The 144,179-nt window shown below is 37.2% G+C and overlaps 1 protein-coding gene across 1 annotated transcript; it reads left to right on the forward strand.

Moving 5' to 3' along the window:
- The first annotated feature begins 2,739 nt into the window (after positions 1-2,739).
- On the forward strand, positions 2,740-62,646 carry AHR (aryl hydrocarbon receptor). Its single transcript, XM_048951691.1, has 11 exons — positions 2,740-2,903; positions 9,133-9,320; positions 41,022-41,134; positions 44,954-45,043; positions 47,206-47,329; positions 51,405-51,535; positions 52,418-52,620; positions 54,251-54,360; positions 55,227-55,368; positions 56,165-57,431; positions 61,135-62,646. Exons 1-11 carry the CDS (start codon positions 2,848-2,850, stop codon positions 61,288-61,290), a joined length of 2,580 nt encoding a protein of 859 aa, XP_048807648.1. The 5' UTR covers positions 2,740-2,847; the 3' UTR covers positions 61,291-62,646.
- The last annotated feature ends 81,533 nt before the right edge of the window (positions 62,647-144,179 follow it).

Here is a 144,179-nt window from a genome sequence, read left to right on the forward strand (position 1 = left end):
CAGTTTTTGTTTGTTTCGAAATCCTTGAGCTGAAGAGCAACCAGAGAACTCTGCTGGCATCATGCAGGTTTCCATGGCCTCAGAATGGAGTCGGGAGATGATGTTTATCATGGGAGGCTAAAATCAATCTCCTTCTTCGTGAAACCTCCTGTACAACCTCCTAGACAACTTACATACTGCACAAGCTGCCCAGCAAGGCTGTGTAGTCTCTGTGGGGATCTCCAAAAGCCACTTAAATGTGAGGCTGGGCAGCCTGCTCTGAGTGGCCCTGAAGGAACAGGGGGCTGGGACAGTGTGATCTCCAGAGGTCCCTGCCAAGCTCAACCATCCTATGAAGTGATGTTTGGGTGTCTGACAGTATTTAAGCAGCACAAAATGTCAAGAAACAGCTAAGATCTTGAAGTTCAGTGAAGTATAACAAGTTGCTGGAGATTTTGTGCAGTCGTAGTGAAGAAATAAAAGACAGACTGGAAACAATCAAAAATTGGAAGAAGAGCTTTAAACAATGGCTGAAAGCTTTCAACGCAAAGGTAATGTAGATGAAGAGAAGAATGAAAGCAGAGCAGCAATTTGTGTTGTGCGTGATCACAGCACACTTATGCTGACAGAGGAAGGAGCCAGTGAGCAGAAAGAGGTTAGGGGTGAGACGAGTAGTGAAAGGGACTGGGCAGTTTAAGTTGGAAGAAACTGGGAGTTTGGATTGGTTTGGAGACTACAGAAGGCATCAATTTTTTATTCCAGTTCTAAAATCAGAAGAAAGGAGATGGAGAAGAGAAGACAGGAGGATGTGGCATGTCATTGCCCTTTGTTTTCCCAGTGTGCTTGCAAGGTCTGGTGAGGAGAGACCATGATGAGGAAAGGGATAGCAGTGAGGAGCTGACATCCTCTGCAAAGGTGCTTGGCCTGGAATGTGGCAGGAATGTGACTGCAACTTTTAAGGCATACCGTTCTTTCAGTACTTTTTTTCCTCCACGGATTTTCGCATATTTTATTTGCTGAAGATCTGCTTTTCAAAACATCATTTGATCAACTCCTTGCTTTCCAGCAAGCACGCTAGCATTTTTAAGATTTATTTAAATTAATTTTATCTGAATACTCTGGCTTCAGCACAGTCTGCATCTGGGATAGCTTCCCAGGCAATTAAACTCGAGCAATTAAGCTGGTAAACAAGCGTGCGTTATGCTGTCTAATTCACGCTGTGCACTTCTGAGGACGAGGCCCACGCCACTGCGGGACGCATGGGATGTTGGAGCCGGGCAGCCAGGCCTTGCACAATCCCGGCGCTGTTTCTTACCGGCTGCCGTATGGCAATACCTGCGCCACAGCTGACAAACTCCATCAGCAAAGCGGAGCCGGAAAGCTTGCATAACCACAGCGCTGGTTTCAACAGCCAGCGAGGGAACGCGCGAGTGCTCGTAGCTGCCGCTTGAACTCCCGCAGCCCGGCCAGCGTCGGCAGGCAGGAGCAAGCCAGCACCAAGGACACTGCCTCAGCCTCCTCGCAGCCAGGCAGGGAGAGCGAGGGAAGGCTAAAGCTCGCAGCCCGGTTGCCAGGCGGCACGTGGGCCGATGCTGCGGGCTTCGGGGAGCCGGGGAGAGCGCTTCCAGCTCCGGGATGCTCTCAGCCAGGCTCTCCCGCAGGCACCGCCGCGCACGGCCATGTTTACAGGGCGACTCCCCGTCTCCCAGGCTGAGCGCGGAGGCAAAATTTATTGCCGTTATTCCGGGGGAAGAGCTCCGCTCTTGTGAGAGGAAACGGAGGAAGAAAACAGGAGGGCGAAGCAGCGGCGGGTCACAGAGGCATTGAAGGGGCTTCTTCAGCGGTTCTGTTTGTCGACAGCGTGGCAGCGCCTTGTGCTTTTTGCGATGTTGCTCCTTTTCTTCAACATCACCGTTTAGTTTCACGCGTCAGCGCCATAACTCGCGGCCTTATCCCCTCACGAGGCACTGACGGCATCCCGGGCCAGCGACCCTTCCGCTCCCTTAGAGCTGAGGGAGCCGCAGCGTTGCGCGGAGCGCCCCGCGGTCCCTGCGCTCGGTGCAGCCGCGTTCCCACCTCTTCCCCCAGCCGGCCGCTGCCCGGGGTCGGCTCCCAGCCCACTTCAGGAGGCGGCCCGCTTTGCGTCTTTTCAGCCTCAGGACGGCAGAAGGCGGAGTGCCTCGTGTTCCCTCCACGCCGCAGCGCTATCCGGCCCGGCTCAAACCCACGCTGCCTGCGGCGCTCCGCCGCCGTCCCCTCGCCTGACCTTCCCAACATGGCGGCGCGGCCGCCCCCTCCTCCCTCCGCGCGGCCGCCGCAAGGGGCCTCCTCGGCGCGGGGCGGCGGCACTGTCAGGCTGCGGGGCGGGCCCAGCCCGGCAGCGCGGCGGCGGCCGCGGGAGGAGCGGGGCTGGGTTGAGCTAGGCGGGGAGAGGAGGCCCGGCCCGGCCGGGCGCCGCGCACACTGACGGGCGCTCGGCTAGCAGACGGGCGAGGAGACGGCGCGGTCGGCCGGGAGTCTGCGTCGGATCGGAGGGGAGACGCGGGGCTGAGCGGCACCGCAAAGAGTCGGCCGCCCTCACACCTGTGCCGTGCGGAGGCGCCGCGCGGCGAGTGGGTGTCGCCGCCGCCGATCACCTGGGATCCCCGCCCCGCGCCACCTCCGCCTCCCTCCGTCCTCGCCGGGCCAGGGGAGGCGCCGCCGCTGCGAGCGTGCTGCTGCGGGCGGGCGGGCGGCAGGGCCGGGGCCCGCGGGCGAGGCAGGAGCTGCGGCGCCGCTGGGACTCGCCTTCTCCCGGCAGCCGGGGCGAGGCGGACGGCGAGGCGGCCCCCGGCCGGCGGCGGTGCGGGGCGCTGGAGCCGCGGCAGGATGAACCCCAATGTCACCTACGCTAGTCGCAAGCGGCGGAAACCTGTGCAGAAAATGTAAGCGGCTTTCGGCGGGGAGGGAGAAAGACCGAGACGGGGATGGGGGTGGCTTCCTTGCTCCGTCCGTCCCGCCCGGGCACCGCGGCGTGGGGCTGCCCCGGCGCGGGTTCCCCCCGCCCTTCCCGGCGCCGGCTCGGCCGCGGAGTGCCTGTGCGGCTCCCGGCTGCGGGGCACGGCGGTGCGGGGTGGGCTGCGGGCCCTCCTTTCTCCGGCGCCCCGGGGGTTCCACGGGATTTATTTTATTTTTCTTGGATTTCTTGTGAAAATAAAGCTAAATCGAGGTCCCCTCGCGGCTGGCGGGCGGAGCGCGGAGGTGGGAGCAGGGAGCGGCGGCTCGAGGCGGCTGACCTAGATCGGGAGGCACCTGAGGTGACAGCTCCCGGCGCAGGCGGCGCGGCCCCGTTCATGTCGGGGGTGGGGGGGATCGGTCCGGTCCTCAGCCCGGGGCTGTCCTCGGTCCGCTGGGCCGGCTGCAGCCCCCACTGCTACATCAGGTGGTGGCGGTTGTTCCACTGCGGGTGCTGCAGATCGCTCCAAGAGGCCAAAAAACAAGTGTCTGTCGTGGTATTTTCAAACTTGGGCTGCAGCTTAGTGCCTGAGTGCTTTCGCGTTTTGCACCTGCGGTAGGTTTGAGCCCTGGGCTTTGCGGGCTGGTCATCTCATGCGAGTGATTTTCAGGACGGCGGCTTAACCCGCACTTTCGACTAGAAGTCAGTGTCAGTTGCAAGCAGTAGAGGAGCTGAACTTCGGAGCTGCTAGCAAAACTAGCTGTGATGCAAAGCTCAAAAAATCCCAGTGTATTACCGAGTACTCTTGTAATAGTACTGTAATCACCTGAACTCCAAAAGCATTAAAGAAAATGACGAATATTTAATAAAATCCCAATGTCAGTGTATGTTCTCAGATTGACAGCAGACAACTGTGCTGGGGGGAGTGAAGTCAGCCTGGGTGCTCACTTCTGTACAGTTGGAGCTATGAGAATGAGTGCATGCACACAGCCAGTCTACAAATTAACGCAAAATTCTAAACATACCCTTTTTTAAAAAAAGTTCTGGCTAGAAGATAGAGTCATTATGAGAAGAGCAGTGTTTGCTTTTTTCGATTACTCATTTCCAATCTATAATGTAGAAGCAGTGAATCAGTCTTCTCTACAGGTCTGGATTTTAACGAAGAAATTAGTGTTGTCTTTTTGTGAAGTAGGAATGCATTGGTAGTATTTGTCAACTGTTGGTTGCTGAGGGCAAGTAATTCTTGTAATTGCATAAGGGTGAGCTGTTCTGCCTTTTTGGTCGCATCGCTTAATGTCTGGCTGGCTATTACATTCTTGGTCTTGATTAGAGGATGTGAAACTTTCCTTTTTGTGTTACTGTTGTATCTACGTTACTAATCTCTTTCCGTAATCTATTTTCTTATATTTGGTGGCCATGCTTGTCATATTAGTTGAACTTGGAGCCTATTTTTGTTGCTAATGGAAACTATATCTATTTGGGATTCTGCCCTTTGATACCAAAGGGACAGATAGATGTCTCCTCCTTTGCATTTGCTTGCTCACCTATTATTATGAGAGAAGACATTACTATTAGCCAGTCTTGTTGGAGTTACCAGAAATTATTCAGAATTTATCTTGCACGTATTGCTTTTTCTTCTCCTAGTGGTTATGACTTTTGGTTGCTCATGCTGTTAGACCAACCTTGCTGAGCATTGCGGGTGGTGGGAAGGCTCTGATATCTCACATAGCTAATTACAGAGCATTCACTGGGCTAAAAAGTAGGGATAGAGGTCATAAGCTCCTCTAAGTGACTGGGGGGAAGGAGGGGAGAACGGTTTCAGCACTGCTCCTTGCCCCACGGTTTGGCACTGCTGTGATTTGAGTCCATTTGAAGTTGGTATTTTGTCCTCCTAGTAGAATTCAGAGCTCTTCAAAGAGAATTTTAAAATGAAAGAAGTGATGCACTGCTGGGAGTAGTGCCTTTTGTGAAGCTGTTGCTTCTTTCTGATGTTTCATTTGTCATAGATGTAGCTGTGAAGGGAGCCTGGTCGTTGTTAGTCTGTAGCAGTGGGCAGCTAGCATGCAGCAGTGCTCATGGGTTAAAACAAATGAAGAACTACTTCCCGCTTCAGGTGCAAATAACTTTAAGTCATGGCAGTAACTCAGAGGCAATATAGGAAGCTTCCCCCTGCAGCCACCCTATCTTTATGGGCCGTGCAAAGGACTGGACTCAACAGGGAATCGCCTGACAGAAACGTGTTGTTTTGATCCGGTAGGGAGTCACCATATCACAGCTGAAAAGAAAACGCAATAATGGGAAAACTTAAGCGGCAACTGTTCCTGCATTTCATCTTGTTATCTTGTCATCTGGAGGGGAAATAAAACAACAGCCTAATACACAATGTGCATTCCAGTGAAATGTAGCTTTCTTAGAACCTCGGAGCCTTCCGCAGGTTTCTTCCCACGGGTGGTGGAGCTGTGCGGGTCCCCCTGGTGGCCGCTCTGCATGGCCCCTGCTTTGAATTTTTCTTCGACTGTTCCATTTCTGTTTTGTTTTTAAGGTCTTGTGTGCCTTTTCTCTACTGATTATTAACTGAACTGCTGATTTTGCATGCTAGTAAGATAAAATGCATTGTTTTATTGAAGTGAAGTTTACTGGAGGTGGATCCTAACATTAAGTAAAGGATTTTATGTAAGTGTTGTTTCACCTTGCTGTCTTTAGATTCCTATGCTTTTCTGCCTGCTAGCTCAGTCCTGCTGTGATTTGCTTTGTTGTTCTCTTTTTCAGTGTTTGGGTAGAAATTGTTTTGCATAACGGAATGAATGTAATAGACAAGGAATGGGGTGGAGGGATTTAAATGTTTCATACTGTGCAGACACACAAAGCGTAACAGCATGTTTCTTGAAAAAGCAGACTAAATAAGAAATGATACACTTTTGTTCCATGTTACCATGAATGTATTCATGATACTAAATATTCCAGAGAAAAACGTTTGGCTGGTTGATCCTTAATTAAAGGTACATATTAAGGCATAGTGATTTCAGAAAGCAGTGCAAATATATGTTTAACTTAAAATAATAATAATAATAATAATTTAAAAAAAAAAAACAAAACAGCAGCAGCAACAATAAACCTCACAACTATTTATTCTTTCAAGACAAACAAATAAGTGCCAAGAAGTGGAAGTTCATCAGTAAAGAAAAAAAACCAAAACATTAAAAGCTTGCTTTGTTTAAAGCGCTCTTCACACATAGAGCAGCTTGCACCTTGTGTGTGAAATGGAAGCACTACAAAACTTTTGGCATAGTTAGAATAAACTTATTAGATTAGGTGATAACTGGTACACTTGTTGGTGTACCTGTATGCTATGTGTGAACTGTAAACTGCTACTTAAGATTCATTGCATTTAATGTTTCATTTTGTGTGGTTGATGGCTTTTTTTTCCTGTGTGTTTTTTTTTTTTTTTTCCAAGGTTTTTTTTGGTAGTACTTGCAAAAGTATTCAGTTTGCAAGGAATAGCTGCAGCAACTGAAGATAATTACATGTAGATGCTATGGTTGGCAGCTAGGAACATGCTTTTTTCTTTTTCTGGATAGTCTGGCTTGTGGTCTTAGATAGCATTGAAGGGTGTTAAAACTGAGTGTAAAGATTTTGCTCTTGCCTCATGTTCTGGCTGTCCCCATCGCTCTGTCGTAGTCACTTGGACACTAAGCCAACCTGAGCAACTGAGTGACAGACTGCTTCTGGAGGACAAACGGTTGCACAGCATCAGATGAGCAGCACATGAGATTTTTAGTGAGAACATCTTTATCCCTTTGCTGCCTAAAACTTTGTTGATTTCATTGTCTGCTGAAGGAACCACTGGAGAGTGCCTCTTGCCCTTCAAGATAGGTTGACAAAAGCTTTTGAGCAGAGAGATTGTTAGTCTGTATTGTATCTGTTTCTTCCAAAGGAATCAGCAGCTGAACGTTCCTAAATGGTGAATTCACTGTGGCAGATAAGACTATTCATAGGAGTCTTTTTCCGTTGTTAAAATAGAGAATTTTGGACGGTGTCACCTATATAGCACTTGTTCAGTAGTAACTGATGAGTTTCATATACCTGACCTATGTTTAATTGAATTGACATAAGAATAACATGTTAACATATGCTGTATTGAAGATGAAATGAAAAGTACACACAGCTGAAAAGATTAAATCTGTCAGAGAGGTGACACTCATGTTCTTCCTTGTGCCCTTTTTTTTTCTAATTAGTAAAGTCATTCTGATGAACTCCTAAAGGTTTTCTTGTATGTTATGAACAAAACATATCTGTGCTGTATTTCATTTTCTCAAGGAACTGCTTCAATTTTCCTTTAAAATACAAATTAGCCTATAAATACTGAAACTTATTTTGGCCTTTTAATAATAAGATCCAGATACTCATGCACTTGTAGTGTTATTAATATCAATGAAGGCATGCATGGTAAGCATGTGCAATTGAAATTTCTGTTGTCTGTAGCAGGCTTCTGAAAACAGCAGTCAGATAATGTTGTGGTAGTACCTCTTTTACAATGGCAAAACTAGAATTAGCAGTCCTTGCTTGTTTTGCAGCTGTTGGATGATAAGGACTGTACTTTACTTGAGAGATACTGAGTGTGTGGCAATCTCTGGCTTTTGATTGATTAGAGAGTTTGAATTTCCTGTAAGTAAGGTAAAAGGTGGCGCCCAGGAGGTCAGCTGAAAACCTGTTTTCTTCTGTAGTGTTTTTCTTTGTTGTTTTTTTTTTTTTTTTTTTTCCTTTTTCCTTTTTCCCTTTTTTAATAATAAAAATAATCTTGACATAGTATTTAATTGTACTTGAAGGTAATTTTCTGCAATGCAGCTAAGGCAGCCCTGAGCATCAACAGTTTATGTAAGAGAATGGAAAATGGTTCAAGTTACTACTTATTTCCCCTTCATTTCCATCCTTATTTCTTTTGTCCCTGACAGTTCCATTTAAATCATGGATTTTTGTTGGGTGATAGTAGATAAAATTAGATGAAATCATGGTATGCTGAAAATACCGCCAACTTAATGTTTAGTAATGTTCTGTGCTGCATTTGGGGAATCCTTATGCATTGGCTACTTGGAAGTAAAAACTTACATGAAAGTAATGCAAAAACAATCACATCTAATGAGTAATTTGTCAAGGTAATTGCCCAGTTCCGTATTGTTTCAACATCATAACTTGTCAAATTGCTAATAGAAATTTTAAGCAAAGGGGAGGGCAGTTGTGAAAATAGAGAAGTCTGGTATTCAATGCTGCTCTAATTGGCATGTCATGAGCTGTTTTCAAGGGGACCTCTGCTTTTTGGAACATGCTTTGATTTGGTAATAGTGAGCTGTTCAGTGACAGGTATACAGCTTTTACTTGCTTAAAGTTTGAAATTTATTGGTTTGTTTTTTTTTTCCTTCATTGAAGGCTGTTCTATAGACAAGTATTTGAGGCAAATTTAAATGTTACTGATGACATTTGGTGATCTTGAGCTTTATTTATTTTGTTAGAGTTATATTTAAATTGTGTTAATCATATACAAGTGAGTGTCTTGCCTGGATAATACTTGAGAAATGCACCTTGCAGAGCCACCTTTGTCATATCATACTCAAGTGAAACATCATTAGCTAAGAGTTGGTATATAGAATGAGTTCAGTGATATTAGCAAGGAAGACTTTACATGCTGACTGAGCTGTATCTTTTCTTGTGCAGTTCTGAGTGCCTTGTTGTCTAGCAAGTTACTTAACCATTTATTATTTCTAATTTACAATAACCTGTTCCAAACCTTGATGAAGAATTAATGATATTTGTGAAAAAATGTAATTCAAGTAGAAAAAAACCAAAACAACAACAACCTGAGTGTACTGTCAAATAATTTGTACACTAATAAGTTGAATTATTCATAATTTGAAAGAAATCAAGGCATTTGAATGTGTGTGTAGGAAGGTTTTTACGAGTGCTATATCTGAGTTTGCAAACATCCATTACGTGTTCAGATAGCTATGGCAGGTCTTACTGCTTTGTTTAACAGTGAATGTGTTGGGGAGGAAAGTGAAATGATCTTAGATAGAATTCTACTTTTTTCCATGAGAAACAGAAGTCGCTTAGGAAAAACATTTTGCATGTTAAAGTTTAAAAGGTTGTAATGTTAGACAAATATTTGCCTTCATTTTGGGAAAGAACTTTTGTTTATTTTTATTTTTATTTTTTTTTTGCCACAGAGTAAAGCCATCTCCAGCCGAAGGAGTCAAATCCAATCCCTCCAAGAGGCACAGGGACCGTTTGAATGCGGAGTTGGATCGCTTGGCAAGCCTTCTGCCTTTCCCTCAAGATGTTATCGCCAAATTGGATAAGTTGTCTGTGCTTAGGCTCAGCGTCAGTTACTTGCGAGCCAAGAGTTTTTTTGAAGGTAACAGTTGGGAATTTATTTGGTTTAGGAATGCCTGCACAATGCTGCTTGTACTGCAGGTTGCGTTCACTATTGAAGTACTTAAAATCATTTTTTTCTATTTTAGTGGAGCATACAATTGTATGGATATATACAGTATGAGTGTATAAAGTAGGCTTTCCGCTTTCTTGAAAACCAAACGTAAATACTTACATTTCATCAGTCTTTCAAAGGTTTGCATTTGGACGCAGTGTAGCCCTTAATAAGTCTTTCAGTCCTTTTCTTAAACTTTGAAAAATTAGAAGCTGGGATTTATCATTTACCCCTCTGAAAATAGCCCTTATAAAGCCATTACAATTGAGTAAATATCATGAGTTCCAATCCGCTGCATGTTTTGCTTAATGATTCATCAAAAAGATTTCATATTATATGCAATAACAACTAATGCCTCTTCCTATAGTTATTCTGAAGGTGACTTCTAAAGAAAGCGGCAAAGTCTTTCCTGTGTTCAAGCTGTGGTTAAAGCAGAGCATGAGGCATTAAGATGACACCTAAGGTTCTCCAGTTGTGTGGGCAGTGTCTACTGACCATAGCCCAGGATTGCGTAGTGCAGCAGTGCTCAGGGCAGTAATCACGCCATGTGCATGTTCTCCTGTTCTACCTCAGAGGCAGTAGATGAGTGCTACCCCCCTCTATCATTATCTGAGTTCTTCTGTAGGGTGAAAAGGGGTGGTTGGCTGCATTGGGTGCTTGCTGGTTTCTTCAAAGGCAGGATTTAGTCCTTGTCTTTGCTGGAGTAAAACAGGGAGCTGGTATTTAAAAAAAATTTTCCTTTTTGTAATCAGAAATTTTATGATACTATACTGAAGATGGATCTACATTGATACCTGCAAATACTAAGGACCTTTTTTTCTTTTTTTTGTAAAAAATAACCTCTGTCCTTATTGATTGAGGATTTGGTATTTCAGTGTCTTGATAGTGATTCCATGCCATGCATAAGAGGACTGAAGAAAGCTAGCTTGCCTACAATAGTTTCACTTTTTACTGCAGGACTACAAAATTCTTTTTCTCATTTATTTTGACTAAAGGCTTCAGTTTGGTAATGCTTGTAAACTGTTATCCAGTATTTTATTGCTTGATGAATACGTGCAAGTGTCTTGATTCCTGGGCACGTTCAGGATGGTTCTTAGTATGGGATCTTCTCAAGGTTTGAGTTTGTGAAATATTTTATGATAGCAAATATCCTTATTTAAAAAAAGATATTGCTGGAAGTAAGTTTTCTGTTGGCACATCAGTTTCATCAAAGTCTTGGTGACAGGTTATTTCATGTTGATTGCAGTAGAACAAATTATTCATCTTGTTTGGTGTTCTTTTTCTGAATTGAAAAGGAAGTTTCAATTCTAATAATGCACTTGAATTTTTCTTGAAGAAAAGTTACATATTCTGAAATGAATAGAAGATTGTAGACTTTTTGCCTCACTTGGGCTGCATTGATAATCTCACTTTCTCATGCAGTGGAAATGTTTGATTTTTGTTTTGTCATATTCTGTTAATTTGCACTTGAAGGTCCTGGAATAAAGGAGCTAATACTATAATTTCTGTTTAGGAAAATAATAATTGCATTACTAGTTTTGTGCTGTTAAAAAGCATTCAAAAACCTGTAATCTCATCACACCAAACTTTATATCCATTGATTGTTTCTAATTTGAATCTTAAATCAGCTTTCAGATGCTTAAAACAGTGATAAATTAGATGTGTGATAGCAGGAGATAAATCGTATATGCATCTCAAGTTGCAGTTTTAACTACTATGGATGCAAAGTTGAAGCAAATTAAACTGTGTTGCGGCTCTGTTCAGGTGGAGACCACTTCATATGGACACATGCAACTGCTAAGAATATGCTGGACCATAGCTGTGTTGTGCAGCTTATTCATGTCATAATGAATCAAACAGCAGAATTTTTACTTTCCTTATAGTAATCATGGAATGAGTGTGTATACTAGATGCATTCTAGCACTTAGTATAAAAAAAAAAAAAAAAAAAAAAGCTGAGTCTGAAAAGAAAAATAAGTTTTATGTTGATTATCTTGTTATGCAGTTCAGAATGTCTGATGCATGAAGCAAATTCATTTATACGGTCAGATATAATAGCTTCTGTGATGCTATCTTGTCTTTTTTTTCTTGGAAAAAGACTTCTTGCTATTTCTTTACAGATAAGATTACAAATTAGATCATTAATCAGTATCAATCTGAAAGCGTTTAAAGGCTAACATTGATTAAAGATAAACATCAGGAAGCAATCTGAAACAATGACTAATTCACTATTGCGAATAGGAGGAAAATCTTTTTTCCTATTTTAGAGTACTTAAGTAGCACAAAATCTATTTCAGTTGAAATTGACCTTCCAGAAGAGAAAGAAGTATTTTAAAGTATGTAATTAAGAACAACAATAACAAATCCATCCACTTCCCTAAGATAATTGTTTTAATGATCTACCTGTCCAGTGCTTCTCACAGAACTGATTTTTGAAGGATTATTTTGTGCTGCTTAAAAAATAAGTGAGGAGAGCCCTGTAGAATAACTGATGAGTGCATGAGTGAGCGTCGATTGTCACCTTGAGTGCCCGTTCTGAGCCAGCAGGTCTCCGTTATTAACATAGCATGCTGAAGTGAGGGGAAACGCTAAATGAATAACAGGATGCAAAGGGGGGTGTGTAAATTCCTGCGGAAAGTAAAATATAAATGCATAATCATATGATCTTGCTTGAAAGGAAACCCAGGTTTTTGCTGTAACAATGGATATTTTTTTCAAAGAAAACACTTGCATTTTTCCAAGTTTAAATAATCCAGAGTGGATGTCTGTCTTGATAAGGTAGAAGTTTGGGAGGAGATGAAAAAAGGAATTGTTTTATGAAAGACATCTCAAGAAGTTGTGTCAATTTGAATAAACATGCTTCACTTAGATGTCTATGAAATCCTTAGTTCTTACTTTAAAAGCTAAGTGTAAAAGACAAAAAATCTTTCCTTCCCAGCTCTTTAACAGTTCAAAATAGTCTCCGAAGTTAAAGCCAGATGAGTTTTTCTGTGGTGTCAAGATTGAAATGTAGTAAGCTTCAGTGCGCTTAACGTATTCCAGATTCTAGAACACTGATGTACTTTTTTTTCCATAACCTTTAAACATCTTCTGTTAGTAACTGATGATATTCTGCTAAGCAGTTGCACTTGGTTGTTGTAGTTTGTCGTTCAGTTATTCAGTGGCTGCTGTTAAGCCATCCTTATATATGCTGCCCGTCAGCAACAGCAGCTCAGTGATGCAGAAGCTGTTTGTGTGGTCGGGTCACTCTCAAGTTAACGTAGTGGTAGATGACTCCCCCTGCCCATGTCAGGCACTCTGACTGTATGCTGGAATTTGAACACTACGTTATGTAGTCAAGAAAGAGATTTTGGTAGGTGCTGAAAGTAACTGTAGAATGACTTGGGTTGGAAGGTAACGTAGTCCCATGCACCCTGCCATGGGCAGGACTGCCAACCACAAGATCAAACTGCCCAGGGCACAATCCAACCTGGCCTAGAACACCTCCAGGGATGGGGCATCCACACCTTCTCTGGGCAACCTGTGCCAGGGCCTCACCACTCTCTCTGAGCACAGAATTGTCTCCTAACATCTGGCTAGACTATTCTCTCTTCTACTTTGAAATTGTTTCCCCTTGTCCTGTTGCAATCAGACAGTGTAAAAAGTCAGTCCCCTCCTTCTTACAAGCTCCCTTCAAATACTTGAATGCCATAATGAGGTCTCCCCAGAACCTTCTTCAGGCTGAACAAGCCTAGCTCCCTCATCCTTTCTTCATAGGAGAGATGCTTCAGCCCTCTGATCATCTTTGCAGCCTTCCTCTGGACCCTCTCCAACAGCTCTGGATATCTTTCTTGGGCTGTGAGTCCCAGACCTGTACACAGTACTCCAGGTGGGACCTCATAAGTGTAGAGAAGAGGGGAACAATCACCTCCCTCTCCATGGTTGCCACTGTTCTTCTGATGCAGCCCAGGATACTGTTGGCCTTCTGGGCTGCAAGAGCACACTGCTGGCTCACGTCCACCTTTTAATTCACAAGGACATCCAAATCCTTCTCTGCAGAGCTTTCACCAGAACTTTCAATGAGTTCTTTTTCCAGACTGAACATATACAAAATAATGACTCTCAAGTCTGCTTCATCGTGAAATCTGAAGGTCTCATCTGGTCAGTCAAAGCTAAGAAGTTATTTGGGACAGTGTTGCTTTTCAGCTGTGTGATGCTACCTGCATATAGTAGATAGATTAGCAGTCCTGAAAGTCAAGCAGGTTAGCTTAAATCACTGCTGGAGTATTTATTTTGTGTGTAAGATACTTTCTGAAAGTGGCTTAAGGCAAGCTTGTTATTTTTAAGAGACTGGGATAAATCAGGCAGGTGTTTGCTGACTGTCAGTAAAGAATGACTTTGTATTTGTCCTTGTATTACTTCAGTCTGTTTTGATGCTAAGTGCCAGTACGTTTGTGCATTCAGCAGTGAAAAATGTATAGAAGTGAAAAATGGGAGAAGTGCAAGTTCAGCATCTGGGGCACAACTGGACAATCATTTAACCTGTGTTCTTTGTGCCTGCTAAAATGAAAAAAAAACCTCTTACCTTTTGCTTTGGTCCCTATAATGTTGTCAATTTGTCATATAGTGTCTTACTGCAGCAAGAAAGAGCACTTAAAGTGAGCCTTTAGTCAAAGAGATAAGGAATAATTAAGAATGAAACTAGAGTTAGCATTTGCTCTCTTTTATTTATATTTTGGGGAATGATTTTTTTTTTTTTTTAAGGTATACTGAGAATCAAGGAGAGAAACTGAAGTGAAGAAGCTGTGCTATGTATGTGTATCGATACATTAGAAACAAAATTTAACATGTTGCTTATTAATTATTCTTTCATCCATTTCAGTAAGAATTCCTGTGGTTTAAAGTATGTGGGTGTTTTCTCTTGCTTACTGGATAGTATTCTGCAATTACAGAAGAAAGTTTCTGTTCAAAATTAGTTCAGGATTGGTTTCTTATGTTGTATGCAAGTGATTCTGGCAAACACAGCAATAACAAAATACTTAAGAACTTTTTCCAGTAAGTTTGCATTGCCTAATTTTCCTTTGTGATATAATTAACGCATATTCTTTGGTTTAACATAGCTTAAATTTGCAATGCACCCATTGTCATCACATAAAATATATTGTTTGATATAATGTATTTTTCCTGTAATGCCTGCTGGTCTATCACACTGCACATTCGAGAGAACAGACTGCATGAGGTTCCCGCTTTGAAGAGTATGGCTTAAAATGTACAGTTAAAATGTACAGATGATAAAGGCAGATAATATGGAAGACAACGTATTCTTTCTCATTGAGAATAGTTGTGGTATATCTACAACCTCGCAGGTATAGATAACCTATTCACCAAGTGCCGTATTATTCTCTCAAACAGAAACCTCAAATTACAAAACTACTGATTAAAACTCAACCTCCCAAGGCCAGGATACTGCATCAGGTTTAACCAGACTTGCTTTCATTTCAGACAATTACATTTACTCGTTTGTGTAATGCAACTTTCTTCATGTATTTATGAAAGGGCAGCTTCCCTTCCATGTTTTGCATCTTATTTGTAAGTTGGAGGAACAAAGAAAAAGGGGGAGAAGAATGTGTGTTTTTTTTTTTTTCCTTGTACAGTTCTCCTACCTTGCCCCCATCCAAAATTATTACATAATGTGTACTTTGAGACTGTGTGGGTATTTCAGGGTGAGACTACCATATTAATCAAGTTATTTTCTCTACCCAGCTGCTGTGCTTGTCTTTTGTATTCCTGTTCCTTGCCCTACCCCAATCCAGTCGTACTAAGCATTTATGGCTTGTCTGCTACTAGCTATTTTAGCCTGTATTTTACATAACAGAACATAAGTAGGGATTTAGGCTTTGAAGTCCTAAATTCTGATCCTCACAAACAGTGATTAAAGCCATGTAGCTGTGACATCACCTTCAATCTCACTATGTGTATGTTTTCATTGTTACGTGCTGGTTCTTACCTTGATCAGAAATGTTCTAGGAGTGCTGTGTCGCTAGGCAGGGAATGCAGCTGGGCAGCCCTGTTCTGCAGTGCATTCATACAGCTGACATTCAGTATGTCCCATAAAGAATATATAAAATGGCAAATTCTTTTCTTATCAGACAGTAAGATCTTGCCATGTGAGCATATCTGTGGAATAAAAGGGAAATTGGTTGCTAACAGTGATAGTAAACTTATTCTTCAGCTGTGTTTTTTTATTTTCTGCAACTGTTGGGACTGAATTATTTGAGTGGCTACTGTTAATCATTGTTAGAACTGCCATTGAAGGGAAGGAAAGTAAAAGGTTATCTCTTCATCTCTATTCTATATATATTTCTTAATCAAAACCATATGGGAAATCAGTTTAGGAGCCTCTTATGTTCCATGAAACTGTTGTTACATTTCTTGAAAACCCAGTCCCAGGATGAATAGTATTTAGGTTGTCTTTGTAGCCCTTGTTAGTAGGGAGATCAGTTTTAAATATAATTATGTATGCTTTGCTGTGAATGTTGCAATGAATATTCTGCCTTGTTTATATTTAAGGCTCTGATCTTGCAAACTATTCAGTGCGAAACAGATAGATGTTCTTGAGATTGACATTATTATGGTTAGAATAATATTCAAAACCAGAACAAGTAACAAGGTAAAATGTACGTCCTCAGGAAGTATTGCAACTTTTCTGACACCATATATTCCAAATCCTATGATTTTTTTTATTTTTTTGCTGCTATCTTTATTATTAAACTGTAAATCTGAAGATGATGAAATTTGGAGCTTTTGTTTTTAAGCAAACTATGGTAACGGATGAACCCTCCTCCAAATACAGTTGATCAGAGAAGCATGATTAGAGATAGAATCAGGCTTGCAACATCTGTGTTCCATGGGCTTCATTAGAATTTGTGCAAGTACAATTTGCTTGAATGTGACTTAAAAAAAATAATAATCATAATAAACCCAACATATTTTGGTAATTTTAACTTTAGTATCAATGCTCCTTAAAGTGTACCAATAATCTGTGAAACAGCTTTAATGGGATATGTGCCTTTATAACTCTTCCTCCTGCATGTACTCGTTGATAGGAGAAATGCCGTAGCTTTTAATGTTTGACTTTTATATGTGTTCTGATAAGGAAGTAAGACTTGTTTGAGTGAGCTCTGTAGATGTTAACTGTTCTAGCTAGTTATGAGATTGTTAATGTAACTAAGAATTTTTTTGCTAATTTTTCTGAATTAACTAATTTTTAAGTATACAAAGTTTGTGCTCAATAAGTGCTTTGATAGAGAAATTAATAGTTAATGAATGATTGCTTTGTGAATTGTTTCAGAAATCTAACTACATAACTAGAGGTTGGTTCTAGTTACCATAGCTCTGTTGTTGTAATTGATTCATTTATAAATTCTTTTTAAGAGAATACGAAGCAAGCAAAATAGCCAATTGTTGACAAAAGTTTTCTGGGGAAAACCTCAGGTACTTCCTATACTACAGTGTGGTGATAACTTGTTAAAGTGTATCTTTTAACAAGACATAACATTAACGATTAAACTGACTGTAGTTACTCTAGAAACTTAAATGAAGTAAATTGTAAGACCAAGAACATTTATCTGAAAGTACTTTAAGAGCTTGTAGTTTTGCTGTTTGCCAGCTGTGAATGTTAAAGTAGGATACACACATATAGGAATTAGTTGCCTTTGGTGATGCATGCTGAACTCTGCTTTTAATTGTACAATGAGATGCTCATTTTTTTCCTCTGAATAACTGCATCTTAAAATTCAACCCATGTGACATTTGAATTATTCTTTATTGCACACTTTATGCGTGGCAGCATATAATGTCTAATAAGCTAAAAGATGTACATACATGGGCCCTCAAGACAAATTGTAGTTGATTGCATAAAGTAGGAATTTACTGGAGCAAGTCCATAATCTGCCTAGTCAAATATTTTGACTCTGGCATCAGACTCCATTGTTCTGTGTTCAACACACAATTTCTGTGGCCCAGCACAAGGTACTAGCTTTTCTACTGAAGCATTCAAGTCTTAGTGTGTTCATTTTGATTCTTCATGTCTGCATTTGAGTTGCAATTGAAGGATGTTGTCTTTTATTGATTGTGAATGTACAATGTAAATATTTTATATTTGAAGGAAAAGATAATGGTATCTCCCTATCTTCTTCTTGCTGTTCCATCTGTTGTTCGTGCACTTTTATCAGATAGTGATAAGAAATGTATCCAGACCACTGAGACTGAAGGGTTTTTTTTAATTCTTGACCTATTTAGTTGGGAAACTTTGTAGACAGATGGAACCTGTGTGTGTGTGTATGTATATATAGCTGCTGATGCTTAAAAAGGTGAACAATGCAAATATTAATTTCTGGTCAGTATTCTAAACGGGTGGCATAAACATTAAAGTGTTATACCTAGTGATGTGAAAGGAAAAAAATTGCTCCGTTGTGCAACACACCAGAGTTTGCAGGTAGAATGCAATGATTGTGCCCTTCTGAGGGAAGCCCTTGATCCCTAAGATCTTTAGTGTTGTCTCTCATTGTTTTCTTATTACCCAACTGATGCGTGGTTAGGATAAATGGACTTCAAAGGTTGTGTGCATGCACCAGCATGGCGTCCATTTGTGGTGCTTCTCAGGGTTCACTGTTTCACTGTGGGATGGAACAGACGCTATACAACTCACGTGATGCCAAACAGGGGGCAGTGGGCCATGGGTTAGAGAGCAGAGTTGCTCTTTGCAGCCCTTAGCAAATCAGAGAGGCAGGCTGACAGGAATCTGAGCTTCAACAAAGGCATGCTCAGTCCTGCATCTTGAGATTAACCTTGTGCAACAGTATGGGTTTAGGACTGTCCAGCTAGAAAGAAGCTTTGCAGAATACGAGTTCTGGTGGACAGCAGTTTGAACAGGTGTTGGCAATGTATATGTTACCTTGTAGTGAAGAAGGCCAACTGTATACTGAGCTATGTTAGCAAGAGAGTGGCCAGCAGATCCAGCAAAATGTTTTTTGCCCTTTATTTGCAACTTTAGGCATCATGTGATGTACTGGGTACCGTCTTGAACTTCCTAGAATAAGGTGCGTTGATTGGAGCAAGCCCAGTGGATTACAATCTATATAGTTAAGGAGCTGAAATACCTTGTGTGTGGAGAGGCTGAAAGATCTAGGTTTGCTCAGTCTTCGGAAGAGAAAGCTAGTTGGAGATCTTATTGTCATTGTAAGCTAACTACTTAATGGGTGTGTATAACGGAAGCAGATTCTTATCAGAAATGTGCAGTAACAGGACAAAAGGTAACAGTTACAGGTTACAACATGAGAAGTTCACATATGGGAAGCTGTAGCTAGGGATATTAGGGAAATAATGTTCAACATGAAGGTAATTGGACTTGGGAAGTAATTGCCCTTGGAGACATGAAAATTTCATCTTTAACAGGTCCACTGACATTGATGGTGAAGTAAGCTGAGAATGCTTGTATCACAAGCAGAAGATTGTTTTGAGCTGGAAGGGAAGCAAACTTCCAGAAGTTCACTTGATTTCTCTGTCATGCTTCAGGCATTCCAGAAGGACTTGTGTTAGATTTTGTTAGATTTTGAGTTGGTGTTAAAGGATGTCATCTCATTTGGTTGAATGTATGTTTTTGCCTCAATATAAATAAAGAGGTATTTCTGTTAGAAATTGCTTAATTGTTACTGCCCATATAAAGCAAGGGTTGATCTTGAATGGTGTAGTAAAGCAACGTTCCAAACTCAACTCCACACCCTTTTAATACAGTCATTGCAAAACTTAACATCATATTTGCTTGTAGAATAATTGAGCTATTTGATTACATAGTATGATATGAAATGTAATTGACCATATCTTTTTATTCAGTTGAAAGCATACAGGAATTCCCCAGGCAAAGTTCTGTGAGATTTCCATTGAGCCATCAATTGGATGAAGCCAAAACAAAGGCTTCCATATTCACTACTTAGATTATTATTATTATTATTATTATTATTATTATTATTATTATTATTATTATTTTAAATAAGTTAAATGCTGTGTGCTAGATCCAAGCTCCAAAAAAGGGATTATTAGTGCACAAAACTAAGAAAGCAGATACTTCAGAAAGACTTACTTAGCTGAGTTCAGTCATTTGTTTCAGAATTTGGAATTTAATTAAAAATACATAAATCTGTTTTGCTAATTGTCATTTTCTACTTAAGTGATAAATGAAAAGTATAATGAATCATTATTTTTAAACAAAGGAAAATATCTGATTAGCTTTAGGGATATAAGCTTTTTTTCCAAAGCATGGGGGGGGAAGAGTGAGAGGGGAAATAAACTGTTTTAAAATTTAGAGGTGAAAAAATACAAAGATGTGATGGACAGGTACTTTTGTGCATTCTTGCTCATTTTTCCTTTGATCTAATTCCTGAAGGAAGTAAATCATTGCTTTGTCTTTGATTTTGCATCTCTCACATCTGATAATTTAGCAAGCTTTTTTTCCTTTCTTTTCCCTTTTTGGGCCTCAAGTAGTGTCATGTGAATAAGCCTAATGGTACACTGCAATTTGCAAGCATACATCTCCATTTGTTGTGTGTGTTGTTTTTATTTTTCCTGTATGACCAAGGAAGATATACCCAGACAAGTAATTGAATGGGAAGTACATCAGAGGAAATGTGTCAGTCTGGTTATGGTTTGGATGATTCAGCAGGTGACTCCTTGACTCCTCTTTGTGATAGGAACGGAACAAGAGTTCATTGCCTCCAAGTGTTGAAAACCACAAGCAGTGCATGGTTTGGTGTGTGGTTGTTAAACTTCAAAGCCCAAGTGAGAGTTGATGTATTTGAATAACTGCTTATTTCCTGCAATTTACTTTTCTGTTTTAAAGTAATTGATAAAAGCAAAAGAAAGTAGTTTTATCCCACATAGATGTTTTTAATAAATAAATATAAACTCTGAACCAAATTTCTGACATCAGGTGACCAGTTGCAGTTGGCTAGCCATAAAAGCACTGTTTGCTAATTGCTGTTCTGCTACTTCATAAGAATGTTATTTGTAGCCATTTTGAGAGTTGTTTTTTCTCAGCTATTTCATTTGCTCAGGCTCTAATTTAAGTGGAGGAAAATGAGTGCTGATGCATTAGTGGCCTAGAAATTGCTTGACAGGATTTATCAATGACCACCTTGGACAACGACCGTAACAACTTAGGCTATGCTATAGGATAAGAAATATTTATCTGCCTTCTTGCTGCTCCTCAAAGATGGCTGCTTGCCTATTCACTCCCAGTAAATCTCATTCTGTCTCCCGGTTTGGGAGTACAGTGAAAGTATTCTAAACAAGAAGCAAGCATGTGTTTGTAGGCTTTTAAAGGGATGAGATTGTACTACGTAGTGTTGTGATGGCTTCAGATTTTATTACTTTTTTTTCCTCAAGTCAGGATCTATGGCTACCGATGCCAACTCCACAGATGAAATAACTTTGAAGCATCTCACATACCTATGTGGAAACATCTGCTCTAGTTACTGCAAGTGTTTGTGTGAACAAAGACTAACTGTTCCAAAAGCAATCACTGAATTCTCATTTTTGGAGGTAGATGCTTATTGACTTAGCATGATGTTTCTAGAGTGATTAATTAGCATGCTGTGAACTAAGCTGAGCAATGCTCAGTCACTTAAGAAAAAATATATTCAACTTAGTTGTTGATTTTCCTTCTACCTAAGAAAGCATAGCAGTGTGCTAAGTACTACTTTGTGGCATCTGAAGATATGTCCTCCTTTTGTAAGGGAGGTACTGCATAAGCACTTAACATTCCACGCTGAATAATATTGTTACTCGTTCTTATAAAAAGCAATATAAATAAAGCAAGAAAGTTTTGTGTTTTTTTTTTTTTTTTAAATAATGAATTTTAGCCATCCCATGTAGCAGAGCTTGAGATGGTTGTAGTCTGATCAAGTTGTGAGCAATTTGGTTGCATATAATAGCTTTTCAGATCTTTGACATACGGTGGTTTTAAATTTGATTTTTCATTTCATAACAATCTTAAGAAATACAGTTCAGGGCTTGCTAAGCTGCGTTTTGGGAATGATGCAGAAAAAAATGTCCTATAAAAGTTGAGGAAAATTATAGACAGGTTAAATTTCGAGTTCTTAGGTTTTAAGTTTTTAAAACAGTTTTTTTATATCTTGATAGCATTAGGAAAATATTCTAGATTCTAGTGTCTTCATTATGTAAAGGGCTTTTAAAACTTATCTCCTCATCTCTAAAACTCGAGCCATGTTTAAGAATGCAAAGCTACTGTTGTAGCTTTAAAAAAAAAACAACACTTACTGTGAGTGTATTATTGTAGGGAGAATAATCCAATTACTCTACCAGTTACATTTTGGAAAGCATTTTGCTCTGTGGACACAGCAGGCATTTTTGTATAAGTCAGCTGGATTGATTAACATCATATGCTCCATAATATAAGAAAGACTCTCTTGATTCACTGTCCTTCTTTTGATATTTTAATTAGAGGAGTAGGATATAATGTAGGGTGTTGAAAATAGAATTAGTTATAAAAATAAGGGGAAAAAGTCATCACTCTTGCTTATAACTTTCCAGTTGCATTTAGTCTGGCATGCATGCTTTGAAGATATTTTAAAGACAACACTTAAACATTGAACTTGCTTGAGATCTGAAGAGTAAAATAGGTATTTGCTTCTCTCAAACCATAGCAGAAGGAAGAAAAAGGTCATTAGTCAGTTTCAGTCAATAAGGTGATTCTGTTACTATTTTAACCTTTGGTACTAGTGATACAAGAAGAAATGTTGATTGAGAACTGGAAAAAGAAAGCTGTGGCTGACTACTCAGACTTTTCAGTACAATGTTATGCAAGCTGGTTTCCTTCTCAGACATTTCTGCTTCCCACAGTAGTGGGAGCATGCTAAAGGAAAAAACAACAAACCTTTTGTTTTGCTGTACAGGCCAACTAACGGTTAACTTTCCTAAATAATAAAAAGCTTTTTTTTTTTTTTCTAATTTTCAAAAGATTAAAAAATACTTGGGAGAACACAAGTGTATTTATGTGTGTGCAAATAGATTATCCTTCACCAAATAGGTTTGTGCTGCCTGTTCATAAAACGTGACCAGGTATGTGTTCAGAATCAAAAGTTGGGGCACTGTTTCAAGAAGTATTGAGCGTGTGATGCGGCAGGTAGCAGGGCTGAAGAGTGCCTTGCATGATGAAATGTGTTTTTTTTTTTCTGGAGCAGGTGGGCTCAAATGACTCTGCCTTGTTTATATATGAAGGTGTGGTCACATTTCTAACACCACTCTGAGTTTTGACTGTATACTGGGATATTGTGCCTGTGCTACAATTATCTATAACCTACTCATATCTTTTGGTCATTTACTCCTCACTTCTGTCCCTAGTAGCCCAAACCCTGTTTCAAATTTTTCTTAGTGCTGGCAGATGACTTAGGTCTAATTCGGAAAATTGGGTTCAATGGCATTGTTTCATCAAATTAATGCACAAAGCACTTTAATTCATTATCATTGTTACTAGCTAGAATCTTCAGTGCTGACAAAGACATCTGAAAGACCATTACCTTTTAGATATAGGGTTTTTTAAAATTAAGACAGCATGAAAACTATCTGGAGTGCAAGAATGGGAACAGATTATCCAATGTCTGCTGCTTGCCTATTTTTTGCTGCTTTCTGTCTGAATTTTGGTACCTGACGGTTAGCAACCAGTCTGGTGAGAAAGGACTGAGACCCTGTGTCTCTTTTAACCTTTTACCTTATTTACCTTACTTTCCCAGTTTAAACTTGTAAGTGTCCTAGGCAGGAATGTAGCCACAGTTTATTTTTGCCTCTTCTCTCCCAGTGAGCGTATAGATAGGTTTAAGTGTTAGCAGTGGAAATGAATGGGGAGGGAAATAAGGTGGAAGAGGGCAAATTCAAATGATATGCTAGTTGATATTTTCAATAAAAGTATAGTTAGGTTGAGTTGTTCGGTGATCATTACTACTTTAAACCCATCTCAGAACAACAAGGCCTTTGCAGTCTTTCAGTGCTGTTCAAAATCATGTGCATTGAGGTCTTCTCTATGTGAGATCATTTTGGAGAAAGATCTGTCTCCCTTTAATTTGGTAATGGCCCCCAAGCCTACAATTGCTGTCTTTCATAAAGTAGGTCATGTTTCTTTCGGGATGAAAATAAAACATGAGAATTTACGCTCCATATAAATATTTCCATACTTGAAGTATGTCTCAAGTATTCAGAAGATTCTTTGGCTGCATTAGCCAACTCCATGTCCACAGCCTTCATATTATTCTGCTATTATAATATATTATATGTTATAATATAATGTATATATTATAGTTATAATATATTATATATTATACTATTATATATTATTAAACTTCATATTAGAGCCATATTGATCTAAACAGAAAGTTCAAAAGAAATTCAGAGGAATTACCTCAATAATTTTTCTTTTCCCCAAACTATGCCTTCTACCAGTATGCTTTATGACCAGCCCAGCAGGCAGGTCTTCATCTTTTCCTAGAGGGAATTCCAGTCTCTACAGTGCTGTTTACTGTCTTCTTATGTCATGGCCAGAGTTTCTCCTTTCTGTTTAGTTCCATCAGAGAAAGAAGTCTGTAGATGGTATGAGGACCTCTCTTAACATTCATCAAGAATTTGAACTCCAAGTTTGAGACTTAAAATGGAGACTGTACCACAGGGTGCTTGTGGGCAAGCTACAGGCCTATCGATATGTAGAAGGTTCTCCGGAAAGATAAGTAGTCAAGCTTATCACTTTCAATGTCACCACTGTGAAGTGATCCAGGAGAATTACATCTCCCTTAATTAGAAACTTAATGCCTAACAGAGGCTGTAGCTTATTTGGCAGCATCTGTAAGATGTCTAGGGAATTGCTTGTTCCGTATTCTGATAGCTTTATGTTTTTCTTTGCAATTTCATCATTGTAATCAGTAGAACTAAATTACTAAAACTAATGGCATTTCACTGAGTGCTACTTTTTTAATAAACAATCAACCAAGAGAATTAAAATTCCTTAAGATGGTATATTTATTATATTAAGATGCATATTAAGGCCACAAACTCTTTTCCTCTCAAGACATTTATAATAACCATTGTGGATTTACACTTAAATTATATTTGCTTGTTTTCTAGTAATTCAAAAACTAATCTCAAAATCTGGTAAATTTGCAGCCAATGCAGTAAGCTTGTATAACATTGCTGCCGCATCTCTTTTTACATATATTTCTATGAAATTAAATGTTTGTCTCCTTTCTGAAAATGTGATAACAAGCCGTGAACTTTGGATTTAAATTTAAAATTGGTTTTAACTGTCATCCCAGTTTAACACTTTGTAGAAGTGTATTACCTATTTAAGAAAAATGGAGCTAGAAGTTGCAAAAAAAAAAAAGATTTTGTACAAGAATATTGTTATTATATTTATGTCTTGCAACAGTAAGAATTCTAATTGGATGCTATACCCAAATGTGATTTTCAGTTTTATGAACAAGATGAGCTGCTTATAATAGTTGAAATATTTTACTGTACTGTTTGCAGGGTAAGTTGCTTCCAGGAAATAGGTCGAATGTAAAGTATTTTGTCATTTGAATTTGTTCTGCAAAATTGGCAGCTTTATATTTACATATGTATAGTTGGTGTATTACTGTTGAATGTTTGGAATGAAATAGTAGATTTTCTTGGCACTGCAATCTAAGGATGGAAATGCTGTTTGGCACATAAAAGCGAAAAGTTCAGTTACTACAGTACTAACTAGACTAAACACCCATAGTTCCTCTTATGATTATTAAGAAATGCGTTATTGAACTCTACGTTTATTTTTAATTCTCCCTTGAATTAAGCCAAGTTAAATTGGCAAATTAAGTTAAATAGTGTTATGTTTGAGAAGAAAATATTTGTAGCTTCACAGCCTTTCACACAGAAAAACAAGTCTGGTACTACAGACAATACTTTCAATAACTTTTTTTGTTGCTAAAGCTAGAAGTAGTCTAAAAAATTTTGTAGCAATGTAATAACTTTTTTTAAAAAACATCACCTAGAACACCAAGCTTTCGTGGAGAAGGAATTCCTGACAGTTTAGTGTCCTTTCTCTTATGAGACTGAACAATATTCTATTTCAGATGTTCTGGATATGCTTTGTGCAAATAGGACATGACTTTTCCACTGGTTGTTTTAGCTTTGTAAAGGTCAGTACTTTTTTTTTCCCTGCATACTGGCATAATCATCATCAGCAATATGTATTTTAATGTCCTTTTACACTTGTGGAACATACCTGAGAGAGCAGTCAGAAGTCATGATTTCAACTGACTGTGTAATTTGCACATGTATGCACCACTTAACTGGAGACAAATACTCAGTTTCAGTCTTCCTAAATTGGTAAATAATATGAATCACTAACCTTTCTCACCACCTTGCCGTATTTGTGGGGTTGTTTTTTTTTAACTGAATGTGTTTGTTTCATAAAGAGTGAGAATTTGAGCTGTTTAGGGAATATTAACATTTATGGGGAAAAAATAATACTAATCTTCTCTCTCTGATGGATGATGAGTTCAGAGACTTCTAATTTTTAGCCATCAGCTTTGCAGATATCATCCAACATCCATGGAGGGATGCTTGCAAAACCAGGATGCTGCAGTTGATGTTTCTAAGTATGTTCTACTAAACTTGATTCCAGCTTCTGGCTTGCATTAGATTTTGAGCTTTGGAGAAATGGCTGAAGCTTGGGTGGCTTTGAATGTTGAGTTGCAGCATTCTACTGCTGACAATATTAAGGAAGAGCTATTGTTTTTTCTTTACATGAACACCATATGCTGTCAACTACCATAGCTTAAAGGCAAATACGTTCCCTCACTAAATCTCTCAAGATTGTAGAACGAGTAATACACATTTCCAGGTGGACAGAAAGCTGAGGGTGGTGTTGGATGACTTTCTTATCTTCACAAGTCAACATCTTTAGTCCTAGAAACACTGAATTTATTTCTCTATTATTTCTTGTGTTGTTATACTATGAGAATGAGATTCCCTCAACTTTAAATAGATTTGAAATGCAGATATATCACACTGAACTACAGTAATTTTTAGTGTTCAATTAGGCTGTATTACAAAGGCTTATTCTTGCTTTCTAATGTTGTATTCTATGTTAGCAGTAGAAGCTGGCATTATGAAACATTCCATTCCTTTTACATTATACATTTTTTCCCATTTTAGCAAATATAATTTAATGCAAACAGAACAAATGAATTCAAACATATGAAAATGATTTGTAACAAATTTTAGAGTAAGCTGGGTAAAGGTAAGGGAATGCAAGATCTGTTTCCTAATGCTGTCCCTAATGGCAGACTGTTATACAGGGATGCCATGTTACATGTGCATATGAAGAAAAAAGGTTGCATACTTTGTGATTTTGAAGCTGTTGGACATAAATAGAACATTGTTGCAGATTTATAAAACTCAGTCTGAAATGTATTTGTATGTAAATGCTACCAAGCTCTTCTAAGAACTTTTCATCTCTATTGGAGAAGTAGAGGCATTCTTCTATTTCCTTTTATATTTTATATTTATGTAATGAACTATCTTGTAAAGTTTTGATTGGCAGTTTTGAATTATTTATTTTACAGTACCATTGTGTCAGAGACAGCAAGGGAGAGGCATACAGCTCTCAGTGAAAATTCCCGAATTGCTGGTCCTGTGAGCTGTACTGTAAGGTCAGGGTGATAAAGCTGCAGTATTTGCTGTGCTCAGATCAACTGGTACTAATTTCTACAAAACACCTCACCGCAGCAGTATGTTTGGGCGGGAAAAAGTGTAATATCATAATATGGTGTAATTTACAAGCACAAATTAGAAATCTTGATGAGCTTGGAATCTTCCTGATCAAAGGCCGGGAATGCAGAAAGGAAGTAGTGCTGCTGTCATTAATGCTTGCTCTCTGTACCCTCTGAAGCTCAGTATCTTCTTGTACTCTGTTGCCTGAGCATTTTCCTCACTACCATGTTAAGACTAATGATAGGTTGTCACTCTGTTTTATCAAAACTAATCTTTAATCAGGTAGAGCATACAAACAAGTGTCTTCAATTATAGACTCGTGGGTTTTTTACTCTTGGGTTGGTTCCTATTGTTGGAACTAACAAAGATGGTGAATACTTTCAACGTTGGCACCAAATATATTTTCCCATTAATGACAACTTTCAAATGGATATATTTAGAAATATTAGTAATTCAAAAGCCTTTGTAAAGCAGGTGAAGCCAGAAACACACAATTACGAACAGAATATTTAAATGTATTTTTGCACATTTTTTTCCTCGTATTTTGAATTGTTTAAGCAAAGTGCGTACATTTCTGGAATTGCATGTTTTCCTGTCCAATGTAGTGGACAGAAATAGTTAATATAAATCTTTTTACCTAAAGGGTAATTGCATTGAGATAACTTGACAAGAGTTTTGGGGAGGAACTGTTCAACTACTAAAAGTGTTTTTGCTTTTCATCCTGGCTAAATGCCAAATCTTCCAAGCATGTGGAACAATTTAGCAAGAAATACGTAATTATCGAACAAATATGTCTTTGCCACCTTGAACATTACTACTTGTGGCAGGGTAAGTGAAACCGCATGTTTAGATTTTATTTCATTTCATCTTCTGCTGTATTGGCAGGAGATTACAAAAAAAAAAAAAAAAAAAAAAAAGGAAGAAAAAAACCAGATGGCACTATTAAAATATGAATTGATTTGAGGTTACTCTAATAAGAATCCAAGTATTCTTGATAAGACATGGCACAAACTTTTAATTGAAAATTTGCACCAAAGAAACCAAAATACATTTATCTTAGTAAGGCCCTGAACAATCTATGTAAAAACAAATTTAATATCATGCAGGTATTATCACATTAGATGCACATTATAGCACTTAAAGCTAAAATGAAATTTTGGCTCTTAGGTTGTTTCTGTTTTTCTTTTCTTTGTGGTGGCCCAATACAGTGAATGCTAATCCTCCATTACAGTTTGCATTATGTGGGTAACTGTCCTTACAGATGTTATTGCCTTATCTGTAGAGAACAGCTTTTACTGCGTAAGAAATATGCTGTCATATTTAATTCAGTATGCTCCTGGTTAAATGACTGTTAATTTCTGTTAATTAAATTAAAGTCTTTTAAAAACTGAGTTTTCTGATTTAGCTTATGCATATTTCAAAACAGCTATAACATAGCTGAATGGCTCTTGAAGCTGGAACTGGATCTGGGTCTAGTTTTGTCTTCTGTGATTAGTGCCCCAGCTGGGAACCTGCCTTCTAATTTTAACTTTCAAATTTAGGAAACCTTTTTTTATTCTTTTGTGGAGATCCAAAATTTTGAACAGGAAGGATGGTAGGTATTACTTCAACTTGGACTTATTTCCACTGAAGTGAAAGAAGGGATTGGGATTCATCAGTACAGTGGCAGGTATGAAAATTCGGTGTATTATATACAGATACCAAAAAATGGGATAGATAATTTTCTCCACAGATGTGTGTGTATGTGTGTATGTATATATATGTGTATATATATATATATGCATATGCATGTTGCTCTGAAATTGATGACACCTATTTATGTCATGAAAAATAAAACAGATACAAAGAGCATAATTATTTGATGGAACAAATTCTCAGGTACAGAACATTTTTTCAGTGTGGTCGCCACCATTAGCTATGCATTTTCACCAGCAATTAACAGCAGCCTGCATGCTGCTCTTATTAAGAAGTAAAAATAAAAGGAAAACAAACCCAAACCCACCAAAACTGCACCAGTGGAGTGACCCAGTTTCACAGCTGCTATTATGACATCGTTGATAGGAAAATGTTGCCCGCACAGTCCATTTTCCATTTTCCTAAAAGGTGGAGGTCAGAAGTTACCAAAGGCAGACTATACAATGGATAAGGGAGAATAGTTCAGCCAAAATTGGCAGTGTAATCTGTGGTCTTCAATCTGGAACGAGGAGTGGTGTAATCATGTTGCGGGAGAAAGGTTGTCTTCTTCTCTGGCCTGACTCTGGAAGTTTGGACCTTCAGTTCAGTCAGCATTGTAATGTAGTGATCAGACTTGATGGTTTGTCTGGGTTCCAGAAAACTCAGAAGGATCACTTTGCTGGCATCCACTATTTGATCTCCATAAAAAGTGTCAATGAATGTCAATGGGTGCAATTTTTTCCTCATGGAGAAATTAAATTTCTCCCCTTTTCACCCCTTTGCTTCATACAAACTGCCATGTCAGGACATTCTGTCAGGCTGCCCCACTGCTGCCATCTGTTGCGTGGTAACAAAATGTCACTGAATATAGATGGGAAGGTTCAACATCTACTGCTATATGACCAGCACCTGCCTCAGGTGTTGTGGGCCAACATAATAAAATAGGAAGCATTACTGTCAGAGCAGCCCCTGTGTCATGTTTAGCTTGGTAAAATGAAGAGTAAAAGCTATGATAGCTGTCTGTGAAAGTACCAGGTAGGATAATGCTTAGAAGTGAGAAAAAATATTTAAGTTAATGGAAACGATTGTCATAGTAAGATGTAGGAATATGTTGGATGCAATAAAATTTGTGCTGGTGTTTTGGAAGTTCCTAAAAGCAAAATGAGTGTTACCGTAATTTCAGAAAAAAAGAAGAGGCGCTAGCTGTTCTTAAGGTCCTGCTTGATGTCAGTTGAAATTTTATGGTTAGTAGAAGTTCCCTTGCAGTTTTAAATTTCTTTAGCAGTGGCTGAAATTGTTGCTGTCTCCATTAAGGCATTCTGCATTTCAGCTTAACTTTCTAATGTTACTTAAGCCGCAATGAAGGCTGAATATGTGTCCAGGACATTTATTTCCCCCCTCCCCCCCCCCCCCCCGAGGAAATGGTAATTACTTACAGTTTTTCAAAAATCTATTTGTCTATTAGTTTTCTTAGAAATACAAATATGTTGAGTTCCCAAACAAGAATGGAATGTGTGAAGTGAACAGACAGTGAAATTGTATATTTGTTCACCTAACAAATGCTCGTATCTTCTGTAATCTGTGGATTAATGTTCTGTAGAGAAGGATGGAAATCCCATCTAAGTTGAGACATTGTGTATTCGGAGCTGAGAGTTCAATGTAATGCAGCAGTATGTGGGTACCTTCTCAGCTCCATAGCAAGGTGCAGTTCTAGAAAGATCCACTGTGCTGACAAATTCTCACAGTGAGTTATATTTCTAAATAGTTTTAAATAAATAAATCCCCATACAAGTCCATGCAGGTTGTACAGTTCTTACAAAGAATAAAACTTAGACAAGAAACTGAAATCTTGAGCTAGAATCTGAGATAGGATCTCATCCTTTGTTCTTGTGTGGTTGGCCTTCAGGGCAATCTACTCGAGGCAGGAGCTTTCTTTGTTTATGTGAATCATTGGGGCAATTAAATATGATGCTTAATGAATACTGTTCAAGTATCTGTCTTGACTTCACAGGTGGTGGTGTATTAACAATAATCTTTCCCTAGATTCATCAGGCCTTTTTATTGATTATAATTTGATGTTTTGACAAAGATGATAACGTATGCTATGAAATGGCGTGGAATTAGTGGGGAGAGCATCTTAAATGGACTGATTATTTAAATCCAAAGTAAAACTGTAAGTTAAGTTTTAAATCTTAAAAGTATAAATGGTTCTGAAGTATTTTTAAGGCAAAAAAGAGTTCTGTGTATTGGAACTGGTGAAAGGTCCAGTAAAACAAACTGAACTTTTGTGTTATCTTTGCTATGGCTGTCTTCATGTGCTTCCTGCTCAATTCTGCACGCAGTTCCTGTTCAAAATGCTGCTTTTTTGAAAGGCCAGTATATAAGTTGTTTGACAGCAAAGTGTGTGTTAAAACTCAAAGTATAATTTTTATTATATATATTTAATTAATTAATGTTATCCTTCTAATGTTAGCATATATGAAGAAACTTTACAAAACTTAGAACTGTGATTTGTCTGTTTTTATTTTTATCAGTCCACTTCCTTCTGGGAAGGGAGGTCTTTCCAGATCTGCTCTAAGACGGCCTTGACAGGCTTCACATTCCTGTTGGGAAGAGCAGGTGACATGAGGCAAAGGGGCTGTTTGTCTCAGTTTCTCCTCATGGAATTCAGCTGCTCTGTTGCAGGTCTCCTTTGCTCAGGGCTCCTCACCTCCTTATCCTTCCCTCTTCCTTTGGACCATGATTAATAGGACATGGTTTTCTGCTGGTGTGTCAGCCTAACCTTTAACAACAGGCTATATAGCACTTGCTGATGATAATTCCGCTTTCTAAAACTTGGTAAAAAAAAACCCACAGCTTTCTGTCCTATGAAGACAGAAATACTATTCAACCACATGGTGTTATCTCATATAGCTTTCATACGAGGCTCTATAATCTCTCTCCAAGGTTCCCAATTTTAGAATCTGCCTGACCTTCTGAATCTTTCCTGCATTTATCCTTGCAGCACTGCTGTAGTCAGTGCTCTGATTCTTGTTTTCTAGGGGCTTGTGCTCTTATTTTCTAGGGAATGAAGCATGTGGTGCCTTATAACTTCCACCATATCTCACAGGAAGATGAGAGAGCCACAAACCCATCCAGCCTCTTAACTTCTTATCACGTTTTTGATAAATTCCTCTTTTTCATTAATATGTCTTTTTCTCATTTATGCGTGAGCGCACACATGCTTGTCCAGAGTATATGATATGGTTTAACTTTATATATATATATATATATAAACTTATTGACATTAACAGCAGTGCAACAGCATCTGTAATCATGTGAAAAATGCACTCAAGATAAATACACTGAAAACCTGTACAAACCAGAAGATTTTCTACTCTTCGTTAACTTTCTCACTTTTGAAACTTATGTAAACTGCCTTAAAATGCTGTCTTAATGTTGGAAAAGGTGAGCTTTGGATGCCACACCTGTCTGTTGCAGATAAAACATCACCATGTAAGGATATTTAACTATTTAGTCTATATGTAATATTAGAAACTATATGTTTCTCCAGCACAATAATGGAGATCCAGTATCTTATCAGCATTTTGGTTTAGGAACCTGCTGTATGTTGAAATCTTTTCAAATACACTGGGAAGGTAAGGTGTGCTCCTGCCCAGCTACCTGCCAGTACTTGTTCAGCTTTCTATCGGGGAAGGAGCTTAAGGTTCACTCCTAATAGGCTTCTTGCAGGTTACAAAAGAACATAAGGGAGACTAGAAGCTTTTAAATAGAGGCTTTCCCATATTTCAGGTTAGAAAGGAGGAGCTTTATTCTTCCTGCTGTTTGGTATTTACCTGTGTAGTTATGCATTTGACAGAACAATGGCTATTCAATTATATAAAATATATCTATTATTTTAAATGGCTATTCAAATAACTATTCAAATATATCTATTATTTTAAATGAGTTTTATAGTAGCTCAGTAAACATGTAACTGCTTATAGTAAAACAGCAAATAAGTTACAAACTTGGTTCGCCTAATGCAACTTTAAGATCTTTCAAAAATGTTATTCTGCATTTGTATGAACTCTTGCAGATATGCCATTCAATTAAATTATTTAAATGATACAACAATTGGGGGAAAATCTTGCTTTAGAGATACAGTATGCACGTTAATATGTATTCAAATACAGCATATGAAAACTAGACTAAAAACAGAAATTAAAATATTAATGTAACAATATTCCTGGATAAGAAGATTTACAAGCAGAGGGTATACAGAAGGGTTTTGAAATCTTGTGAAAGGTTTTTCTGCTTCTGTTTGTTATTGGTAAATTTTATCAAGCATCAATATATTTTTATTTATAAAACAGTATGCTCACTGTCTCATGAGTAATCTTGTGATCCCAAACTGTAATTTCTGGGAAATTCACAACTCCCTTTGAGTTTGGCCGGTGAAATTTGATATAAGTTTAGACAAGAAAAAAAAGCTGACAGTCTTGCCAACTTTTTGTCTCTCATGATTTATAACTCTAAACACTGAGAAATGTATCCTTGTCATAGATCTGGAAATCAAGTAGCACTGGTCTGAACTCACAGAGGTGTCAGTTTTGAAAGAGCAAGCAACAGACTTCCTTATGTTAAAAATAGCTGTTGTGATAAATTATTTAAGCCTAGTGTTTGATCATAGATAACTGGAAAACAGTATTTTGCTCACTGGACTCTCTTTTTTTTTTTTTTTTTTTTTTTTTTTTTCTCCTCTAATGAGGAAAACCATTTTAAAATTGCATTAGTTTTGTTATTTTAATCTGAAATATCACATACTTGAAAACCATTGCGCTTTATGTTGAAGAAATCTGCTCTCTTTATTCCTCACGTATATTGATTAGATATTGATTACAGTGAAGACAGTATTTTGGACTCCTGCAGCGATTCAAGTAATGTGTGTTGCTTTTTCGCTTTTCTGTTGTTGAGTGTAAAATATGTATGAAGACTTGTCTGAAGGGTAAGTAAAGAGACCCCTTGGGAATTTCTGTAGCTGTACCTATGGTAATTTCAGTACAACACTGGCAAAATATTTACTGGTTTTTTTTTGTTGTTTCCTATGTTTGGTTTCATCGATGTTTTACAGAACATTCAAGGGCAATTCTTAGTATAACCTTAGTATTGGAATCTTTATTCTGATAGTACTGAAAGTATAAATGATTCTGTTTATTGTAGCAAACAAATACAGCTTTATTTTAATAGTTGCTTTGATTGCAACCCCTAAATGTTCCTCTTGTGTTCAGGCTCTTTTAGTGCTACTTTCAGAGAGAGATATATATTAACCTTCCTAGCATAAGGGGTTTGGAGTAAACACTACATTTCTTCCTCCCTTAAAGAAAATTAATTGTTGCTCACAGATGTCCTCACAGATGGCTAGACTTGTGCTCTGTCTGCTATATCTGATTGTACAACTGATGAGTATGCATTTTACTTGGGTTGAGCTGTGGCTAAACTGGAAAGTTCTGGATGACTGAAAATTCAGAAGTGCGCATGTGTAGGACTGTCATCATTTAAACAGTTGATTTGTGGTACCAAGTAAATCCTTTTTGTAATGCTGGCACAAAATCTGAATTGCAGTCTAGCAATGTGTGATTTCTAGGGATTTGTACACATCAGTAGGCAGTCTGTATCTGTACCTCAGTTGGTGTAAACACTGGGAAATTCCCAGACTCTAGACTCTTTGTCCTCTTAATTTTTACCCTTTTCTGCTTGTTTCTTTTATTTTTCCTTTCCCCTCCTCCCCACCTTCATCTCTCTTTTTAAAACTTTAGTACATGTGCTTTTTCCCCTCAGTCCCCTTCACCAGCCATAACCTAATAATGCTTATTTGAATGCGTTCACAATGACATGTTTTATCCTCTTGTGACAGTTGCCTCATGGTATTGCCTCTGTCTTGAGCCAGGAGTGATTTCCTGGAGGCCAGATGAAGATATGTCTCCTATGGCTCATAGGTTCTTTCAGTCGCTTATTCTAAATTTATGGACATCTTTATATGTCTTTAAAATTAGCTTAAGATAAGTTCAGGAATTGAATCACAATGTCCTCTGAGTTTGAGGATTTTGTCACCATTTTAATTTTTTTTTTAAACTTGAATTTGAACTTTGTTATGGAAATATCAAAACATATACAGCTCCTGAATGTGTTTTATTAGTTTTCCTGTTTTAAGATGTGTCCTTTGAAAATTGAGCCTATTATTGTCTTAATCATAGAATTGCGGAATCACCAAGGTTGGAAAAGATCTCCAAGATTCACATGCATAAGAGGAAAAAGATGCTCTGACACCAGTTACTCCCAGATGTACAATGTCAACCTCATTTTGCTTATGTTTATAAAATGTAGTCATTTAGCTTTCATGGCTACTTTTGTAATTTGTTGTTTGCATATACTGGTCTTGTTTGTGTCAAAACTATTATTTTTTTTAGTAGTGTATTTGTTTTATTGTTTTGATACTAATGGAAAATACACATTATTATCCATCAGGTTTTCTATAATTAATAAGCCATACTGTATAATGCAATTTACCAGGAAGACATGAATTTTGTCTTTAGACTTGCTAAGAAATGAAAATGCTGATGTGTATCAAAACTTTCAGATTTAATTGCTAGTAGATGAAAGAATAAATGGAAGTCAAGATATCAGAAATCAGGCAGGATTTCTGCAAGATTCAACATCTTTGAATATTCTAAATGATGCTGCTTCAAAAACTTGATTGTGTAAGAACTCACGTGGCAGAAAGGAAGAGCCATCCAAACAAATAAATGACAAAATGTTATTGTATTTATAGTATAATTATAAATTTAAGTGACTTTTAGTTACTGGAATTTCTGTGAACAAAACAGGATAAATTGTCTACCATACATTGCTTTGTATTTTATCCTCTCCTGTTCTGTGGAGTAAACAGTTGATTAGCTGTTAGCATAATATAAATAAACAATATAAAGCAAGCTCGAAAATTATCTTTAGAATTTGTAAATGATGGAATAGGAAATGCAAATTTTAAGTACGTGGCATTTAAGTGTGCAAAATACTGAAAACTTTTTCTTCTGAAATAACACATTTTACTTGTATCTTCAGCCTACAAAGATGATCTTCTTTCTTTTTTAATGTAACTAAAACTTCAGACACAAATGTATGATAATTCTGAATTGTGTTTATCTTGACTTTGTAAGTACAGAGCAGTCCTTAGCATGTTGGTTTTATTAATAAACTCTGCAGTTTATCTTCTCTAGTACAAATGTAGTTCTGTACAAAGTACATAAACAGTGCACCTTTCTAAAAAAGAAAATCTTTAATTGCATAGTTTTTTCTTTTTATTACTTGATAGCTTGGAACATTTTCCTTTTTTGGTCTTAGACACAATGGATGCAAAATATTTCATATGATTTTAAGTAATGGAGATGAGGTTGCAAAGGTTGCACATAGGTAGATGGTTAGAGAGTATTTTGTCTCTTAAAATGGATCTTTAGTAAGCAGTTTAGCATATGTTAATGATTTAGGCAGAAGTTTAATATTAAACTCAGTTTTCTCAGTAGTGCTCTCCTGGCCTTTAGAAATGTCTTGTTTTAGTTGGTGAACTTTGTGCGGGAGGTTAGTATTTGTTACTGAAGTGAATAAGGCCACCCCCCTCATGAGAGCTGTTGTTTGTTAAAGTAATCTGGAGCAGGCTAGCTGAATTTATAATTCTACTGGAAAGGTTGTGAAACAGTCTAAATGGGCTCTGACCACAAACTTTGACCTGTTTGGCCTAATTGTGGGAACTATGCCAAAATTTGATACAAAGCAGTTCTGGGAAGCTCTTTAAGATTAAATTCCAGAACTGCATGACTGATGTGCTAATGATATGCTTGTGATATTAGGCAAGCGTTACTTCAATACAGTTATAGACTTGAGCAGATCATTCACCTAAACAGTAAAATGATCTCCATGCAGATTTGAGTGCGTCTCAACGTGATTTTAAAAGACCCAGTTAAGATGTTGTCTCCACATTCCTTTCTTTGCACAGCACTGCGTTAAACTAGTCTGACTCCTCAAAAAAATTTTGCCAAGCCTTTTCTTTGAGAGAGAAAGGGTAGCCAAGATAAAAGATCCTAAATACAGAATAGCTTTCTAAGATTTCCTGAAGCTTCTCAGCCAACATTGGTTGAATCAGTGTGTATTCAGGTATTCAGGTGAATTTTGCAATGGAAAGTCTGTTAAAGCATACATTTTTCTTCAATGGTTGAAGAATAATAAGAGATGTTTGGTGTGGAAATGCTCAGGTTTCAGTTGAGAATGATCTCTGCAGACTCCACTGCTGAGCACTTTATTCATTTATGCCGGGAAAACTATTCGCTCAACACAGAAGTAATAATAATTTTTTAAATCTATTATGGTTTATTATGCTTGCTGATGCTTTGAAAGAATACTTTTTTTTTTTTTTTTTTTTTAATATTTTCAAGCTTTGAGGAAAACGATGAAAGAACACAGTTTGGCTGAACTTAGTATTGCCAACACGATGAGACACGCTGCTGGCAGTGCTCTTCTCTTGTAATCTGGCCAGATAACAGAATATTTTGTAAGACAATAGTGTTGGTACAGGTATTGTCATGCTTGCCCTGTGATAGAGCTTCAGTCCTCTGCTGTAGTAACTGCTTGTAAACAGAATGAGAAATCTCTGTTTCCAGGATTCCTGCTGAAGGTGCTCAAGGGTGCCAACATTGACTTCTGCATGGTCTTTCATTTTTTGTAATCTGAACTCAGTAGAATATGGGAGATTGGACTTCAAAGCATCTAGCTCTCAAGTGAGGAAATTTCTCTGAGAACAGAATTGACTGTCTGGAAGGAAGAGAATATCAGTAGGTTCCAGGTGCCAAATAGAAACCCTAGAGAATGGAACATTTGAAGGTAGAAAAAGGCCTTTTTCATCCCCTTCTGGGGCTTCTGTTGAAGGATCATCAGCATCATGTTGAAATGTAGTGATGACAGACCATTTATTTAGTTAAATCACTGTTCTAGTGTTCTTTAATATGCTTCTGCTAGGAGTTAAGATTGTGTTACATAAAATTTTCTGCTTCTTTCTTGATTGCTGCTCCCAGTGTAGGTATGGTTTCAGATTAATTCACTGAGTAGCTACCGTTGATGTTCAGTGCTTCTTAGTTTGAGGACCTGACCTGAAGAGATGAAGAATCTGAGAATTTTCTCCCATGAGAAGTGAAAGCTTTGAAAGATTTATACTGAGGGAAGTGCAATTTAAAAGGTCATTTAGAACCTAGATGCATTGTTATTCCTAAAATTTCAGAAGGGTCAAAGCGAGCTGGTTGTCTGCATCATAACAGATTAATTTCTGAGTATCTCAACAGTTAGTTCCTGAAATTTATCTTTCTGTCTTGTATTAATGGTTGATTCAGAATACTGCTTAGAACTCCTGCAGTGCAGTATATATCCCAAAGCAGTTTTTCATACTGGATGTTATTCTCTGGAAAGAAGGAAGACTGCTTAATACTTCTCTCAAATAATCATGCATTTTTAAAATGAAAGATGTCTTTTGGCAGTAATTAGAACAGAGTTGCTTGAATTCAGCTTCAGACCTGAAGCAGTTATTTCAGAGATTATTTTTTCCCTCACACTGCTTGCATACTGCATTTCTGTGGAAATCTCTTACCACCAAAATTTAAGGAATTTTTTTTTTTTTTTGAGAAATAGTGAAAATGAATGGTAAATCCTACCTGTAATTCTGATTTTTGTTTCATCTAGCTAACTTCATTTTTTTGCTATGTGAAACTGGCTTTTTCTCATTCCTGCTAAGCTCTTCATTTTTTTTTTTTCTGCCCAGTAAATGGCATTTCACTTTTAGAGTATAGGAATCAAGTCTGTAGAAACCAGGGAAGAACGTCTGCAACATATGCACTTCAATTTGATAACTATTGATTGGATGATTAAAAACTTCCCATAAATGACATTTCCTCATGAAGTCTTTGAAAGTGTGGGTGTTTTAGAGCATCACTTAGTGATACATCTTCAAAGTCTCAAACTGTGAAGTTCCCTGTGATGCAATCTCTTTACCCTGTCTGTGGGTGTTCAGGGAGCCCGTGTTGTGATAAGGTGACTTTTAGCACCCACAGATGTGCCTGTGATTTCTCTGTCAGAGAAATGTAATGGAGTATGTTTATCAAGATGTACTCTTCTAATGATCTGTATAGTTGTGCTTTCCATCCTTTTTTTTTTTTAATCTCATATTTTGTGCAGCTTTTTATCCATGTTCTGATTTCTGCAAAAGGCTTGGGTTCTGGTTCATCAGAGCATGTGAAGCTGACATGTAACTGCATGCCTTGCCAACAGTGATGAATCTAGCCACAAGCGTGTATAGACTATACAATATATAGGCCCTATGGCTCTGTGAATTGATTCTGATTCAGAGCAGAACGTCATTCAGTTGATAATCTGTAATTCGTCCCCCTCATTTATTATTTTCACTTTTTAAAGTTGGTGTAACTGTGTATAGTCTTTTTCAGAATGGCGGGCGCGGCTATGCATCTCTACATGGAACTTCCAAAGCTTCTCAATAAGCATGTAATGTAAATTAATAATATAATAATTTTCTTCTGCCAGAGGACTTCAGGGGGTTTTAGTAAATGTTCTGTATGTATTTTTAAAATAAAGCAGAGGAAAAAATATTACACAATCTTTCAGTTACTTGTGTGAAAAATTAATTTGCAAATTCAATTGTGTAGCCTTTTATATGACTTTTTGTCTATCTAGTCGGAAGAAGAACATGAAGGATTTAATTTCAGACATAAATTCCTGGCTCATTAATCAGTTGTTGTTTTTATTATTTATTTTTTTTTTTTTAACACATTTTTCTTCTGCAGTGCCTTTGAGGGATATTTTAATGAAAACTGTCTGCCTTGAATGTTATGAGTTGTAGTGATAGCTTAAAGAAAACAAACCTGAAAGGCATAATTTATCTTTCAGTTAACATGCCTAGTGTAAATTATCATTTAACATATTTGAAAAGTGATTAGGAGTTCTGCATTCTCAGAAGCCAAAATTGAAGCCTTTTTTTAAATAGGTTGAAAAATCATTTGGAATTTAGGATGTCTACCTCATCTTTGAGGGAAACACAACAGTACAGTTGCTTTTATTAATTGTCCATGTTTTGCAGCTTACAGATTTTTCTGCTATTTTTTTTCTTTAGCTTTAAAGTAAGGGCTTAAGGTGTAATTACTCATAATTTTAAGCTGTCTGCATATTACAAATCCAATCAGAATAATTTCAATTTTGGGAACTTGGTGTTTTATTTATTTATTTATTTATTTTATTTATTTATTTGATAGTGATTTTTTTGTGTGTGTGGTATTTTTTTTTTTTTTCTTTTTAGAACTATAAGTACATAACTTCTGAGTCATGGACAAGCTTTGAGTATCTAGTTCTCCTTTGTTGCTGTTTGGGCTGATTGTTTGTCCTTTACCCATTAAGTTTTTTTGTTTGTTTGTTTGTTTGTTATGTGAATTAAAGTTATTTGTGGTTGAAGTAGTTTAGATGAAATTGAAAAGTTTGCTTAATTATTTAAACTGTTAACATTTCAATCTGATAGGAAAGAAGGGGAAAAGCCCTTATTTTTAGCTTTGTAATGGTAAAACATGATGGTGACTTTACTTAATGTTTTCTTTAACGTGTAATATGCATGTAGGGTTCCTGTGTGTCTCCTTCCTGTCTCTGAATGGAGCTTCAGATTTAGAGCAGGCTGTTGTGTGAGGTGCCATAGTTAGATTTCTGAAATCAGATTAGTGAAATTATTTGTAGTCTAATTTTAAAGCAGGATTATTGTTATGCTGTTTGAGGTGGTTATATGGAAACAAAAATGTCCTGTATAAAGAAGAGTGACAAACTGCGAGTATGGCTTTTAGTATGGAGGAGAAAGGAGGGAAAAAAATAGATATTGAGTTCCCTAATGCTGATTCTGTTGTGAAAATGTCATAGAATCTAGGTGGGCTATCTTTAGAAGTAATGAAAAAATCCTGATATTGAGATAGAGGTCTTCTATTAGATTGACTTCATAATCATTTTTAAAATATGTTTTCTTCTTACACAAAGTTGCATGAATTTCTGGTGAGCCTTCCAAAGATCACTCAGACTTTTCTTTTTTTTTTTTTCATAGTTGCATTAAAATCTTCAAACTCTACAAGACTAGAAAGAAATGGCGTTCAGGAAAACAGAACAGCAAGACTTGGAGAAGGGATGCAGATCCTGGAAGGAGAGCTCTTACTGCAGGTATGTTTTGCAGTGGATCTGCCTGTAGACTGTTGACAGCATCTATTAGGCAGCCATTTAAATTAAAATAATGTTAGACTATCATACTATTTTTTCACTAGTGAAATAGAAAAAGGATGCTTTCCTGTTATCAGATTATTGCCTCATTTTCTTCAGTTTAATTTATGGTTGTTGGGTTGTTAGGGTAATATGGTCAGGTTGCAGTTGGACTTCATGATCTTGATGATCTTTCCCAACTTGAGAAATTCTATGATTCTAAGCCACTCTTGCACTTTTAGCTGGAGGTAGTAGTAAATTTGAGGGGCAGATTTTAATCTGCAGGGATCTCTTAGCTCTTGGAATATGTCAATTCTTAACATTGTATTTTTCCATTCTTTGCACCTATTTTTTTTTTTTAATCTCTATTGACCTTAATGAATATTATTAGAGACATCAATTATTTACTGCAAATTTGATCACTATCTTGAAAAAAAATGTTCTCTGTAAAAGAGCTTAGACTAGCGGAAGTATCTTGATTTCTCAGTTTCTTGTTTGAGAGAACCTGGAGTTCATAGTGTAGGTTTAGGATCTATTTTAAAATACTTCCAGTAACTTTTAGCCATATGAACAACTGGAAAGCATTAATGAAAACTGATATGTGTCTTTTTTAAATTTTTTAGTTTATTTTAATATCCTAGCATGAGAAAGCGTATGGAATACAAGGATAAAATACTAGGTCCAAATGAAACTCAAGAAATGCCTAAGATAAGCATTCCAGTGTTCTAGTTTCATGGAATATATCTTACTGTGACCTTCAACTCCATTTGAAACATGTTCCTAATCTATCTTGTGTGAGCATTTTCCCCACTGACATATCAGAATTGTCAAATTAGTAGGTTGATCAGAAGCAGTGATTTGCTTAGAAAAAGATAAATTTGACTGTTCAGAAAGTGGAATGAAAACAGCTCCCATGAATCTTGCAAAATATTTACTGTAAATTTAATGCTTATGGAAAATGGTTTCCCAACTAACTGAAGAAGGTAGGACATGACTGTACTTTTCTAACTTTATTAAAATATGAAAAAGGGAGGTGTTAAAGGTAAGCATCTTTTTACGTAAATTATCTAAAAAGATACAGTTACATTGGAGTCATCTTAATTGTTTAAGGTTGTGTTGTTACTTTTTATGACTGCTAAGATATTCTGTGATGGAAGTGCTGTAACAAAAGGCTTTCCAAAGTGAAAACGAAATAGATATTTATATTTATTACTATAAATTCTAACCCCTTGGAGAGTGAATAAATTAACTGAACTTCTTAACTGAATTTCTTGATTTGTTAAATATTTTACACTTCAAAAAGTCATTCATGAGAATGAAGAAACAGGTAGACTTTTCTTAGAGAATGTAAGAAGCTAAGTGGCGAAGATGGGAATTACCTTGAAGATATGGAATATTGATAAGATGTAAATAGTAGTAACCACCTTGTCTTCTGCCTAAGCTCAGGAGCTTTTTCATCACTTTTATTTCCATATACTGTTGATGATGAATGTTTCCTTTTTATTCTCTGTTCTTTGCATAGAGGGTATGAATATATACTGCGTTGTAAATTGCTCATTGCCTTTCTATCTCGTTTATAACAACCAGAAAATTGAGATATCTTTACTTTCCCATATAAAACTCATTTTCTTACCATTTCAACGTATGGTAGAAGTAGAGATCAAATACATTAGTATTCCCTCCTTAAAATTAAGTCATATATCCCTTAAAATTACTTTAAATTATTTCAAAGTTTTAATTTAGGTGCATAGTCTTGTAGTGTTATGATATACGCAAGTGGAATTTTTAAAGCACTTTAATGAACAATTTTGCAGTTGTCTTGATACTTAGGAGTATCAAGGAGTATAGAAGTAATGAGAGTATTTTTTTACAAGCAAAAATATAGTCTCCAATGCTCTGAAATAATAAAATCAATGAAAAATTTCATTATAACTCTAGGGGTAGTTAATTTAGGAATAGATTTTGCTAAAAGCTCCCTAAAAATCAGTACTGGGTTTATTGACATACGGTGGATACCTACATATTTTAAGAAACTACTAGCAATCCTTTGTCATAGATATCTGAGGGGGAGGGAAAAAAAAAAAAAAAGCCCTATTGTTTTACAGGATTTTTGGCTTACCTAAGGTATCTCATTTCTGCAGTAACAGCCTCAAAATGAACTGCCTGACAGAGCCACTATAAAATGTGATTGAATTCCAGGTAAAGGAACTTTTTGAAAATTGAAGCTTTGAATGAAGCAGAGCAGAATAAGTAATTTTAACGTGTGGCACAGGGTTAGACACTGTACAGTTCACAGAAGTTTTATATCAACCACTTGAGGTGAAATCCACTGCAAAGTAGGTCAGTGGAGGACACAAGCACCTGCCGTTGCAGTTTTCCCACTCCTTTGGGATTGGTATGAACTTTATCGAACTCAAGGATTTTATGTAACTGTTCTGAGACACTTTGAACCTCAAGATGTCTTGGATTGGCTTCACTGTTTCAGACTTTTTTATAAGTTAATACTGTTTGAGATAGAATTCACTAAACTGAAACAAGGAGGTTTTAAAAAGCTTGTGATGACGCGTGAGGATAAGTTAAGAAGTGTCTACAAATTAAACTGGAGCACTTCTCAGAAATTTTATTCATTGCATCGCATGTACTTTACACAGAAGTCACCAGTGTTTTAATCAGATAGTTAACTTGTCTTAATTAGATGAGTAGAAGAACAAGAAATAGTAAAACCATATCACTGCACAATACAGAGAAGCAGCTGTCTTGGTTACCGTAGTATGGTGCCAAAGGGGTTAATTTGTGAATAAATAATTTTGTTCCGTAAGAAAAATATACTATTATGTTGTTACAGTAACAAATAGAATATCTTTCACTTACTTTACATTTTCTAATAGTTACAATAATTTTGCATAATGAAGAGTTTTTAAAATATTTTTTTGATATGCTGGCCAAATTCAACTTTGAATACAGCTGAGGAAATTAAGTGGCACAACATACTTAATTCAGTCTCTCGAGACGGCCTTTTGTTAAATCTTGACTGAAATCCATAGAAGTAAATCAGCACCTTTCAGATGAGCTGCCAAGTCACAAATGTTCTGTTTGCTATCACAACAATTGCCATGAACCATATTGATTTGGAGTTCAGATAAATGTCCTTTGCGTGACTTTGAACAAGGAGCCACTGAGTCTGCTTCTACATGGAGGGGGAAATCTCTTCGAAAACATTGTTTGCTTGCAACAGTCAGCTTGTGCAGAGGTCTTCTATTTTAAGTAAGCTATAAAATGTTTGTTGGGCTATACAGGGACTCTTGATCGCTTGATTTCCTGTCCACTTAGGCCTGTCTGTGCTATGAATAGAAGAGATTTTGGGAATCAGTTTGTGATGTTTCTCCCTTTGTACTGCAGGCTTTTGAATGTCCTGAAGACTTGAACTGTGCAAGCATTGTGAACTAGGGTTGTTACTAGATAAGCCTATAGCTCTTCATGCTGCTGCCCCTCAGCTCCAACAATTAGGAGTAAACAAGTCATCAACAAGTTTTTGCTTCTCCCCTGACTCATTTCCTGGAATTTTCCAGAACGTTTTTCTTCCTTAGATGCGGTTTTCTTTATTGCGTCATGTGTGCTTTAGAGAGAGGTGATGACGAATCCTTCTGTTTATGCTGTAAGATAATGGTGTGTTCTTGCATTCTTCACAATTTATTGTGACACTAGGGTATAGGTAAAGTTAAAGCCACAATTATTATCTGAAAAGTTGTCTCTGAAGCTGACATTGATGCATTTCTTTCCCAGGCATTAAATGGCTTCGTATTAGTTGTGACAGCAGACGCTCTGGTTTTTTACGTCTCATCTACCATCCAAGACTACCTGGGTTTCCAGCAAGTAAGATTTTGTTTGTTTGTTTGTTTCTTTTTTTTGTTGCAGAAATTTTTGTTAGTTTCTGGGTGCACCAGTGTTTAGGGTCTGATTGTGTGATAAAATTCACAGTCAGATATTCTGAGCTGATTACTTTGAAATTGTGTTACTTTTCTATCAGCTCATGTAGCCAAAATCGAATCTCAAGCCAAGCACAACAGGAATACCATTTCCAAAGCTGAGTTAGGCAAGATAGGAAATTTTCACACTTAATTAGTCTTTACTGGAACAACTGTTTGAAATTTATACTGTGGTGTTACCCAGTTTATGATGCTGAATGAGACATAATTCAGTGGGAAGGTAATTATTTTAATGGGAACCTTTCATATAAAAATTAAGTCCATATGCTCTGAGGCTTTCTTAAGTATCTATTCAACGATTTTAGTAATTGTAGGTTTTTAGTTCACTGTTTTTCTCCATTCCTTCCCACTCATTTATTAATTTAAAACAAGCATTTGTTAATTATAATTTATCATGAAAATCATGTATGGCCTTGCAAAACATGTACCAAAATAGTAAAGGCCAAGATCCAGAGATCACATGTTCTGTGCGTAATGCACCTCCTGGGATTAGTTTATGTTAAGCTGTGCTGGTTCTTATCTCTGCGTGGGAGTTAGGTAGATCAATGAACAGATTGATCCAAAGATGGTCTAGTGATGCTGGCTTTGGCAATCCCTGCCCTTTTCTTCTTCCTGCATACAGAATTCCTGTTAGGCAGTAGCCCTTTTCTGGATGATATCGGAGACTGCACTTGAATTACTGAGTATTGCATAAATGACAACAATTAAATCTAGCTCAATATTAAGTACACTGGTACATAAACTGAATAATTTTCTGCTGTGACATAAGATTTTTTTTAAAATGTGCTGAGTTACAAATGACCTTCTTGTTCAACCACGAGCTACATCTCTGCAAAACACATATGTGTTTACTGCGCTTCTGTTGTGAAATATTTCCACATAGTTATCAGTTTATATTTATTTTCACATCTGTTGAGTACCGGACAATGATAAATACAATTGATGCCTAAAAATAGAGAAAAACTCTACTTGGTCTACAAGTTTAGCTAACTGATAAGGGTTTGTGGAATGTTTGCATAAAAGAAAACATTCCAAGCAAAACATTATTATTACTTAAGTTACAGATTGTTTCAGTGTTGGAAAATGAAGAAAAATACTTGGAAAAAAAAAGATTTTGTATAAGGTTTGTATAGTAGTGCCAATAAGTCATATACATGATTTAGGAGTCTTGAAGGCTTAGAAATTTGCATTTCTGGCAATCTTTTCTGGAAAATATTGATTCTTCTTTGAAATTTATCAGGGCAAAATTTGACTTCTACTTTTGCCAACTCAACTTAATTTTCTTAGATCTATGTTTTATTTTAAAATATTTTGTGTTTATATAATGGCTGGATTTTTGATTTATGTAGAAAACAAGCAGTTTAATTCCTCTCAATTGACATATATTTCTATTGAATACTGTAGGTGGAATTTTTCCCATTATGGTTGTCTTTTCTCCTTTAATTGCTTTCGACAATTGATCCTGGATGTTGTAACTTTGTCATTTAGATCATACTCCTAACCACACAAATGGTGGTGATACAGGAACTTAACAAGTACAGATTTTAATGCATTCTTAAGGAGTGATAAGACTTTGAACTAGTGTTCAAAATCTGCTTGACTTAGTTTTGAGAGTTTATGGTCTTCAGTGAGTTTTGTATTCCTGGAGCACCCAGAATGGGCCATGTCAAAGAACCAGCTGGCAAGTATTTTATTTACCAGTATGTTGGAGGAAATGATTTAAACAAAACATAAGCACAACAGTGCTAGGCTTCTTAGATAAAAACAGATTTAAAAAAAAAAAAAAAAAAAAGAATTTTTTGTTGTTGTAAGGTAATATTTTTATTATTATTTTACATATTTGCAGTCATGGGCATGACTGATTACTTCTCTCTGCTGCCAAAAAGCGTTTCATGAAGTTTTGCTATTTGCATGCAAATGTACGTTTTTATTCCTGAGCAAAGATTATTCCATTGTGTCAGTAGCAATGTTGACAACACACAACTTCCATCATATTGTCAGTGAAGTCTTATATTCTTTATTTCCTTCCTTCTTCCTTTTTGTATGTAGTCTGATATTATACACCAGAGTGTATTTGAATTGATTCACACTGAAGACAGACCCGAGTTTCAACGTCAGCTACACTGGGCACTAAACCCTGCCCAGTCTGCAGATTCTGGACCTAGTGTGCAAGGTGAGAAACAGCTAACTTTCACGTTTGCTTATCAGATTAATTTTCTAAAAAATCCTTTTGTATGAGCAAAGGAAGGAATAGAGACTTTTAAATTTACTTGAATTTTATGGATGTTTCAGCCAACAATATAAAAATGCTCTTTTTGCATTTTAAATAAGCACTGCTATTTATAGCACAGCACCACAAGCATACCAATTTTGTTCTACAGTGAAATACTTTAATTTGGAGCAAGAATGACTGAATGTCTCATTTGATTTACTTACTGTGGAAAATAGCAAAGCAGTTAATCGTACAAGTTTGTGTTGCAAACAGCGAGAATAGGGAATTTCTTTTGGTGGTATAATAAATGCAGAAAGTTGTGGGGGTTTTTTCTCTTTGTTCATTCTCAGTTATACCTCATACCTAATCACTGTATGAATGGAAACGTGATTTCTCTGCAATAATGTCCCTTTCAAGTCTGCTATTCCTGATAACAGATTACGACACCAAATTTATTAGCTTAAGATGGCCAGCAAACAATAGGGTATGACAGCTTCTTAAAGCACTTCAGGCTGGTAGAAGTATTCCATGACTAATACTAGTTAAAGTGTTATGGTGTTATAGACTATGCTACATGTGCTACTGTGTAAATCACTGCTTCTCTTGGGAAAGAAAGATGATATAAATGAGCCTTTACAACCAAGAATTATGCATATTAGTTTTAGATTGCCATACATTATCATGACTGATCCTTACCTGACCTGCAATATTGGGAAACTATTGAGGAAAAATATGTTGCATGCAGATCAAAACAGAGATGTTTTTACAGGTATTTACGTGCCATGTGATAAGTGTTAATCTTCCTAACAATGATGACAAAACTGTTGAAACAATTGTAATACTTCGTTTTGCTCAATAGTTGTTTAAATATATGTTACTATTTAATTATAGGCTTTTTTAATCCAGAAAAAAAGTTGTTTTAATAAATTAATCATTCTTAAAGCAATTTGAAAGCCTTAACAATTACCCATTTACTGTTTTATAGTTGAGAAAGGCCATGATTTGACAGAGAAATCTCCAAAAATAAATAAATAAATAAATAAATAAAAAATAAAAAACAGCTGGTGTTATTTGTATGGCACACAGCTAAGATATTTCAGTTTCTCATTTAGTGAACAACACATTATTAGTGGATCAATCTACACAAGATCCAATGGAAAACATTCTACACAATTAATTAATATTGTAATTTAGTGTAGAAAACAACTGCCACTCAGAAGTTATGTTTTTATGTGGTGGATTTCTGTTTACCTCAGTGTGAAAATGTGGTGTTTGAATACTGTGATACCAGCCTGACTTAGCATCAGATTTTACTGAGCAATGGAAGTATTGCAAATGCTGAGCAGGATTACAAACAATAGTATGTTTTGTACCTTGTGTTACTAGCTTACTAAAAGCTGCTGAATTATTTTCATGCCTCAAATAGTGTAAAGTGTTTCGATGGTGAGGATTTCTAAACTGAATTTATATTCATAACGTAGGATAAAAGCTATGATCATAAGGAACCACCCATTTTTGTTATTTTTAATCTGCTTCCTTTTAAATGCATCCAGCAAACATTATGCAGATATTTATAGATATGTTATAATTGGGCTCAGGCTTAATCACGGATTCCAGTCTCAGTCTGGGAACTAATTATGCTCCAGTTAGCTTAGCCTGGTTGCTTCTCAGTGCTCTGGTATGCTGCTAGACCACGGGTTTCCTCAGCTGTTCCTGGGCCTCCTAGACATACTTCCCAACTCTGCCTCAGAGAAGTTTGCAAGATTCTGATTTTTCAGTCCCAAATATCTGCTTTAAGGCATCAGCTTTCTCAAACGGACTGTAGTCATTCTGTCACACTAGTTGACACCTTTCTCAGTTGTGGCTGGTCTCATGGGAGTAAGATTCTGGCAACAGCAAAGGGACACAAATACTAAGAATACTTGGACGAAAATATGTTATAAGGACTAACTTCATGCTGATACTTTTGAAATATCAGTGCTGACAAATGCAGTGCATTAACTATTTAGAGAAAACCTTAATGGATGTGTTTGCAGAGATTTTCAGGGGTGTCAGAGTTGGTATCCTTGAAAAATGAGCTGAAATTTACAAACTGTTTCTTGCCCCTTTCTTCACTATCCTTGCTTGTTTCTTTGGAGAGCATCTGACTTGTTTCAGCACCTCTTGGAGAAACAATGCCTCAGATACAAAAGTGTTGAAAATTCTCACCTGCGGTGAAGCAGTTCAAAAAGAAAAAAATGAAACATAAAAAGGTCTGCAGCAGTAGAATGTAAGGAAGTAAGTTTGCTTTTACGTGCTGAGAGCTGTCCTTGTGACAGGAATTTTTAATTTTTTTTTTCTAGTATCAAAGTTAGGTGGCAACCATCTTGAATCTGAATGTCCTTATCTGTAGGATCAGCTCAGCTCATAATAATGGCCTTGGCTAACGTACAGTTCTGCTGATGGCTGTAATTCCACGATTTCCCCTCTCATATGCTTTACCAACTAAGACTCTTTTTTTTCCTCCATGACTGGAGGTCTGTTCATCAAAAATTGAGCTTGCACAGTTGTTCTTTTAAGAAAAAAATGGAGTCTCCTAATGCTGTTGTCTGGTGAGCTGGGTGACTCAGCGTTCCTGTTAGATTTATACAGCCTGTAGTTTGCAAGGTCTCTTGCTCGAGCACATCAACGATGTCATATGTCTCCAATTCAGTCCCTTGAGTTAACAAGAGATTAAACTGAACGGGCAGTTAGTCGTGATGGATCTGTCGTTGCAGCAAACACGTAGCCTGTCTGTAAGTTTTTCCAGCTGTCCAAAAGATGGAATTGTGTTTCAGAAAACATAGTCTGGTGGGTAAGCAAGTGGCATACAATCTCTGAATCCATTGCAAAGTCAAGAAGGTCAATTCAGGATCTTTCTGCAGTAGTGCTATTTGTACATGCATGGTAAACAGTTCTCTCAGAGTATCTGGACTAATTTAAAAATTATGGAGATACAGCGCTCTTAAAGCAATGCTTTACACTGTTTTTTTTTCTTAGTTTGTATATGTTTATGAATTACTCAGGAATGAGCTTTTTAAAGCTTTTTTAAATTTTAATATGCATTGTAAACAAGATTGCTTTGCTAAATTTGCTTTGAGTAGACTTGCTCTGATGTTTCTATGTGGCCCCATACAGAACATATGTATTCTATCAGCCGTTTATTGATCTACCTTATGTTTTTACTTTATATTCCAAATGTTTAAGTCTGTTTCCTAAATGCCACTTGGCAGCACATGCTTATCCTAAAGTGGCAGAAGATAATCGGGTTGTTAATCCTAGTGGTTAGTCATGTGACTCATTTGTTTTATTTTTTTATTATTATTACCATTTTTAAGCAGAAGAATTCCAGATTCTGGAGCTTTGGAGCAGTAACTATGACATTTTGTTGATCAGCATTGTCTTGAAGAAGTATTTTCACTGTTTAGTTATGAAATACTACTAATTTTTATTTTATTTTTTGGCATCTAATACAAAAGGTGCTCAGATTGGTTTATTGTAGTGATCCTCTAAAGTTGCCTCTTCATTTATTACTCCCAACAGCTTTCAGCCGAGCATCTGGAGAGCAATGGCTTCACAGCTTGATACCATTTACTGAGCATTTGAATGATCAGTTCTTAAGAGTTTCTGTTACTGAATGTCTACTTCACTGTGGAAGATCTGTCATTATAGCAATGGTTCTATATTCCCTAGCAGATCTGCTCTCTGCAACTGATTCAGAATCTAAAATAATGTGGTTTTTTTGTTTGTTTGCTGGGGTGTTTTTTGGTTGTTTTCAATTTTAAATTGTTTGCAGTTTTAAAATACTGTAACCTTTAAATTGTAATCCAGTTAGAAGAAGTGATACTTAACCTAGTGCTGTAATTGATATAAATTCTGAGGATGTTTCCAGTTTACATTGTTCTTGCTCAGGTCATGACCTAAGGCTTTGTTTATGAGGCGGAAGATGATTTGTTATAGATAGCCTTCACTAGGTGTTCTTCTAAAAATAATCATTATAAATAATCCTTTCCTGTAGGAGATAATGGCTTTTCACAGCCAGCAAACTATTATAACCCAGACCAACTTCCTCCAGAGAATTCTTCCTTTATGGAAAGGAATTTCATCTGCAGATTACGATGTCTCCTGGATAACTCATCTGGGTTTCTGGTGAGTTTGCAGTTATGTAAAAACTTCCATACGTGCTTAAATCTACACTGTGCTTACAATATGTACTGCAGTTTCATTACTGATATTGCTGATATGTGAGGGTTTTACCCAGTATGCTTCAGTTAGTGACACTAAATGACAAAGACTTTGTTTCTAGGTTCCCATTTAACATGTTGCAATTACGGGCAAATTCTCTCATTTCTCATGGCTTAGTTTTCTACATGAAGTATGAGTAATTTTTTGTGGAACACTGCATAGTTTGTGAATTACAAACATGTAAGATTATTTTAAAGAGTATTTTAAGGATTATTTCAGTTGAGTGTCTTGAAATGAAGGAAATTATAGAGTTACAGTAATCAACAGAACTATGTTTTTCCTTTACTGCAGTTGCTCTTTTTTCTGTATACGCTTTATTTTTCAATACTGTGGATTTTAAAAGAAATATGAGTTTATAATCTAAGTGACTTTGTACAAATAGAACTGCTTATGAAAGATTTTTGCAGTTGTACATAATTGCATATACTGTGCTAATGACTGAAATAAATGAAAAGTGATATTAATTGCAAATATATATAATACTGTGTTCATTAGAAATTTTAAAATCTGAAAGGACATTTGCTTTTCTATGTATTTATTTCACAAAACATCCTTCCCACTAGTTCTTTTTTCTAGTAAGTATAATAATTCATATATCTTTAAGTTGTATGTTAAGAAGAATAACAAGAATAACAATAACTATCTAACTTTTGTGTATGCCATTCTATAAATCTTGAACCTGATGGGTCTAAAAAAACCCCACCACTATACATTTTACTTAGTAACAGAAATATCTGCATCTTAAGTATCTCCAACCTGTAACAATTGCTTTTTCATAATCCTAAGGCTATGAATTTTCAAGGACGATTAAAGTTTCTCCATGGACAAAACAAGAAAGGGAAGGATGGTGCTGCATTGTCTCCACAGCTGGCTCTGTTTGCGGTAGCAACTCCCCTACAACCACCTTCTATCCTTGAGATACGAACCAAAAACTTCATCTTCAGAACAAAACACAAACTGGATTTCACACCTGTTGGCTGTGATGCAAAGTAAGTAAATTATTCTGCACAGCATTCTCCCATTGGCTGTTGAGTTTCAAGTATGGCTTTAAAATGTAAAGCTAGTTAGTATTTCAGTCAGTACTGAGTTAGAATTTGTTATGGTTTTTCTTTTCAGCCCTGATAGTACATAGAGGAGTAAAGTTTACTTGGTGTGCTTTCTGGAGAAACATGTTGATTTCTTACTCTCAATCTTTTAAAAAATAAAAAAAGACAACCAGTCTCATTTAGTTTGCAGTAACATATAATATACTAATAAATTGGAGAAGAAGAAAAATTTTGTTTCATCTGGTTGAAGCCTGGTTTTAGAAATGATAGAATAAGTGTTTCTTTTTGGTTCTATGTTGCGCAGTTCAGACAGATGTGAAATGCAGTTGAAACGTTATTCACTACAAATTAAGTCAACTTTTTGTACTATGACTGCCTGGTTCCAAACACTTCTTTTGTTCCTTTTTGAAAACTGGGAAAGCTTTTGCATTGCTGGATCAACACAAGGCAACTATGTATCAGCATAGCACTAAGCCCGCTAAGGTGATTCCTTATGTAAAAGAAATATGTTTCCTTCTTCCCTTCCTCCTATTTTTGGCTGATAACACTGAGTTTTCAGGCTCATTTCTGGTGGGATATTTCCTGTGATCATACTTAGGGAATAACTTAGAATTGAATTATTCAATATTATTTGTACTGATAAACCAAAATATTTTTCTTGAGTTCTCTGAGGTGCTACAAATGAAAGTTAATAACAAAGTTTTAACTCAAGCTTTTAATTTTGTCTCTTTTTATTTTCATTATACATTGCTAGAAGCTTTCAATTTTTGTCATGTTTTACAGTGCAGTTATTGTTCCTGTTTCCTATTTTTTTCCATTCTTTTCTACCTTTGGATCACCACACATCCCATTTCCTACTCTTTATTACTACTTTTTTTTCTATATCTTTCTACGCATCTCATTGCACACTCACAACTTCTTTAAAGTTCTCCATCTCCCTGATGTGCACTGAAGTATTGCATTTTATTCATGGCCAACCCTGACAGCTATTGCCTATACTTCTGTGATGTATCTCTTGGAAAGCTTAAATACAATCCCAAGGCCATTCAGTAACAAAAGGGTGTAATTCAGAGATGCACTTTATTTTTTAATAATTTTGAAAAATTGTAAATAATAAACTCTACAGTTTTGTATAACTAAAGTTAGGCCCCTACTTAATACTACATGCAAGAAGTAAAAATAGGTAAATGCAGTGAGATGAGGCCTAGTAAAAAGTGTATTTTATTGAAACAAATGGGAGCTGGCTCTTGTAAAAGTATATGGTGAGTGGTGTAGTCATTTGTTCGAAAGTTTGGAATTTAGGAGTGTAGCTGAACCGTAATATGCATCTTTATTTAATGATCTAACAATTTTGCAAACCTGTTTCAAGTCACTGAAGCCAACTAGTAAAAGTTTTATGATTTTTAACTGCATTTTTTATTAGAGCACTCATGTTTCTGCATACAACTGATATTGCTGCAAAATGTAGGTAACATTTACGTCTAAAATGTTCTAGCCATAATTATCTTGCCTGGCGTTTGTTCAGTGAGATGGTTCATCAGCAATGTTGCAATCTTTTGCTCTTACCTTTCAGAGGAAAGATTGTCTTGGGATACACTGAAGCAGAGCTGTGTATGAGAGGAACAGGATACCAGTTCATTCATGCAGCTGATATGCTTTATTGTGCTGAAAATCATGTCCGAAGTAAGCTCCATTCTTCAAGAAAGACTATGAGAAATCAAGTCGTGTTCACAGTAAAAACATCGAAGTACTCAAACTTCTGTCATCATTAACAAAAAACATACTATTCATTTTACATGATCTTTTGCTCTTTGTAAGAATTTACACTCAATGAAAATATATATTTAATATCCCTATTTAGAGCCTTTTTGGTTCTAAATTTCAGTTTCTGTCACATCTTGCTCTTTTCCTTCTCTGCTCAATCTGATTTCTGCTATTCAGCAGGTTCCTTTGGACTTAGTGAAGATTTCAGAGATTACTTTTTTATTAGGAAATAATATATTTTCTTTTGATAAATTTTTATGATTAATTTCTTAATTAGCATGCTAGTGTCTTATAAATTTCTGTTATTGAGTCGGGTGGCATGATTTGTTTCAGATAAAAATGTGACAAGAGTACTTTGTTTGTGTTTGATAAGTAACTATTTGGTGGACTTCTTTATTTTGTTGTTAGTTGTAATATAATTGTCTTTGGAAGGCATAAAAATGTCTTTGTGAGATTTTGTTGCTTTTTTTCCTGGAAAGCTGTTTTGTTACTTTAGTCTCCTTGTATTCAGGATGTTGTTGCCTGTATGTTGTGGATATCTAACAATTACTTGTAATTTTGGCTATTATTGCTTTTATTTTACTGATAATTTAAAATAGACATTTTAAAAAGTGATTGATTGTCATATTGCACTAGGAATACATTATTAGTGCTTTACAGAAATGTGTGACTGAGGATGTGAGATTGTACATTGCTCTGCAGAATGGGATAACTTTCATGACAAGCCAGATTTTCCTATTTTACTTCACTTGACAGTAAACAGTATGTTTACTCTTTAACTCTAGTGATGAAGACAGGTGAGAGTGGAATGACTGTCTTCAGGCTTCTAACCAAAGAAAATCGGTGGGCCTGGGTACAGGCAAATGCACGCCTTGTCTATAAAAATGGAAGACCGGATTACATCATTGCCACACAAAGACCTCTTACGTGAGTCATCATTGTATAAAGCACTGTGCTTCAGAAACTGAACCTTTTTCATTGATCTTGTTTACGTTCAGAAAGTTGTTCTTCACTTTTAAATAAGTGTCCTTCAAATCTGGAACTCCAAAAAAAAAAAAAAAAATCTTATTTCCTAACAAATGTTGGAAAGGATTTTGGTATTTCTTGTATGGCATAGTTCTTATTTATGTATGAGATCTTTGACATTTTTATTTCATGTAAATAGTAAGAGTAGTACAAGTACCAAGTTTTTCCATCTAAGGTATACTTAATTCAGAATTCTCGTTAGTAAAGATCAAAAATCCCAGTAGTGGTTATGTGGAGGAAACAGCAGAAAGTATATATTAAGGTCTTTTGGTGCTTAATTGAATTCGATATAATAAAGAATTTAGGATTACAGGTAAAATAATTTTTCTAGAGGAGTTTGTAAAATGATGAAAATTAATGCTTTACTGTTGAAGTATTCATTTACTTGCTTTATCAAGAAAACCACAACAAATGGTAAAAGGCCAGTTACATTCATTTCAGCTACTAATACACAGAAAATGGTGTATGCTATCTAGATTTAATTACAAATGTAACACATAAAGGTCATATTACAGTCATAAGCTCCTTATTTCGTAATCTCCCTCATTGAGTCAAGTTGAGCTGGAATAGCTAGGAATTTGAAAAATGTCTTCCAATAGAATAATTTATTTTTTTATATAAATTCCAGGGGACAAAAAGATTACTGTATAACCATTGAGTGCTGCAGTATTATGCTATATACGTGATTTATTTTCAGAGATGAAGAAGGAGCAGAACATCTACGGAAGCGTAACATGAAATTGCCCTTCATGTTTGCCACTGGTGAGGCTGTGTTATATGAGCTGTCTTTCCCCATGTCCGGCTTATCAGATGCCTCTCAGACAAGGAGTAAAACCACCACAGGAAAAGGAGGCAAAACTACATTACACAGGGATTCTGTGGATCCAAATTCCCTTCTAGGTGCCATGTTAAGGCAAGATGAGTCTGTGTATCTCTGTCCTCCAGCATCACACAAACTTTCCTTTGAGTGGAACTTCTTTGCAGACAGCAGGGATGAACTGAGTGGTGTTGTTAGCAGTGACTGGACAGATAGTCTCCTACCTGCTGGAAGTCACAATATTCTCAAGAGGGAATTAATGGAGTGTTCCCAGGACAGCAGTGTGCCGCCTCCTGAAGACAGTGCAGCGCTCTTTCAAGATAACAAAACAAATGATTTGTATAGCATCATGAAAAATCTGGGTATTGACTTTGAAGATCTAAAGTGTATTCAGCAGGATGAGGAGTTTTTTAAAACCGAATTATCTGGTATGGATGATATTGGGGACATTGACATCACTGATGAAATCCTGACTTATGTGCAGGATTCCTTAAATAAGTCTGACTTCTTATATTTGGGCTGTAACCAGCAGCAGCCCCTGGTCGAGAATGCTGGTTGCTTGGTACAGCAAGAATTAGATCAGCATCAAATTCATCAGCATCAGAAAGAGCTCATGGAGCAGCAGCAACAACAACAACAACATCAGCTCTGTCAGAAAATGAAACATATGCAAGTCAATGGGATGTTCACAAATTGGAGCCCTGGCACCAGCATGCCTCTTTGCTCACAGCAGCAGCCCCAGCAATACACGTTCCCTGACATGCAAGCCACTGCTGCTGAGTTTTCTTACAAATCAGAAGTAAATGCTTCACCCTATGCATGCAGGCAAGAATTTGTTCCTTACAAGCAACCCACAGCATTGATGCCACAGCTTTCTAACTTTTCCCAAATGGATTTCCCTGTACCAGGACTTGACAGATCAGCCTATTCTGCTTCTTCCAACTTGGAGGATTTTATTGGTTGTTTGCAGCAGGCCCCTGAAAATCTTGACTGTGGGATAAACTCTGAGTCGGTTATGCTAACCCCCCAAACATGTTATGCAGGTGCTGTTTCTATGTACCAGTGCACGCAAGAAGCACAGCCAAACAGCATGGATCAAATGCAATATGATCCCATGATGGCAAATCAGCAAACATTGTTAAACAAGGTATGGTAAACAGCACTGTCACTTTGCTTGTGTTTTGAATCACATTTTTAGTTGTTTTCAATGGCTGCTGGGATGCAGTTTGTCATAATTGAGTTGCTGAGTTTGCAGCTGGTGGGTTATCAGTGAGTGCTTTGATTATTTTCATGAGACTGAACTGAGTTGCATTTGATAGAGGTTTTGTATATATGTATCTGCATCCTGGTAGCTCTCTTTGGCACTAGTGAATTGGTATGTCGTACCTACCAGTAATTTTCCCAAAGGGAGCAAAGGAGAAGCAGGTTGGTCAAAAGTTTGGAATTTGTGTACACTTTTAGGGGAACAAGATGATATCAGCAATACTGTCTGACAGATTTATCTTCATGGAATGTGTTGTAAGGGTCTGGAAAAGTATCTAGATATTGTTGTAGTGTGGATGTAAGGAAAAGCCAGCTTTCTCAAGCTACTATTTAAGTCTGCTGAAAGCTAAAGGGGGGAAAATAATTACATTGACTTTTGTTTTGCATTTTTACATTATTCTACAGAAAGTGGAAATAAAAGCAGAAGAAAAGAGGAGTCTTGCTCTAGCACAAAATACAATTTTAGGTGTAGTTTCTCATGGGTAAAATTAATTTTAAAATTAAAAGAAGAAAACACAGTTGCTGATTTTTGCATAGCCGTTGCTGAGGTCTTTTAATTTATAACCTTTATTTCTGTTAATGGTGCTTGAGTACAGGGACACACTTCTTTTTTTTTTTACTCCAATGAGTTTATGTGGTAAAGTAGTGATCCTCCTGTAAATGCTTCTGTGTATAAGCATTTACCAAATTAAAATATTAATTGTTAAATAACTACACAAACCATCAGTGAGGAATGCAAGTAGAACATACCCAGTTCTTGGTATGCATAATACAACTACAAAACATACAGTTCTTAAAACTGTTTAATTTGTGGAAAAAATCTAATTACCAAATTACGTAAGTTTAGCTAAAACAGTTCAGAAAATGTCCAAGGGCTGAAATATCATGAGAATACTTTGACAAGCTGCAGGCACAGGGCTTGCACAGCACTTGAGTGTTTTTTGCAGAGCTGTGGCCAGTGTTATTAATCCAAGATAGTGCTTGATAACAGGGATGCAAAGCATTTCCAGGATCATCCAAGTTCACCCCTGTAACAGAGCTAAAAAATTTTGGTTTTTTTTCTAAAAGCTATGCTGATATAACTCAAAGGTTTTGATGAGCCAGTACGTAAATAATTCCAAGTTTGACTAATAACTAAGACAGTAAATATGACTATGACAGTAAATACACTAAATGAGTTCCTACTGCTTTTTATTTGCTGGAACAGTGTACTGCCATAATAACATTTCTTTTAACTTGGTTGTCATAAAAGCATGAACAAAGGCTACTTTTGTGAAAATTTAGCCTTTGTCAGAGTGTTCAATTTCCAATCATTTTGCCATGATGTATGCATGCTTTATGGATCTGGATAGCATTGCATAAGCGGATGCCTAATGAAGAATTGATGCTACTCTTCTGCATGTCAGCTCTTGTTTACCTCTGAAGAGAATTGCTGAATGTTTGTCCACATAGCTTAAAAGAGTGGCACACTTCTTGATGAGATGAAAAAGAATTATTCCCCTTACACTGTTTACATAAGAGTGATTGTAGCTAGCTGACAGCTATCTCCAAGTCTTAGTAGGTCCACAACTTACTTATGGTTGGAGAAACTGCCTGTCCTAAAACAAATAGCATGGTCTTCTGCAACCCATACTGCTTCATACTGGTCAAATAAAACCGAACCAAAACAAACAAAAAAAAACAACAACAACCCAAAATGAAAAACCATCAGAAAAATCCAAACCCCCCAGAACAACAAAAGAAAAACAAAACAAAACAAAAACCTACAACCTTTTGTATGCATCCTTTTGTATCAGACTGTACTTAGTTTTGACCTTTATTCTCATCTGCCAATTAACATTTTTATTGTCTGAGTGCAAAGTAAGATTCTGAAATTGTTGATGAATGTTTAAATACAAAGAACGTTTGTTTTCATGTTACCTGGAAGTGTCCTTGGTGCAGGAAAAGACAACCCAGTATTTACATATGTTTGAATTCCAGAGGTATCAGAGGAGATAGTGAAACTTTAAAATAAGCACATTCATAGGAAGTATTTAGTTAGAAGTATAGTTGCTGCACTTGAAGTTGTAGTGTTGTAAAGCATCATCTGTACCAAAGCAAATTTATTTATTGTTAGTAGGGAGAATGTATCACAACATATGATAATAAGTAAATTAGGTTTGACTTTACTGGCTGCTAGTAACTACAGTAAAGCTGTGAGTAAGTGGATAGCAGGTGTCACTTCGGAGTGGGGGACTAAGTCTGCCCTCCTGATGTCACCTGGAGGCTGGACAGTGGGTGGACTTCAGCTCTGCCAGTGCAGATTGCTGTCCTTTCCTCAGCCTCCCAATGGTTTCTCCACAAAAAAAACCAGTGGGATTAAAAATAGTCTGTTGTGATTGTCTGCCTTCTCCTTCTGCCTAACTTGTAATTAACCTGTGATACCCACAGAAACTCTTTGAACTCATGCATTTGCATTAGGAAAATAGCCAGCGTAGTCTCCGTCACCAAAGTGTTTCAGTGGGCAGAAAGGCATTGGATAAACTGATGGCTTGTTTAAGGTCAGTTCCTTTACTAAACAAGAGAAAACATGCTGACTACTTGATTCTGTGCAGAGAACTTTGTTAGAAATTTTATTTTAATGAATGCACTTCTCATATTAACACTGAAGTAATCTACTGCTTTCACAAGTTATTCTAACTTATGTTATTCTATCTTTATGAGCATGGCATATTTGATTTAAAGCGTAATTCACACAGCTGTAGTCTGGTCATTAAGAATTTAGAAGAACAACTGCATGTTTTACCAAATTTCCATGTTTGCCCAGCAGGAACAAAAGAAGTTTCCACAAAACCAGTATGTTTTGATAGATGAATGAGTGAATGTATAACGTATGTTTTAAAGACAAACCTTGAGTGAATGAATGAATACTTCCAATGTAGGCTACTCCCAAAGACATAATAGAAATGTTTAAATATTTCTGTGAATTTTCTTTGTGTGATCGAATGGAGTATTTTGTAGAAAAAAAAAAAAAATTTCATAGCATGACAGGAAGCATTACATCATATGGTTAAAATAATCCTATGAACAATTATGTCAAGAATGATGAAACCCATTCACTGCTATTATTTGGTGTTGTCAATATGAAGACCATTTGTTAGAAAGCCCATCCTTTGATAGCTTAGCCTGTGGGTTGAATGCAGTACATTTCAGCAAACAAATAGGACTGAATACGCATTCCTGTAAGAGCTGTAAATCTATATCCCTCTGCAGACATGAAGCTATGTAAATAGGTTGCTTTTAAATGTAACAGCTGGATTTGGAATTTAGAAATACTCAGATTTTGCTTTCTACAAATGGAAACTATATTATGCTTTAGAAAATGATGATGTTTCTTTCCTTCACCTGAAGCAAAACTCTCACTAACTTCAGCAAGGGTAGGCTTCACTGGTGATTAAGCCCGTACTTTAACACAAAGTTTTAAAGCTATGGATTGTATTTCAAGATGGGCTTATCCAATCTGTTCATTCAGGCAGATTCTAGAAGATAAATGCATCAGTTTTCCATACTAACCATTCATATTATCTTCTTTTTTTTTTTCCCACCAGTTCCAAAATGGTTTCAATGGAGGAAATGTAAATGAAGCATATCCCTCTCAGTTAGATGTGATAAGTAATTCACAAACTGCCACACATCTTCAACCTGTTCATCATCCAACAGAGCCCAGATCCTTCCCAGATTTGGCATCTAGTGGATTTATGTAATTCAGATCTAGAGCTCCATCTGTGATTTTGTCTGGGTATCAGGCTGCTCTGAGGAAAAGCTTGATAAGTCTGTCTTTCAACATTGGACTTCAACAGCTAAATTAGATTTTGAAAAACTGAGGTTGATTGCACTATGTACTGGTGGATATGTAATCCAAGACCCTAACTTCTTAGGGTGGCAGGTGGAATTAAAACTCTTGACTTAAAAATATGCACGTGCTGTTTTCCATCAGACTGACTGTGTCATTGTGATATGGATTACATATGTACTAAAGACTATGTCATGCTATACAACATAAGATAAGGCAAATGGTTTTGTTATTTAGAAAAATAATTGGGCACTTTACAAATAGCACCATTGGCACAAGGAAGATAATTTCACACTTGGATTATTTCCAGACTTCATGAAAAAAAATAATTAAAAAATTAAAAAGCTCTGAAATGAGAATCAAAAGCACTTAATTTAATGCATACGAAGCTCTTTAATCACTTATTTTATATGTAAATCCTTTTGTTTTAAGTCTCCATTTCTAGCACTTTAATAGAAGGCTTAATACAAGGATACGATATGCAAATTCAGGTTTTCTATGGAACAGATCCCTTGCATTCCTCCTTTTCTCGTCAACCTTAAGTGCCTCACAGTTTAGCTACCTTGTTTCTGACAGGGGCTTGTCTTAGCAAAACTCACTATAGATGTCATCCATATTCTGTGAACTTTTATCTAACATCTACAGTGCTACTGGCTGTATCCTTTTCTCCCCCCCAAAGACAATTTATTTAGAGTATGACTTAATTATTTATCTATGAATTTGTTACACTATGATCAGGAGCTATTAGTGTTCTGAATTTAGTTCATCAAAAGAATTTTGGTTTATTCTGTACTGCTTTTCTGCTTTCTTCAGGTAATACAGGGTATGTTAAAAAAGCAGATTTTGCCGATGGGGAAGAGCAGTTCCTCAGGATTGGTTTTAGATTATTAATGTTGAAAAACATGTGCCTTATCTTGTGTTAAAACACTCATAATGTTCTTTAGAAATAACGCAAGGCTGCTCTATGCAAATACTTTCATTAAAATGGATATTGAAAAGATTTGCATTTTAAATAAGGGGGAAAGGAGTCTCAATAATGAGTGGTATTGACACTTTGACCGCAGGTTTCAATGTTCATAGTGGGGAAGGGGTCAATTTGGGTTAAAATTTTATTCCTAGCAACTTGCACTGCAACGGACCGAGAGGCTATTCCTTTAATGTATTTGTATATGAGCTTTGTGCAAAATACGAAAACGGGAAAGGAAACAAAAAGTCATTAGAGAAATTCTACTTCTAATTGGTTTGATTTTCAAGAGGTTAAAAACAACAACAACAACAACAACAACAAAAAAAAAAAAAAAAAAAAAAAACACCGACAAAGCATCATTCTGGTTTTTGTTCTTTTTTTTCCTGAGAGGATTTTTAGAATCGTAGACACCAATGTTTGGTGGGAAATAATAGGCTACATGAAAGTACAGAAGTGTGTATATGTTCAAAATATTTCATACTCTTGCGTGTTGTGTAGTTCATATATGATAAAATGTCTTTGTAAAATATCTTAAACCAGTTAATTTTAAACGTTACATCATTCCATCTTAATATTTTATTACATTTGTTATATATAATATAAAGTGGCAATGTAGCCAGTTTAAAGCAGGCAAAAGTAAACAGGCTCCCTTCAGATGGATGTTAACATTGCTTAATAAAAAGACAATCACTTTGAGTTGGAATGCTTTCTCAGATGAAACATGCTTTCTTATTGGGAGAGCATATCTTTCATTTTGGGATATTATATCCTAAGCCAAACTTAATTTGGTTACAGCTTTTCAGATGACTGACTTCAGGTCTTTTAAGTGAAATTATTATATATGAAAGGGACATTAAAAAATAAATTATTATTCAGGAAAAGATCATAAGGAGATTGCGAGTTCTAATACAAGATTGCTTTTTAAGAACAAACAACAGTGTTTCAGACTTCATTTTTAGCACGAGATATCGCTAGCAAATTTGATTAACATCATTTGAATTACTTGGTCGCCCTGTCATTTTTTATGTAAGATCTTGCTTTAAACCAATATCTAAAATGTCTTCCATATCTAGTTAGTGTATGATGTTTTAATTTGAACTTGAAAATTAGAAGAAAATGCTGTAAAACAAGAAGGTTTAAAGGGATATGTTTTACATCTTACAAACCAGTGTAAATCCTCTTTATTACATTAGTTTAACCAAATACATGTTGTCCTATCACCAAGTGCCAAGGATGCAGCACCACAATTGTGCTGCCCTACTTACTGTAAACAAATTAGTTGTTTGTATGAATATCAGCTGATTTTGTGCATTATCTTACGTGTACTACATTGTCTGCATTAGTGCACTCTTGATCTGCACCAAACTGTACCTACAGTGCACAGATGTTTCTAAATTGGATCTCTTAGTCCTTCAGGTCTGTTATAAGTAAGATATAACTCAGTGTTAGACAGTATTACTATCCATTTTTGTACAAGTTTTCCTAGCTCGTTTTTCTTTCCAGGTCTTCTCTTTCATCTGCTATGCCTGCACATACCATGCAGTACATCTTTTGCATTAAGGTATGGTTTTGTAGCGCTGTTGCTGATCTTCAATAAAGTTTGTAAGGCATAATATATGGTAATAAAATAATCACTTGAATGTAGCGGAAATGTATGTTCTTTTACTGCAAAATGTTTGATTTCAGCAGTATACGAAAAGATATATTATGATGCAGTTACTAATGTTTTTGGAAACTTGTCATCTAATAGTTTATGAACCTATTGTTATTTATGTCACTGTGGACTTTGCACTTCTGAATATTAGATGCAAATACAATGCACATAATTTAGAGTAATGAACAAGTGTGTATTTGCCCATGGAATTAGTATTTTCCTTTTAAACTTGCATGAAAATGAGTTTATTAATAAACATTGTAAAAAGTAAGCCACAATTAGCAGTTGAAAGGCTTCTATATTCGTTGCTTAGTGAACAGTAAGTTTACAGTTCCAGCAGGGTTAGATCTCTACGTCGATGTTGCAAAAAATAAGGTAAGCATTTTCTGTTTTGAGCTCAGTTTGTAGCCTATTCATTGTTTATTTAGTAAGTTCTGATTTTTAACAATTCACTTGATTTCTAATTACTGATATTACTCTTTAAAGTACGGTATGTTGACTTTGTGTGATAATCTTTTAAAATCAATTACAATTCTAAAGCAGATGTTTAACTGTAATTCTCTCTACAGTTACCAGACTTAAAACTTTGTTTGACTTAATGGACAAGACATTAAGTGGTTACGAATATGCTATTATCTTATAAAGTATTAAGACACACGTCTTATTGAATAACTCTGCACAGAAGTCATCTTGTTTACTCCTCTTGCACAACACAAAAAAAAAAAAAAAACAAGCTAAAATAGGAAAGTTATTTAACAAGGCTGCAAATCTATTAAGTAACATCTGGGAATAATCAATCAATAATGTGAACCACACAAGCCATCCTTTTTATAGTCTGTTTTATTTGTTAAAGAGAGATCTTCAAGGCACGTGGTCAGCCTATTCCCAGAAATGTACAACCTCACTGTCCAGTTCTCTCTGAATGAGGAAGATAGTTTCTGTACTTAGCCACTTTCTTTTTGTTATGGAATTCTATTTCTGATTCATCATGTAAGATAACGGTCATTCAGAACCGTCAGTATTTCACTGCATCATAAGCAGAGGTGGTTTGTTGGTGGAAGTCGTTACCTTATCCGAGGCTCTGTAGGAGAAAGGCTTTCCCAAGTAGTTCTTATGTAGATGAAATGCTTTTCCTAGTGAAGAACTGCATTTCCTGCTCACACATTTAAACTAAGATTAACAAACTTCATTTGTTGATATTTTGTTCATCTGTGGAAGGTCTCTCAGCTGGCTTATTAGATTAAATTACCATCTATGAGAAAAGCCTGATTCCAGTTTTTTTAATATTTTTATTCTGATGGTCAATTAAATGGACAGATTCTCTTCCTACTTAGCAGGCCCTTCTGTATAAGCTAGTGCTGTTTAAACGATTCTAAATCAAAACAGCTTTATTCATCCAGGATACGTGTTGGAGTTGATGTTCAATTATTAAATTCTACCTGTTGTATAATCCACTTTATCTGAACATTTAGTAATTTCCAGCATGGGACACTGTCCACTTTTTACCTGCTATTACTGTTGTTCCTGTGAACACTATTCACTTTGACTGCTTACCGGGTCTCCAGGAAAAAGGTAATACTCATTCTTACTCTCAAGCAAGTACTGGTGCATTGCTGCTTTACTTTAGTGGTGAACCTGTATTTTATAAATCCCCTGATCTCATAAAGTTGATTTCCATTATAAGAAGTGAGGCATCAACATTTAAGTGCAAAATATTCAAAGATTCAACCTACAGTGTGCAATCAAAGCAATAGGTCTATGAGATCGTGAAGAGCATTTTCCTATTATAACTTTTTTTTTTTATTAACAGCTGGCTGACATTGAACACAATTATATACAAAATTTAAAGCAGCCAGTCTCTGAGAAAGATGTGTTCCTCAACACAAAATCACTGTAGTGGTTATAATGTATGCGGAGGCCTAAAGAGTCTTATTTTCTCTTGAAACCAGCTTGGCTCCGAACAAGCAATATTCAGAAATTACTAACTAAACCAGATTTTGTACACCAATGTAAAGGTTCTTTGTGCTCATGACTGTTTGGATGTCTAAGATACATTCAAGCAAAACAATGAGATAAATATTCTTATAAGAATAAGAACAGGAAAATTGACAGATACTGGAAGTGATTGAAGTGTTTTGTGCTGCATAAAAATAATATTAAATATAACAATTCCTCCTGTATTTATGGAAAGACAAAGCAGAAGAAAAAAATTATTTTTCTCCTTTTCTGCCACTCACTAGTTATGGAGGTGAAGGCTTCCCTCGTAACATAGAACAGTGAGCATCTTTTCTGTGGTAGGTGGTATGAGCCAGAGGAGCTTGGCCCTTGCTATTAAAAGTAAGAGCTAAATTAGAATAAACTATTAATTTTTTATTTTATTTTATTTTATTTTATTTTTTTTGTCACTGGTCAGTGAAGGTTAAATAGGGAAAAGCAGAAAGCGAGAGGATGACCTCATCTGTAATGTACTTGAAATATATCTGAGGGTATTTATATCCATTTCTAGTTTCTGAATCATGTGGAAAGGTCGACATTTTTTGTAATAGCAAAGTTTAAAACTTCAAAGTCTCTGCTTAGCTGCCAACTACCTCAATTCTTCTATAGCTATTCAGATCCTGGCAATACTGAACTCCTTGGCTATGAAGTCCTTGAGAGGTTGCAAACCAGGTGTTTCCTGCATCTCTGTGGGGCCCACCAGTTAAGTGGTTTCAGAACATACTGAACTAATGTATCTAAAAGAAGCCAGAAATCAAGTCTTCTGTCAAAATGAACTAGTTGACAAGCAAGAGATACAAATCAGCTCCCTCCTCTAGCTTGTTTGGCAATAGGAATAAAATCAAGATCTCTGAAGTGGTTCATAAAATATCCTGAAATGAAACAAACTCTCTTGTTTTAAAAAAAAAATATCTTCCACTTTTAAACAAATAGTTTGCAAATAACTAAGAGAAGAGGGGTCAAGAGATGTATCCGTTAGTCTAGTACCTACAGTATCCACTTAGGACAGCTGGGTTCTTTAGAAGGAGGTGCTGAATATCCAGGACAGTTTGTGGACCAGCAATTAGGGTACTTATGTGCTCATCAACAGCATCATCTTTCTTATCTTGTGGGGTGAAGTGTCATCAATTCTCAATTGAGATTTTAAAGTAAAATAATATATTTTTTAAAAAATTAAGAAGTGCCCAATTTTCATGCTTATGCATCTACAGTAGATGAAAGGTCTCTGTGGCTGAAAGAAACATGTTAGAGATGATCTTAGCAGAGAGAGTATTCCCTTTAACTCTCCATGCTTATGTATATGGTTTCTAAAGCACATATTTTCCGAGTTCTCGTTAACAGTATTATAATTAGATTTCTTTTTTTTTTTTCCTAGAAAAGCTGTAGATTGCTGTTCCAGACTAGAAATGGAACTGTAGAGGATTACTTACTGGTAGATCTTCAAATACAGCTAATCATGGTTTCCCATTAGCACTAATCATTATGAAAAGCAGAATTGTCCTTTGCTTCCAGAAGTCCCGAAAATTACTGGACAAAATGGTGCAGCATTGATGCATCCATGGTTGGTGGCAGGTCTGTTGCTGTGTAACATGCACACACATAAAGGGCACACTGTGATCATGGAAGGCACATGAACGTGTGCTAAAGAATATTTTAATAACACTGGCATCTAATCAAGCCTTTGAAAGATAACAAGAGCCTGTGCTGCTTTATGCAATTGTAAAGAAGTATCTGCCCCAAGTTTCAGATCTGTGCTTAAAATTAGCACATAAACTTGCATGCATGTAGCTTTATGGCTCTAGTCTACTTTCAGTCCCTCAATAGTTCTTAAGAAAATAAATAAGAAAATTCTGAGGCAAAGAGAAATGTTGCTAACTTAACACTATAATTTTAATCTTGCCAGGTAAAATAACAATGGCAGGAACTTAAGGCCAAGAATATTATTGTTAAGCAGGAAAAATATGGAAATAATCAGTTAAAAGAATGTGAGTAAACCTCATTAATGTGCTTCTAAAGTCAAGCTTTTCCACTTAAATATAACTGAGTGAAGTCGCATTCATCAAGATGGTTAGATTCCCTCCCTGTTTTAGAAACATCCAAAACCAGCACTTAGTGTTTTTTGCTAAAGACGGGAAAGATGCAGAATTTCAGATTCAGCTGTGACTTCAAAACTTGTGGAAATTCAAAGTGCTTTGAAGTCAGCATGTCAGTTTCTCTCTAGTAATAAAATGTGGACCAAAATGAAACATGTGGAAAAAGACCAAGATCTGAGTGGATGCGCCCTAGGAACATTTTATTTATTTTTAGAAGTGGGGTATTTGTGTAGTAATGATCACGCCTGTTTGCTTACTCTTGGCAGTCATGTAAACATTGCCAATCTTTTAGAACCTGCTCTAAAAGATGCTAACATAACAACTGAAGCCCATCATTTAGATGCTGTAAATGCAGTTTGTAGTCCCTGATGCTTCCTAGTTAAGAGAGGTGAATGCTTCTGCAGGAAGGACAAAGCATTTTAAGAATTGTTCGGGTGACCTTGGCAAACAGCACCTGTATGGCCAAGCAGTTTTGTTACCCTTTGGGGCCTGCACAGCAGGAGCTGCTTCACAGGCTGGGCAGATTTTTGTTTCTCAGGGAACAAGGTGATCAGTCTCCTGCCACCATGCTGCTCACAAGGTGGAAGAATAAGGGCAGGCAGTACCCAAAAGTGCTGTTGAAGTTCTTAACCCCTTAACAGGCCCTGCAAGGAAGATCCCTATCATGATGTGTGTCTCGCCATGGAGCCTTGAGCTCCGTGCAGACCGGGCTTGTCTGAGACAGTCATGGGAAAGTGGTGTCTCCCTTTTACACAACAGCCTTGTAGCTGTGATACAGCTCCTCCTGCTAGGGCTGGGCTGGTTGCACACTGTGCTCAAAATCCAGAGCATTACAACCAGCACATCAGTTGAACCCCCGGCCAGGAAATAGGGATAATTGATCTATACATGTTAATGCTCAAAATGAGCTGACTTCCCTCCTTGCAAACACAGATCAGTTAACAGTGTTGTTTTTTGGGTGGTTTTTTTGTTTTTTGTTTTTTTTTTGGTTTTTTGTTTTGTTTCTTAAAGGGGGAGGGAGAAGATTCCAATGAGTTGGATAAACAGGATGATTTATAACACCAAATGCCTAAAGCAAATACCAATCTATTTTAGAGTCTGTTTTCCTTTGGTGAAGCAACTGTTGGGTCAGCTCTTGCCCACTTTCAGCTTTCAGTTCTTTAAGCCCCTTGGGGGATGTGACCAGTTTGCACAGCTGCTGGGTTTGTGCTACCCACTATTTCCAGTTTTGCCACACTTTAATACCACTGTACTTTAGCACTTTGTTGAGTGATTGTCACTACTGCAGCTCAGAGGTAACAAGGTCAAGGTGGCACAGACAAAAACAAAGGCATCTAACATACACATTTGTGTGTTAGCTTCAACAGCTTTTCCTACTTTGTGGCATTCAGGGAGTTTCTATATTCACTTTAGTAGGTTGCTTGTTTTAGGGCTTGGCTCAGCCTTACAGCAGAGATGGCACACGGGACAACTCTCCTGAGCCACCACCACTCCTCCCCTCTGCCCCCTTTGTGGTGGGTGCAGAGGCCTCACCTTGGTGCCAGACTCAGGGCTGTGATAGGTGAGCACTCCATCTGCTTCTGAGTCAGACCTTCCCCTGGAGCACTCTTTCTCAACTTCAGTTTTTGTGCAGTTAATTCTGCCCAGGAGGAATGAAAACAGTGCCAGCAGTGAGAGGTAGGCATCAATTCCCTGGTAAGGCAAACACCCAGAGAAGTCTTGCAGCCCACTCATGTTCTCTTAGAGGAGTGGAGCTTCTACAAACTGCTTCCACCCGTTGCCTCTTTGAAGCCTTTTATAACTTCCTAGTTGTAACCAAAAATTTGAGAAACACTACTCTAAAAATAGCATGCAACAAATGATGAAGGGCCCCTTCCGTCCCTCAAGAGCCAGTATTTGACCTTTCCTTCACCATACTGTATTTTTAGTAGTATAATTTCAGATACAATTACCTACACTCAGCTTCTGAAATCATGCATGAAGTCCTTTTCCAGAGCCATATTAACAGCTAGCTGCTCAGCTTACTGGAATTAGAAACCAGATATGTTGTTTTATTTACAATATAAAATCAGACTGTGGTTTTGGTGTAGATTGATGTAATAAAGGGAAAAGGTCCCTTTGGTGTTCTTTAATTTATGACACACTGTAAAATGTCCAGGCAGATTTTACCTAGTAGCAGAAATAGGAAAAATAGTAACTCTTGGCTGAAGATTAAAAAAGTCTCACCCGCTGTGCATGTATTTTGAGATCCTGAACATTTGGGAGCCAATCAGCCACTTATCCGTTCCTGGGATCATGCTCATTTGTAACCACAGTGCGGGCTCTGTGGCTTTCAAGGTTTTTTGTTGTTAGTTAGTTCACCTAAATAAAATCATTCATATCTGATGAATGTCAGTACGGTGCCATTAAGATCACATTAAAGAGATCTTAAGGCCAGCATTTTTGGCCTTGCAGGATAAATTGTATCCTGTTCTGATTTTACTGATTCTTATTGTCTCAAAGCCTGCTTTTCAGGCACAGTGGAAACTAAAAATAATCAAGCACTGTGAATTGCAACTACACTGTGCTCATTACCCTGAGTACATATTCTTGTCATCTTTCTGCTGGAGTGTTTCCTGGTGAGCTGCATAAAACAAGCTAGGACCTGTGTCTTTCTAAGCTTGTCATAAGATTGTTGAAGCTGTCCTTATCAGTCCTGAACCTTCAATGTTGCTATTTCATGTTACAGCCTTGTGTGGAAGTACATCACCTGACTGACTTTAACCAACTGTATCAGTAAACATGAATACTACAGATGAACCACAGAATGATACGAAGGCCTCTTACATCATCTATTTCCTCTCCCTCACTGACAGAGGAAGATACCTCACTGGTATGCAAGAGCTTCATCAGTCTGATTACAGCAGCTATGGTAAACCTTCTCCAGTGATGAGAAAGATCAGTTAATACAAGTTCTCCACGAAAAAACATTTTCCCTCCATTCATCATCTCTTTTCTTGCTCTTCACTTCTTCCTCTCTCCTTAAGTCATTGTCTGTGTGTACTGTCTCCCAGGCCGGCACGCAACAAAATATTTATTGGCTATTACTCTCTCATTTTGTAGTTGAGAAGAACATATTCAGTAACTGGCATTTCCATATGACATGCAATAAAACAGCCAGTATGAGAAGACAAGTTAATGAAATAGACCAATCCAGCAGAAAGGGCAGGTGAACAGCTGCTATTTTTTCATCAAAAGAAAGCATCTTCCTCGAGAAAGTCCTCAAGTCTTTCCTTTTTTTTTATCATTGTGCTTCTGAAGCATTTTAACAATATCAAGGATTTCCTTCCCCCATGCCAAAACTGAATATAGTCCATTACATCAGTGCTGGATGAAGAAACGTTACTTGAATCATTTGTTCACCATATTAGATACATACATGGGAAAAAGTCTTGCTTCTTCTTTATATAAGGAAATTTCTTATGCATGCCAGATTTGCATTGGTTTGGTTTTACTGAATGTTGCATTGCTAACTTATGTCAAATGTTCTCTCTAGTGTCTCACTGTCAATCACTGAGAATTCTTTGTTTTCTTCATACTTTGCGATAAAAGCATACTGTGGCAAACTTAGCTCAGTGGTCACTGAAAGAGGTGACAGCCTGCGTTTCTTAGACGATAAAGATAAAAAGTGAGAACTGTTCTGATAGAAGAGGATGCAGCAGGGAGTTTTTGGATAAAACTGTGAAGATAGACCAGAATATCAAGTGATGTTTGGGGAATGTTAGGAAATCCAGTGATGGCCCCTTGGGTGTCAGTGGGAGGTGCAAATGTGTTGGGCACTCAGAGCTCAGCTGAGCTGGCTTGTACTCCGGGAACAGCCTATGTGACTTAATGGATTTCTTCCATCTTTAATTCATGACTCTGCTTAGTCCATGATTGAGGCCTTTCGTTCTATGGGAAAAGTGTGTGTGTACAGCCCAGGAGGAGATGCTTGCCTGTGTGTGTGTTTCAAACAGCTCCTTGTTGCTTGCCAAATTGCTTTCTCTTTTTGGTTTCAAGTATTTCTGAAGGTCGTACAAAACCTTTGGAAGCAACTCACCAAATTGTTTCAAAATGAATCCAGAGATACTGGAAGGGGGAGGTGTTTACTCCCCAGCTGACAGCCTGAGTGTGTCATATCTGGGCCTGCAGTGGGTGTTCACTGCTATCATCAGCATGCTCTCAGAGCAGCTGAGCATACATCTTCCTTTCTCCTGACATTGTTTTATCTCACAGAACTTGACAAACTACAGCATAAATTTTTTCTCAGATTCTTTACAGAAATTCCATGTAAAGCTGCTTTAAAATATTTCTGGCGTTGTTTGTGGAATCCCTTTTTGTTTATGGGAAGAAAAAACAAAACAACAAAACACAGTGTATTATATATAACCCACTGGTCCTCTGTCTTCCTCTGTGCTCCCATCAGTGTCCTCTCCCCAGCTGTTCCTCCTCACCTGGAGGCCCAGTCATGGTGGATTTAGTTTAGCCTGCAAAGTAAGAAAATTAACTTGTCTGAAGGTGACAGGTGGGTTTAGAAGTGGCCTACCTTACTTAGGAACAGTATGCCTCAGGAAGGAGATTGCTTGTGACTATCCATGTAGAAAAACGCAGACCATACTTGTAAAAATAACTCCACTCTCCACAAGCACCTAAAAGAGCCCTGGCAGTTGCTGGCTCTGACTCATTTTTGGGTCTCCTATTTTGCTCCTGTTCCAGCAGTGATGGTTATTGCTTTGAATCTGGAGATGATGATCATTCATATGAAACAGAGAAAAGTTCTTATGCCTGTTTTAAACATGAATATGCAGTAAGATTGGAAAACATTTTTATTTATTTATAGACAGACTTTTCTGACTTCTTCTACAACCTTTATGTCACCAAAGCAAAAAGATAGAAAATATTACATTGGAACCAGAATAGAGCAAAATAGAGTTCTTTCCTCATTTCTGGCTTCTCCCTGCTTAGTCCATTAGGTATTTTTCTAAACTGGCTATATACCACTTAGAGTGGCTGATGAAATAGGAAGAATTACGTATGTTATTTTCTAAACACCTTTGGAGGCTTATCTTTTTTACAGATAGAGAAAACAGCTTGTGTGGTTTTCCTTTTCCTTTTTTTTTTTTTTTCTTTCTCAGCCGCTCAGCAACTTCTCAACATCTGTATGGTTTCACAGAACATAATCCCTACCCTTCACTGAGAAATTGAAACTTTTTCTGTATTAGCAATCTACTGGCAAGCCTTGCTGGTATGCATCTTTTCCTTCTTGCTCAGCGATAATGTCATCATCCATTTTTCTCTTAACTCTGAGGAATGGAGAGTGACTATTTGAAATAATTCAGGGTTGCAAAGGGAAAGGATCTGTTACTGCATGTAATGCTAGAAGTAGCTTTCTTCTGTATGTTATGGAATATTAAGAACGTGACTAGAGCATGAGATGGAGATCAGTCATTTCATTACTCAGGATATATATAGCTAGTGGTTACACAAATAAATCTTGAAATTCTGAACTTGAGAATTTTATCTCCCTGCCCTCATCAATGAATGACACTCTGGGAGATATTCAGGTACCTAATCACAGGCATCTAGTGCCATTTTAGATGCTTTGGGCTATCCAAGGCATCTACATAAGCATTTCACAGCATTTTAGAGCAGCAGCTGGTAGACCAGAACAAGCAGATGTCTAAGCCTAAGCCAGGCACATGAATCACTGCCATGTTGTGGCATTCTCACATTTCTGAGGCACACTTAGGAGCAGAAAATATAGTAAACGCGTACATCCCTTTTACATTCTGTCATGATCTGCATGTTTATCATGTAAAAAGGCCAACAGTTTGAATTACCTTCCATCTCATGGATGTGGAAATTAGAAGGGCAAACTGACCTTAGTAATATCTTATTTTTCTAGTTAATCAGCAGATCATAGTCCCTTTTTGCTCATATGTGATTAGCATTGAGCTTGCAATGATTAAACTTTTTTAAGCCTTAGTGTGCCCAAGTTAATTGTATAAATGAATGTCACCACACAACAGCCTTCAACATAAAACCATTCTGATTAATTACCTAACACAGTTAGCTGAGTTACATACTGCTTGTAAGCATCCTGTCACCAAAAGTTCTCTCTTGAGAGTTTGTTCCCCCCTGTGCAATGGGGAAAGAGAGCGTTGATGAGAAAGCTGTTCCCATGGCACTGGGTGGGAGCTGCAGCAATCATTCCAGGCTGCCTTGGGCACACCTAGATAAGAGCAAATCTGGCACCTCAGTTTTGCTGATACTGCTTGGCACCCAACTTCGTTTTTTATGTTCATTCTTCTTACTTTAGTTCTCTGGTCTGACGAGGGAATTAGACAATTTCTGAAGATGTATTCCTGAAGTGGGCTGTTTTAAACCTGACTGTGATCCCTGATGCATATGCTCTGCATGTATCTGGGTAGGATCAGCTCGCTGGAACAGTGCTGGTTGTTTTTCACAGATGATGCATCTACTCCTCTAGTAGATCTCCTGCCATAACTGCTCCTCTCTTATCTCCTATTTATCATTCTGAAAAGTCTTTGTTTGCAGCTGAGGTAATGGGCCAAAGACAAACTTTCTGAGCAGGCCAAAAATTCTGTGAACAGTTCTGCACCTTTTTACAAGCTGGCTGATCACTGACTCAGTCTCAGAGGAAAGGGTCACCTGGGACTCATAAGTTGTTGTAAGTGATTAAATCATGCAGGCTGTCTATCCAAGAGAACATTTTACTCTAAATAAAATAAAAATATGTTCACAGAGGCGCCAGGAAGTGTACTGAAATGTGACACTACTCGGAGCCCTCTCTTCTGCAGGTTGAAGAAGCTCAGCTCCTTCAGGCTTTCTTCAGAGGAGAGGTGCTCCAGCCCTCTGATGATCCTTGTGGCCCTCCTTTGGACCCATTCCAAAAGCTCCTCGTCTTTGCTGTGTTGGAGACTCCACGCACAATACTCCAGGTGGGGCTTTGCAAGGGCGGAGCAGAGAGGGACAATCCCCTCCCTTGCTGAAGCCCAGGATACTGTATGCCTTCAGGGCTGCAAGTGCTTGTTGGAATAGAGGTAAATAAGAGTCACAAAAGAAATGTGTAATGTATTGCAGAGTCCTGATTTATGCCCTCTTGTCACTTCATCCAACAAGTCTTCTCCCTTCCTAGATGGCTTGTTGGCCAAATGTGTGTGCTGACAATACAGGCATTTCATTTTTCAAATACATGCAATTTACCTGAAGCTTTAAATTACCTTTGAAAATACTTCTGCTTCAAAGAAGTACATACTAATTATCCCACACCCATCAATAATAACTTCACTTTCCCAAAAAAAGCAGTGGTGCAGCATTTTTCCTTGGCTTTGTGCCAAATTCCAATGCATTCATTAAGGTTTTATAACTTTTTTTTATTATTATAATCTGATTTACCCAAAATACCAACATGATCTGTTCCAGAAAGATCACTTACTTCGGCGTTTGTGTGACACATTTTCCTTGCAGTTCTACACAAAAGAGTGACTTCCTTTGAAGTCACGCAGCCACTGTCACGTGTGCCCAACTGTCAACATAGCTGATCTATTCCAACATCTGGGTCCCAACAGATGCTAGATAGCATCAGCCTTCAGACTCCTTCTTTGTGGTTAGTGTAATGATAACATAATATTTTGCTTTCATCCCCTTGACTCACTGTAGTAGTCCTTCCCTATCCCTTGAATTATAATTTCAAAAGAACCTTCTTCTATTTAAATCCATGTTTATCATGTTTTATCACATTTATCTGGATTCTACTATCAGTTAGTGAGCACTGATGTACCTTGTGGAAGAAAAAATCATGTCACATCAGGCAGAGTTTTAGCATAGTTTCATTCAGTTCCAGTCTTTTTTTACATACCAAAAAGGGAACTAAAAATGTGTGGCCACTTCCTCTGCCTACTGCAATGGAAAAAGGTGTGCATTGTCCAGAAAATGGAAAAATAAAGTAGAGCATAACATCCCCTATACCAACCTCATTTTCAGTCCCTAGCTAGAAGTAAAATATAAAGCAGGACTAGACTAGTTTGGTATCCTATTTTCTATATTTCCTTTTTTTACTAAGTATTTCCAGTTTCTGCTTTATCTTCACAAGTATGTCAGAATAGATTCAGAGGAACTCAGCTCATTTTGATACATTCCCAAAAGTACTCCAGTCCTTTCCTGGCAGAGACTCAGACAGGGAAGCTGCTGAGTGGCAGTGACTGTTGTGGGCCAGTGCACCTGAGGTCAGGGCACATGAGGCAGCAGCAGAACTTCCAAAATGGAGGCAGGAGTTGCTGAACACCAGAGATGATGGTTGTGAAGACTGGGAAAGAACTGCAGGACTGGGAAAAGTAGTGCTTAGGTCCTCGGTGACCAGTTTTGCTCAGAGAGGACCGGATAAAACAGGTAAAAATCCCTATCTGTGTTTGTGTGTGTATCATCTCCTCATTCCAGACTACTCTGTTTTCTCTTGTGAAGAAGTCAGAGCAGATCAGTTATAGCATGTTATTACTGGAGTCAAAATGACATCAGTTTGTTTCTAAACTTTCTGTTTTTCAAGACTGCAAAGGAAGACGTTGCTAATGCCATCTCGTAAAATGAGACAAGAGAAAGTGCCAGTATTCACAACCTGCAGTGGTGCAGGCACTGAACAACTCAAGACATGGATATTTCTAATCTGAGCAGGGGCTCTCATGGAGAAGGTTGTTTGTTTTACTTTTATTGCCTTTACCCCGGCAGATTTCATTCCAAAGTAAATATTTCACCTTCCCACCCTCCACAGTTATGACTAAATCTTGATGGAAGTGAGGAACCTGCAGTCCTGGTTGCACTCCTGTGAAATGCTGACCTGTTTAATGGGGCTGACCTAAAGCACTGGAGATTACCCCAGTGATAAAATATAACTACTCTCTTGCTCCCCATGCAAATATGAGGCATTTTACTTTAATTAAGATTGAGTCAGAAAACGTTTCCATATTCCCTGTATGCAGAACTCAGCATCTGAGACTATTTTACCAAGCATTTGAAACTTCTTTTGATTTAGAGATTCATGCATGAATCAGAATAAGCCATGCCAGCTAGTCTGCGTGGTCATAACTTAATGCTGTCTTAACTCATAATATGCAAAAATACAACAGAAATAGCAGCAGAGTGAAAGAGTGGGGAGTCTGCACTAGAGAAAGGCACCTAACTTTAGATATCTACAAGTGAGAATGGTGTCAGTACTGCAATTATTGTCATCAGTCTGCAGTTAGTAAAGCCTGGAGAGTGATTCTGATATCGGAGTTTGCTGTGGCCTACACAAAACAGCTCAGCAGTTTCATCTGAGGAGGCTTTCTGAGCCACCAAAGCTAACTCTCCAGTGATAAAGCAATCTGACCATATAATCCACACATAAAGAGACATTCAATGTCTCTGCATAGTCAGAATTTTGTAATTTCTACCATAAGTATTGTTGTTCAGTGATTATTTATCCTCCAAAGGAGTAGTATTCACTTTGTACAGAGACAGAGAAAGATTTGAAAGCCCTCATGTCATGCTACTCTTGAGTTATGCACATCCAACTCTGTACATTTTGATTGCTATAGAAGTTTCAGGCTATGATTTGACAGTTTTTTGTGGATGAGTTGACTCCTGTAATATCATTGCCTTGCACTGCATAGAACAACCATTGATTTGTCATCTAATCAGTGGAAAATTGTGTTGACTGTATTTTCTTTTACTGTTCTACCTCATCCTTTGAACCTTATTTTACGGGTTGTGGACAGTAATAACCATGAATGTCACTGTAGGCTTCAAGTGACACAACAAAGCAATATATGAATTATGCAACATCATTTCCACCATCATGTCAATTCTGCCTTTTCTGAAGGTTCCAGGTAACTGCATTTGTTTCTGTGTCAAAACATTACTTTTCTTGAATAATATTGGCAAGCACTGTGCTTTTGTTTTTGTTTTAAGCCAGAAGTCCTGCTACAGAAAACTATGTAATCTGCTTTTTCTAAACACAGCTGTCTGCAAAACCAGCAAATATTTTCTGCCTTTATTCTCAAAAATCTAAAATTTTACTACATTTTTCCTCTGTATTGTAGGCAATAACTTTCTTGCAAATCAAATAATCAAACAAACAAAAAAAAAACACCAAATGGAGTCAAACAGACAGTGACAAAAATAAGCACTGCAGGACTTATTCTGCAGCTTTCACATTGTAGATCAATAGCTCTTCTCGCTGTAATAAAATATCACCAAAATAGGAACAAAGTGAAGGCTTTGAGTGAATCTCTTCAGTGCTTCCTGTAGACTGCCAACTGTCAAATTTTAGAATAAAATAAATGGAAGATGACTGAGGCAGTTCTGAGACATACAATAAAGTAAATTTTTAGAATTATCCTATTTCACTCTATTTGTGTTTTCATACCTTGAAATATTATGCTGGTTGTTGTATTCTTAAATAAGTTATTTGAAGAATGGTTCACAGTCCATTTATTGTTATTCTGTACAGTGATGTGATGAAATCAGTGTACTCTGCACTGCAGGCATAATATAAAGCAGATGGTTTCTCCTCAAGCAGTGAGTACATTAAAATCCAAACTATAATACAATGTATATAGTGCTTCTAGATTAAAGCTCTTGCATGCCAGACTTGTAGCTTTGATTCTCTCTGATTTTAGCGCTTAGTAGGATTTATTTCAGTGATTCTGCCTTTGGGCTAAAATGAATCAGCTTTTATCTAGGATGATCATATATTGGCTAAGCCCTTTAGCTTTTCTTTTAATAAACATGTAACTTTAACCTACCATTACATGTACATAAAACATTGCAAATGAAGCTTGCACACAACACTACAGCCAAAACAGAATCCATTAAAGTTCAAAATGGGGTTCATTTGCAGAATGAGTGCTTCTAATGGGTGTCCTTTTCATTTACCTGATTGCCTTCTAGCTGTCTTTCTTACAGTCAAATTAATTCTTGCCCAAGTTTAAGGCATAATGGGAAAGCATATTCTGATTCATCTTCAGAGTAACAAGTCTTCATACAATGGCAGATGCAAACTAAGAAGTAACATTGTCATGTGTGCAAAGTGACTGATTTTCTCATCTTTCTTGGTAACACATGCAGCAACTGTCAAAAATGTTTATGCATCTTTATTTGGCTTTCTTTCTTCAACCTCTTTGTTTTACAAAACTTCCTGGGCTTTGCTTGCATTCTAAAAAATCCAAGATTTCTTGAATCTGGAATTATTCTTTTTCCATCTGTTAAAAAATACATTGCCTTGACAGTCTACTGTTGAATATTTTGGTTTTCCCATCACATGGGAAATTTCTACTCATACTCAGGGGTCATATACAGGCTGTAGTCAGGGAGGGATACAGCGATCCTTTGAACATGGACCGAGATCTCTGAAAATATGGATTCTTCATTTGAGAATATATTTACAGGTTCTAAAGCTAGGGGAGAATGAATAAGAAGTATCAGGCATACTGTCCATCCTGTTGTCCAGAACTGTAATGGATTAGATCCAGGACAATGAGAAATTAACTTCTTCTCCACACAAAATGCTCTACTGAGACATAGAAGGTGTCTGAACTGTGACATCAACTATATTCTTCAGTTTTATGAATTTAGCTCACTAACTCAGCTGAGTTACCAGGAGGGCTAGTAAGCTCTCTCTAGTAAGGTCTGAGTGACTCATGATATGGTGATACAATGGTTTTGGACAGTCAGTCAGCTGTGCTGAAGGCTACATTTTATTTAGGCAAGAATCCTGTTTTCTGGGGGCTCTGCACTGCTCCTGCCTTGCCACCTACCATTCCACCCTTTCCCACCTTTTTTGTAAATCTACTTAGATTCATTATAAGATGTAGTTTTCCAACCAGAACATAAACTCCTCAACAGGACTGCCTCAAGCTCTGTGCAACATGCTATAAAAGAAAATACTCTCATTCATACAAATAAATTTGCAGTGCCCTCCCACCCTTTTCTCCCACCTGCAAAGCTGAGACCTACTTCTCATTTCCCATAAGTCTTGCAGTTCTGGGGTTTATACTGACTCATTGCAAAATCATCTGTACTAATAAGGAAAAAAGGCAAAGCTTTCTTTCTCAGTTTAATGCTGACTTCCTCTTGACTGGTTCAAACTCAGAAACAAGCACTGTAAGTTTCTCACAGAGTATTAATATGACCCAGTTATGAAAGAACAACCAACAGGCGAAGGCAAAGTGAAGTCTTCCTGCACTCTCCAGTTTCATGAAGGATCACGCAGCATGTGACTGACTCCTGCAGTCTACAGATGCTCAGCAGGTCTGTGGCAGGTCTTTAGCTAAGGTTAAATTTAAAAAAATATATGGAGAAATATTTGGGAAAAATTGTATATTTTACAATTTACTTTAGCCTGGATGACTTCTATGCCTTCTGTCCTTCACACTCCCACAAGTTCCCTAAACTTGCCCTGCAGGGGAATATTTCTAGGGGTGCAAAGTAAGAATGCAGTTCTGAGTGCCAGACTCCTGGTACACAGAGCCCCAGCTGACAGAGAGATTTATGAGTTTGTGGAATTGAAACTACTGCTTTGCTGCACTTCGAAAACAGCCTTCAGGAGATCCTTATCGAGAACAATAAAATCTCATAGTTACTACTGACCTGGATTTCTTTATGCCAACTGTACACAGACGAAAGAGGTTGTCTCGCAATACTTATCTATTGAAACCTTCCAGTCTGGATAGAAATATGATCGTTTTTAACCTCTGTATTGTTAGAACTTGTTCATCCCACCGCAATTAATGCAATGAGAACGCATTTGTACAGCAAGTTATTTGATCATCATTTCATTTTAAATGGAGGATATAAAATTGCTGCACTTCAGAAACTCCCTGTTGCTTTTTTAAAATTTTTTTATTGAAGATCTCATTGTTCTCTGTGAGATTAACGATGACTCCTCCATGTTTTTGCCAACGTTTTCTTCTTTGGTTGGAACACTTTTTTGTTTTTGTGACTGGCAGGAATTCTACGAACCTACACTGACTTTGCTTCAAATAACTGACTGAATTTGCCTGCAATAATAAATCCCACATCTAATGCTGTTTTAGCTAGAAAAGTACTATCTTCCTAACTTATAAATTCACTTTTTCATAGAAACAGAATTGCCTTTTGTTTGACTATCAGGCGGAATGTTATGTTAGGACTATGTATTCTGACCTTGTTTGCCTTTTGTGCCATATACAGTTCACTTCCAAACAACTCAGAAATAAGAATTTTGGACAAAATGACCTGTTTAATACAAACCTATATTAGGAAATTATAGAAAATATTTTTTCTAATTTTGAAACTTTCAACAGCTGTTTAAATTAATCCAACATTCTGCCCTGCAAAGAAACCCTTTTCTTCTACTTTTTTTTTTTTTTTTTTTTTTTTTTTTCCCAAGAAGGAAAAAATCACAATAGAGATAAACAAGAAATTCAGCTCCCAGTACATGAAGAAACAGAAATTATAGGAGACATACTCAGTACAGAGATTACATTTGAGAGCATGATGGTGTTATTGCCTGTAAGTGGTACAGTATGATTCATCTTTCACTTGTATAGAAATAGACAAAAGGTAATGGATGTGTAATCAAGGATATTTTAGAGCAAAGTTCAAGTGACACTAGCCCATATGTATGCATATATACCTATGAATATATATTATATATATGTATATAATATCCTTTGTCATTTTGCAGAAAAATGTTTGTGGAGGCAGTTTTCATCTTATCCCACCAAGCAGGAAATTTAATGATTCTGTTGGGCAGTAATGGTTTCATTTAGAAATATGCTGTGGTTTAGTGTTGAGTTCATTTACTTTTTGTTTAAAATTGCTTTTCATTGCTATGCTATGTAGTTAAACATGTATTTGAATTACAGTACAGCATAGTTATGGTAGCTTCTATATTCAGGGAATACAAGAGAAAATAAAAAAGGAAATAAAACATGCCCATATGCTAAGAATTAATGCTTTGAAACTTTACAACAACAGAGGAAGTGAAATGTGAATTCTTTCATGTGAAAACATTTGGAGAACGTATGAAATCTGGGAAATGGTTACGTTCTACACTGTTTACAGCACAAGCACGTAATTGCATGAGGTTACACAATACACCGTGATGAATTACCTGGGATCCTTTCACAAAGAAAGACTTTTAGGCAGGAGACATCCTATAGAAAAACCTATCTAAACCCTGCAATTCCCACATTAAATCAATCTTCTCCTCTGGAAACTAGGACTTCGGGGAAAAACAGTGTATGCTGTCATGCCTGGAAGATGGTGGAGGGGTCCTGACTGAAGCCTTGGAAAATAAGCAGAAATATTTGGGTAATAATTTGAGGCAGATCAACAACAGGTATGGTGCACACACAAGGCTGAAAGGAAAGGACAGAACTATAAGAAGGGAAATTCAGTTCGTATGTTAGGAAAAAATTCTTTACTCAGAGAGTAGGGAGGCCTTGGCACACGCTGTTCAGAGAAGCTGTGGATGCCCCATCTCTGAAGATGTTTAAGACCAGATTGGATGGGACCTTGGACAGCCTGATACGTTGGGTGGCAACCTGCCCATAGAATGGGACTGGAAATGATCCTTAAAGTCCCTTCCAACCTAAAACATTCTATGATTGTATACAAGTCCTTCCATGCAGGCCTGGAGGAGTGGGAAGAGGAGGCTAGGGAATAAAGGGATGGAGTTCATAAAAAGTGAAATATTGGAATATAAGCAAATTGAGAGGAGAACTGCTATTTAGAGAGGTAATGGATGATTCTGTGCACCAGCTAACATATTTCAAAAGGGTCACAGCAACTAGACCCTGCATGCAAACTAGGGGTTCCTAGAAGAATGTGGGTGGTAAATGCACAATTAAGACATTAATACCATTGCACAGCTGTCACATAATCCTGCAGACACTCATATGCTAGAGATGCTGAGCATCGCATCTCAGCACATTCCCATAATGGAGCCTTTTCTGTCAAGATCAAGCTGCTGGGTGCTGGGCTTGTTCCTCAACCACGCAGTGTCCTGAGGGTACCAAGGCCATCAACACTTAGGGGAAATGAGCTGGCAGGCATTTGCAATGCACATTGTGTTTGGTCATGTTGGGAACAAAACGCAGATCCTGGGGTGGTGGTGGCCACAACAAAGTCAGAAAAAAAACCCTCCGTAAGTGTCAGAGTGCACTTGTAATGCAGATGCAGACCCTGGCAGCAAAGAGAGAGGTGCAAAGAGAGAAGTGATTATTTTCTGTGCAAGGCAGTTCATGTTGCTATTTATTTTTCAGAAAAAGCACCAAATAAACCTGATTGGCCCTTCACACGATGTTGATTGATAACTTCACCTACTAAGACTCCTTTCCTTTTTTTATCTCTCCTTTATTGATATTACTCCCCTTGGTAGCATACTGTAGATGAGAACATCCTGAGATTTATTACACCCACACATCTTTGTAATATGTCAATCCATTGCTACAGTAACAGAAAGTAATAACAAAGAAACAGTGTTATCACAACCAGTGCATACAGTCACTATGGTAGCTGCTTGACTTTCTTATTAAATATATGCTTAGCCACATAGAAAATTCACTCTGCAACCTCCACATGTCTCAGTCTTTCAACTCTACATTCACACTCAAAATAATGACATCTCTGAACTTCTGCCTCTCTGGCACTCAGACCAGGTTTTCTCCATGGCCCTGAGAGGAGAGCACCACCAGATACAGAGTGCCTTCAAGATGTAGCAGGAGGAGATTGGCACTTGGCCACCGCTGGCCACTGTTCCTGCTGATGACTCTCTTTGAGACAGTATTTTTCCACTGGAGAAATATTTCCCCATTTCCTTTCAACTCACACATCAGAGTGTGTGGGATGGAAACCCATTCTCTTTGACAAGAACTTTAATAAGTTAGTCATTTATCTCCTTGTTGTACTTTCACCGGTCTTTCTGTCCTGAGATAAAAGTGAACAAAGAACTTTTTTATGTCTTTTAAAAACTACCAGTTATTTTTTGCTCGTGCTACTGTTCCACCAATAGCGATGAATGTGTGGGAAGAGAAAAGGGTGGAAAAGGCACTGAGATGGGCTTAAATGACAGCTCACCATTTTATTTGCCAAGGAAAGAAACACAAAAATCTTTGAAACATTTCTCAGATTAAATTTATGTATCCTGAATTGGGTCAGGATGACCCACCAGGGCAATGCAGGTAGAAAAGGTCAGGCCCGTGAATGCCTGACAACATTCATACCTCCATAGCAAACTTTGGTCTGAAAAACTTTATCATTCCCCCAGTGATCCTTGGAATTTCACCACAACTGAATTTGTTTTAAGCAAAATAGGCAAGGAATCCATCACTATCCAGCATGATGAGTGTAAATAGATAGTGTTTTAAGTACAAAAGAGGAAATTAGAACGTGCTTGCAGTACTGGTGAGAACAGCACACATGACTCATCATCACCTACCTCAGTGGTACTCCCAAGACACATTTTAGGTGTTCAGGCAAAGCACTCTGATACAACTCTGATGGTTCCTGCATCCATTCTTGTAAAACTATGCAACAGAACTTACTAACCCCCAAAGAAGTAGGCTACAGCTTCATCCTGGCACTGGACCTTATTCTCATTCATTTTTTCAATAGATCTCTGAAAGAATTTCTTTTTTTATAGGAAAGGAAACATTTCAAGAAGGCTGAGAGGAACACAGATAAAATTATTCGGTAAGGAATCAAAAACTGCAATAGTAATGCATAAAAAGCAACAAATCTTACAGTAGTATAATGCATTATTTTTATTAATGTATAATGCATAACTCTCCAAACGTCATAAGAGTGAGTCAAATTAAACCAGCTGAGAATCTAGCTATAATCTTTACGGGGTTTTAAAATGTACGTGAAAGTCTAACTGAGACTAAGTCTAACAAGACAAAACTTCAGTGGAAGTATATGCCTGCAAGAAACACTGCACATTCTCTGCAGACAGCTTCCAAACCGCAATATCTTAGCAGCTTTCATTTTCCAAAACAAAAACCTATAAACTAATAATACAGCACTCCTTTGCCAAAATATTCTTAACCATTACGATTAGATAAGCACAAACACATCCAAATTGCATAAATTGGTGTTGGTTTTTTTTCTCTATTTTTTTAGTGTATATGCATTAGAACAAACATATTCATTTTTTCTTATCCTCAGGGTGAAAGAATTACTAATACTGCAGTGCACCACAAATGAGATTTATAGCCAAATTTTGATTATTTCATTGCAACTGAACTAGATTTATTTTGGCTATTAGATATTGGGTTGTGTGGGGTTTTTTTTTTCCATCCCAAGAAAAACAATGGAGCCAGCCAGCTTCATCTGTAGCAAGTCAATATTTTATTACTTGTGTTTAAAGTGAATGAAAAAAAGAGAGATATTGGTTCAATTTGAAACGTAATCTGAAGAGAGAGTATGTATGTTAATCATTTTAGTTTTTGCAAAGTATGATCTAAAAACGTGTCCAAAGCATTAGTTCTGCCTATTTGTCCTTTCAGTCGTAAAACAGAACAGAACTCATAAGATGCTATTGCTAGCAATCTGAGTCAAGAGAACTTAACTTAAACAAACACTGTAATGTTTGTCAAGTAACACTGCCTAAGCTGACATGTAGAATATAAAAAAGGCCAGCTTGATTGTGACATTTATTCCCAGTTCAGTATTTGCTCCTTTGACATAAAGACACCAATGTGTCTGAGAATTTTTGAGTACCAACTTTGAATGGAGACAGGCACTCAGCTTGCCCTCATCTGGTGAACATTATATTAATCACCTCCTTGTGATCCTGATCAAAACTTCAAGTTAATTCTTTGAAATTGTTATTTATGGCTAACAAGTTTCCTTTTTTATAGGAAAATATGAGTCAAATAGTCCCATTAGTTTACATATGACATCTTAACAAATCTCACCTATAAAAATAATAGAATATGTAATGCATCCACTTCTGAAATGACTGCTGTGTGATACAGCAGTGAGAAGACTCATCTCACACTCCCATCTTCCATCACCAGGCTTGTTCTCCCACCAAAACATTTTTCACCTGAAAGTAACAGTTTCAGTGTGTCTCTGAGTCCCCAGCAAACTTTGAGACAGTGATGTAAAAGAATAGTCTCTCATGCAGGGGAAACTTAAAGATTTCCCTGTGTGGGACTTGTCAAATAAAAAAAAAGAAAATTGAAAGCAGTCATATGAGAGAGTGCTCAAACTGAAACTGATATATTTTTCTCATTTCCACCTCTTACTGAGGTTTTGTTGAGGCAGTGCTTGGTGAATGGAAAGGGTACTGAGAACACTTTCTGATAGCTGGGTCCACTATACTTTGAATATGGTGGTGAAGCTGTCATATGCACTCACTAACAACTCAAACTTAGAGAATGTATCTTCTCAGCTGTCTCTGGTCTGCTCATATTCTCGATCTATCAAGACAGCATGATGACAGCATGTGAAACAAGGAGTTCTTCCCTGGCACAGGTTACTGCTTTGTACCATCACATCTGGCATTTTTATTAGTGAAATATGTCTGCAGAGCCCAGGAGTTGGTGCTACATATGATTCACATGCTTCTCATTTTTCTCCTGACAATAGATGATTCTGATCAAAACTTAACAAACTGTTGTCATGTTTCTGTAACAAAACATCTTTTAGCCATAATAAGTAAGCTGAGAGAGCTTCAGGTGTCTACATTGCAAAACAAACTGCATCTTTAATTCCTATAAGTTCTTCAAAAATCCTGGGCTTTGCTCATATGATAATGGCATCATCTCTGTCTGTCACAGTGTTCACAACTATGCCTGTTAATCCTCGTAAATGATAAAATACTAGGGAGCTTGATCAAATTTGTGTCTGTTTACCAGAAGGTTGCTTCTAGTGTTGTATCTTTGACATTGAATCCAACTACTAGCAGGAGGCATTAGTTTCCCGTGAAAATGATCTGGTTTTGTAAGCCAAACTGTTGGTTTTTAAGAACAAGATGAACATGGTTTCAATAAATTTTGTGTTCTTTTAAATTGCCTGATCTCCGGCTTGGTATTAAAAGTCCTAGAAACAGCTACTCATATAAAGCTTTTTTCTTCAATTTTAAAGCATGTGAAAATTCCAAGTCTATTAATTCACTTGTTTCTTTAATTGTTCAGATTTCTTAGAAGTAAAAGAAAGTCTTGATAGTCTCACAGAAATAGTGAACATTGGGTACCTATGTTAATGTGCTCTAAATTTAACGTGTTATGAATTTCTAGCACAGTCAAGTAATTGTAATTGTTATTATTTGCCAGCTGGACAAGCTGAGACCTGGCATTCCATTACCTTACAATGGAACCAGCAAAGCACATGCTTGCAGCACAGCCAAACATTGTGTTTCAGAGTGATATAATTGACAGTTTGGCAATCCAGTTCTCTTCGTCCAGGCAAATCAATAAGTTCCTTGGGAAATCACCTGGCAAAATGTCCAAAACTAGTTCCTTATTGCATTTGGAATGGAGTTATAAATGCTATGCATCAAAAATTGTAATAGGAACAGTTTTGGTGGGGTTTGGGTATAACTGACAACCTCCTTTCACACTGTCTACACACTGTCCATGTGTCAAGATGTGAAAAAGTTACTCTTCTATGGATATGGCAGAGTTTCATATCTTCAGTAGATTAGGCAGGTTTTCTTATCCTGGAACTGCTGATGTAAGAGAAATGATGTGAACAGAAAGGATGGAGAATTGCTGGCATAAAATGATCGGGAAGTTAAGAAAATATCTATTGTTTGTACATGCTTCCTTATGATGGCACATTAAAGACCAAAGGAGAAACATTGGCTGAGGTAAGAATAGTGTTGCCTTTTCTATTTGGGAGGATCGTGATCTGCAGAACTGGAAAAATTCCAAATTTCTGAAGCACAAATTAATGATATACCACAGACAACTATGACTCCCCAGACACTCCTTCCATCTTCTCTTACTGGTAGTGGACGATACACTATATACGTATAACAAAAACAGACATAAAAATCTTGAAAGCAGTGCATACAAATATAAACAACATATTCCCCTATTGCTAAATTTATTCTCAAGCTCGGTGTCAAAAAAAAAATGTTCAAAGATAATGAAACATTTGTTTCAGAAGAATTAAAATTACAGGTAATTCTGCTCAAGCATCAGGGTGTACCACATTTCTATATAGATCAGAAGAAATTTAGAGGGAGGTAACAGTCATTGCTTATTTCTTCACTTATGTATTTTTGGAGATTTGGGTTTGAGATTGAGATACAGAAAAGCTGGTAAATTTTATTCATCTTCATATCAAGTACAATTTCAAATTTCTGACTCAAGAATGTCTATGTCTGACTTCTCTGATGTGTCAGGACTACATTTCTGCTGTACCATACAAAATTAATAGGATTTCAGAGAGCCCACACACTTTCATGGAGTGCAGCTGAGGTGAGGAGATAAACAGATATGCAGCAGACAAAGAGTTTGCTGCACAGATCAGTGTTGACACCACTAACTCCTAACTATTTTGATCCTTTGTTGTGAAAGAGGTAGACTTTAGGCAAGAATTTAAGGTACTGTTTTGCAAATGATTTGTGTGTGATTTACTCAGAATGACTAAGTCCCACTGTCGCCACTTGGATCAATAAAATGAAGCATATGGTTTAGAGTGTGTATTCTGAGGAATTTTATGATTATTTTGAAAACATTGCTGGTTCTACTTGTCGAAGGGCTAATAAAAAGTGTACTCTGGGTATGGATAATATGGGTGCTCTTGAGAGTTCTTGTTTGGAGATTTTTTCTCAACAACATTGATATTGAAGAAAATACATTGGTTACTCTGAAAGAAATGCAATGTGATTTCCATGGAAATTGTAACAGAAACAAAGAGCACAGTAATACTATTTGATAGAGCAAATTATCAGCTACTAAACTCTATTTTTCAACACAATCACCACAATTAGCTTTGCACTTTTACCAGTAATGAATGAAACCTGCTTGCGATGCTCATGCATGGCTGTCTGGAGTGTGGATTGACTTTCATGTTTCTTTCACGTCTTAATCTCCACTGCTGAAACGCACACCCACTGCCCCACTGTGCTCACATTCACTGTTTGGTCTCCATAAATATTCAGCAAGCAGCGATGAATGTCAATGGGTACCATTTTTTTCATGTGAAGGAATTAATTTCCACACCTTTGTTTCATATGCACTTCCACGTCAGATGTCATTGTGTCAGAATGCTATCTGCTGCTGTCTGTTGAACAGCAACAAAATGTAACAGAATATTGGCAGAAAGGTTCAGATCTCCTGCCATACCACTAACACCCACCTCTGATGTTTTGGGCAGCATAATAAAATAAGAAGCATTATTTTCAGAGCCCTCAGATAATGCAATCACAGAATACCTGGGGGTATTTATTGATGCCCGGCTGAACATGAGCCAGCAGTGTGTCCAGGTGGCCAAGAAAGCCAAAGGCATCCTGGCTTGCATCAGAAGCAGTGTTGCCAGTAGGAACAGGGAAGTGATTGTCCCCCTGTACTCAGCTCTGGTGAGGTCACACCTCGAGTCCAGTTTTGCACCCTCACTGCAAGAAAGACATTGAGGCCCTGGAACGTGTTCAAAGAAGGGCAACAAAGCTGGTGAGAGGTCTGGAGCACAGGCCTATGAGGAGTGGCTGAAGGAGCTGGGATTGTTCAGTCTGGAGAAGAGGAAGCTCAAGGGAGACCTCATTGCTCACTATAACTACCTGAATGGAGGTTGCAGTGAGCTGGGGGTCGGCCTCCTCTCTTGTGTAACTGGTGACAGGACGAGAGGGAATGGCTTCAAGTTGTGCCAGGGGTGATTCAGGCTGGACGTTAGGAAATACTGCTTTTCTGAAAGAGTGGTCAGGCAGTGGAATGGGCTGCCCAGGGGGTGGTGGACTCACCAACCCTGGAGCTGTTCAAGGAATGTTTGGACATTGTGTTGAAGGACATGGTTTCATGAGATCTATGGGTGATAAGCAGATGGTTGGACTGGATGATCTCGTAGGTCTTTTCCAACCTTGGTGTGATTCTGTGAATGTTTTAGGTTGGATGAGATCTTCAAAGGTCATCTATTCCAGCCCTCCTTATGAACCATAAATATAACAATAAAACTTTGAGCAGACTGAAATGAAACAAGATTTCTAACAAATGCTGTGTTTTGGAACAGGTTTTTATGCCATGTGAGAAGAACCATGTGCCAGTTTTACATATTCCTATGAATTTTCTAGGAGTAGGCACTGACTGAAAATTGGTAAAGAAGAATTTTTTCCTTACTTTCAGGGAGATTAAATAATGCCCATTGGAAAATTCTAGGCACCATAGCATTTTCTGAAAAGATTCTCTAAAATTATTTTCCACTTGGTAGATGTATTATAAAGGCTCTTTGACCAGACTATTGCTGAATAGAAGCAAATGGAGGACATACAGAGAAATGAACCCATTTAAGGAAGTGCATTGCAGATGGACATTCCTGTGCAGAGGGAGCATAGGCCATCGATACCAGATAGGCATAAGCCATCCACGCCACATAAGCCTGAGGTGATTAGAGCACGCCTCAATCAAAATTCAAGAAGGGTGTCCCCGGTTCATGTTTGGAAAGTGTTTTTCTATATCATCTCTTCCCATGTGACCAACTCATCCCAACCAACCCACTGTCCATCCCCACATATCGCTCTTCTTTAAACACCTCCAGCCGTACACCTGCTCAAACCTTATTGCTGTTTATAGCCCTGTGGCATAGTCTTAAACATCTGTGTCCACCACAGTCTCCAAGAACTTCTGGTGATGCCTCAGTTCAAGCTTGCACTGTGGGCAAGCAGTGGCAGAGGAACTTGCTAAGAGATTGGCTGGATGGGACAGACTAATCCCGGGGTACTCAAACACATGGCCCCTATGCAGCCATTTAAACTACTTCAGCTTTAGGCCAGCTTTGTGTCAGCCTTACACTTTTCTTATAGAACAGATGCTTGTTTTATGTTGTCTCTTCCATATTCTCTCAACATTGAGCATTCTGAAATTAACTCCATCCACAACAAATAAAATCTGACAGGATTCAGTGCATGGGAGGCAGATGTAAATGAACAGCAGTACTTTGACCAGCTGGATCTGGCTGAACACCAGCAGCAATGTTTCTGTCAAACTCTGCCATTAAAAGTCTTCACATCTTGTGATTTTGTGTATGTGCTGCAGCAGCCTCTTCGAAAATAGCAGTGCTCCTAAATGGGAATGAGGGAGATCTAATGGAGCAGCTGTGGCAACTCAGTGCAGCTTCATTTAGCCTTTCCCCCTCTTGCAGCAAATGCTAAATCTATCCTGCTAAGGAGGAGTTCAAGCCATGAAGATATTCCACACAGAAGAGGATTATAAAACCCATGATGAGCCTGGAATGAAATTAAAAATAGCCTGTGCAATGAATGTGCTTTTCTTAGTCTGCTTTAAGAAGTTTCATAAAGCTTTTTGCTTCTTAAAGCAGCACTTGTAATCTCTTGTGGATAGATCCAAAGTTGTCCAATGCGTAACAAATATAGATAGTTGTTCAAAATGAAAGCTGTTGCCTTGCTGGGGTCTTTTTTTTATGGTGCTGGGGTGAAGGAAGTGTGTGTGTGCATGTGAATATGTGCATAGAAAGAGGGGACTCAGCCAGTCGATCAGATTTCATTGGGTTTCTAACTGCCAGCTTTAGACTAGTGGTTTTGGAATATTACTTGGGATCATTTCAAGTATTTTGAGCTTTGAAAAGCAAGTTGTAGTTTCTAATTAAAAGGGAAGAAAAAAAGGCCCCTCTGTCAGTTAATAAATAATGGACATTGACACTTCAGTTCAAAAAACAGGAAACTCTGGAGCTTTCCTTTCTCCCATATCAGCTAAAGGCTCCTGGCAAGATGCAGTGTCCCCAGCAGAGGACCACCTGCAGCTTGGGAACAGCCAAGTTCCTAGAGCTGAGATAGAGGAATTTTATATATGACCATGATGTCCACTTCCACTCCAGGCCATCTTGAGACCAGATGCATCTCGACTTTCAAGATACAGAAGTAGAGGGTGCCAGATTTATAGTATAAAATACCTTCTTTTAGCATTACTCAGTCTATGGGATCCCTGACTGCTTATTTTATTCACCATAATATTGGAAAAGGGTATGGATCCTGCCAAGTTTAATAGTTTCATTTAAAACACTGACAAATAAGCTTAGATGGTAAATTCACAAGGAGCTCTCTCATGCATGCAGAGAACTATATGCTCTTCTGCCAAAGTGTATGTAACATATATCTTCACGGACAGGGAGAAGATAAGCTTAACATTTCTTTCATTTCTTCCCTCATTCATGTCGCCTATTCCATCATGTTGTGAGTCATGCAATACGTGTTATTCATCCACTGATGCCAGCAAGAAGGATAAATTTTCAAATATATCTAAGCACAGGCTTGCTTTGTGGCAATAGAGGTGATACAGGTATGGTTTTAATACAGTGTTATTCTCAAAACTGTGGCATCTATCTAGATCCAAAAACATTAGGCTGCTGAGGGCTGTTACGCCAAGTGAGATGAATTGTCTCAAAGATGTTTTTCTCTCTCTCTTAGTGACTGTAGAAGATGCCCAGACTACCAGCTTATACTCAGTGCCCATTACTTACATTCCTAAAATTATAGATGGATCCAGACCAACTCACTATGTCACCCTGGAGAATTCCTACTCTTGCCTAGTAACATCAAAACTATTTTGCATATTTATTTCAGAAAGTTTGGAAAGCAATAAGGCCTTCATATCTTCTCCTGATACATGGAGTTTGAGATATGTCTTGCTTGACATTGCTGGAACTATAGATGAAATTCAGCCTCAGTTTAATCAAGAGAATATTTTTGCTAGTATTATATACTATCATAGAACTCACTGTTTGTTTAGAAATTTTGTATGTGGAGATCTGCCTTGGGAGCAGGTGAAAATTAAAAGTAGCACTAAAATTAAGCATGAATAGTAAGAGCATCACATTCATTGTTTTTTCTTTAACAGAGGGAGGACAAGTATACCTAGGCATAACTAATCTGAGCTTTGTACCTGAACATGAAAAAGGTAGGTTAGTAAAATTTTCTCTGGTCTTTTAATCACATCTCCTCTCTATTGTATTTCTTTGATAATGATCCAAAATAATTTCAAAAATCCCTTTATAGTAGTTTTGCGTGGCATCAACTTTTCCTGTGACCAGCTCAAAAAACTACTGTAAGATGTATGTATGGAAACAATAAAGATCTACTGTTTTTTATGGAAGTGCAATGCCATCCAAATAAAATCCCCTGTCTATGGAAACTTTCATTAAAAACATAACTCCAAAAGACTCGGTACTTATAATTCAACAAAAAGAACCCTTGATTTCCAGTACAAGTGTGAGTTCTGTCATGTCAGGGTTATCACAGGAAAAAAGGAGCTATTCAAACACACATCAGAGAGAATGCTGAATCTGAAGATAATGAAGGACAGATGTTATCTCATGGAAGATGTCGAGCTGAAGATTTTTTGCAATGAAGGCTCATGAATAAGTGCTTTAAGCATCATATGCCATTGCAAAATTACTATATGTGTTTTCTCTACATTCAGTAATAAGCCTGTAATTTATCAGGAAAACAGAGTACAGGCTGTCCTTTGGCTGCTAATGAGTAATAAGCTATCCCCTCTCTTTTTTCACTTTCTGAACATCTTTTAGCTTCCTGCACCCCATTCTCCATCAGTCCCAGGATGCATCTGAGGAGCTGGAATAGGGATCATAGAATCATGAAATGGCTTAGGATGGAAGGGAAGATCAGACCTTGTCTAGTTAGTAGGGAAAAGAGGGCCCACCCCATGCATGAAGAGTGGCTTGGCATGGAGCAAGCTCACCTACATGGAGAAACTTACTGTTATTGAAAGATTTTGGTCCTGGCTCTGAAGGGCCATGAATGTCACCGGAAGAGGCCCCAGTCAGGAGAGCTAAAAAGTAATTTTAGAGGAGCCCCAAATACTCATGCACACCAAGTGCCTGTTCATTGTGGTTAGATTGTTCTTTAATATCTTCTGCACATGAAAAATTAAGCTCAATTTGTTAGAATTACGTCAGTGAATTTACAGAAACACGATTGCTGAATAAGTAGCTAAAAGAAATCCTAGAACTGTCTATAAAGAATAAAATGCCATTTGAGGAATAAACTTATTATTAAGGTGATGAAGTAATAATTCAGCAAAAAGGCCAACAGCAGAAATGATAAAGTTCTATCATGGCTAAGGACTTGGCTATGAAGTATGAAGAAATAGAAAAAGCTTTCAACTTGGGAATATCTATTTTTAGTGAGCTGAAAAAGACCACTGCAGTGTAAAAAAAAGATATCCCAACGTAATTTAGATCAGAATGAAACATGTACTCCTGGAACTGTCACACTGAGGATCAAAGCTGGCTTGTGTTCTCTTTAGATGACTAAATTGTTTATTTTTCTGGTGTTTTCAATTATGCTATTGAAGCAAAAAATTTAGCTGCATTGAGTAATACAATGTCCATGGTGCTTTATTTGAAGAATTAGTCTGACTCTCATAGACCACTATCTTTGGTGCTTTTCAGTGCCCAGACCTGCTAAGAACACAGCGAACACAGCTGCTACATATCATATGCTGGTCCTTTTCCTTTTTTTTTGTTTTCTTTTTTTAATTCTTTTTTTTTTTTTTTTTTTTTTTTTTTTTTTTTTTTTTTTTGTACTGGTGAGGAACTCTGTGAAAGAGTCTTTAAAACATTTAGCAGGGTTTTAGATAACTAAGTTACAGAGCATGGTTATCATGTAAGCTTACACGATAAATACACTGGATTTGATAGGTAATACCTTGTACTAACTGTAATTGCTTGTTCTTGCAGATTGCAGAGTAATCCAGAAAGAATTCCATAGTCATTCTCCATTAACAGAAAACAGAAGAGGTTGCAGAGTGTGCATTCCTTCTCTGATAACAGGCATAACAAAAAAAATTAAGTAGGTGTGCCATGGACCTGTGTATTTCCCATAATACAGGCGGGTTGTTTCAAAGTAAAGACATCAGACATTACTGCGGAGAGCAACCCTGGAGCAGTGCAGCAAGTCCAGACAAGCACAGATAATAGCAAAACATATTTACTGCGTTTCAGGTGCACTGGCTGAAAGCTTAATGTTGACATTTTACAGTCTTGTTCAAGGCTATTATAGAATAAGGTTGAAATCTACTTTGTCCTGGAAAAGGTATTTCAATTTTAATAGAATTGGTTGGGTTTTTTTCTAACATATATTATTTCATCTGTTAATTTGTTTAATTTTTGTGTAATACTTTATCAAATACTATTTTTTTGCATAAATAATATCTGAGTTTGTCTGGTTATTTAAGAAAAATTATCAATTTTTCTTACGTTAGCAAAATATGATTTGCTTATGGGGAATGAGGGAATGACTCAGCTTCATTCACTTTTGATTCACTTATCAACTTTGACATTTGCAAACTGAATTATAAGAAAGAGTCAGTACAACACACAATCTATTCCAAATTTATTAATTATGAAATGTCAGTTTAACGAATCTCTTGGCAATAGTCTTTCTATGATATATTTATATGTCTTAGAGCAAACATGCAACAGGAACAAAGAGGCTGTGCAATATATGCAATAAGCTCTTCAGTTACGAAAAAATAAATTAATTGCATGTTTGCAATTTACTTTAACCTAAAATATTTTTGTGCTTTGAAGGATGACTAACAATTGTTTTCTAAGCAAAAACCTCTTCACTCTGTATGGGAACTACTGAATCATGGTGTGAACCTCTGATTGATCACCTGAGGCAAGCAATGAGTTAGCCATGGGACCACAGGTGAAGGCAATTCACCTGTGCTGCCAGAAGGGGTGGAGCCTGGCTGCACCTCTCCTAGAGCCATTTGAGAGCTGGCTACCAGAGGGGAAGGATCTCTTCTGGAGATCTCTCCTTGGGAGTTTGTAGTGAGCCCAGGGCAAGGGTAAGCTTTCTATCTGTTCTCTTTTTGTTTTTACAATCTGCTTTGTCAAACTCTCTTGTTTATTTCATAATTATTGCATCTTTATATTCGTTGGCTATGCAACTCATATTTAGTGTTCACATGTGAAACAAAAGAGGGGATCTTGTAGTGGTTGTGCTTGTAGCAGTGCCATTATTATACCTCTGCCTGTCCAAGTTTTGCTTGGCCATAAGGCCATAAGGAGTGCAAGGTGTGGTGCTTTAAGTTATAGGTTAGGTGAGTATTAAGAGAGCAGTTTAGCTGCATTAGTTCAGCAGATAGTCAGCAGTACTATAGTGAGGAGATTCACTGGGGCAAAGCACTTTGCCTTTCCAAATACAGCGAACAAATAGTAGCAAATGTAGAAAGAACACAATGTCAATATGCAGTTTGGCTGGAGTGAGATGACGCTTCTGCTTGGTAAATGGCCTAGGAGACCATACTACTTTATGCAAATGTGAAGGGATGGAAGCAAGATACAAAAACATAGGAAACAGGTTTTTTTTAGTACTTACCAAGTACAAGAAATTCTAGAAGTTTAATTTCCCCTTACTTCTTGAAATCGGTCATGCAACAGATGAAAACATTGCAAATGTATTGATATTGGTTAGCCATTGTATTGCCATCAATCACCTCATACTTCAAAACTTGGCCAAGAGTTTCTTCTTGCAAAGAGAAAGACTGGCAGAACTCTTACCTTCTGCATCAGGCTAAGCTTCTCAGATTCTTCTCAATATTTTCGTCTATCTGAATGCAGTCTCTTCATAAGGTTCCCTGATTTGAGTCTTCCCATATGTTTTCAATTTAGCTTTTTTGTAATTGCCTGATGTGAAGGGGTTAGGTTCTGTTCCAGGTGCTGCCACAGAGGACTGAGCTGCACAGTACCTGGTGGTGCCCTGGGGCTGCCCCTCTTCAGGTGCTGTCCCTGTTGACGCAGATCAGTTAAAAACACCTTATCTGTGGTATGCCTGGAATTGTCTCAAACACTTACAAGAACATTTTCGTGACTACAAATTGAAGGCTGGAGACTTGGTGAAGGAGGAAGCCCCATGAATAACCAGACTGAATAATGGGATGGACTTGCTCTGTCCGAAGCATTCCCGTTTTGTAAGTCTAGCAGACATAAGGAATATCTGACAGAAGATGGGGCTTTGAGACCTTGATACCACAGAACTTCTGGATGAACGCTCGCAAAGGCTGAGGACCTTCTTCATTGGCTGTACCAATGCTGGAGCCTAGGCCAATGATCTCTCTCTTTCTCTCTCTGTTGTCCCTCTCTGTTTCTTTTTTCTTTCCTTTTCTCACGTAAAGTTGTTAAGTAACATGAGGCTTGTTTTGATTTCTTATTAAGTTGCGTTGTTCAACCTTGCAGTTTAGACAGATATCATTGTAGTATAGAGATTATCAATAAAACTGATGATTGTATGTATGCCTTGAGTATCAATTCCCCCTTAATCTATCCAGGGGAGATCTGCAAATCTAGTCACTCCTCCTTCCCTTTGTGTAATATGATGCTTGTAACCTTCCAGTGAACTACTAGAGCCACCAATTTGCCTCCTGGCTGGTCTGAAAATGTATGGGCCAAACAGTTGCACAAATAGGCAATCCTCAACAACAAAAGCCACCTCTAGCTTTGTTATTATTAGAAGACCTGGCTTTAAAGCCCATATGCAGAGAAGATGAAGGAAAGATCTGAATTTGAATGCTCCCGTTCTACCTGGGTCCTCTCGATACTGACTTTTCAGTGATGAAGGATAAGGGAAAGGCATGGCTTTTGCTTGAAAAAGCATCTGTCTAGAAAGGAGTTAATAGGGAAGGCATACTAACGTATTTCTGAGAATGAAATTTAGCTACTTTCTGTAGCCGAATCCTCGGTCAGAAAAGTTTCCTTACATCCAGCTTGTTACGTTTTCCTCCTTACATCTGAATTGGCTACTTAAAAGTTGTGTCATGAGTGATTGCTTAGAGGACAAGCTTAACTGCTTGTGGAGAACAATAACAGGGTGCTAAGGGACCTGATTTATGAGAAAGGTCATTTGTGCCCTTCAAAAGAAGCATGCAGATAATGACTTTAAGTATTTTCAAGGGGACACTCCAGCTGAGGAGTGATACAGGATGTAAATTTGTAAGAAACATGGGGAAGTTTATGTATCTCTAATTCAAGAAATACAGAACATCAAGTAAAGTTAGTGGGTAGTAAGCTAGAACAAATAAATGGATATGTCTCTGCATTTCCTTAGCGAAGCTGTGGACTTCCTCTTTACAGGATGTTTAAATGGTATTAAAAGCAGCATTAACAACAACAAAATAATTTCTAACTATGCGAATCTTTGGGTTTCCCATTGTTAGAAATGTGAGAAAATTCTATTTTCACATTTTCTCTACAGTTAGTCTCCTCTGGAGGCAATGAGCTTTTCAGCTTCTACACACTTTCAGATACCAGCTAGAAGACAGATAACTGATAAGTCAGTGTGTATCTATTTCACACTTGAAAGTGTGCACTGTACTGCTGATGTAGTTCTACTTATGAGCTACAATATTATCTTGCAGTCACTTACCTATAATTGGAGAAGAAAATGGAAAAAAAATAGAGCCAACTTTTTGTTTGATAAGTGAAATTTTGAAGAAATATGCATTGTTTCAGTTGATCATAAAGGATTATATTCACATGAGATTAAGACACTGGAAATTTTATAATCCTTAACTAGATATGCCTTAACATACTGGCATCATGGAAAACAAGGAAAGGAGAACCACAAGTATTTTTAAGTTGGTACCTGGACAGTAGATATAAGGACAAATAACAGGATAAAAATCATGGATTCACAGAGTCATAGAATGGTTTGAGTTGGAAGGAACCCTTAAGATAATCTAGGTAGAACCCCCCTGCTATAGGTAGAGACACCTCCCAGTAGAAAATTGCTCAAAGCCACATCCAGCCTGGCCTTCAATGTTTGCAGGGAGGGGGAAAACACAGCCTTGCTGGGCAACCAGTTTTCAGTTCCCTGTGTCTCATCTCCCTCACAGTAAAGAATTCCTTCCTAATATCTCATCTAAACCTGCCTCTTTCAGTTTGAAACCATTTCTCCTTGTCCTGTCACGACAAGCCCTTTATAAAAAGTCTCTCCCCAGCTTTTCTGTAGGCCCCTTCAGGTACTGGAAGTCAGCTATAAGGTCCCCCTGTAGTCTTCTCCAGGCAGCTCCCTCAGCCTGCCCTCGCAGGGGACGTTCTTCAGCCCTCTGATGTCTTAATTTGCAGTCACTTGCTGTAAATTTGCTGCAAGTTTACCCTGAAACAAAAATCCATTTAAATTCTGGCAAGAACTCTTGTGGTTTTCAAGGAAGAGAAATATTTTCAGCAGGTTTATAGAAAGGCTGAATCTCCTCATTTGAATTCTGTGGCAGCCATATGTTATAATTATATGTACACTCTAACTTGAAAGAAAAAGCTATTCATAAAAGCCACATAATTCAGAAGTTTAGGAAATGGTAGAATTAAGGACTGTGTTTGTGACCACAGTCTTGCTGTTTTGTGCAAATATATTAAGGTAGGGCTCCAGGTCACCCTTGTCTTGTGCAATTCTCAGCATGGATAGAGTGTTTCTAATAAGTAGGTTGTTTTTTTTTTTCCCCTGTGTATTCAATGTCTGGTCATCAGCCATATTTATACTACCACTAGTTTAAGCTCTAGTGAAAACAGAATCAATTTTTTTCTCCTTGATTTTTTCCTGTGATCCTGGATCCTGCTTATGTGGGACAGCATCTGCATGTTTCCTGGCTGGGAATCCGGGAGCATGAAGCAAGTGCCTGCAAATATCAACCTGAATGCTCTTCTGATGGGACCTGGACTTCTTCAGCAGAGATGTTTCAACGCCACTCTATACAATTAACAAGTCAGCAGGTCCTGGAAGCAATTAAACTAGCTAGTTAAAATCCCTATTGTCATATAAACATTAAGGGAATTGTTAAGATTACCCCTTTGCACTTTTGAGTTGGCAGCTTTAATACTTTCATTACAGCTCTGTTATTTTTCTGGATTTCTTGTTCTCTTTTTTGAGGACCAAACTTTGAGAGGTAGTGAGTTCAGGATGGTGCCTTCTTTTAGCAATCTGAGGATCCTTTGGGGACAACTTTTGACTCCAAGGTCCCTGCAATGAAATGGTTCTCATATCTTTTCATAATAATGCTTTCATAGCTGGCTCTTCTGCAATGCTGCCAGAAGTGATGGGGACAGGTTCTATACATTGTCATTTCATAGCTGCCACTTGTAACACCTTCTGTAGTGTTCTGGAAAAATATGTTTAGCCATTGTACTAAATTTCCATTAAACACCACTTAAAGATCCAAGTACAGATGAATTTTTCTTGTCTTCATTTTGTTTCACATCACTGACACCATTTTCATCTATTTGATTTTTGTGAAATATTTTTTAGTGATACTAGAACACACAATGAAAGTAAATTCTATGGTTTATTCTGTTTCTGATAAATCTTTTCATGTTTGCCCAAAGTACCAGATCCACCCTAGAGATTTTCTCTTGACAAATGATGAGTAGACTTTAAAAAGCAAAGAGATTATGTATCTTTATCGTCAATCCAAAGTAGAGATTTTCTGAAGATCCCACAGTTTGTCTTAAAAAATCCTTCTGGAGGCATATGTTTTTAGAAAGCTTGAAAAAAGAGCAATTGAATTGTTTTAATTTAAGTTTAAACTGGTTTTAACAACAGAAACATTCTGCTTCTTCAGTGTTCTCTCAGACAACCATGAAAAAATGCATGAAAAAAGGTTGTCTCATTGGGGTATCAGAGCTCAGAGTATAGCTGGAGATGCTTTCTCTGCCTATGTTTTTGGTATCTTCTCTAAGAAAAGGGCACAGCAAATATGGTTTCACAGTTTACCTTAGCCTGTGGAGTTATGATATAGTTTGTCAAAGGGGCGAGAACATAGACTACTTCTCATGGGATTTCTGGCTGTCTGCTGGCCTGAACTTGGGAACAGAGTTGTGTAGGAGCTATCAGAATTGTTATCAGTGTTATTTTCCTTAGGTCAAGGTTTTTATCTATTCATTTTTCCTGAGGAAAATCAGGTACTGGTGATTCACAAAACAGAGAACAACTAAAGGGATGGATTAAGAAAAATATCATGTGAACTGTTTGTTATGTACATGGGCTCTCCTCTGCTGCTCTGTACCTTGACTGTGACAGCTGTTGATGCTGCTTGAGAGAATATTGTTGCTCTTGTATTGAAGACATTGCTTGGACACTAATAGGAGAAAGTTAGACCTCTGCTTTTATATGAGGAGAACGTCAAGTATACATGCATGAAATCGGTCTGTAGCTCGATCCAGATCCCAGCTCTGCACTGATAGATTTGTCAGCTCAATTTTGGTTACCATTTCGTAATAATTCTTCCATCTGTATCTCAGTGTTCCGCTGTGGATCTACGTGAAGTATTGACTGCAGCAGGCAGGTGGTCCCCATGGATTGACGCAACTCTGTGGGCTGAGTCCTTTCTCCATCCCCTCGCTGGAGCCCTGGAATTTGGCAGAGAATTGCCACCATTATGGAGACCCCCTCCTGAGACTGCAGTGAAACAAAAGAACCTCTAAGGATCCAGGCTTACAAGACTTAGTTAAGGGGCTTGGTTCTCTGTGTTCACCAAAAAATCACCCATTAGTGTTACAAATTACTGCAATTAAAGGCAAAATCCTGGGTATTGTTAATTTTGATTTTAAGATCTAATGAAAAATGAAGAGGTGTTTCCTTACAAATGCACAGGGAATGGAAAACTGAGCTGCGTTTTGGGAAGAACATAATTATATGTCTTATAACAATTTTGGGAAGCTGGACTTCATCTGAAATTTTCCCCATAGTAATTCAAATTATTTTGCTAAATGACTTGAGTGACCTTTTTGTGGCAACATTTATGTTGCTATGGCAAGATTTGTGTTAATATTAAAAGGTGCTGTCAGACCACATGCCTCCACTGAGACATACGAACACTTGAAGATGGGAAATCTGCCAAGATATTCTATATGGTTAGGAAGAGGAATGTATGGTTAATCATTGTTTTGCTCAGAAAGAGGCCATGAGAGATACAATTGTATCCCGTGTATACACCTCCCTTCATGCGTCAGTACAGGGCAAGGGCCAAAACTTCAGAGAGACATTTCCAAATGTTAGAAAAACTTCTGAAAATGCAAATGTATTTACAGGAAGTTTTCATAATTGCAGGTATCTGGGCTTATCCTCAAAAAGGAAGACAAAGCTCAGAAATATATGTATTTTTGCCTCAGTTATACGTAAGAAACAACACTGACTTCACTGAGCTTGCATACTATTAAGCAGGAACAGAATTTGGTGATGCATCAGGAGCCTGTGAAAGCAGAAAGCAGAAAATAATTTATTTTTATAATTATTCTCAAATGTTCATTGAAATGCTTGAGGGTCGAATGCTGCTTTCTTAACTCTCGGTGGTCCCACAGTTAGGAAGAAACATTTTTCAGCATTATAGTCTTTAATCTGAAGGGTTTCTGCGTTCTATTTTCCTTAGGTTTACTTGAACATCAGCCAGTGTATGCGGTTGTTCTTTGGATACATTTCATATAAGCTCCATAAGCATTAAAGGGTTAAACAAATACCAGACTTGGGTAATTGTTTTTGAGAGCCACAAAACCCGATTTTGAGTTTGGCCTGGAGGCACTGCTGTGGGTATTGCCCAAACCAGTGATGTGATGGATAGCAAACACTTCTGTATTTACAGTGGCACAGTGCCCAGCCTTTCTACTGTCTGTTTCCTCCTTTTCACAGCCCATGAGTTCTTCAGTTATTTTTCAAAATTACAGTCTTCAAATGATACCAGAACACCAGACTATTGCTGAGACATACGTGGCTCCAACATACCCTCCCATTTTATGGGAAATGTCAGTCTCTGGATAATGAGCCTCAATAAGCTCTAATTAGCAGAGAGTCTCATTATATCCCTAGTAGCAGAATGGTCAATTTTAAATCAGTAGATGAGGTCATTATTTTCAATCAGACTTTTCCATCAAACACCAAAACTTCATAGCTAAGAAAGCAGTGACTCCCTATAAACCACTGACTTTTTCACATTGTAAGTAGCATAGTAGGGTTCAAATGAACATATGAATCATTATATTTCTCTTCTCTCATCAATTTATTTTATAACTCTTCCAAAGGAAACTCTTTTATAACAGTGATTTATAATTCAATAAACTTTCCAGTATGTACTCATGCTGTTATTGTTGCAAAATGATGGTCTTTTTTTCTTAATGTTTTGAGGAAGTGAATATTTGGATTGTGAATAACTATTTTGAGCCCATTAGCAATAAAGATCTGAATCTCTTTGGCTAATTCAGTAAAAAAATGCATCGAGTTTATGAACTAATATTTTCTGCTGACATCATTTTGAGTGGTGGCAGAGTTCAAGGTAAGTAGGATTTTTTCCTTCTGTGACAGAATTTTAACACAGAATGGGGAAGCTTTTTTCTTTGCTTTTGTATCGAGTGAAAATGGATTTTCTTATGTATTCATACTCACTCACAATGTGTACCACTGAGAGCACGCTGAAGACTGAAATCTTTTTTAAAAGCACAGCACAAATGTAAAGAGCCAGTGACTGGTGGGATTCAGCTGTGATTTGCAGAGAACCAATTGGGTCTGTGATAATGCCTTTGTTGCTATGCTTATCCTGTCCTGGAAATTTCAAATATGAAGCCAGACTTTTGTTGCTTTGATTTCTGTTATGCCTCACTAGAAATTGAAGAAAAATAATGAAAACTGAAGTTTTAAAGTTAGTGGAAGACAGTGTTCATAAAAGAGAACTAAGGGTGAAGTCTACTGAAAGTTTCATGTTTAAAGAGTGCATGTCTGCAAAGAAAATAATCCTTGCTGGAACATTAATATCAGTTTGCACTACATATGAAACTTCCTGATAAACAATAATCTTTGGCTACCCAAAACCTAGATGGAATGTGTATCTTTTCCATACCTTACAACGAGATTCAAAATGAAATATTTCTAGCATAAAGCTGTGGGGGGCACTTCTGCATCAGGATTTTGCATTAATTGTTAGTAAGAACGTTATTCAATGATGTGCTGTCAAAATGATTTCTGGGCAGAAACCTCTACGATGTTGAACTAGAATTCACTGTGCTTTTCTACTGATGTGATGGTGGAGGAAACATACTTACAAATTATTTGTTTTCAATAAGAACAGCAATAAAAGTAATATGCAGCAGCTCTTTAAACTTTCACTTAAAAACTATTTTTAAATTATATGCAAAACATCTGGTACAGTTACACAAATATGTGGGACTGTCTTCCAGATGTGAAATAATGTTTATCAAAGGACAGAACAAAAAGCAGTTATCACTGAAGTAGGTCAAGAGGGAGGTCCCTAAATGCATAGATACAACAGCACTCCACAATAGGCAAAAGGTTGAGAAGCAAATGTGACTGTGGTCAATGTAACTTTCTTTGCCTTAAGAACGAGGTATTCAACAGGATGCACCACAAACTGAGACAAGCTGGGATTTGGTGGAGTACACAGTAAACAACAAATAGCTTTATTCACACCATCCATTTTGTGAGCACATTGAACTTGAAGAGCATCTGTCATATTCAAACTGAGATTAATTGTGCTGATCAGGCAGAGTTCCAGTTTGAACCACACCTTCCCTGGAGCACTTTGGTGGGATGGAGGTGCTTTCCAGGACTCCTAAGCCTGCGGTGTGAGTGCGGTACGAGCACCAACTCAGGGCCGTGCTTTGGCCTCTTGCTGAGCCACTTCCTATTCAGTAGAAACACCTTCTGTGAGCAGAAACGAGCAGACCCCAACACTGAAGGCAATCCTTACTTTAAAGCCATGCTAACCAGTGTCACCTCTGCTTCAAAGGCTTTCTCTTAAAAATTTGACTTCCACATAGATCAGTCTCTCTTTAAACTCTATCCTTTCCTCTGGAATTAACTGTTGTGCTTTGTTCTCTGATTCACCAAAGCATCTGTTTCTTCTGTGCTGTTTTTACAGACTTTCAAGTCATCCAGTATACGCAGTTTTCTCATATTGTGCACTCATCATTCATTTTGCTGCCATTATTACAGAGTTTATTTGTCCCGATAAATGAATGTCAAAGTTTTAAAGGGTCATAGCATCTGAAGTATTTTAGGATTCTGAGATCATTCTGATTCCATTTGTTCCTGTTCAGAAGATAGTGCAAACCAGGGCTGTCAACTGAACCTTCCCTTCCCTCCCCCCCCAAAAAATCACAAATGTTTCACAATTTATTGATGATCTCAAAAGTCATATGAAGCTGTAAATATTGCCTGTTGTCATTGTAAACTTTTCCAATTTTGAAATCAAATGGGAAAATTAAATACTAATATCATGAGGTGGATACTCTTTTCACCAAAGTGAAGACAACGGTTTTGTGGGATATAAAAGATGAACTTCTGACCATTGTATGGGAACTGCTGAATCACAGCCTGAACCTCTGATTGATCACCTGAGGTGAGCAATGAGCCAGCCATGGGAACACAGGTGAAGGCAATTGACCTGTGCTGCTGGAAGGGATGGAGCCTGGCTGCACCTCTCCTAGACCCATTTAAAAGCTGACTACTAGTGGGGGAACTATGTCTTCTGGAGATCTCCCCTTGTGAGTTTTGCAGCGAACCCAGGGTGCAGGTAGGTGCCCTATCCATTCTCTTTTTGTTATTGTAATCTGCTTTGTCAAAATCTCTTTTTTATTTTGTAATTATAGCATCTTTATATTCATTGACTATACAGGCCATGCACAGGGTAACAGTGAATTGCATTAATGAACAGTGGTAGAACACTACATTCCAATCAAAGCCACTTTGATCTTTGCTTGTGAGCAGAGATTCCCTGTGTCTAGATACATAAAAATGGGATCATACTTGGATTCCTATAATATTTCTCTAGAACATCCCTTTCTGTGTTACAAACATAAACGAAAGGGTCAGCCCTCTGAAATTGCTCACCATTTGACAGCCTTGAATCATTTTAATATTTAAGTGCTTCATCTCTTCAGTAGAGTGTAATATACTACAGTGGGGAATGTTACTGTTATCAAGCAAGTAAGCATGAGAAAAACAGACACCATCTTTTTGACAGATTCATAGGTAATGTGAACACTTTTTCCAGTTTGAGGTTTCAAACTTTCCTGCTTCTGCATGTGTTCTCACTTGATTCTTAATTTCATGTCTCCCTGTTTTTTTTTTTTATATTCAGCCCATTTCTAAAGCAACATCTTTAGATTTGTTTCCCCTGGTTCTTCAGTAGACCCGCTCCATGATTTGATGAAGCTGGAGAATATGCTATTGCTGATATATTGAAGGAGCAAGCTGAGCTGGTTTTGATGTTCAAACAAATCTTTTTGGCAGGAGGCCAGAAAAAAGGGAAGGAAACAAGTTTATGACCTCCAGGCAATTGCCAGGCAGCCCTTTGGGTCATGAAAAAGAAGAAAAAAATACTATATGTTGTGGAATACTCAGTATAAAAATGCATATTCAGTTTATTAAATTTTTGTATGTTACAAGAATTTTGTTACACTTTCAACTAGAATTATAAAAAAAATTAAATTATATTATTGATATATGAAACAAATCACACCTGTCAGTGCTCACCATAAAGTAACTCTCAAATATGAATATGAGAAACACAGGATACTTGATGCTTCACATCAAAATAAATGCCACTTTTTTTCTTAAAGAACTGCCAACCTACCAACCTTTTGAAATTGCTGCCAAACTGAAGTACAAGCTTGCGTAACAGAATCTGTACACCTTTAATTAGATAAGCAAACTCTTATTTAACCAAGTAGAAAGAAAAACAATTCCCCCAAATTCCTTCCCTTCCCTGTTCAAATGAGTCATATGATTTCTAGCAACATCCTGGTTTTATTCAATGTTCCATCTGTGTTGACTAAGGCACCAAGAGGTCAAGTGACTTCAAGGGTGGCTTTCCCATAAAGGCAGAGCCAGCAGCTGTCTAATGGAGAAAAACATAAAAGCCGAATAATATTGGTTGACACTGGAGCATTTAAGTAACTGCAGGCTGGGAAGAGATGACATTTTCCAGTTTCCCCAGAGCAACTAAGTCTGTAGAGGAGTTGTTAGTGAGATAGCTACAAACACTGGTGGAAATAGAAGTTATAAATTTTCTAGAACAGATGTCTGATCTCTGGGCAATGCAGTTTTGGTCACAAACATTTACCTGTTCTGCACCTACTGTCCCATTGCTAAATAGACATTACAATCTCTTTAAAGAAAAGAAGAAGATAGGCTGATCTCATAAAACTTTGAAATCACATATAAACAAGTGCAAGACAGAGTGATGGCTTTTTAATTGGATTTATTTTCTCTTTGATTCTTAGACATGAAAAAGTCAGTGTTTGCATTTACTCCATGACAGAGGCTGAGTTAACAGTAATCCTTTCAGCCTGAACAGAGGCATAATCTCCATGTGGGCGATAACATGCAGAAGGTATGGGATCAGTCCTGTGCCCTGCCCTGTTTCAAGAGTGTGGGATGCTGGCAAGTAAAAAGGCAGATGCCAGCAGCACTGTTCACACGGCTTTCTTTTATCCACTCAGACGAGCTAGTCACTGCCTGACTGACAGCTAGGAGCAGCACATAGCTTGATCTGAACAGGCTTCTTTCTCATGCATATAATTTTTCAGTAATAGGGCCTGCAGCAGGCTGCAGGGAAGGGGATTACAGGACTGGTCTAGCACAGGGGCAATAGTGGTCCTTTGACAGCCATAGTGCAGCCCTGGTGCTCCTTTTTGAGCCCTGTGTGCTCCATTTCCCTGAGCTCAATGACCAGTCTGTGGAAGGGAGAGGGATTAAGGGGATATTATCCTGCTGTGTGGACAGGACATCACCCATGATTCCAATGAAGCTTATTCTGTCCCCTGGCCAAACCTGTTTTCTTTCCATCAATGCTGTGAAAACAAAACTTCACTTCCAGTAGATTCTATGGAAATCTACTGCAAAGCTGCAGCATGAGGTAAAAAAGAATTCAGATAATACCAGTAAAAGAAATTACCCCTTAGAAAACAGAGATAGCCATGGCAATTTATGTAATGGCAGTAATATTTAGAGAAGTCCAATTAACTGGGGGAATTAAAGATAAAATTGATAGGCATCAGCCCAAAAGAAATACTTCTGAAACGGGCAGTTTCATCTTAAGGGTCAAGAAGGAAAAATATATTAGGTAGGACAAGCTGGTCCTCTGAAGCAGTGCGTGAGGAAAGAACTACGGGATATTCCCTGGTATTTCTAACACATGCCCTCTGTCTGCTCTGTCCTGAGTCCATTTACGTACTTAAGACAAAAAACAACTTGCTAACAAAACAAACAAATGCAGCTGACCTGCTAAGCTGTTACCTTAAGACCAAAGGTTTCTAAGATCAATATGAAGTGAACAAAGACAGGGAGGACAGAGACAGACATGCTGGGGTACTTGAACTACTGTACAGAGTAGTGATTCCAAGAAGAAAAGGACTTTTAGGCTTCAAGAAGGAATGGAGAGAATTTTAGGGCCTATATTAAAGTTTGTGATCTGGAAAATTCCTGGTATACTTGCCTCTAAAATTACAAATCCTTTAATGTTCATTGAATGTTTACAGTCCAACATAGCTCTATTCTGAAGACTGTTTTGCCTAATTTCTACTAAAATATATATGCTGTTTTCCATACAAGTCTTCTGAGAATAATAATCTTGCAGATATCCTTCTCTGTCAGGGCCAGACTTCATTAAAAAAGTAACAGTGATGGTACCTACTGGCAGTTTAGAACATTTCCCTCTGAAGAGGGAAGAAAGGTTAATTTTTTTTCAACTTGCCTAATGACAAATCTTTACTTTCTGTCTTTTACAAAGAGTTTTTCAGCAACTTCAAGAGTTTTTAGGCCATTACATTATCATAAGTGAAAGCAAGGTTGACTTACACTCATGTTAGGCGGGAGAGTAACATTCCTAGGACCAAGAATTCTAATGCAGGACATGGAGAGAAAACATTTTCTGGACTCGCATTCAGTTGTGAGTCCAGGATTCAGAGTATTCAGTTCAAAGATTCCAATTCCTGATATATAATCTTGGAAACAAGGGCTGTTTATGCACACTGACTGTGTCATCTTATGAACTGTAAATGCAGCTACATTGAACAGATACAAAGGTACATTTCAGTACTTTAGTGCTCTTGCTGTTTCCCCTTCATGAAATTCAATCCTTTCCTGACATCACCAGAGCATACAATGAAAGGAGTGGAAAGTTTTCCCCCAGCCTAGAATGCCCTGTGATTGTGGCTTCCAAATTGCTCTCATGACTCGTGGTTTTGAACCATTTCTTCCAGACAGAAAATATGATTTTCTTCAGATCTTAGTTCCTGTCTGTAAGCATTAGCTACTGGTTCATTTAACAGGATGTCAAAGGTACCCATTACCCATTAATCATCACATAGCCCAACATAATACAGATGGTTGGTAATTACCTGAGCAAGAAGACCCTAGAGCCCAAATGAGGGAAGCATCTGTGCTTGGGCAAGAGACAGACTTTGAGACGTGTCCTTCTTTCAGCCTGCAGTCTGAGTGTTCCTTCCCAACCCCAAAAGAAGAAAGGTAATTCTATGTGTCCTCATTCTTTCTTAGATAAAGCACAGGACCTTAAACGTGAAAGTCTAATGAATCAGCTACTATTAACACTAATTTTCCTCTATCACTTCCCTCACCTTCTCTAGCAGAGCTTTCTTGCTCTGTGAAGTTAGAGTTCTATCATGTAATTGGGTAAGTGTGGGCAGATGGGATAAGATTATCTATGCAGACTTTGCTGAAAGTTGTTTTTGGTTTCAGTTCTCCTGTATTATCTTTAAACAGAAATAATTAAGAGGCATTCAATGAGTAAAGTAACATAATACCACTATGATCCACCTTTATTCTGAAGAATGTCTTTTTCTCCGAAGGGTGGAAATCAGAGCTGCTTTTATTTGTAGAGGCTCAGGAAATAGTTTTCCCTAAAGTAGTGCTAAGCTTGAACGCTAGTGAACAGATCTAGTGCTAGCAGCTGTTATTGTTACAAGCCATGTAGTGGCCAGTCATCAGGGAAAGAGTTAAATGACCCTCAAAATCAAAATTTTATTGACTTCTGCTCAGATTAAGTCATTGTACATGCCTACTTTAAACAGTGCCATGAGACACTGAGATCTGAGTATCAGCTGGTGTCTGCGTTTACCATCCGTGTGATGGAAATACGTCCCAGAAAACAATTTAGAACATACTGAATGTGGAGAGCCAGAAGTGACATGGGGTTCCAATTACAGTAAAATGTACCATATGTCTAATTAAATATATATGTTTTCTATTGATCTCCACACTAATTGCTGAAAACAGATGCACATGTTTCATCTAAACATCAATTAGCTATGGGTAGCTATAATCTGCACTTCTCCCTATACATCTTTTTCTCACCTGCTGCTCATCGTAGAAATATGTATATGTATTTTCTCCAAGTTACATGTTTCTTTTAACTTGGAATACGTGCGACTTCTCATGCTCATTCATCTGTCACTTGTGATCAGCTGTCCCTGAAAGAAAAAAATAAACATTTAAAAAATTACTAATATGACTTTTGTTCAGGTTTCAGGGGGGATATCTTCAGGGTTTCCTGAGGGTGGTGCTAAGCACATTATGAAAATCACCCCTGTAAGATCTGCCAAATTAGGAATCAACAGAAATGCTGCAGATGTTTGAATGGAATTCATTATCTAGGGTATTTCTTGATGAGGAAAATTTCCATAAAATTAGATCCCCGAAGCTGTACAGAAGTAGGAGTAACTTTTCAACGTATTTTGAATTTCAGCAAAGCTAACATAAAAGAATTGTATTAATAATTTTTTTATTTTTTATTTATTTATTTTTTAGAATATACAATTATAACATCACTCCATTATAGTGATACATGAAAAATTCTATCTCACTGGTAGAAAGATTTTCAGGGAGAAATTACTGAAGTAACAATAGGAGTTCAACATTTTTGAGGTTTGAAAAAAAGTGAACCATGAAATCATGCTGCCCAATTATGTTCTTAAATGCATTCATTTTTGCAAACAGAAATTTAGCAGTGATGTAAATTAAATTCTGAGCAGCATAATGTATTTCAACTGCTGCTCTCCAGGTAAAAGATGATTTGCAAGAGTTTTTTCTACTTCACATGTGACTGTATGTTAATCATTTGATATATAGAGTTTTATCCCACAGTTTTCAAATTATCTTTATAGACACCATGCTTTGAACATCCTCAATTATAAAAACAATTGGAAAAAATAACCAGTATATCTTGTCAGTCTTCTAAAAAGATTTTCAGCAGAAATTCAGTGAGGTCTTTTTGTAATAAATAAATAAAAGCCTCTTGAAAGCATTCCCCCAGAAGTGGTTTTTCTTTCATAGGACAATTCCCTTTATTTCTAAATGCTCCACAATGTGTGACTTAAAAAAAAAAAAGTAAAACGCAGGCTGAAAATCAATTCATGTTTATTAAGAGAATATTTTGATGAACAAAAAGCAGTCTCTGAAGGCCTGGAAATTTGTGGATAACTTGTGTATTTCATGAGAAATCCTGACTTTCCTGGAGAGATCAGGATGATCAGGGAATGATAAACAGAGAAATTTCATCCGTGGACTAGATTACATCAGCAGGGCTTGATTTTTCAGGTTCACAAGTCAGTTTATCCAACGTAGGCAAGGGTGAGCCAAAATGTTTTAACGCTGATTCAAGCAGTCTCTCTTTCAGGTGACATGCACTTTCTGATCTTTTCTTTGATTGTCTTTGGGAACTGACATTTTCATAAAGCATCTCTCAGTGCTGCTGAAGAGAACCGAAGCCACAAACAGATTCTCTCTTCCCATCTCACATGCACATTTGCCATTTATAATTAAGGTTGCATAGACTTCTGAAAAACCAACTTTACCCACATAATTGTCAAGGCAAGTAGGCACACACATTTCATCAGGTATATTCATATAGCAAGATATTGGTAACATGAGTGAGGGTGGCAAAACTTGATTCTAGTCACCAGTCTGGTAAGCTGAATTCTTTAATGTTATACCTTAAATAGTAATATGTTTTTATTCGTCAATGCGTATTCATTTCAACAGCAGAATCTTTTACTACAGGTGTAAGAAATGGAAATTGGACAGAGTTGCATTTTACACTTCAAGAAAGGATCTTGAATCAAATACCACAATGGCTCCACTGCCTGCAATTCATATTTCTTTCTAGAGAATGAGTTTCATGTTTCATGATACATAATATTTCAAGGGATGTATTTGAGACATTCATTTTCATTTTGCCTAACGTTCAGTGTGAAATTTCAAAACTGAACAGTGGATCAAACAACTTTGTTATTGTACTCTGATGAAGACTTCATTTTCTAAAACAATTAACTCCCTTTTGTTCTGTTTGCACACATGTGTCATATGGAGAAATGCCACCTGCTGACAGAAACATGGACGAGTGAGTCATGCTATAGAAAACCAAGGGCAAAAGATAAGAAATGTTCATGTTAAAGGCAGACTAAAGGCCAAAGGTCCTGCATCTGTCAAAGGTCTGTGGCTGATATATAGGGAAAGAACACACGAAAACTGCATGAACATTTGTCTCACAGATCTACACACAATCTGGCTGAGGCACTTAATGTGCCAGACCACTAGGTTTAATAGATTTGGATGGATTTTCTATCAGACTACTTCTGTTAGATAAAGCTTTTTTATTTAGGTAAACCTAGTGACAATTTAGGTATCAAGCATGCCTTGTGTTAGTACCACAGGGCGTGTGGGAAATACAGCCTTTGCCTGTTCTTACATTTACTCTTTTCTTTGAAAGAGCTCATTCCATCCTTTGTTATGACTAACAGTTAATTACTGATTGCTCAATATTCGTGATTCTCCAGAACACTTGGAAAATTTTCCCTGTCTAGAAGTTATATACATACTTATGAATATTTCCCTGGTTAAGACTATCAACTCAATAATGACTAAAATTTTCCCTCATGCTAAATGAGAATTGTACTTCTCTTTATACAGGCAAAGAGTGAAAATAAGAAAATGATCTGTGAAGAATGTGGGCATGAGCCAGTTCAGTAAAACTGAAATGAATATTTTTTCAGACCTTTATGAAAATTCAGCACTGCATATAAAGAGAGACTTTTTCAATAGCAGTTGCCTTATCTCCAACTAGATTTGCAGCCTTGCATAAGTAAAACAGCAGAGGTTTTGTTGACAATATCTGACCTTAAAAGAATGGTTGGATTTGTATTGATTTTTCTGCCTAGACTGCATTTACAGTTGAGATGATTAATTAATGAATTTCTAGTTCCAGAAAGAGATTATTGTACTTAAACTGATTAGCACAGAAGTATTTTATGGCTTTCCAGCAATTAATCTTTATTGCTAAACTGACGTAAGAGTATCTTTTTCACTCTAGCATTTCTAGCTTGTGTGGAAACTGTAGCTGACTGTTACCATCGTCAACAAAACAGTAACACAGTTGTACAGAAATGCGATATGCAGAATGTCATAGGAAATTTTTATCATGTAATTAATAAGATGTATAGTAGGGCTACTTAGTTACATATAGATTGCTTTTTCATATATATATTGTGTAGATAAAAATTTGTGCACACTGCTATGTTGATGGAATGATGATCTTCTACCATAATTTATTAATTAAAACAGTGGAAAAGTATTTAACTGAGCTGCATTACATAATCTACTCATCACTGAGAAAATTCCATAAATTGCTGTTTGCAATAAGAACAGAATATTTAAAAGAGTGGGTGTTTTCAGCTCCCAAGAAGAAAAAGGAAAAAGGAAAATGGGAGACACTGAAATATCTCCAGTTTTAATTTGACTGATCATGACCTGCTGCAGTGATGTGTTATATCCAGAAATTAATTTGCATTATATAACACAATTTGTAGGAACTGTGCTATACTGGATAACATCTCTGCATTTAAGAAAGAGTAGAAATTTTCAAAAGGCTCTGCCCTTGGGAAACTGACTCGCACTGACCTAATTACTTCATTAAGCTTGGATTGAATAGTTGATCCTAAAGTAGATAAAGCTGGAAGCAGGAAAACAGAAAATTCAACTGCTCTCCCTCTGTCTCTCTCACTGTGGGAAGAAATATCATTATGATGTTCCTTTGTAACCTAAAAAGCAACATTACTGGGTGTCTTTATTCAGGAAATTGGGATAGGTAACAAATAACGTGACTCTGTGTAGGGCTGAGATAATTCATGAGAGGAGAATTAGCCATGATCTTCACTTTGAAGAAGGTGGCTATAAACAGCAAGATGTTTTAAATTTTGTGGTTGTAGGAGGGCAAACAGAGAAAAAAGAGAGAAGCAGAAGAGGAAAGAGAAGATGGGATGGAATGTGTGATATCTCAATAAATATGAAGTGTGAAGGGGAGGACTGAAAAAGAAAACCAAATTTCATAATAAATGCCATAGGAAGCCAGGGAACCAATGAACAACTTTGAGAAAAAAGTACATCCCTCCATTAGAGGAGGAAATTGGAGAGCAGGGGGAGAACATGATATTTCTGTGGTTGCCAACTATAGTGCAAGCTATAAAAAAGTAGAAAAATTCTTTCACTCCAGTATCCTCTGAGTAGTCTGAAATAAATTTGGGGATTATCTGGTCAAAATAGCAAAGGTTCTCAGATATCTCTGAGCATGTTTGCAACATACACAGAAGGTATGGAATCTTTTTCAAGAAGGCTTCCAAATCTTTTTTTAAAGATTTCTGGGTTTGCAATAACAGCTAAATTGTACCAGTGAAATAACCAGCCTATAAAACTCTTCACCTTATCACTGAATTACTCAAGCTTCTCCTTCCATCCATGGGATCATTTAAGCTTTCATCAGCTGTATCTGAGATCCCCAAACTCTAAAACATGATTTTCACAGATATACGGAAGTAAGTTGCCTGTTAGCCTTTGCTTCAGATTAATTCTATATATTGAAACCATCATGTTTCTCTGCCCTGGTTAAACCACATCCTCACAAGAAGAACTTTTCTGGACTCTCTCAGAGAGTATGTAACCTAAATGTTATAGCATGGTTGCCTTGATTTGCTTAATGGCAAGTTGATATTCCTTTGCCTCCATGTCCATATTTGCTATTACCTACTGTGGTGAACTGAAGCTGACACTTTGCTGCCTTTCCATCATGTCCAACATGTCTGTCCGTCATGTTTCCCAAATATTTCTGGTCAAAATTTGGAATTCTTGTGGGAAATACTGACATTTTCTGATTTGTATTCAAAAGCTGAAACATTACGAGAAAAGAGAATAACAAAAAAATTAGTCTTCAGTTTTGCTTCCAAACTAAGTTAACGTTTTGAATACTTGTTTTCAATGAAGTCAGTGGAGCAAAAAATTGAAGGACTATCAAAATGCCTTAAACCGTTCTTGTATTGGACACCTTCTGTGATACATAATATACATATATATGTGTATATATATATGATACAAATATCTCAAGGTTAAAGAGACCTTAGATCACAATTCTTGTATCTCATGCAAGGAAAGAAAAATGCTACTGTATTTTATTATTATTATGAATTATTATTATTATTATTATTATTATTATTATTATTATTATTATTATTATTATTATTATATTGTTTTTCCCAGTGTTTAGGGCTTTGCGCAAGCATAACAGGTTAGCAGACTCCAGCCTGGCCGTGTGTACCATTCTTGAAAAGTGCTGATGGCTGAAAGTACTTTGGAAGAATGTGAGTAAAGAAACATATTAATTAACTGTATGTTTGGGATCCAGAAATTTAGGAGTGCATTATTAATGGCTGACTAGCCTTGTATATTCAATTTTATGTTGGATGTTTCATTTACTGTATCCTGCTATCCACTTGGACTTAAGGCAAAAATACGTGATAGTTATTTTAATGTAATAAATGGAGACAATGGGTAAACAATATACTGAAGTCTCCTGCTTCCCCTCTGTTTTCCAAGAGCAGAAGTCTCCTGAGAATAGGACGCTTTTCTCTAATTTCCCAATCATCTACATTTGTGGTTAGATGTTTCCATTTACTATAGCTTATGTTTACTGTCTTTGCTCTCCCGTAAAAGATTTTTTTCCAGATTCTGCAGAGAGAGAGAGAATATTACTGTGAAGAAATTCTGGTTCCCCAAAGTTACAGTTTTAGCTCCAAACTGACTGATACCTGGTACATATACTGAAAACAGAGCAACAACTTTTTACAGTATGAAGTGAGTATAGGAAGAAATTTTGTTTAACTGAGAAATAATAAGTTTCTCAGTATAATAAGAATTAATGTTTCATTGAAGACTTGCCCACTGTATCCAATGCCATATTGTAAGATAAAAGCAGTGTTACTGACAGAAGCTTTCCTATTTCAAAAGTCAAAGAACCACACTAACATGTGCTTTAAAAATATGCCTTGTGAGATTTAACCACAATAAGGACATTTAATTGCATTACTTCAGTATGAAGGAACATCAGCCAATGTGCTTTCCAGTACTGTGTGTAGACATAGATGTTTAACTTCATAACATTCCAGTTCCTGTAGAAGAAAATACATTCTGTCTAATTCTTGAGTCATTATTTTAGTATCCTATAGATGGCAAATATCATAAATAAATAGTTGTAGAAATTTGATTGGATGGAGGCTGCAATTGAATCATTAGCACAGAAAGTTTCTTTTCTTTCACTTCCTATGAAACTTATTTTCCATCTTATCTGCAAAGTTATTTATGGGATGAGAAGCTGTCATGATCATGTGCTCACTGAAGTGCTCTTGCCAGAGGCATGCAGTAGTCATTAGAAACACTTCTGTGGGTTTAGGAACTATTCAGTGGGACCAATAGGTAACTCACAAAAAACAAAAAACCAAAAAAAAAAACAGAATATGTTTGCTGAGTCAATTGCTTGCTAATAATAGTTCTCCCCGCTGTAATAGCTTGCTCATTGCTCTGCAGATATTGTTGGCTAGGCTTGAATTAGATATAAGCACCAATGTCATGACCTATGTATGTCAATAAAAAGAGAAGATACCACCCTGCAAAAGGTAGCTTTAAGCTGTATTTTCAAAAGTACAAGAGAGAAAAAATAGAATCACCTTGAATAAACATGTGGAGCTGTGAAATTCTCACAACAGCCCTGACACTGTTGCAGTGTCTTTCAGAGCTTTGAAAGGCAGGTTACTACCTGGGCATAAAATCCTATGCCATTCTGGCAGTTCCTGCAAACTATTTCTCCTAAAGAAGGGCCTACTGTTAAAGCTTTTACCTGTGATGTGATTACGTTATCAGCTCTCCAGAAAAAGGAAGTGATGCATTTGTGCTCTGCATTTCTAATCAAGGACCAGTATCCAACTGAATTGAAAATGACTGGCAAAAATGTAGGTTGTAGATCAATAGATCATTGACTGTGATCACTGCTTTCCGGAAGAAATTTCAACAAATATACATTTCATACATAAAGAAATACCACACAAGTGTGACATGAGATATCGAGGCAGCACACTTATTCCAGGTGGCACACACACAGGAGTGCGTAAAGTAGGTACAGGTAGAATGGGAGGCTTAGTGTAAAAGAGTAATGACAAAATTACATTTCTGTTCAAACAACTATTGATCATGACTGATACAACTGATATAACTCAAATATTATAATTTCATGTTTGTATACAAACAGAACAACCCTGCTTAACCTAGAAAATCTAGGAGTATGGAGTTGGATCTAGAGAAAATTAAAAACAGCTCTTATGTCTAGGGAGTATTGATTTAAGGCAGATGTTGATGGGGCATTGGACTGACATGCCTGAGATACAAGTGTTGAACAGAAATCATGTTCAGTTGATTACTGTTACTGTATCTACAGAGAAAGCATTTCTTTCTTTCCAGCTACTACTTTGCAGAAACAGTTTCTTGGAGTTTTTTTGAAGTTTTCCAAGTCAATCCAAAAGTATCAGCGTAAAAGTTTTCACTTTTGTGCTGGTAGCTTTCATACTGTTCAAAGGAAAACTGTGATCTAGGAAAAAAGGCATAACTCTCAAGTGTCAAAACTTTCTTTACATATGTCTTAAATGAGCAGTAGCACTCAGTTCTGATTATTTTGGTTTTGGGGTTTGGGCGTGGGGAAAGCTGTACCTTTGAATTGAAATTAAAGGCGATGGATTTTTGTACCATCTTGCTTTCATTAAAAGCATACTGTTTTCAAAAGTATCTTTGTTAATCCCTCTGGAGACCCTTCATGCAGGGAAAGTTGCAATTGTCCAAAATAATTTGGATAATCTATAATCTCTGATATCGCACCTCCTCAATTTGTATCCAGTAATTGTTCCTAACACTGTATTACTCTAAGTATATTATATTTGAAGTATGTTAAATCCTTAAAAAGCTGTGGCATTCTGTATTGCAGGAAGAAGACTTGGTGAGTTTATCATTCTGCAGAATAAATTAATAAAAAAAAAATGGGAAACATGCTCACAGGGAAAAGGAGAGGTTTTATTTTTATTTCAGATTTGTTTAATGTGTGTTTCCAGTTCCAGTCTACTGTGCTATAGTCTGGCTGTCACAGAATCATAGGGGTTGGAAGGGACCTCCAGAGATCATCAAGTCCAACCCCCCTGCCAAAGCAGGCTCCCTACACCAGGTCACACAAGTAGGTGTCCAGGTGGGTCTTGAACATCTCCAGAGAAGGAGACTCCACCACCTCCCTGGGCAGCCTGTTCCAGTGCTCCGTCACCTCACTGTAAAGAAGTTCTTGTGCACATTTGTGAGGAACTTCCTGTGCTGCAGTTTGGAGATTGGTACTAGAGATCAAGAGGAATAGATCTGTTGAATAGCTGACCAGCTCAGTGGGTGCTGATGCCCACATTACATGTTTTGGGGCTTTTTATTTCAGGCAGTCTGAAGGCTGGTGGTGGCTAGACCTGTTCTTCTCCACTCCTAGAGCAGGTCAAGCTTTAGCTTCATACAGAAGTTATCCAGTGTCAGAAGACTTAAAAATGTTGTTTGTCAAATTACAGCAAGTAGGAACAATCAAGAGACTGATTTTGACACTCGCAATCAGAAAAATAAGATGCTGCATAAAAGCTTGGTTTCTGAAAACCTGTGCTAGTAGGACAAACATTGTGATAGTTGCAAATGTCAATGTCAAAGAATACAAACAACCTTCACTATATCAAAGAAGTCAGACTGTGTTCTGCTACTTACTTTGCAGCTTTGAAGAAGAAATAAGCAAAGTTGGACTGTCAGCTTCCCCAAAAAGATCACAACTACCAGTAACATATCTCAAGGGGAGCAGGGGGGCGAGAGATAATTTCCCAGTAGATCATGAACAAATGTATGCTGTAAACATCAAGGCTTCTTCAGATCTTAAAACCAAACATTGTTGGGGATTTTGTGGAATTATTAACTCCCAACAATAAAGTGAAGGTTTTTTTTTTTTGTCTGGCAGGTTAACAACATCGCATGCTAATAAGCCCCAGTAACACCATGCAAACTGTTCAATCTCTAAAATTCCACAGATTTTAAACTAAGCCCACTCCACCCTGGTCTCCACGCTGCTTACGTAGGCTTCTTGAGACTAGCCATACCACCAATGCCTGTGAATTCTATATGTTAAGCAGTCTCTGGTATGGCCGTATCTTCAAAACAAAAAGAAAACATATAGATGTTTAGTGCTGGAGGCCTAGGCTGAAATTGCGGAATTTGGATTCATTCCACTACTTTGCCACACAATTTGTTGTGGATCGTTGATCCAAACAGTTAAAGGAGATGTAAGCTTTTTTATCCTCATGCTTCAGCTCTTATCTCCTTCTGAAGAAATCTTTCCCAAACACATTTCTTACCTATGTTGTTTCCTAGGAAAAATAGAAGAGAATAATGACCAGTCTGCAGAAAGTACAGATGAGGACTATTTAGTGTAACTCCTCTCCACAAGTCTGTATCTATCTGGTTTGGCTTGAAGACATTGCCCTTTTTCTGTGGAGACCTTAAGATGAAATTCTAGTAACTCTTAACTTTAGGAATTTCTTGCATTTTCATTTTGCTGTTGGGTCACTTGGCCCATTTACAGCTGTGCAATGCTGTGCTTACTGGCAGCTAAGTCATCAGAAGGCACTTCTTGTGGCTTCTTGCAATTTCTGAGGAAGAACTTTTCACCAGAACCTTAAGGGCCACAAGGAGGGAGACAAGAAAAAATACACTAAAATCAGAAACTCTGTAATCCTCAGAATACAAGTCCTTGAAAGGAAGGGGCATAGCCAAGGTCCCATTATCCAGATGGTCCCTTCGACAACTAGTAGTGATGGTTTCATCTTGACCAGCAGATAAGTAATAATTTTACAAACTGCCTGTATTGTGGTTTGGTTCACAAAACTAGAATCTCATGCGTTTGTCCATCAAAAATTCTCTTCATAAATATTTAACTGTTCTGGGTTACTCAAAGACCCTTTTCTTAGGGTTTCTGCAATTTGCTAGATGCATAAGTGCTATGCAAATATTTTTCTAAATCTAGAGCAGTAACCCTTCTAGCCTTCTTAGAAAGAATATCCCCTCTCAATATCTAAAGCACAGTTATGTGTTACTGTTTGTTACTTCAGTCTCTTTTCTTATGATCTTCGGTTTCTCTGAGACATCTTGAGAACGCAATGGGTTGTTTTCTTAAAAAACAGTTGTCTTAGCTAACAAGTTTGCTATTCTCACACTGACTTTAGGTTATTTTTTCAAGTTATGCAGAAAAAAATGCAATTCAAAATGGAAATGTTAAGCCTTGGATATAACTGATCGTTCATATTAGCAACCTGGCCTTAAGCTGTGACTAGTGACAAGTTTTGTACAAATACAAACATCCAACTACATCTCCACAGTTCTTATACTGAAGGCTGAATTTATCACTCTGTGAATGATACATGAAATGTAATTCATATCAGGTGTATCTAGGAGTAGCCTGGGATCAGACTTTGAATTTTCAAGGACACCTAAAGACAAAAACAGCTGCAAAATGAAGGACATCTGTGAAGTAGATTAGCTGGCTTAGCATTGGGTGCCTAAACACAAACCTTTCTAACATCCATATAAGCCATCTGTTACTCAGCCTTTCTAGTCTGCTACTGATTGTCACACACAAAGCTGGATGATCGCCAGCTCTATTTAATCATGTGCATTATATCATAAACCTTCTCATCCAATCTTTTCCTGTCTCTGCTAGTGCTTTGTAACATACCTCCATTGCACATGTGGTGTGAGCCTACAACACTAAGATTTGCAGAGTAGATCCTGGACTACCATTTTGTATGGGTCCCTCAATATCATTTACGGAACCTCAGTTAGCAGGAATAATCTTCACTGGGGGGTAGCTAACTTGTAAGTTTGTCAGTAGCAAATATAAAAATGCTTTTATGGACACTAGCAAGTAAGTCATGCCAAGATTTATTTAGAGCTGATGCTCCTGTCTCCAGACTGGTAACAAAGGCTATGACAAATTAGTAGTCTCTTCTAAAATAGAGCAGACATAAATACTGTTGGAGCAACTAGTTTCCATTTCTTTTGTTAAAGAATACTTTTGCATCCCAGTGCATTGCTACAGGAGTCCAATTTCTGAAGAATGGTGTGAACATTTTTTTGGAATCTGAGTGATTGATGTTGATCTTGGTTAAACCAGTGCTATATACACAAAAATATAACAGGAAAACATTAAATCAGAGAGAACAAGTCACAACAATAAACTATATAGATGAATTACAATAAATGTGAGTGTAACATGGAGCCATTAATTAGTCTGTTTGCCTTAAACTATATTTGTAGAATCTCTAATACTTTTCAGATGATTAGACGGAATGGATCTCAAAAAAAAAAAAAGGGGGGGGGGGGGGGGAATAATAATAGTAATAAAAAGGAAAAGGTAAACTGCTCTTCTATGTATATTTATTGTACAAATCACAGAATCATAGGATATTCCAAGTTGGAAGGGACCCATAAGGATCATTGAGTCTTGCTCCTGACTACACAGGACCACCCAAAAATCAGTTAATGGGAACTTGAGAGAATAGCGTCATACAAAGAAATTAGCAATTAGCAAAATATTAGCAAGGTAGTGTTTCACAAGTGTAATTAATTGTCACTTGTTCAAAACCAGAAGAGAAACATTCTGTCTTTCACATGCCCGTTTTTGGACTCAGCCTTTGCTGCTGCGTGCCTGTTTGTGATTTCACAGAGTCAGGGAAATATCCATGGAGAGCTGGCATGTTGATGCAATGTTTCCCAGTTCCATGGGTTGTGATACTGAACTTGATGTAAATATACATGCCAGCTGCACTTAGGAGAAGAGAAAAAAAGGATACAGAAAGATTTTACCATGTTACTGGTGGGGATGGACCCTTGTATCCCCAGAGTAAGAACTATGAAGATTGTTAGGATAATAAACATTTGGAGACATCACTTCCTTTTAAAGTTAGTCAGGCATCTTAAGTCTGTGATCAGACAATCAAGCCATACAAGCCTCCTCCTGTTGTAGAATCTATAAATAATATATTGGTAATATCATCTATTATTATAATATCAGTTTGTATGGGAATTGTGAGTCATGGCCTGAACCACTGATTGATCACCTGAGGCAAGTACTGAGCCAGCCATGGGAGTACAGGTGAAGGCAATTCAGCTGTGTGACCGGGAGGGGTGGAGCCTGGCTGCACCTCTCCTAGACCCCCATTTAAGGGCTGACTGCCACTAGGAAGGATCTCTTTCTGGAGATGTCTTCTTTTGGAGTTTTCTACTGTAAGCATAGAATACAGGTGAGCATTTCATTTTTGATTGTCTCTTTCCACCATGATGATCTTTTTAACTATAAACCTGTAAAATGCTATCCTAACAATGCCACCCTTATAGCTGTATTTGTTAATTGTACACAGTTCTTTTGGAAGACTTTCTGATGAGCGTGAGAGATGTTTCAGAAAAAAGAAGATTGCAGAGGCAGGCAAAAGATTCGACCTATTAATTGTATTTACAGCTTTGTTTGTCTCTACACCAAGCTTCTTCTGTAATCTGTGTGTGGTTGTATACAAAATTGTCTTCGTTATGAAAGCTAACTCACTTTGTTCTCTTCCAGGAGCTACTCTGCTCCAGTGGTTTGATAATTAAGGAATGTCCTCCAGTAGAGTAGGAAATGAGGCATTGACTGTCTCATAGTAAGGAATAGTTTACAGGGAGGTACTTTAGTGTTCTGTACCAGAAAAAGCAGAGGCTAAGGCACTTTTAGATGTCAGGGATCCTCTGAAACATTCAGGCAAGATAAAGGGGTAGTATCAATGAGTCAGTTATAGTAGAAAAAGCACCTACAATTTCTTCCCTTTTTCTGTCATTGGCATGCTATCAATCTAAATGATTGATGTCACTTACTATAGAAACAAGAACACAATAGATGTTCATGTACCTTAATGCAGAGGACTACAACATCAGCTGAACATTACAGAAGCCATTTCAATTCACTTAAGTGTCCTCAGAAGCAGAAAAAGCTAGCTCTCATGGAGCGCATCAAATTCATCTTTAAGCAGTGTCTTTACTGATGATTCGGAGATACCATCAGACTGCTAATTAGATATTTCTCAAACACTGTGAGCATTTTTACTGTGTGTGAAGATTAAATAAGATGTTCTTTGTTAAGTCTCTTTTTTAAGGTTTAAGTGGGCTGGGTGAAGGGCAGGAAGTTTCTCTATACTTGTATTTTCATAAAGTAGATTAGAGAAGTGTCAGTCCCAAAGTTCCACTTAAAAAGTCTCTTGGAATGCATAACTAATTTCCTGCAGACATGATTCTTAGGCTTTTATGTAGTGTTGCAATAAATCTTTCAAAAATCTCTCCAAATGACTTTTAAGCCTAGGGTTTTCCCTTCCTTTTCTTCCTGTTTTTTGATCTTTGTATTTCTTTCTTTTTTTTCTTTTTTTTTTCTTCAAGTTCTCTTCTGGAATATAGGCGTTAAGGAAAAGACACAGTGAGGACTGATCTTGCTATTCTATTAAGTATTTGCTTAGAAATTTTCATATATATTTTAAAAAGAATATTACACAAGATAGAAAGCAGTCAATAATTTAGAAGGCCTCTGTAAGAATATCCAGTAGTACTAATATTGAAGAAAAAGTTATTTTCTCAGCAACTGTCTTTGCTTGACATTTGGCACAACAGTACTCCCAGGCATCTTTATTTTTTTCCCGATAAGCTATAATTGAAAAGAGCTACAACATGAAAATCTCATAATCCACCTACATAAATTTACTGTGTGTGAATCCCCTGACAGCGATATCATGAGCTACCCAAGACTGGATTTTTTTGCAAACATTGTGGCCACTCCAATTAGATCTAAGAGATCAAACAGAGTGGAGAATTAGGCAATTTAATAGAAATATTCTGAGGAATAAGGCTAAAAAAAAAAACCCAAAAAAAACCTGGAGTTTATCACTGTGAGTATGTAATCTGATTACGCAAAAATTTTCCTCCAGGTTATTCATGAAGACATTGAACAAAATTTGCCCCCCCTAGTAGTCTTGAGTTGCAGCCACTAGTTACTGTTCTAAAAACTGATCACTGGAACACCACTTTCTTTGTAACTTTTAAGTCTTCTACTGTCCATAAATCATTTTTTTTCTTGTAACCTTCCTCTTCTGTCCATTATGTCATTACCTGGTCTTTGCACACACAAGGATATTCTTCAAACAGGATAACTAAAACCTGAAAGTGCATGCCAATCATTTGCACATTAAATAAATAATACTTGGCTAAATAATTATACTCCAAGCTGCAACAAGAATCCAGTGAGCCACACCTAGCCTAGAGTGCATCAGCCAGATCTCTTCTGTAACTTGGAATGTCCTTTACCCTGTTAATCTTCCCATCTCATAAATATTTGGACTTTTTTTTCTTTAGAATTATACTCTTTCATGTCAGCAATTGAATTCTTGAAATGCAGATTATTACTTTCTCAACAATTACCATCTCACTCTTTTGCTGTGTTTCTATTTATCTTGAATGCCTTCAGCTCATGTATCTTCTCACATTTTTAACAGCAGTTGGTTAAAACTTTGCTAAGATGCATTTATGGTGTATGGAACATGTATTACCTGCAGCTGAACCCAAGGTTGTAGACTATATTTGCTTTGAACTTGTAGAGCAAATAATCTAGATTCTTCAGTAACCTTTGCTGTCAAACTTCATCAAAGACTTTGAAAACCCAGTTTTTGTATGTCCACGGTGACTGTTCTTCACCCGCATGCTCATCAATGCATTCAGATAGTACCCATAGGACGATGTGGTGAGATTGCTTCTTGCAGAATCCATGCTGGCTCCTTTCCAACATCCTGTACTCATTCATGTGCTCCTTGATCTTTTTCTCCATTACAGGCCATATCATATTATCAGGGAAGGAAAACAGACTCGCTAGTCTGCATTTTCCAGGACCTGCCCCACAGCCTTGTTTGCAGATGGCAAAGACATTACCAATTAGCCAGCCCCTTGGCACAGGGGCACCTTGTAATGACAGATAATGCAATCAGGTCTAAAATTCTAGATTTCTTTCAGTATTCTCAGAAAAATATCAATCAGTTCTGCTGACCTATTGAAACGTGAAGTGTCTGTTTCATTCAATAGTTGCTCTACATATGCTTCAAATTCTTCTTATTACTATCTTACAAAAATTATGTATTGAATACAGACTTCTCCTCAGTATGTCTAGAAGTTAGGCCTGATTCAGAACTTTAGTGAGCTTTTCTGCTATGACTTTACCGTTCACTTATTTTAGTCCTTTAGACATTATGTTGTCCCACTGTTTTCATATCTAGCTTTCTGTTCTGATGAAATTAAATAAACTTTCCTAGTAGTTTCAACACCCTTTGAAAGTACATCTTCAATGTTTTTTGTCACAATTTTTTTTGTTTACGTTTCATCTGCCATGTTTTAAAGGCATTGAATATTGGCTTCTCATGCACTGAGTTTTTTTCTATAGACGTAGTGATTTTTCCACAAATCATTCTTTTTTTTACCTTTAATTTCAGATTTCCAGTTAGTAGACATGAAGCAAAATCTTAAAAGTTCCTGTGAGTTTCAATTAGTCACAGAAGTTGACCTTAAGTCATGTATTCACAGATCGCACATCTAGATATCTGAGTAAATGTGCTTAGTGATAAGCTTGTGATTAGATCTATGAGACTTAAAAAATATTTGCATGTTGTATGGTTATAAGTATTCTACTCCAATTTTAGATTTTTATGCTTTCTTGATTTTTATCCTGTAATTTCATGCTTAACAATCTTTGGGGCATAACTAAGGTGTATAACGTGTGCATATCCTGCACTGTAGATGTAATAAGTATCTGACATGGAATCAGTTGTTTAACCCTTCTTATAGATATCAATAATTATTTTCTTCTTTTATGGGAATATATATATATTAAATTTGCATGTAGGCACTCACTGAGTGGATCTTTGCTAATATGTCCTCTATCTTAAAAATAGGAAAGATTTGAACTAATTTTATCAGTGAGTTTATTTGTTGAAAGTAGATGGTTTAGGGGGAAGAAAAAAAGCAGCACTTTCCAAATAAGGAACTGGTAAAGACGTTTATTGATCATTTCATGACTTAATTTATAATTTGTTATTTTTCAGATTCTAGTGAAGCCATTTAGATTAAGAAATATTCTATTCCTTCCCTCACAAGCATGAGAAACTTTTCTTTGACCTGTCCTTACTCTGCAAATATAAGGCACCAACATGGATGTTTAAAAGTTTTCATGTAGTCTTCAGCTTGGGGGGGGGGGGGGGGGGGGGAAAAGGAGTATCACAATTCAAAAATGTGACCCTGGAGCTTAGAACCTACTAAGAAACTCTACAACATTAAAGATGAAATGAAATTTGGACAGGATTACACCTATTTACCACCTCAGCTCTCCAGGCAGCCAAATCATTGCAGCTCTGGTAATGAAGTCTTTCCTTAACTTATCGATTTCCAGGTACTAGAAAAGTAGCTTGAAACTACAAACTGCTGCTTAAATTTTTTTAGGAAGGAGCAATTTCATGCAGGTGAGATCCATATTGGAATGTGCAAACATGGGTAGTTCCTCCACTGCTCCACCTTCAGAATTACACCAGTTCCTTTTGAAGGGAATTTTATTATTGGTCCTACATTTTTATAATCTCTACCAGAACATCTTAGTTTGTTCAGCTTTTGCATGGGATAACCTCCAAATGGACTGTTACTCTTGCACAAATATTGTTGCAGGCCCATATGTAATGTCATGTGAACTTTATTTTCACTCCATGTCCTAACTAGACTCCTTTTACTTATCAACAAATGTTAGAAATGAGGCAGCTACTGATAAATCAGTGAATTCTTCAGTGTTTTCTATTATAATCTTACACTTGAAATGAAAAATAATTCAAATTAGCATAGAGAAATGATTTTAAGATAGAACAAACAAGTACTGAAAGGAAAAACTGATGTTCAATGTCATGTCCTTTGTGGGATACTGATAGGACTTTGCATGATTCACTCATAATGTGGTCCTTCCATTAAAAAAAAAATGGGGAGCTTGACATCCATTTTTGTTGTCATGATTTTTCAAATTCCTGTCTTGAGAAGCAGAAAATTAAAGTAACCTTCATTAGGTAAAAAATAAAGGGAAAGTATTTTAAAAGCAGAAAGTCAAGAACTTTACCCTTTATTCATGACCTTTAAAGACAGTACTACTAAGTAGTTCTGAAAGAGCAGCACTGAGGTAAACTTAATGATCCTTTTAAATGCGGTCCTTTTAAATGTCATTTCATGGAGGGGAAAAAAAATTCCAGGTTCAAAAAATAAAGGTATGATAACAGTAAGTTCAATCTAATATAATGTAACAAATGTGATAGCATAATACAGTTGTTAAATTTCAGAAACTCTCTATATTGTCTAATTTAGAGGCATTCTCTGCTGTATGTATTCACCTTAAAACAAATGTTTCTATCGTGGAGGACTTAAAATGCCCTTAATTTCCTCCTTAAGTAAAGATGCTGATTTGATATTCAGATTACCAGTTTCTAGAAACTTGATTTAGAGATGATGTTAGAGCCAAACTATGTATACCTTAAGAGTCTAAATATTCACCTTGGTCTCTCAGTTGAGACAGAAAGAGACATTTGGATTCCTTCAAAAACGCACTGATAGCTGACTTGGTTAGTTTTCCCATTTAGCAATTTCTTTGCACAAATGCAGTTCAGCTTGAGAATTGTGAGTAATCTCTTTGACATTCATCACTTACAGGTTGGATCAGTGGCTATGTACACAGCTAACATTTATTCAGTTCTTTTTAGGTCAGGAGGGTATTCTTAAATTACTTGCACGGTTTCCCCACTCTTTCTCCTTTGGATTACAGAACAAATTGAGTTCCAAGTATACAATCTGGACTACTTTCTGATGAATCTAATTTAGGATACCACAAAATACACACCCTTGGTTAACAGAGATTCAGTCCCTGGGAGCAGACTAGAACTCGTCTGGGATAAAACTCCTGAAACTCATGTTATGGGGATACCTGATCCTTGAGATCAATTGTCTTGCTCTACTGGTTGGTCCTTAGTGCTCGTTACAAAACACTAATGTAAATATAGCCTAAATCAGGAGTAGATTGAGACATATATAGGGTCTTAAGTGATCATGAAGATATTTGCAAATTCTGGAATTTATATCATTTCCATTTAAATACAGGATTCTCTAACTGAAGAGAGGAAAACAATCATATTCTAGAATAAGTCAAAGAAATGCCATTACATTGTAAACAGCCAACTTATTCCTGCACGCTAAACCTACAAGAGAGAAAAAAATATATTTTTGAGTTATATAGGAACAGTCACTTATTCCAGAGGAGTAGGACAGGACTCTGAGGGGGAAAAAAAGCATTGCTGTTTGGGAGTGAACCTTCAAATGCTCTCTGTTAGAGTTAACACTACCAGCACTGCTGCTTGTGAGGATTACACGATCATTTTTCAAAATGGTCAGAAAAAAGCACTTTCTGCATGTATATACACAGTGATAGATACATGAAATGTCTTCATAGATGAACCTGCCACTGTTTTTTGATTGTCAGTATTTCACTGCATTTATCCTTTTCTGACTTGGAGTGGGATGGTTGTACTTCATCAAGAAGAAACCCCACCCAGTGCTTTCAGAGTAAAGTACAAAAAGTACATAGAGTAGTTTTTCCACAGTCCTCAGAACACAAGGAAAACATCCTACAGTTTTTAAAGAAATTACACAGACTAGATAATGAAGAAAATTCATACAATATATAGATAAGAGAAAATAAAAAATTAAAAAAAGGGGAACATGCTCATCTGATATGTAGCATTAGAGAAGTTGACAAACAAAAAACTCCATTTAATGGAGAATCAAGGGGAAAGACACCTGTCCTTGCAGTACCAGTGGGATGTCAGCAACAGGATCTGCTGTTAGAGTCAGGGAGTCTGTAGCATGAGAACTGCATGGAGGCACATCTTAATTCTGTGATCTGAGCAGCTTAGAAATTCCCCAGGAAGTATGGAACTGTGCTGTATTCTGTGCATTTTGGCTTTCATTGTGTTTCCTCAGTTAATATGTAAAGGTCACCAGGGGAAGAATTAAAATGGAAGTGAGGGATGGAAATAATATATGGAAATACCCTTACCACCATTTGAGGAGCTAAGGAAGAAAACAGAACAGCATCTCTACTCAGACTACGCGCTGTCAAGGCTACAAATCTTTTAGCCTCAGAGCTGTAGCTGCTAATGAAAATTTGGGCACATTTGTAAGAGACAGAAAGATATCTGTTGTGTGGCAGAGATACAAGCAAAGTCTCTATTCAGCTAAAATAATCTTTTATTACTGGAAAAATTGTTGGCTCAAAGTACATTTGTTTTAATGGAATACGTAAATCCTAAAGTAAAAGATGTGATAAGAGACTAAATTTGAATCTCCAATTGCAGACAGCTGTTAAATAAGTCACAAGTGAAATGACTTTGGCATTGTTAATTCTTGAAAACAGATACAAGCTGAACATTCAACATGCCTGACTTCAGCACCTAATTTTTCACTCCATCTCTGTTTTCTGGGAGCCCTTAAGCAGAGTAACTTCAATTTAAAGTTTATAGTCTGCTGCCAAGAATTGATTAAAAAAATGTGGTTTAGGGATAACGTTCTCTAGGTGTATTTTTAACAATAGAACTTATATTTAAAGGAGAATAGCTATTTTACTATGAATTACATTTTAATAAAATTTCTTTGAGTAGTTTGGAAAACTAAAATCTTCACACTTTGCAGAAATTATTTTCAACTAAATTACTTATATCTAACTTCCTTTGTAGATATATTTTGGTGTATCTGTGAGCAGCAATATTTAATGTTTTCAAAGCATACTGCAAGATAAAGGATAGATATGTGCAAAGGAATAATTTTGTGTGAATAACTTTTCTTTTGCTTGGATTTCTAGAAATACTATTGAAAGGAGATCTAGGAACTTTGCACCAATAACACTACTGTTGGCTAATGAACTCTTAAATGGATTCTCACTTCATTTTCTTTTTCTGTTTTTTTTTTTTTCCTCTTAGTGACCATGAATGCTTCAACCAAGGCAAATTAGAACAGTTCTTTTTCTTTTCCAGCACTACTTGACAAAAGCCTTCAAGTGTGTGTCCGGTAGAAGACAGTTTGATGTGCAGGAAATTTACCTAGGGCTTGGGAGATTCTGCTTTTTTTATTATTTATTTGCATTATTCTAGTCCAGGTGGCCACTGAACCAATTAATTGCTCCTGATATTCAAAATAAGGATATTAACTCCACACGCCAAGTGGACACGAAGACACTACAAACATTCAAAGACAGCTGCCTTCCCAATCCTGCCTGAGCTCAGCTAAGACTCCTTTACCCAATGCAGCACTCATAGTCAGATGGAAGCAGATCAGCAGACCAACAGGAGCAGATAATCACACTGAAGAAGATCTTACCCAGTAAATCAATGTCTTTGGAAGGTCAAAATATATTCCAAACCATCACAAGTGTGTATTTTCTTGTTGCACAGGAAGTGCTTTTTAGAACAGTGACACAAATCAGATTTGTGGACTAGCAAAGTGTTCTCCTACAAGGAAGTACCATTAAAAAAGAGTAATACCTCCAACAGTTGTTTGTTTATTTGCTTTTTTTTTTTAAAAAAAAAGGCAGATGTGGCCAGATGCCTTTTCTGAGTGAAACTCTCTGAGAAGCACCAATCTTCATCAGTTGTGCCCACTTCACTCCTTCTTGTCAATGAATTCCTCTCCCTTATTAAACTTGTTTTGGCTTTCAGGGGATTTGACCTTTCTGAATTATACACAAACCTCTTGTGTAACAGTTCTTATATCACTGTGTTTACCATCTGTTCTCCCTTTTCAAATGCAGACATGTGTTACTGTTTATCCACTATGTGTCACCAGTTTACTACAACAAATTCAGTCAAGTGGAAATCAGGTCAAGGTGAAATTTATTTCAAGCAGTTTTGTTCCACTTCATTTTACAGTTTGCCACATGCGAATCATGAATGCTGAAATAGGATCAAAAAATAAATAAATAAAATTATGCTCTGGCTTCTGACTGATATTTTCAATGGATTGTTTCATTCAGCTTTTGGAAAACCTCGTACTGTACTTGGCTTCACTGAAAAATGTAGCTGCTGGAAATTTTTAGCAGTTTATTGAGCAATATGGAGGGTAAAAACTGAATTCTTAATGTAAAGCCAAAAGAAAGAAGAGGAAAAGTCTTTGCATTTTAATGTTTTAGTATGGGGAAAGGCTATATACTTCCCCTCCTTTCCCCATGTGTCCTGAATGCGAGGGAAATAATGCAATATAGTGCAAAAAATGTCCACACCCACTGGGTAGAAGCTTGCCACCACCCTAGAAGTAATGCATATTTTCCTTTGATTCACTGGAAACAACTCCCCTTTTTGCATGTGTTAATGAACAATAAAATATTGCTAAGTAGAGCTATCACTACCCATTATTCTATGTGAATATGACACGAGTATGGGTTCAGACGTGATATGAATTCAGAGGAGGTGAAAGAGGGGGTGTCTATTACCTACAGCCTTCGTGATTGCTGCGGTGGGAGGAGGTGCTGTGGATGTATTCATCCCTTCAGCCCTCAGAGAATATCCCAGGACATTTACTTGGATTGTGCAAATTGGCCTTAGCTATGGAAATTTCATGGACTGCTTTCCCCAGAAAAAGCAATTTTACAGACCTCAAAGTGCATACCAGAAGTATTACTGCAGTGCTTGTGCAAAGAATCTCTTCCTACTTACATAAACATAAATTACTTGTTTCTGCAGACCCCTGAGAAAGTTTAAATCTAGGCAATTTATTCAGGGAACACACATTTTCCTTAAACATATATGATGTTCCTTCTCAGTATTACCCTTTGTGCATCAGTTCACTTTCATCAAGGAAAATCTTTCACAAAATGTTTTACTTGCCTCCAAATGAGGGCACTTTCTGTTCCCTTATTCTATTCTATCACCATTTTGGGTATATCTAATGGCATTTTTTTTTTTAATCAAGAATTTTCTCTGCAGTTTAAAGATTTTCTAGCAAAAAACTTTAAATGGCATCAACTCCCAAAAAAGCAAATGGAGGCCTGAGCCTCCAAGGCAGCTGCACTGTCCTCTCTCTCCTTTTTTCTCCCTTCTCTACAGATTGAGCTACAAGAAGGTTACAAGTGGATTCATTTCACTGAGTGCCTATGCTGGAACAGGTTAGGTCAGTGTAGAAAACAAACTGTAGTTATAGAAAAAGTTGACAAACTTAGTGAGACAAAACATAGATTGAAGAATCACATTTTTCTGGTCTGCACGTGTATAAATGCTGAATATTCTCATAGAGCTGCATTTCACTGCTTAAAGATGTGACCTGTGTTAAGACTCACGTGTTGCCATTTTTTGACAACATGATTAAATGTTAATTAAATATTATTGCAGGCTGGAGTTATTTTGCCTGTGACTAAATACTTACCTCTCAGTGATCTGAAGAACTAAGATATCGCTCCATTGAACTAGGTAGTGTAAAAATATATATATAAAGGAAATCTCACCAAGACAGTATGTGATCTACCTTTAATGGATTTTGCATGTGACAGGGATCATTGTAATCCCACCAGTGGGAATGGAGGAAGCAGGCTGCAGATTGGTTTTCATTATTTTTCTACTTTCAACAATTAATAGATATGTTGAATTAACCTGCTGATTCCACAGTACTCCCTATACAGGCTGTGAAGTTATGGTCTCATACAGGATGATGTAGAACAAGAGTTACTTTAGTTCTGCTAGCTTCTGGCACGTGGCATCAATGTGGATGCAGATCAACTGTTAAGGAACTTCAGAATGAAAAATTAATGCTGCTGAGACAACAGAGTTTTGCTATGTGCTTCAATGTCAGATCTTATGTGCAAACTTTTCTTCTCCATCCTAAAAAATGTTTGATGAAGAGCTCTGTTTTTTTAATCTGGAATTATTTTAATGAATAGAAGAGTTTCTGTGAAACTGAAATTCCTGTAGAGTTCAGCAAATTTTTAATCAGAATACAGGTTACAGAATGCAGAGCAACTGTGATTGGATTTGAGTTTGCCTATTTTTCCCACCACAGCATTTTGCAGCAGGTCACAGCTCCAAGTTGGGTTGTTGAGTTGGGAACCTCGTGCTCCTATAGGCTATAATTTTGCAGTAGAGAAACATAAAACAGATTCACAATTAAAGCACAGCAAAGTATGTATTTATGACATTTTGTTATCTAAACTGGATTCCTTGACTGCCTTCTAACGTGGAAAAAGTTGTAAAATGAAATTATGCTATAAAATACTTGTCCTTTATAACCTGGCAACAGTCACACAGCAGAGTATAAAGACTCACCTACTCTCCTGCAAAAATGAGATCAGTATTCCTGAAATCAGCATCCCTCAGATTCCCTTGCAACTGCTTTAAACTTTGGCTCCATCAACTTCTGACCAGGCACAAAATTTAACTCCCTAACCACTTGATAAAAGAGGTGCTTGCCTTAGTGCCTTTCCTTGTAATAATCAAGGCTTATATTTGTGGTACTGTGAGTAATGCTCAGTGCCTACACATAGAATCCATTCTGATCACAAATTAGTGAACATTTTCCTAATGAACAAATACTTAAAGTGATAGAAAAATATGAACGCACACCGTTCATATTTTTCAAAGAAGTTTCCACACTTATATCCACTTGATTTTTGCCAACTGGTTGTAATTACAACTTGGTGGAGACTCTTTTGGCTCAGCTGGAAAGCTAGTATGTTTCCCTTTTAGGTGTCAAGGAAAAGCAATAACTTTATGAGCATGATGGAAAAGGAATTGAATGGGATGGAATGGAATGGGAGGGGAGGGCAGGGAAAGGGTTAAAAGTCCCCAAAATCTATAAAATTGTATGGTCTCTTACACACCAAGAATCGCTTTGTTTGGTTTGTACACAAGAGATTTCTTTACACAAAATATTCTATTATTCTAATGAGTAAATGCTCAAAATTATCTATCACATAAAAATAAATTAGGAAAAAGTTTTTGTTATATCTGTGATAGTGTGGGTAATACTAAATACTAATAAAGTTTGAAAAACAAATAGAATCATAAATGACTGTAGAAATTACTCATGCATTATTTTGTAACCTGAAATGGGATGACCAAATACAAACCTTGTCACTTTTAAGATAATTCAAAATAGTTCAATTGCTTTTAGTAAGATTTACAGCATGAGTAATTTTACAGTATACACACCCCTTTTCTTTCAAAAATTATTCCATTACTGATTTTGCATACTATGTTTGCATTTAATGTTTTAAATAAATCATACTATCTGAAACATAAACAAAAACCTCATGATAGAGCTTAAGTTTAATGTGAGAGATAATCATGTTCTGGAATTTTTCCACTGTCATCTCTTTGTTACTTTTAATCTAACACAGCTCAATTCCTCAGGTGATCATTTTAGACTTTTTCCATGTTTTCTCTTCAGTGCAACAACATGTCACATTTCTATATGACAGCAATAAATAAACTGCCAGTTAGCAGGGAAAAAAGGAAAGGGGTCCATTGAACAAATTCACCTCCAATATTATTTTAGCCACTCTTCCACACTAGAAGGAAACTTTAATCTCCTAATAAAGTAAATCACTTAAGGAAGCAGAACCGTATCTGGAAGGACTTAGTAAAATATACTGACTTAATGATTTACCTATTTCACATTTAATACACTTCGCTACTCCTGTGTATGTCAGCTACTGTTCCCTGTCTTCATGGATAGATTTCTCCTCGTATGTGTGTATTTTTTTACCATCAGAATCCTTACTTTATTTTTATTAACTACTTGTGTAATCCAAAGAATGAGCTTTCACATTTCACTCTACAAAGCGTGAAGGTATTTGTTGCATGCCCTTAGAATTTGACCCTGGAATGCAGGTAGAACTCACCTAACGAGCACTTCCCCTCTAGCAGATTTACAAAATCTACTCCAAGTTCAAATAAAAATCTGGCAAAACCACTGGGTTCCTTCTCCTATGCTCAATGTCAGAGGAAAGAGAGAGGCAGAGAGTTCTCCTAATGTGATGTTTACCAGTGTGGATGTCATAGTTCGTCCTGTTTCCATAACAAGGGAGCAAAGGGTCCCACAGATCTACACTCTGGGGAGTTGAGAGGAGAGAGGGAAAAGGAAAAGGAAGGGAGACGATCCTGGATGAGATAAAGAGCAGCAACGAGCCAAAGGAAAGAAACTCAAATAACAAAATATAGTAGCAGAATGTGAGATAATACAATATAACATGATTGAAATTGAAGCTACTAAATCAAATAAAATGCTAAAGAGAGATACATAAAATGCTAAATAAAATGCTAAAGAAACTAAGTCCTCTAATGCTGTAGGCAAAGCAGTCAGGGAGCAGGAAGAGCAAAGATGCTGTCTCATGACTTCCAGTCAGTTTTATCTTTCCCTCCAAACAGAAAATCGAAAGGGAAAAATGAAGTCTTCTGGGAGTTGTACTTAATTCTTCTCTTCTGATACCAAGAGACTAGAAATATCAACACTACATGGGGCCGCAACGTTAACTCTTTAACTCCCAGTGCACTGCACAATGTTACGATGTGGAACACCGATGAAAACTTGTGAAACCATGACAGCGGAGTTACTGACCCTGTCCCAACTCAGAGTCCCTGCTTGAGCCTGGGCCAGCCACATAATGCACCTGCAGGATACATCTCTCGGCAGAGATGGTACCTGAAGGCAATGTAAGCAGTTCAGCTGTGCTGGCACGCAGTGCTGTAGCTGCTTCCGCTTGTGTCAGAGCCATTCTTCTTGTAACTTACTCCAGAATCCCCACGTCTGCACAATGCAGGTTGTGCTCACATAGAGGTGTCCTGTTCTTTACCTGCAAGGAGATGCAGCAATTCCCAGATGCAGAAAAGAGGAGAACATGCTGACTGATGGGCCCACGTGCTGTGCTATTGGAAGCCCAAAGGATAGGTAAGGTAATATACACAGAGATACAGAAGATTTTTTGTAAAATAAGAAAAGAGAGATCCAAATAAAACTCAGTGTTGAGAATGAGAAATGAGAGAATTGACTGGAATGGCAACTCTGAACTTTTGTTATTTTTATCAGAATGTTTTTTATAGTTTTTCAGAAAAAGTTCATCCTACTTATAAAAGACAAAGAAGATAAAAAAGGAAAACTGTAGGCTTCCAAAAGGCCATTCTGATCAATGAGAGAAACAATATAAAAATTAAGAAGCAAGAAGCACATTCAAATAGCAAAAAAATGCTAATATAATGAAAATGTCTGTAACTATGGAGAGAATATACCTTCAAGCAACCTGCATATAAGACAGTTTCGCTTACTGGATTAATTGAAGTATTTAATAACTTGTAGTACTGCCAAAGCTCAGACTAAACTGTAGTTATTTTCCCTGTCAAAAACTATTCAGCTGTGCAGTGTCAAGCCACCAGAAGTGCTCTTTATTGCATCCGTATGAGAAAATCTAACCACATTACATTTTTGTAGAGTAACAGTTTTCTTTTTTGTTAGCATGCTATGAATGTCTTCAGAGATCAAAAAGCTGTTATTTAAAACAAAATGTTAGAATGGTTCAAATTAAAAATAAATATTTCTTTAACTAGAAGAAGCAATCTATTTGTGTGGATCTTTATATCCCAGATTAATGACGTAGTAGATGAACTTATAAAATGATGCATTTGTGAAAACATATCTTAAATTAATCCTTTAATAAAAATCTTCCAGTTATCAAGATATACCAAAGTTACTCCAATATTATGAAAAAAATTGCTGACATAATAATACCACTGTCAACTTTTTTTGCTTAAATGTGAAAAATTCTCTTCTTATACAGTCAGGTCATCTAATGAAAAGAAATATTTCAGAACACAGGAGAAAAAAATTTTGTGTGCAGAACACAAAGTTTTAAGTTCTCTATCTTGATAATTGATTTGATTTTTAGTCTCTCATGTATTAACTAATTAAGAGGTCTTTGGAAGTGTCTTTAACCTTTTCTTTTACCTGACAGTTCAATTCAAAATGAACATATTGCAATTGGAACAATTAGAAAACTATGTAATTTAAGATTTTTCTTGAGAGATCTGACTGAAGGCAGACAGAGCCTTCTGGAAATACGATCTGTAATTAAACAAGATTTTGGAGTTATAAAGTCCTCTCACCTGCTACCTTAGTTGATATTTTTCTGTTCCTTTAAGTAGCTTTATTGTTTATATTTGCTTTAATATGTCACAAAGCATTATCTTGCACTTCTGTAGTCACAACTCCACACTGGCAAAACTGTGGAACTGGAATAATAAAAAAGTGTCTTCTGACTATTTTTCTTTCACATTCAGTTTGTCCATGATTGACAGGTAAATGTGCACACAGTATTTACTGCTTCCTTTTGGAATTGCAATGGAGGATTCTGGACCTTTAACTACAGAATAAAAATTAGGAGAGGCTCTGCCACTTGTTTGTGTATTTGAGTAAGTAAACAAGTACTTTCTAAGAAAATCATGCCAGCATTGACATCCCAAAAGAACATTTACTCTGATGAGATTCATATAACTATTATACACTTGTATGCTTTAATGCTTAACATATCTGTCCTTTCTACTGAAATGCCACATGTAGTGGATTATATTTAGCCAAGCATAATTAGTACTTTTGTTTTCTGTAATGTCAACAGAAATAAAAAGTCAAGGAGTGTGAGATTTACAGAGAAGAAAAAAGAAACACCTTTAGAGACTTGAGGGAGAAGAATGGAAGTGTTATAGGAATAATGAAGTATGTCAGGAAATAGTTGCTACCAAAAGGTAAAGAAGTACATGGAACTGTCTGCGTGCTGACCACATGGAAACTATTGGAATAAGGCATCAAGAAAAAGTTAACAGAAGCATTTACAAGAAACATATGGCTGGTAGTGAAAGGCAATGCAGAGAAGAAATTCAAAAACTGATGAAGAATCTGTAATAGCTGATATCACAAAAGTAGACATAAACTACCAAAAGAAAAGATGGGTACTACTTGTATTTCTTCGGAAAGGCATGAAGTGAAAGAACCTATCAATACTGAGATTTTAGGCAGAATATCCAGCAAACCCTTTACTACATTCATACGCAGTGTATCATTCAATTGTGTATATGTTTATTGTTCAGCAGCAGTTTGTTCAGTTTTGTCACACTTGTGAAAAAACAGGTACTCCACAGATGCCTGGATTTGCCACAAATCTGCTACTGCATTGATGCAAGACATTCCCCTTGTCATTCTCAGGAATGACTTTTTAGTCTTTGACTCCAAATAATTTCAGTGCAGATACTCACGTCCATGTTGGTTTTTTTTTCCTGTGAGGGCATTAATAATGTCTCTTTTCTGCTCATCTTCCAGAATACATTTACTTTTACAATGAGTTTTTATAAGACTATTTTAAATGCGTGGGAAGCCTATCAGCTTTTTTATCTTGCTGGGTTATTATCACAGAATTAGGAAAAGCAGAACCCTCTATTTCACGCTCAGTCTACAGCATAGACTTCTGCTGAGCCCTAAGGGAATATAATCCAACAAGGAAGGAAAACTATTCTTCTCTTCTTTTTCCATAATGTTGTTCTCATTTCCTTCTGCCTTCCAGTGGAAGACATCAGGCCTTCCCAAGAGAGGCCAGCCTCAGAGTTTGAAAGACAGATGACCTAGAACAGAGACTAAAGAAGTTATTCTTCATTTGTTTTTATTTGTGGGTTTTTTTCTGTGTGTGTGTGTAGGTTTTTTTCTGTGTGTGTGTGTTTGTGTGTTTTTACTGTTGTTTGTTCATACTGCTTTGTTTTGTTTTATATATGTATGTATCTATTAAATGTCTCCTGTAGGTAAAAACTCTATACAGGAATGAAGGAGAAATATCTACTAATTATTCCATTCAATAGCAGCCAGAAGCTGTGCTATAAAATCATATCTATTTTACTGTAGATGAAGACATATAGAAGTGAACAAATTTTAATGTAGGTAGACAGGAAACAATGGAAACCAGCAGGTCAAAAGTGCAGTAAACTCGCTATGCCTGTCAGCCTAGCTTGTCCTTAGCACAGAAGACAGAGAATTATACAACACTGGCAAGAAAGGATATGAAGCAGCTACAGATAAATTGTATAACTAAACCTCTAAATGTTTGAGAGAAATGTTTAAAATTGTTCTGTTTTTCCTCACTAATACTTTGAAATTCTAGGGTGTCATGCAATCCTATTTTGCTTCTACATTTCTATGTCATGAAAAGCAACATTAGCAGAACAGGATTCTGTGTTCATCGAATAGTATGGTAAATGAAATTATCACAGGTTATTTCTGCATATTCTTTTATTTCCATTTCAGAAAGCAAAGCTTTAACAAAAATAATACGAGGGACAGGAACACAAATGCAAACACCCCATAAAAGCAAGGATTTAATCTGTGGTACCCTAGAATTAAATTTCCCTTAATATTTTCTTTACATAAAATAATTCTTGCACACTTCCTGTCTTCAAAGCTTATTATGGAGAACGGGATTTATCCCACCTAATGTTCGCAGTCCAAAAATTTACTTTTAGCTAAAGTCTCTGATCTAATCAATGAAGATCTCCATGCTCCCACAGGCTCAATTTCATTTTAAATTAGGATCCAGAAACCACTGATTCCAGAGGTGATGAAATTTGCCTGTTTCTTCTACAGGCTACTGAAGGAGGACTCCTAGATATGTCTCAGTCTTTCTGCACAACTGAAGCAAGATGAAATATATCCCCTAATTTAAATATAGAAATGAAGTTAAATAGCATGAAAAAGATTGTTGTCTTATAAGGCTTTCATTCCCTTGGCAATCAATGAATCTGTGCTGTTTTTAAGGTTCAGGACTTTGACAAACTCTGAGAAAAGGGCTATGGATATCATGGGTGAGAGTCAGAGATGGAGGCAACAAAGCGAGCCTTGTGATTGGAGTCAACTACATGCTGTCTGATCTATGGAAGCCTGTTAATGAAGCCTTCTACCTCCAGCCACAGAGAAGTTGTGATCACAGGCTCTCATCCTGTTGGGAGACTTCAACCATCCTGACATCTGCTTGAAAAACAACCTAACAAGATGTAGGTAGACCGGGAATCTTTTGGAATGACTTCTTGAGCCAAGTAACAGACAGCCTCATAAAGCTGAGATACAATACTGGACCTGTTTCTCACCAGCACAAGCAAACTGATTGATGACATCAGGATTGGATGTCTGGGCTGTAGTGATCATGCAATAGTGGAGTGCACACTCTTGAAGAATACTGGACAAAGAGTAAAATTAATTAGGAAATCCCGCTTCCAGCTCTTCAGGGAGTTAGTCAACAAAATCTCCTGAGAAACTGTCTTAAGGGACTAGTGGAGCAAAGCATGCAAAGCTTTAAGGAAGCTCTCTCTAGGGCACAGGAGCTCTCCATCCCTAGCTATCAGAGGTCAGGAAAGGAAGGCAAGGGACTTGCATGACTGAACTGGATCTGCTGGTTGTACTGGAGAGCAAGATGAAAATGCATAGGCAGTGAAACCATGAACAGATATCCTGAGAGGAGTATAGGGATGTTGCTAGGCTGTGTAGGGGCAGGATCAAGGAAGACAAGATCCAACTGGAACTGGACAAGGCAAGAGGAGCAAAGAAGAACAAGAAAGGCTTCTTTCTACAAGTACATTACTGGAAAAGGAAAGTATAAGGACAAATACCTCCCTAGTGAGCAATGGAAGAAGGATGGTAAAAATGCATGAGAAGAAGAGTGAGTTAGTCAAGAAACTTTTACCTCAGTCTTCACTGGTAATTGCCCTTCACACAGCCCTCAAGTGAATGGGTCCTCCCCTAGAAGAGAAGATCAGGTTTATGGCCACATGAACATCTGTAAGACTATGGGTCCTGATGAGCTGCATCTGAGTCCTGAGAAGATTGGCTGATATAATTGCCCGCCTGCCCTCAATGATATTCGAAAAGTCGTGCAATCAAGTGAAGTCTCTGGTGACTGGATAAAAGGCAACGTCATTTTTAAGAAGAGTAGAAAGGATGACCCAGGGAATCATTGACTTGTCAACCTCACCTCTGTACCATGGAAGATCAAGGAACAGGTCCTTCCAGAACTATGCTAAGGCACATGGAAGAGAGAGTGGAGATACAAGACAACCAGTATGGCTTCACCAAGGGCAACTCCTGCTTGGCCGACCTACTGGCTGTCTATGTTGATGTAACTGCATCACTGAACAAGGGAAGAGCCACTGATGCAATCTATGTGGATTTCAGTAGACCTTTGATATAGTCCCTCACAACATTCTTCTTCCCATTTTGGAAAGATATGGATCTGATGGGTGGATTTTTCGCTGGCAAAGGAACTGGTCCACAGGGAAATGATTCTAAAATCTGGACAGAACAATCCAATCTGGTTTCTGGTTTCTAGTTACTAGCAAACAAACATGATTTTTTTCCCCAGAGAAGACACTATTAACATGAGTGAAAAGCTTAGAGCTTGTCTCTGTACAGATACAAGAGGGTCAAATAAGTTAGAAAAAACATCTAAATCACCTCTCTTATGGTTGTGCTTTTGCAGACTGATACGAGCAAAATTTATGTAGCTAAAGGCTAAAGGCATTTCCTCTCAAAGCAGGACAAGATATATTTCAATGCTAGAAGTCTTTGACCTTCCTTAAACTAAATATGAAGTCTGTTAATGATCAGAAGTTTTTGGCCTGTAAAGTAGCTTCAGGTTTATAATTTTCTCCAGATGCTTTCTTTTTTATATTTTATTTTATTTTTAAGGATAGTTAGACTATAAGCAGAAAGATTAGAGGCACTTCTGACAAGCCAGGGCAGCTGATTGTAGTTACATGACCACAAACCATCATTTTCTATCTTATACTGCAAGCCATGAATATTTTACCCAACCTAGATATTTCTTCAGACTATTAATTGTTAGCTGACTAATCTAGAATTCTCTGAATGTGTTTTTTTTAAAGTATTTTCAAAATAACTTATTACAAAATTTAGCCTTGGAGCTATTTGTGATTTCTTTTTTTATGTGCTTTTTCCATTGTGGTGATTTCAGCAGGAAAGAAGTATACATTTGAAAAAAAAAATATAGTGTTGTCTGTATTATGAAGAAAAAAGGTCTTCATTCTGTTCCTCATTTCCTTGAACTGAAGAACAGCAATGTCTCTTATAGCAACAGCTATAAAGAGGAAATTATCTGTATTCCATAAAAATTCCATAAAAATTTTCAGTCTTGGTAGTATTTTCAGTGAACAAATCAGCATCCGTTCAATTTATCATAAACTGCAATTATTAGAAAAACACAAACACAATATAATAATATAATAATGCTTTGAATTTGTGAAAATACTTCTGAATCATCTGAGCTATCTTGAACTTATGACCAACAAACAAACTGTTTTTTCAAAGTAGTGCAATTGCAGAGATTTTTGGTGGAGATGTTCAACTTCAAAATTACCACGTGTCCATGAGATGGTGGACTGAAAGAGATAAGCAATGCTACCAATGAAAATACTAGCATTCAATTTATCTTAAAGAGTTATGTTAAGCCATAACATAACATAACAAGTAAACCAGCCTGTAACTGAGGTTTATGTGGGCCACAAAAAATATATTGTATAAGGCTGACATGTAACAAAGGTTAGCAATCCACAAGCAAGAAATGCTTGTATGTACTGTAAAGAACGAGAATATTGGCAAGATGACAAAATTAAATATACATTTTGGCTATTCATGAAACTTTGTGTGGAATATATCTGAACCAGGTGAATATCCCAAACTGCAACAAAATTAAATCCATCAGAAAAACTCTTCAGCGCTGATTTTTCTCTCAATATTGTGCATTGCTGTGTAATTAAAAATGAAGAGTTTTACAAAAATAGTAATAAGTATCTCTGTATTATGGTCTATGGTATTTATGCATATAGACATATACACATACCCTAGATATTTACCATATGCAAAACTGCACAAGATCATTGAAAAAGTTCAGTGATTCTTTTGCCATAAATATCTGGATATTCGCTCTTAATCTGCTCAAGTGGCAGCTGCTTTTTCACTTATGAACTTATGAATAGGAAGTCCTCTTCCTATTAGGAGGAATGTGATCGCCACATTTAGTGAGAAAAATCTGAAAACCTAATATGCAACACTGAATCTGTGAAGAGTCAAGGGCTCAAGAGTGACTCATCTCTGAGAAAGAGATGGAAAATAAGGATTCGTAGGGAAGAAGACACAGATTTGGGTTTTCAGCTTTATAAACTGTCTTCTTAATGCACACTATATTGGTTGCTTGCTTTACTGAGTTTTGACAATCTCTATTAAATTCTTTTTT

Source organism: Lagopus muta, chromosome 7, assembly GCF_023343835.1.
Source record: "Lagopus muta isolate bLagMut1 chromosome 7, bLagMut1 primary, whole genome shotgun sequence".
Taxonomy (NCBI): Eukaryota; Metazoa; Chordata; class Aves; order Galliformes; family Phasianidae; genus Lagopus; species Lagopus muta.

Excerpts from the sequence above, each read along its gene's own strand:
- AHR (XM_048951691.1), top strand. The coding sequence starts at position 2,848 with ATGAACCCCAATGTCACCTACGCTAGTCGCAAGCGGCGGAAACCTGTG. Across the intron at positions 51,536-52,417 it reads ATAACTCATCTGGGTTTCTG|GCTATGAATTTTCAAGGACG; the intron begins GTGAGTTTGCAG and ends CATAATCCTAAG. Across the intron at positions 55,369-56,164 it reads GCCACACAAAGACCTCTTAC|AGATGAAGAAGGAGCAGAAC; the intron begins GTGAGTCATCAT and ends ATTTATTTTCAG.